Raw genomic sequence first — 142,873 nt, 5'->3', positions numbered from 1 at the left:
ATCCGAGATTGTTGCATCTATTACATTATGAACATCTTAGAACCATCTAGATTGTAATAAATTCATTTCACTCTCATTTGCGCATATTTGATGTATTCATCATAAGATAGTGAAAATCAATTATCGAGGATTGATCTCCTCTTAATAACATGATTATTTGTGATGAATGGAGAAAAAGACTATTTTGGTGAGGCTAAGGCTCACCAGTAAGCATTTTTCCTCATTATTCTCAAATGAACATGGTATTGAAGAGACTTTAAGAGTTTCAAGTCCTTAATACCGATTCTTTCAATTCTAACTCATATTTTGGAAATCAAGTGATATAAAACCACGAGGACTCATAGCATGCTAGGCTGTTAAGAATGGAGTAGGAAGAACTCGCTCCTAGTGTAGCTAGTCCGGAAACTCAAATGAATGCTATTGCTACCATGGTGGCAGAATTGAAAGCAATGTTGATCGCAACTCATGGAAAATATCCAATGGGTTCGGATCCTAATGTTCGACCTAGCTCTTCTAATGATTTTGATCAGCTTGTCCTATGGATTCTACTCCGAATGCTAAGGTACCACCTAAGGTTCCTTCGGTGATCATTGACTTAGAAAAGAAAGAAAAGAAGACTTCCAAGGCTAAAGAGGAAGCTAAGAGGCTCCACCAAAATCGAGGAATGTTTGGCTAATCAAGGGTATAAACTTTCGAGGTTTGATAAGGTAGCGTCGTTAGCTAAAATAGAGGTTCCGACTGACTACAATGAACCAGATTTCGTGAGGAAATATAACGAGATGGGATGTCCCAAAACACACCTTAAGTATTATCTGCGCCGCATGGCTCAATACTCTGACAATATCCCTCTTCTAGTAAATACTTTCCAAGAAAGTTTATCTGGGGCAACATTACCTTGGTTGATAGAGCTAGAGCCCGAGAGCCTCGTGGATTGGGATAAGTTAGTAGCTGAATTTCTTTGCCATATAAGTTCAACGCTTTATCCGTGCTCACTAGAGTGGATCTATTGAGGACATCTAAAGGAAAGAATAAGGCCATCCGCGCTTACACCTAGAGGTGTAAAGCCTTGGTTGTACAGGTGCAACCTCCAATTCTTGAGGAAGAGCTGGTTGACATCTTCCTGAAGGTTCTACCCTTTGAGTTCTTAAACAAGTTGAATACTTCTAGGTATCAAACATTCACTCATCCGATAAAGGTTGCAAAGCGACATGAATGGGCTATGAGAGAGAAAAAAAATACCCGAGGCGGCATTTAAACGACAATATCCTATTAAGAGAGAAAGGGAACAATTTAGGGACGTAGCTTTTGTCCTTAATTCTTCTAAGCCAAAGAAATTCTCAAATTCAACGACAGTTCAGGAGAATACTTCCTAGTCCACACTTAGGGTATTTGAACCGAAGAAGAAACCGTCGGTTTTTACACCTCTATCGCGGCCATTATCAAAACTTTTGCCCATGCTCCTAGAAGGACGTATGGTCGCTAAAGAACCTCTAAGAATAAATCCTCCTAAATTCTTCGGATTCGACGAAACTCGGTCATGCGTCTACCATGTGGGTGAAAAGGGTCACAATGTAGACAAATGTCTCCTTCTGAAGTATAAGGTGCAAGCCCCGATAGACGGCGAAATTCTAGAGTTTGATAAGTCAAAACAAACGTACAACAAAATCCTCTACCCGATCATCACAAAGTTAACGTGATATTTGAGGATGAGCAAGAAGAAAAGTTAGAATTCATTGTTGATGTTATGAAGTTGTAAGTGTTCCCGGACATTGCCTCTCAATACCTAGAAGAGAGAGATATCTTGTTAGAGCAAAAGAGGTTCTATCTCACCAAACTAGTTAGTTTAGGCATTATTGGGAGGCTTGAGAACTCCCATTTCAAGGGAACTTATGTCACGGTAGACATTGCCTCAAAAGAATTCTTGATGAAAGCCACGAGGGGGGGAGTCATGGAAGGTCCCTTCTATATATCTGATGAGCGTTAAAGATGAAGAACTAGATGAATATGAAGAGCGTCTTGAGAGGGCTCGAAGAGGTGATAAAAGATTTATACAAGAGGCCCTACGTAGAGGAGATGTAATCGATAACTTAGGGCCAGATAGTGGGGGATATAACTTCAAAATTTTATATTCCGTTCCTCCTAGCTTCTTTGTGGACTCAAAAGATATAGTCCCCAATGGCCGGGGTGGAATGGATGATGTAGAAGAATAAGAGCTCATAGGTGTAATAGAAGAAGGGCCTGATGAAAGAAAATCTTTAGATGAACAAAAAGAACAAAAAGCCCATGCCGGAATGTCTAACATAGAGACTCACATACCCCATTTGACGAGCATGGCATCTAAGTCGACCCGATTGGTGATACAACTTAATGGATCAAAGGTCGAGGATAATATGTAAGCATTGGGGACACGAAGGGCCATTGAAGCATAGAGCCGCCGAATGGCCAACTTAGAGGAATATTATAATGAGCTCTCTGGTAAAGCATCCAAATTAAAGGAATTAATAATCCCCATCACTCAAGTCAAGAATATTCCGCCTCAAGAACCAAATCCAAGGGTGACATTCCACACGAAATACGATTTTTCCGGGTGTCCTCTAGCCCACATCTAGTATTACCTTCATAAGATGATTGGATATCATGAGGATGATGAGGCTCTCATTCAAAAATTCAAGTTTAGCTTGACGAGATTTGCTTCACTCTGGTCACAATTCGTTGATTTAGATTAGGTCCTAAACTAGGGGGACTTATTAGAGCAATTCGTACGACAATTTGAAATTGAATTGAAGGGATATGTTAATAGGACTGATATACTAAATGTCAAGAAGAGTGAAGACGAGAGTATCAAACTCTTTGCAAGAAGATAGAAAAAGCAAGCGGGAAAAGTACAACCTCCATTGTCAGAGAAAGAGATGGTGGAGTACATACTAAAATCGTTCCCATAGAATATTTTTATCGCATGTGCTCTTATGGGTATCACTCTTTTCAACACTTGGTTAATATAGATGTTAGAGTAGAAAGTATAATACTACGAGTCAAGATGGGGCGTCAGAAGTGGTTTGGCAAAAGGGAACCAGAAAGATCTGTATGTGTTAGGTATTTCGGTGACCACAATTCTGAAGACATCCACGAGGACGAAATGATCGGAATAATAGAGACACCAACTCCCTTTATTATTAGTATAAACAAAATGGATGCCATGAAAGTAGAAGAAGAAGAATTCGCTCGTAAGCTACTAGTTATCAAGATGACAAATGATGAATCGAATGATATACTGAAAGATCCGAATAAAATGATCAAGACAGTGAAAATCAAAATCCCACATGGGGAGGAATATGATCCGAAGGCGGTATCTTGGGATTATGGAACTTGTGAGATTGACGCTGTTATGAGATGTGGAAGATGCTATGTACTAGGAGAAGGTGAACTTGAGAAAAGGATGCCGACTAAAGAAAGTATCGAAGAGCTTTAGCCCATCGTAAGAACAAGTGAGTACGAAGTCATAGAAAAACTTCGGAAGATGCCCGCGCAGATCTCACTCCTAGATCTCTTCAGAAATTCTAAAAGGCACAAGAACGCTTTGATGAAAGTGTTGAACGAGATACACGTACGAGAGACTACAAATGAAGTGCAGCTAGAGGACTTCGTAAGCGCGATATTATTGAAAGATCATATTTCTTTCTCGGTTGAGGACTTCTCTAGAGAGGGACAAGTTCACAATAGAACTCTCTACATTTCCGTGAGGTGTCAAGGAAAATAGGTACCTCACGTTTTAGTTGATAACGGTTCTGCATTTAACCTATGTTCCTTAAGCACTCTAAGGAACTTGGGAATATTTGAAGACGTAATCAAGAAGTTGAAAGCAACCATCCGCTCATTCGATGGGGTCTCAAAGCATGTAGTCGAAGAAGGTGAGTTGGATGTCATGATAGGACCAATCAGGTTCTCCATTCCATTTCAAGTGTTGGACATTCCAAGCACATTTACCATGCTCTGGGAAAGCCTTGGATACACGTATCTAGAGCGGTACCTTCAAGCCTTCACCAAAAGGAGAAATTTGTGGTGAACGGAAGATTAATCATCGTTCATGGCAAAGTAGGGCATCGAGTACATATCAAAGGAATGCTTCCTTGTGTTGAGCATCATGAAGAAGAATAACTGAGTTATCATACCTTTGATATCATATATGTCATGCACATACCAACTAATACCAAGGTTGATACACTTGAATTCTCCAAGCCTTTAGTCATGGCTGGAAAAGTGCTACTTGATAAACGGGTATACCTTTGGAGATGGATTGGGTAAATATGGCTACGGTATTCACAACCCTCTGAATCTAAAGACAAATGACCACAAGTTTGGTCTAGGTTACAAAAAGAAGGCTAATCGTTATAGAGGCCGAGGCCGAGGTAAAAACCACGGAAGCCATGGACACTATGGATGCTAAAATGATCGATTTATTGGATCTAACATTTGGAAAGCCAAAGGAAAGATGTTTGATAACCCAATGAGAAGAGTATTCTATAGAAGCACTAAATAGCTCGATGATGAAGTCGTTCATGCTATGGATGAACTTGATCTCTTTGACCCCCTTATAGATAATTGGATGAATGTGATCATTGAGTGGCTCGAGGATGACACTCCCATTCTTGAGCATATTATTCCTCCCATGCATAACAGGTTATTATATGACTCGGATCAATTAGATGATTACTCATATGAGATTGCCAAAGAAGAGAGTGATTTGACCGACATAAAGTGAGAGTAGAATCATTATGAAGAGTTTAAACCACTTACTGTTGAAGGTACCATTATAGTTAATCCGGGGGATTATGAAAATGTCAAAGAAGTGAAAATCGGAGAGAGGATAACTTTATCCGAAGTTTCCATAATGATTGATCTTTTAAGAGAATATCAAGATATTTTTGCTTGGTCTTATGCCGATATGCCAGGTGCGGATCCAAGCATCATGAAGTATTCCTTACCCACAAATCTAAAAGTTCCTCCTAAGAAGCATAAGCTCAAACGAATAAAGCCAAAGCTCTCAAAGAAAATTGAAGAAGAAGTGATAAAACTCTTCGATGTGGGATTCATTGAAGTTATCTCTTATCCCGAATGGCTGGCTAACATCGTTCCCGTAATGAAGAAAGACAGGAGAGTTAGAGTTCACGTGGATTACAGAGATTTGAACAAGGCAAATCCAAAAGATGACTTTCCATTACCACATATTGATGTCCCAATCGACAGTACCGCTGGATTTAAGCTATTCTCATTCATGGACGAATTTTTCGGGTATAATTAAATCCTCTTGAAGAAAGAAGACAAAGCCAAAACCGCATTCATTACTCCCTAGGGCACCTTTTGTTATAAAGTAATGCCTTTCGGACTGAAAAATGCTGGTGCTACATACTAAAGGGCAATGGTAACACTTTTCCACGATAGTACAAAGAAATTGAGGTATATGTGGATGACATGATCACCAAATCTAGAGCTAGGGAAGATCATGTCCAGGTGTTAAGAAAACTATTTGAGCGCCTTCGAAAATTCAAATTGAAGCTAAATCCTACAAAGTGCATATTCGGAGCTAGATCCGGGAAGTTGCAAGGATTTGTGATAAGTAATCATGGAATTGAGATTGATCCTTCTAAGATCAAAGCGAAATGGAGAATTGAAACTCCAACCACAATTAAAGAAGTAAGGAGTTTACTAGGACGACTGAATTATACCACCAAATTCATATCCTAATTATCAAAAATCACAAATCCATTCTTTAAGCTCCTGAAGAATGGTGCAAAAGTGAAATGGGATTCTAAGTGTCAAAAAGCGCTTGACAAGATTAAAGAATATTTAGTACAACCACTAGTCCTGGTACCTCATATTCCTTGCATTCCTTTGACACTATACCTAACGGTCCAACGAGGAGCTTTATCGGCTTAGCCAAGCCCCGAAGATGGAAAAGAATAAGCAATTTACTACCCGAGTAAGAAATTTACTACATCCGAAGCGAGTTACCCGAAAGTCGAAAAAAATCATGTCGCATTGGTTTGGGTACTATACAAGTTGAGGCAGTACACTCTCCATCATCATATTAAGCTCGTCACCGAAAATGACCCAATCAATTATTTGCTCGAGAAGCTAGCTTTAGTTGGGAGATTAGATAAATGGCAAGTACTCTTATTGGAATTTGATATCAAAAGTTATCCTTAGAAATCAGTAAAATGAAGAGTCATTGCTGACATGTTAGCAAAAAGTCCTTAAGAGCGTAACAACCTCGACGAAAGAGGAGTTGAAGATCGTATTTTGAGTATATCAGAAGATAGATGGACCATGTACTTTGATGTTACCGTGAACCTTTCTGGATCAAGGATTAGGGCGGTCTTAATATCCCCGGAAGGACAACATTACCCTGTATAAGCAAAATTAGTATTCCAATGCACCAATAATGTTTCAAAATATGAAGCTTGCATACTTGATCTACAACTGGCCATTTCCACGAAGGTATGCAAATTACGAGTTTATGGAGACTCTATGCTCATTATCCTGCAGACACAAGGAGAATGGAAAATAAAAGATTCTAAGTTAGTGTCGTATCATGAGTTTTTGGAAAAGCTGATCAGAGAAATCGATGAAATCACCTTTGAATATCCGCCAAGAACACAAAATCACTTCACCGATGCGCTGGCCACATTATCATCCATGCTACAAGTACAAGATGGCCTTGATATACAATCCTTGAGAGTTGACATTTTGAATCAACCAGCGTATTGCATGGTAATTAAAGAAGAATTCGATGATGAACCTTGGTATCATGACATTAAAAACTACCTTCCGAAATGCGAGTTTTCCCATAATAGTCAACCAAGTGATAAGAAATATATCACAAAAATGGCTTCCAAATTCTTCCTCGGTGGACGGGTTTCGTACAAGAGATCATTTTATTCGATTTTACTAAGGTGCGTGAACGCCAATGAACCCAATCTGATTATGAAGGAAATTCATGAAGGAGAGTGTGAACCGCATATGAATGACCATCTCTTGGCTAAGAAGATCATGAGACTTGGATATTATTGGATGACCATGGAATCCGATTGCAATTAACATGCGAGATCTTGTCATCAATGCCAAGTATATGGTGATAGAATTAACGCACCCCCAATGAATTTCATCAAATGTCCGAAGCTTGGCCATTCTCTATGTGGGGTATCGATATGACTTGGCCGATCAATCCTAAAGATTCAAATGGGCATAGTTTTATCCTGGTGGTGATTGACTACTTTACGAAATGGATTAAAGCCAATTCATATGCTAATGTGACAGTTAAAAGCATGGCGAAGTTTATCAAGAAGGACATCATCTCCATATACGGGGTTCCTCAAGCGATTATTACGGACAATGGTTCAAATCTAAACAACAAGGTGGCCAATGATCTTTTGGGTCACTTTAAGATTCGACATCTTAACTCATCTCCATACTGTCCACAAATGAATGGAGCCGTGGAAGCGGTAAACAAGAATATTAAGAGGATTCTTTCCAAGATGGCTGAGAAATATTGAGATTGGCATGAAAGGTTACCATATGCACCGATGGCATATCATACCTCAATCTAGACTTCAACTAGGGCAACGCCTTATTCTTTGGTATACGGTATGGAGGCAATCCTACCTATGGAACTTGAGATTCCATCCTTGAGAATCCTATCCCAAACTGAACTCTTAGAAACCAAACGAATCTAGCAGAGACATGAGCGATTAAATCTAATCGATGAAAAATGTTTGAAGGCTATCCGTCACGGCTAAAGTTATCGAAGCGGAGTAACTAAATCGTTCAATCGAAAAGTTAAACCCAAAACTTTTAAGATGGGAGAGCTAGTCGTGAGAAAGACATTCCCAAATACCTAACATCCTGGAGGCAAATTCTCTCCAAATTATGAAGGCCCTTATCAAATTAAGAAGATCTTACCTAGAGGGGCACTTATTCTTGTAAACGTCGAAGGTGAAGAATTGACAAGTCCCGTAAATGCGGACGCGATCAAGAAGTATTACCCATAAAGTGAAATCAAAGGCCGGAAATGGCTCTTTTTCCTCGAGTGGATCTGGGTCCCATTAGACTTACTCCACGCATCTCATGCATGTATACATATATGCACACATATGAAATCTTTCTCTTGCGGGTTTCCTGATGCGTGATGCATAGGTCGAGAAGCCTACCTTTGAAAGCTTCATGAGCGAACACCTAAAATGGTTTCCTAGTCTCCCCAAAGTGCGGAACGTTGCTCGCATTCAAAGATAATTTGGGTTTGAGCTTCTGTAGGTTTTCCGATCTCCCCAAATCCTAGAATGGCACGCACATTCAAAGATAATTAGGTTTGAGCTTCGTAGGTTTTCTGGTCTCCCCCGGATCTCAAAATGGCACCTACATTCAAAGATAATTCGGGTTTGAGCTTTTGCGGGTTTTCTAGTTTCCCCGGATCCCAAAATGGCACCCACATTGGTAAGATAACTTGGGTTTGAGCTTCTGCGGGTTTTCTAGTATTCCCGGATCCTAGAATGGCGCCCACATTAATAAGATAATTCGGGTTTGAGCCTCTGCAGGTTTTTGATCTCTCCGGATCACAGAGTGGTGCACACATTGGTGAATTCCTTACTACATAATAGCTAATCTTTTAAATTTCTTGGTGAACTCCTTACTATAGGATAGCCAATCTTTTAATCTCTTGGTAAATCCCTTACTACAGCATAGCCAATCTTTTAACCTTTTGGTGAATTTCTTATTACAAGATAGACAGTCTTTTAATCTCTTGGTGAATTCCTTCATACAGGATAGCCAATCTTTTTAATCTCTTAGTAAATTCCTTTCTACAAGATAACCAGTTTTTTAACCTTTTGGTGAATTCCTTCTTACAAGATAGTCGGTCTTTTAACCTTTTGCTGAATTCCTTATTATAGGATAGCCAGTCTTTTAATCTCTTGGTGAATTCCTTTATGCGGGATAGCCAGCTCTTAAAACTTTCTTTTCTCTAGCCCGCCTCAAAAGGGTGACATCTAGACATATTCTTTGGTGATTCCGAAAAGGATGATCCCTTCCATAGGTTAGACTCTGTCCTTAAAGAGATTTCCATGGTAAATCAACTTCAATTCATCATAAGTGTTCTCATAACGAATTCTTAGGTTCTATACCATTTCCCAAACTCATATGCATCCGGGTCGATCAACGGGTAAGTTGCAAGTAAATTTCTCTCTCTTTCTTTCTCTCTCATATAAAAAAAGGAACATAATGCAATCTCTCTTGGACTACGAGCTTTAATCGAAAGGGAACGCTGAATAAATGTCATGGCTTGTTTTTAGTTTTCCCTAGTGGAGTCGATTAAGACTCAGGTGTCACATTATCTTTGAGAGTAACCTCTACCGAGATCCCTATTAAAAAGGGGCAACTGTTGACACCTAATTTTTAATCGGTAGTTTTTTTAGTAACCTTTTAAAAAATCCATAGAAAATTTATAAAAAGTTGAAATATTGCACAATCAACTTTGGTGACCTTGGCCAAGCCTAGGGAACCAATTTTTTTTTTTAACAAAAAATAATTTTTCAAATTTTTAGCAATTTTTAATATTTTTTTAAAATAGAAAAATACTTGAAAATTCAGGAAAAAAAATAGCATTTAAGGTTAGAAAAATATGCAAAAATAGTCAATTTTTTTTTATTCCCTTTTCAATTTGACCACTTAAAATTTCAAAGATTCGATTTAGGATTTAGGACACCATGTCTTTTCATTGAGCATAATCCTAAATCGAGCCAAAAATTACAATTTGAGTGATTTTATTTGCAATTTTTATATTTTTGGAGTCTTGACATTCAACTTGATTACCCCGCATTGCAACTAAGTCCTTGAATTTTTAGAAATTGCACAAGTGCTTGAATTGGATTTAATTGCATAAAAATCTTTTAATTTAGTCCTTGGATTTTAATCAAAATGAAATTAATCAAAATCTAGGGACCGCCATAGCAAGATAAGACCACTACCCCACAGTTTTTGACCTTCTGAATAAATTGGTCGAGGTAGCTTGGTCTGAATTGGCCATTTAGGGTTTCAATTTAGCGATTTCAATTTTCGGGTCAGGGTACGAATTCGGGGTTTTTATACGACTCCTTGAAAAATTTTGTGGAAAACACCATTTTCAAATAGAATCCATGGTCCTAAACTTAATTATATGATTTAATTGAAGAAATTCTCAAGAATTGTAGGTCAATTTCGAGAAATTGAATCAATCGGGTTTGTCGGATCGAACCGGGTCCGACCCAATGACTAGACTAAACAATGTCATCTTCCTCAGCCAATTCCCATGCATTTTGAAGTTGGCAAGCCAAGATTTGACATCAAAATTGGAGAGGCAATCGGCCACAATTGGATGAACTAAGGGAGGGGTTTTATTCCCTAGGCCATCTCGCGTCGATCGGGACCAATATTGCGGCCAAAGGTCATCGAAGCACGGCGAAATCAGTCGGTCAATGTTGCGGCAGTTTAAAGAGAAGTTAACTTTCGCAAACCATCCAAATTGGACGTCAATTCGAGCATATGGGAGAAGCAAATGAACTGGATGAAATCCCTCTCCGTCTCCGGCGCCGTTTAGACCACAATGCACGTATGGTCACATGTTGTTTCAAGTTGGTGACACCCCTTCCCGTGTCCGTACAATTTTCAAATTGGGTATATAGACTTAACGCGGATTCCAAAAGCGAGGGGAGATGGCATTTGTTCGTAGATCACTAACAAACTAGAGAGAGTGAGAGGAAGAGAGAGAAGCTCTCGACGACGCCATAGTCGGAGCTTTGATTGCTCATTGTGCATCTTCGACCCAAGCAATCCGGACCTGATTGGAGTGCCATTTTCGATGCCGAAGCTCCACCATGCCTCAAGGAGACGATCGCACTAGTTCACATTGCCCGAATTCTCGAAAAACAATTAATCGAGCTTCAAGCTACACCTCTGCACTCACATGGCATCTCATTTCTCCAATCATGATTCTTGTAATTAATGTGTGCATTTTGCTCTCGGAACATTCATGAGCATGTTCACATCCTTATTTTGCATCGATTTGGTTTGAATACTCCAAGTCGAACCTCCCGCCATAGCTTGAATTGTCGAATGTCGGCCAGCCTAATGTGTGCGATTGAGAGCTCGATTGGAGGTCGACGTAAGTTTCTTAAACTTTATTTGAGTGTGCCTGAAGTTGGAATTGGATTGATATGCTCGTTTTTGCTTGATTTGAACTGTCGTGACCGTACTAGTTCGAAGTCGATTCCTATTGATTCTATAATTAGCTAGGTTTGATTTTTAGATATGCTAAACGGGAAGTCTAGACGAGTTGACCAGCACCGGTTTCAGGCCTATCGGCCGAGGTTTCACCATCAATCAACGGTGGAGAAGCCTTGGTCATATGTTCTCTCTGTCGCAAGGTTTAAGACGAAGACCAATCAGCTCGTGCTGATCGGTCAATGTTCGATGTGTCACCGATGTGGTGCCACATGGCCCGACATACGTGGCACACACGTCAACAAGGCTGTTATAATAGGTTTGAATTTTTAATAAAAAAATAGAAGATCGGACGATGGGGGAGGTGTCACGTGTCTTGATGTTTTTTTTAGAAAAATAAAATGATTTTTCAGAAATATAAAAAAAAATTCAAAAACTAAAAATAACAAAATCTGATTGGATGGTTTAGATCAAGTCTTCGTTTAATCGGAGCCGTAGATTTTAGTCGATCGATCTAAGGGCTGTGGCTTAGCCATGTGGGCAGACCTTGACCATAGGATATGATCTTAGATTTTTAAATTCTCAGAAAATGAATAAAAAAAATCAGAAGAAATTAGAAAATCAAATAAAGAAAATAGAAACTGCATCGCTTAGGGTCCGATCGGTCCGAGTCGAATCAGGTCGGGCACCCGGTTCACGTAAGCCGGGTTGACCAGGTCCCAAAAATATTAAAATAATAATAAAAAATAAAAAAAATAGGAAAATCAATAAAAAAAAATTCATAAAAAATTCTAAAAAACTTAGGAAAAATTCCAAAAATAATAAAAATTGGGAAATGACCACATTCAACTGGTTTGACCCAATTTTGTTGATTTTGGATTCTTCTAAAATGACCCTTTTATCTTTCCGGGCACTTGACCCTAAACATTTTCCGAACCAACCCTTAAACTTTATGAAACCATTCTCTAAGCCAATAGGCCTATACTCGACTTGCCATGTGGACATTGATTGATTGATTTGATGCGTTTTTATCCATATATGTTTCATTCCTTGATCTACGCATTTCAATCCTTGATTGTAGCTGATAGGGTAGAAAATTCTCATCCGCATGATATCCATAAGTTATTAGAGCCTACCTCACCTTCCAAAGCATCTGCATGAATTCTTAGGTTAGAAAAGCACTTGACTTCGATACCGAAGGGCATTGATGACATTCTCGACGTAACCAAATCCCCGAACCCATTTCTCCGCTTTTCGTAGAATCGAGTAGTAACTCCCAACTTCTCGATAGGGTTTCCAATCATACCCTCCAAGAAATGATTGGTGGCGACTCCGATGGCACGTATAATATGCACATGCCACCCGACCACACTAAGGTCGATTCCGCTTTTAATTCCTTCCGTCGTTGTGATTTGGGTAATGGACCTTGGGAGAGGTGTGCGTCCAAAATCCATCCATTGCGAGTTGGATGACGAAGACCCATTAATCCTCGAGGGCATTTTTCGGACTAGCGGGATCCGCCGCAAGAGGGTTGCGACATGGATGTCGGACATCCTACGTGATACAAGCCGCGTTAACATGGAAAATTTATATTTTTGTGTATTTTTTTTTTATTATTTATTTTTTTTTTATTGTGGCCGACAAGGCCGTTGGCGAAGGTCTCGAACCTCACGCAGGTCATTGTCAACCGCATGCAAGAGCTTGACCCTAGCAGCCGAGCAAAGGCCATGACCCTCGGCTACAAAGGAAATAAAAATAAAAATAGAAAAGAAAAATAAAAAAATCACAAACTTATTTTTATAAAATTTGTCCATGTCAATACCGATCGCGCCATGTAGAATGGTTAGCGTCCATGTCGGTGGTTTCTGGTCAAAATTGGCCAGATGGACTGAATTGGTACCAATGCAAAATGTTTATGATGAAATTAGTTCAAATGAAAAGTTTAGGACTGAATTGGAATCAATACAATTGATTTAAGATTTTTTTGACATTTTTTCCTCGTTTGTCTAGATGCTGTGAAAATCCAACAATGGTATAGGCGACTGCTAACTAGGCTCGAATTGTTCATTGGCGGTTGCCCTTAGCCCACACAGCTCTACACTAAGGATTTTACATCCACGAGTAGTGTTGCTACCTTGTTTCGACATCCCAAGAGACGGGATCAACAAACATATCGCATTTGGCTTCAGCCTATCTAATAAATTAATGAAAGTAATGAGAATCTGTGACATATAAAGGTGCAAACTCTCTAGTCTAGTTACGAGAAAATCTAAACAAATAAGTACTCACTAAAATCATAGTAATCCAAATTAATGGGGACGTACGCATCAACGAATTATACATGCATAATTAAATATACCGCAAATGGGCCTAATGATTGCTTCACATATAAAAGGAGACAGTGAGAAGTTATCAAAAGATCACCATTCTCACCTCTCAAACGGTGCCTATCAAACACACCCCCTCATGGGTAGATTGTCAAAATATAACAAATAAAATACACGATATAATCATAAGTTGTCACAATATATAAATATATTACATGTGTATTATTTTCTCCTTTCCAAATGTTATGCAAGACAAAGAAATGTTTCGGTAGGGAACTAAAACTCGACTTTTGAAAATGTGTTAGAAAAACTTTTAAGTGAAATTTAGGTATCAACAAACTAAATTTTCAAAGGACCCGAATCTCCTTTTTTCTAAAAATAAAGTGAGTACATGTATATTAGGTGCTTAATTAAGTGAAAATCCATGATACACGAATTCAAACTAAATGGTTTGCAATTCACATCTCCATATAGTCTAAGGTGTAATTGTTCTCATGTGAAATTTGCTAATTTTCTTCATTCTCTTTTTAAAATAATTTGACGATATTGTTAGAAGACAGGAAGGAAGGGATTCCGTAGAAATATGAGCATCCCTTCCTATTATTATATAATATGGGCTACAATCTAATTGATAAAAGACACATAAACCCAAACTAGTTAGAAGCATTGAAGCTACAGCAAATTATTAATATCATCACATACATTGGACTTAATGACACGTATGTATGCACTAATTTATGGGGGTAAGTACACCATGAGTGCCATAACTTATGTACGGCGTTCACTTGAGTGCCATAACTTTTAAAAAGTTCACTTAAGTGCAATAACTTTCAAAAATCATTCACTTGAGTGCCACGTCAGAGCAAAATCGTTCACTTGAGTGCTACAACAACTTTTCCGGCATGCCACGTTAGTTTCCTGCGAGCCACGTAATCTTTCCGACGAGCCACGTCGGCTTTCCGGTTGCCACGTCAGCTTTTCCGGTGTCCACATCAACATGACACTCAAGTGAACGATTTTTTAAAGTTATAGCACTTAAGTGAATGTTTTGAAAGTTATAGCGCTCAAGTGAACGCCTACAAAAGTTATGACACTTCTAGTGTACTTTTCCCTTAATTTATGTATAATCAACTCTCAAATGCCCAAATGATGCACCAATAGGGATTCATCTTGTTTGTCATTAGTTGACCAATCACCCTCCCCATAAGATGGCATCACATTATAGCCCTCTATGATTACTAATATTCAAGGTTACTTCTCCTATTTGGTACACTGCTACGTCAACGACTTCCGGGGAAAATTGGTCAAAATGACTATTTTGAAATTTCATGCAACATTTTAGGACTCAATGGCAAAATTGCAAAAGTTAGGACTAAGTTGGCTTTATGTAGTATAAGTTTATGAACTAATTGGACGATTTCCACTCTTCTCCTATTCCATTAGATGTAAGCGTCATCTATCACATATAAGGAAGAGATTCACCCTTTAATCTACCCTCTATTTTTCCCAGAATATCAACAACTATTCGTTTTTGTTTGCAAATATCAACAACTATTTGCTAAAAAAAAATTAGCACAAAAATAAATACATAGTCTAATAAATCAAAAATCTAAAGAATCATATGCTATGTTTTGCATTTATATTCAATTTATTCAACTCCATAACTCCCATTGATCTTGGCATTTTTTCCGCTTTTAATATTTTAACTTGTAATGAATAAGCAATAATACCATCTTCAAGAAATAAAATTTGATATTGCTAAATTATGGTTGGAAAAGAATAATGCCCTCTTAATAATCACAACAACTATTAACATATCCTCATATCTAATTTCAATTTCAAATTAAAGTCTACCCAATAAGATAATACTTTAAGCTTGTTATAAATATATTAATAACATGAGGCTATTTCACCTTTCACCATTTCCTCTTTCAATATATGTTATAAATATATTGATATACATTGGTGTACATTGATATGGATTGATGTTTCACTTTTCATATTCCATGAGCGGTTTTTCCTCTCTCAATGTAATGTACCTTCTAGCCTACAAATAGAGGCTTTTGTAAACTTGTTGATGTAGGAAAAGAGTTAACATTTGCTCCCCACTTCTCTCTTATCTCTTCTCTCATATTTCAAGTTGGTTTTATGTTTATGAGTTGATTCCAAAGATTGCCGTTTACTTTTACAACACGTTATTAATACGAACCGGTTAGAATCTTGGATATCACTCAAGACAACACACCTTTACCTCTCTATTATCTAATATCTTTACGATTTCTTTTTTTAAGTATGTTAAACTAGAGAGTGCCATTTGAGCCCGTGGGCCCGAAACCGGCCCGTTGACTGGGCCCACGGTTCCAACCCGGAACCAAAACCGTGGGAACCGGCCCGGGACGGGCGGTTCCGGGCCTGTTCGGAACCGTGAAAAAAAAAAGGCGGGGCCCGGGGGCGGAGAGCCGCCCCTTTGGGCCGTTGGGAAAATTAAAAAAAAAATAATTAAAAATAATTCTTGCGTATAAATACATATGCTCCCCCTTTCATTTTTGTTACAAATTCTCTGAACAATCTCTCGAATTCTCTATGAAATCCTCTCAAATTGCTCAAATTCTCCAAATTCTCTCAATCCCGACTCAATTCTCTCAATCGGATTTCCGATCAATTCTCTCAAAAATGGCAAGTGGAAGCAAAAATGCTGACAAGGGCAAGATGACTATGGGAGATTCCGAATATCCTATTCCCGAATATGATCCTCGTGAGTATGCAAGTTGGGAAGACGACGACGATAATATCAACTATGTCCCGATTCCGAACGTCGAGCACATCCCAACACAAGAAAGTCTTCATCCTCCCACCGGTGTCGAAGAAACGTCAACGGCAAATGAGCCGGAATGGAAGGGCCGAGATAATACATCCGACTTGTGGCTACACTTCGACAATGTACGTGATGAAGGCGAAGGTAAGTATAATATAAAATGTAAATATTGTTCGCAAACATATAAATTTACGAAAGGAGATGGCTACGGAACATTCCGTCGGCATTTGACGAAAAAACATCCAACGCAAGCGGGGATCGACAATACGCAACAACAAATTTTCGGGTATGCCACTTCTAATCCTCATCCTATATTTCATTTCACCGAAGCACTTTATAAACAAACAGTAGGTGAATATGTTGCCCTTGATCATGCTCCGTTTAATACTGGTGAAAATTTTAATATGAAATATTTGATAAATACTGCGTTGGTTCCGCAAGCGCCAACTATTCCAAAAAATACTCTTAAACGCGAAGTTTTTCATCTTTATAAAAAAGGAAAAAAAATCTTCAGCAAAATTTTTTACGGAATTCAATGGACATGTGCATATAGGTAGCGATATTTGGAGTGATCATTGGCAAATTCATTCTTATATGGGTGTCACGTGTCATTGGATAGGTGACGATTGGACGATTCAAAAAAAACTTATTGCATTCCGAGTTTTTGATGAAAGACATTCGGTTCATAATATTTATAGAATAATTAGGCAATTTTTAGAAGAATATAATTTAATAAATAAAGTATTTTCAATTGGTTTTGATAATGCCGCCGCAAATACCGTTTCTATCCCGAATTAGAAAATATTTGCAAACCCACTTTTGGCGGACAATTTTTTCACATTAGATGTGCTTGTCATGTTTTAAATTTATGTGTACAAGATAGTTTACGAACTCTTAACATTTCTCTCGCCCCAATAAAGAGTGCAATTAAATTTTTATGGAGTCGTCCCCATTATATGAAATCATAGGGAAAATTTTGTAAACAAAATGGGAGAATGGCAAGAAGATTTCCAAAAGATATTCCGACTCGTTGGAATTCTACGTACGAGTTGCTTCGGCAAACTTTTGAATATAAATATTTATTATGTATGTTTATTTCACAAAATATTCCCGAAATCACTTTACTTCCTCAACATTGGGACGTTTGCAAGAAAATTTTAGATATTTTGAAAATTTTTAATGATGCTACTAAGACTTTATCTGGTATTTATTATCCTACTACGCATTTATTTTTAATAGAGTGTGTTAATATTGGTAGTGTTTTTAGTGAATATGAAAATGATACCGAATTAGGTCGAACTATTTTAGTAATGCGAGAAAAATGGTTGCATTATTATTTGTAAATTCCTCTTGTCTATTTAGTTGGTATTGTTTTTGATCCACGTATTAAATTAGACGGTTTCCAAGATTATTTGAATGTGTATTATCATGATTGTTTACATTTGGAAGATTCAATAGATATTTCAAATATACTAGGAGATGTTAAAGAATCTATAGTAGCATTATATGGAGAATTTTGTAGTAGATATGGTTTAAGTGATTCTGGATCTTTACAATCTACTGCCTCACGTAGCGAAGGTGGTAGTTCACTTAGTAGAGGGTATAATATGCTTAAGAGTAGGCAAAAAAAAAAAAAAGGGGCAACAGGTAGTATTTCCGAATTAGAAAAATATTTAACCACTCAATTTGAGTTTCGTGATGCGAAACATAATACAGATTTCGAAATCCCGAAGTGGTGGAAGAGTCACCAAATCGATTATCCGGTTCTCGCCCTCATCGCTCGTCACATATTAGCAACCCCTTCTTCAACGGTTGCAGTTGAACAAGCATTTAGTGCTGGAGGATTAATTTTGGACTCTCGCCGTTCAAGATTAAGCCCGGACTCTGTGGAAGCTCAAGCTTGTGTCGGCGATTGGACGAGGGCAAAATATCGACACCAAGAGTTAGATCGTGAACACGAATGTTTTAGCGATGATGTTGGAGATATCACCGCCACGGGTACCACAACGAGTAGCGACGATTGACGATGAGGTAAGTTGGGGTTCTCAAATGTAAAAGAACTACATGGGCTTTGATTCTTCTATCCCCAAGAAGATATGTAGGCGCTTAATGATAATTCATTAAGTTCAAGCCCATTCCTCCTCTCTTTTTTTTCCCCATATTTTATTACAATGTACAATTTAATTGTATTTTATATTTTATAATTTATTATGTTTATTTTATTATTTATTATTTTAAAAATTAATATTAAAAAAGGAATCGGAATGAACCGCCGGTTCCGAACCGGAATCGGAACCGGCCCGGAACCGGAACCGGAAGTATACACGGCCGGTTCCGGTTCCACCTTTTCGTGGAACCGGAACCGGTGGTTCCACCGAACCGGCCGTGTATATGTTAAACATTACTAAGAGAGAGTTTGCAACATTAGATATTACCGGAAGTAATTATCTAACATGGGCTTTTGATGTCAAGATACACTTAACATCATTAGATCTTAATCGATCTATTCTCCCGGAATCTAATTATACTCCAGCCCAAAAGGCCAAGGCTCTTATCTTCATTCACCACCATTTACATGAAGATTTAAAGGCTGAGTATCTAACCGAGGAGGACCCTGCGGTTCTATAGCAATCCCTGAAGGATCGCTTTGATCATCAACAAGAAGTGGTCCTTCCTCATACTAGGTTTCAATAGATCAATTTACGCTTTTAGGATTTTAAGTCTATAACAAAATATAATTATGCTATTCACCGAATTATATCATAATTAAGACTCTGCGGCCAGCAGATCACGTACACTAAAATGTTGGAAAAAACATTATCTACCTTTCATGCTAATAACCTTGTACTCTAGTAGCAGTATAGGGCGAAGAATTACTCCAAGCATTCAGAGTTAATCTCTGCACTACTTGTAGCTAAAAAGCACAACCAATCGTTGATGCGGAACCATAATTCCGTCCCTACTGGATCTGCACCTGTGCCTAAAGCACACGTCGCACGTCATAGATATAAGAGCCATGGGCATTGGAAGGGCAATTGGCGTAACTTGAAAAATCAACCTGATAAGAACCGAGATAGAGGTTCACAAGGACCTAAACATGGTCCACAGAGAAAAGAAGGTCTAGAAGTACCTAGCCAAGTTGGTACGAATGTTTGTCATAGATGTGATTCTAAAGGCCATTGGTCTCACACTTGTCGCACCCCAAAGCACCTGGTTGACCTCTGTCAAAAGGAACAAGATGAGAGAAAAAGGGAAGCCAATGTTGCAATCAAGCCCTCAATGAAGAATAAAGAATCATCTCTTGACAATACATCTTTTGATATTGATAATTTTTTGGATTTAGATTAAGCAATATATATCTATAAGTTTATGTTAATGTTTATTCACATGTATTCTCTTAGTTTTTTAATGATATTCACGTTTAATATTATAATTTCATTTTTTATTCTTTTTATGTTAATCATCAATGATGTTAAGCAATTACCCCAAGGAGAACAATGGTATTCTTTGTCTTGTAGACAGTGGTACTACACATACTATTCTCTAGTAGAGGAAGTTTTTTGAGACAATGAAAAAATGAGAAGGGAATATTACCACTATTTCAAGCGATAGTAACATTATTGCAGGCTCGGGAAGAGCTCGTGTAATACTACCAATGGGCACAAATTTTTTTATTAATGATGTTTTATTTTTCCCACGGTCTAAAAGGAACCTTCTAAGTTTTAAATATATTCGTTCCAACAGGTTTCATGTTGAAAACAAGACCAAATGTGGTAAAGAATACTTGTATTTAACACAGATAGTGGACACGAGAAAATAAATTATGAAAAAGTTATCATCATTTTCCTCCGGATTATACTATACTTACATACATGTGAGTAATAAACATGTTGCAATGAACCTAAAGTTTACAAACCTAAAAGGTTTTCAATTGTGACATGACCATTTGGGTCACCCAGGGCGAATATGATGCACCGAATATTAACACATTCAGTTGGACATTTATTAACAAATCGTGGGCTCCCTTCACCCACCGATTATATAAGCGATACGTGTGCTGAGGGTAAATTAATTGTATGGCCATCTCTTACTAAAGTATGGGTGGGATCTCCTATATTTTTACATAGAATTCAAGGAGATATCTATGGGCCTATCCACCCGGCATGTGGATTTTCCAGATACTTCATGGGCATGATTGATGCTTAAACGCAATGGACATACGTTGACCTGTTGTCAACACATAATATAGCTTTCGCAAAATTACTCACTCAGCTAATTAAATTATGTGCACAATTCTATAATTACCCGATCTAGAAGATCCGATTAAATAATACTAGTGAATTTACGTCTAAGGCTTTTGATGACTATTGTATGGCCATTAGGATAAACATGGAGCATCATGTGCCTCATATTCATACACGTAACGGCTTAGCAGAATCTTTAATTAAAAGCCCGAGAATGATTACTAGACCGTTGTTGTTGAGGGATGAATTACCCTTAAGTTTATAGGGACATGCGATATTGCAAGCTACATCATTGATTAGAATTCAACCCACTACATATCATGAATACTCCCCGATTCAACTTGTACATGGATGTGAACCCGATCTTTCCCATCTGCGAATATTTGGTTGTGCCGTATATGTTTCTATACCACCTCCACAGCGTTCCAAAATGGGGCATCAACATCGACTTGGCATTTATGTGGGATATGAATCTCTATCTATTATAAAATATTTGGAGCCTCGGACGTGCGACTTGTTTACTTGCCAGTTCACCGATTATATATTTGATGAGGCACATTTCCCGGTATTAGGAGGAGAAAGCCCGAATCTTAAAAAATGCAGTGAAATTTCCTAGAAGGAAATTATCTTGATCCACATACAAGCATGACTGAACTTGAAGCTCAGAAGATTATTAACTTGCAACATTTAGCAAGTAAACCGCCAGATGCATTTACCGATTACAAAGGGGTGGTTAAGTTCCATATTCCAGTAGAAAATGCACCACCTAAAGTGGAGATCCCCTTAGAACCAAAAATGTTGGATGAGCCTAGTCAACGCTGAAAGCGTGGACGACCCACTAGGGCTAAAGACATAAATCCGCAAAAAGAAAAAACATTCGAGTCACCCAATACATTTCATGCGGAGGAAAGCAATCCTGGTGAAATTAGTACAACTGTCCCAAATAACAATCTCGAGAATACGAAATGACCTAATTCTATTGATATGGGAAATGATGAGTATTTGGTTGATGTTAATATAGACGTTGCAATGATTATATGAATACGGGAGTGAGATATGATAGAATTACAACTGTCGTCGACGACTCATTTGCCTCCTCTATAGCGCTCACTATCTCAAAAGATAATTTGGATCTATAACCAAAATCCATTCTTGAATGCTAGAAGCATTCCGATTGAAATAAATGGAAGGAGGTAATTAAAACAAAACTAGACTTGCTTAATAAACATTGTGTTTGTGGACCTATTGTCCGAACACTCAAAAATGTTATCCCAGTCGAATATAAATGGGTATTTGTAAGAAAATACAATGAAAAAAATGAGGTGGTATAGACTTTGATGTCACTTATTCTCCCATAATAGATAATATTATGTTCCGTTATTTGATCAGTATGGTAGTAAGTATGAATCTAGATATGCGTCTAATGGATGTTGTGATTGCATATTTATATGGGTCACTTGACACCAACATATATATATATATACATATATATATGAAAGTCCCTGAAGGATTTCTAATTCCCAAGAGGGGAAAGAATGAAATCTACAACATGTATAGTATTAAGTTGCAAAGATCATTATTTGGTCTTAAGCAATCGAGTAGCATGTGGTATAACCGGTTATGTGATTACCTCTTGAAGCGGGGATATGAAATAATGTAATATATCCTTGTGTGTTCATAAAAAGGTCACCAAATGGCTTTGCCATCATATCCGTATATGTTGATGACTTGAATATAATTGGAACTCCAAAAGAGCTCGATGAAGCTTGTTCTTACTTGAAAAAAGAATTTGAAATGAAAAATTTGGGCCAAACCAAGTATTGTCTCGGCGTGCGGATCGAGTACCTCCAAGAAGGAGTTTTATTGCATTAGTCTAATTATACGAAGAGGATATTTGAGACATTTTATATGGATGAATCTCATCATCTTAGCACATCAATGGTGGTCCTTTCACTTGAAGTGGACAAAGACCCATTTAGACCTAAAGAGAAAAACAAGGATAGGTTAGGACTTGAAGTTCCTTATCTTAGCGCCATAGGAGCACTTTATATCTTGTAAATTGCACCAGGCTTGACATTGCATTTGCGGTAAATGTTGTAGCTAGACACAGTGTCAATCCAATCCGAAGACATTGGAATGGCGTTAAACATATCCTACGTTACCTTCAAGGAACTGTTTATCTTGATTTATTTTACCAAGGAAACAAAGATTTAACATTGGTGGGATATTTAGATGCTCGCTTTATGTCTGATCCTCATAATGCCAAGTTACTGATCGGTTATGTGTTCATCTATGGATGTACAACAGTTTCATGGAAGTTAGTAAAATAAAGTGTAGTTGCTACTTCCTCAAATCATTCCGAGATTATTGCATTATTTGAAACTGCCAAAGAATGTGTTATTTAAGGACTTTGATACACCACATTCAAGATTCGTGTGGCTTATCCTCAGTTCATGATGCCCCCACTATACTTTTTGAGGATAATGCAGCTTGCATTGCACAAATGTGTGATGGATTTGTCAAAAGTGATAAAACTAAACATATTTCACCTAAGTTATTTTATCCGCATGAACTCCAAGAAAAAGGTGAAATAGATATCTATCAAATTCACTTTAATGACAATCTTATAGATTTGTTCACTAAATCCCTACCTACTTCTATATTTGAAAAACTTTTATATGGAATAGGAATGCGTTAGCTTGGGTGACTACTTTAATCAAGGGGAGCGAATTAACCATCCCCGAAGAATGGAACCCATAAGATTTATGGTTGTACTCTTTTTTCCTTTGTAAGTTTTTTTTTTTCCACAGGGTTTTTACTTGCCAAAAGTTTTTAATGAGACAGCCTACATGCAATGACTATTAATATGAGGGGGAGTATTATGCGCATTGTACTCTTTTTTCCTTCGTCAAGTTTTTGTCCTATTGGATTTTTTTGGCAAGGTTTTTAATGAGGTGATTTAAACAACGTATAATAAAAAGGTAAACATCTAAGGGGGAGTGTTATAAATATATTAATAACATGTGGATATTTTACTTTTCACCATTTTTTTTCCAATGTGTGTTAAAAATACGTTGATATACATTGATGTGCATTGATATGGATTAATGTTTTACTTTTCATATTCCATGAGCGATTTTTCTTCTCTCAATGTAATGTACTTTCTAGCGTATAAATAAAGGCTTTTGTAAACTTGTTGATGTAGGAAAATAGTTAACATTTGCTCCCCACTTCTCTCTTATCTCTTTTCTCATATTTCAAGTTAGTTTTATGTTTATGAGTTGATTCCAAAGATCGCCATTTACTTTTACAACAAAGCTCAAATTTTTTAACCAAATATGCCTTTTTTTTTTACAAGCATCTCTTTGCAAAAGTTAAGTTGATGAAAAATAGTGGTTGGCTTTCTCTAACCATAATAACTTGGATTGGGACTTCTAGGTTACAAAGCCCAATGGCTGGCCCAAGGTGAACTATCATTGAATTGGCATAGTGACTAGTGGATGCCCTCCCCTCGAATTTAAATCGGAGAAACTTCAAGAAATTTCTTGTTCGATTAGGAAAAAAAAAGGAAAATTTAAAGAAAAAAGAGTTTATGATTGGGAGAAATTCTCAAATATTTATGTGTCAAAACCAATCAACCAATAATATATTCGGATAGTCACTTGAGTATATTAGTATGAACCTTTTTTAACCAACGTCAATAGTTTTCAACTCTAATCCTAACAACACGTCCGACCATATTAACAATCGTATCATGAATAGTCAAAACCGAATCAAGACCTTTTCCATGTACAATATCATATTGAGAGACATAAGTATGAAGCCCCAATATTTACAGAGACAAAGCCCTATATCGGTGTCTATTGTCGGGCGAAATAACAACCACCGAGGTGGTTGGCCCTCTAGTGTTAGTTCACCTGTCTTTTATGCCGTCACGAGCTCGATTCACGTCATAAGCGAATTTGTAATATAACTGTGTTAGATTATATAGCCACGACATATCTTGTATGGTAAGACTTCCTAACCGTTAGTATTTCCATGGGTATTGGCGAAACTAACAAGGTCGATGACAACCCCCCGCTCCTTGGGTCCCTAATATCCCCTAAAAATAAGGAAAAAATTGTAAAGATACATTCTAGTTTTATGTAAATTAAATTTTACTGTCCAGCACCCTCAATATAAAATTCTTGGCTCGCTATTATTGATAGGAAATGTGGTGACGGGCTCATAAACCTCTTTATTTTGTAAGGAGTAGCTTTTGTTTAATCCAGAGAGTCCATAACTAGTGTGGGAACATCCAAGAGGGAATGCAAGCATTGGTCGGAGAGAGAGGTGAGGGTGCTAAATTTTTCTGTGAAAAACTGAAAAGTACACCAAATGCTTGAAAAAGAGAACAAAATGCTGAAAAAAGAATGAGAGATAAGAGCACGAAGAATAAGGATGTCTACGAGGATTTTTGGCCTCCAATGGAGCGAGGCCATCACCCCACCTTCGCCATGACATCGTCGGACTTACTTTTCGATCCTATTCTTCTGCTTGGAAACATATTTGCCGTAATGCTAATCTGTGAATTCTCTAATTTTTTTTTTTTTATGATTTTCTCCAACTCTCTTGTTGAAAATAGTATCTATTGCGTTCATAAAATCGAAATCTGAAAATCGGATCGTTAAAAATAGGATTTATTTTTTTTTTACTTATGATTTCGACATAATATTTCATTTTTGTAGCTGGGTAAAGCAGTCGGGTACTCTTTATTTTGTTAAATGAATGACAAGTTCTCGAAATAAGTATACAAACAAAACATGATAACATCTTTTTGTGTACACTCTCTCTCTCTCTCTCTCTCTCTCTCTCTCTCTCTCTCATATTTTCAATTTATTGGAAAAGAATCAGATGAGGAAGAGGGTGTGGTTGGACGGAGGCAGCATGAAGTGGCAGAGAGGGTTAGGGTGGGTCTTCATGATTGGGATGCGCACGTGGGTGTGGTCAAAGCTGCCTTTGACCAATCAAACCCTTGTCGGATCTACCCACCCCGCCCGAATCGAGTTGGCAATTCCTCCTCACCGGCCCCCACCCCCTGCCTTTTCCCCTCGAATTCACACTTCATTTTTAGCATCTCCCCCAAAAAAATGTTCGGGAAACCCTACGAAATTTACTAATTTCCGAGTTGACATTATATCCCTCATTAATTTCGAAGGATTGACATTGAGCAAAGTAAATATTTAGTTATTAAATAACGCTTTTATTTACTAGACATAAAATCAAAATAAAAAGTACCGGATTCAAATCTTTCAAATTCGTATTTATTTTTCTAATTACATATTTTATTCGCTTTCTTGCTGGCCATTATGCATCTTATATCCATCATTATCGATAGATTAATGCATAGTGATTATTGGAATACTTGATTCTACTACATCACCTCACCTAATATCTATCTACAGTATGATATAATGCAAAACATAATATTATACTGATTTTATTTTCCCTTTTATTTTGTTTCTGGGTGGCTCGACAATGGGTTGCAATCTTGGACCCCACTAAGGAAGAAAGCAAGCCCACTTTTTCCCCTTCCTTTTTACTCAATTCCGGGGACCAAAAGCAAAACAGTAGGAATACCGACTACACTGTTGGATTCTGACTTATCTCTGAGCATCGCACAAGCGCTGCACGTGCGAAACAACTTAGATTCCAATGTATTAATGACCCCATCTTTTATTTGACACGAAAGGGCCCTCTTGCTTATGCCAAAAGTTAGATCCCATCCCCTTCACAAAAAATAAATAAAATAATAATAATAATAAATTCACAGATAATCCCACACTCATTTTAATAGGAAAGATAGTGTCTTGTTCATACAGATTACATTCTTTATAGAAAGACATCAAAGGTCTTAAAATGTACTTAATACTTGCGTTGTAGTAAATACTATACCGCACGTACTAGGAAAGAACAGAACCTCACACACTACATTAGCCTTGGAATGAATTCTACATTACATTTCTCCATTCCTTCTAATGGGGGATCCTGAATGCATCACAATGAGGAAAACCCTAGTTTTGTTTCATGAAGATTTACGTAATTGCAAGTACAACTGTGAGTGCTAATGGTCATCACTAGGATTAAATTTGCGTTGTTCATGAAGAAATTTCGCATCTTCTCTCTCAATGGAATTTAGCCGCACTAATCGAATCAAACTAGCTAGTACGCAACGTATAGGTCTTTCGGGTATAAGCAATCTTGTGATGAGAATCATGATTTGCTTGAGCTAATTGATATAACTCTGCTCGTTTCGGAAGCATAAGCTACACCTTTAAATCAATCTTTTGTGGTATAATACGATACGATAGCGGAGGAATGTCTTGAGCCTGCATAAGTTCTTGAAGGAAAAGGGTCTAAAATCTGAAAGCAAGCAGGAGGCATTTGAAAATAAAGAATCAAAGTTAAAAAAGGAAAAAAAAATTGTTGCATTTCCATGCTCAAAAATTTTTGAAGAGCTTTTTGGGATCGTCAAAACCAAAAAGCCCCTCGTGTTCATTCATTTCGTAAGGGCATAAAGGTATCATACTCCAGTACAGCCCTCATGTGATCACCATGTATTGCTTTCAGCTTCAAAGATCTGATATGTCATAGCTTGACTTGACAATGCAAAATAAAAGGCAAAACCAAAGAGCCTACCAAAAACAAGAAAATGACACTGAGCTATTAAAAGGGTCACTCGCTTTTTGGTATGAATCTCCACGATTTCGGATTAGGTAACATTGTTCTTGCCAAATAAAATAAGCTTTAATGAAATGAGATCACCTGCCACTGCCAGATTAAGTTACGAGCTAAGCAGCAGTGGCAAAAGTGCAATGGGGGAAGAACACGAAAGAACTGAGACACAGGTCGCATGATTAAAGGGCTGTTGCAAACTCTACTCTCTTCTGAGTTACTGTGAAAACCTACAAATGTTAAGCTCTTCGTACAAAGAATTTCCCATCAGGGTAATAAAAACCCTAATAAAAAGCAAACAGCAGTCTAACATTTCTCGTCTCGCTATTTACAATTGCAAGAACCAGATCGAACCAGAAAGGAGCTTAGCTCAGATGGGCTATTTTGGTTTCGACAGAGAGAGAGACAGAGAGACAGAGAGAGAAGGTTTGAGTTTAGTCGTGCCAACAGAGGAGCATGACGACGCATCGGCGGATGATGTAGAGCCTGCTCTTTTGTTCCTTCAAGTACCCTCCGAGCCTCCGGCAAGATGTTTTCGATCTCTTGGAGCTTCCCACTGTTGCTGATGAAGCACTACTGTTCATCATCGTCTTCATGTTTTGGTCTGTGCGCGCCCCCGGTAGAGACCCACTTCTGAACTTTGCTGGTATTGCCCAGAGAGAGAAGCACAAACACACTGCTTTTGAAGTAGTTGCTGCTGCAAATTATTTTCCTTTTGCTTGGACTGCGAAGGTGATATTGAGGGGGTGAGGGGCTTCTCTTATAATGGAAGCTTTGTGTGGTATTCGTGGTCCCTTGATTCTTAAAGCAAAAAGAAAGGAATAGGATATTGCAGAGAGATAAATTTTTTTTTTTTCGAAAAAAATGTGTTTGTTTTCCATTAAAGATTAAACGAGATTCTTAAATTAGGCGATCCAATTTGGAACGCTAAGCAAGGCCTTGGCCAATATTTATGTGGGCTCGTGGATCGGACATTCTAATGAAGTGTAGCTAAATGAGCAATGCACCTTATGAAATAAATGATGTGAAAATTCAAATTTTAAATTTATCTGATTGATTGATTGTGGTAATTTAAGTGGACAATCATTATTATAGTCCATCATTTTTTAGCATTTTTTTTTTGTAAAATAAAACAGCTCTATAGAGGTGCTTGCTCATGTGACATGTGTGTCTTTTAGCTAACGAATTTTATATGTATTTGGAATGTTAATGAATGCATACGATTCTTTCCTTATCACTATCTTGTGAAACGAAAATCACTAGCATGTGAAGTGGGCCTCATATATGGAAATTCACTTTGTCAAAAGAAAAGAGGGTTGCTATGCTATGATAGGTAACAAAAGCCATCTACGTCCTTTACTGCTTCTTCCTCTTCTTCTTATTGCTATTTATGTTTCTAGTTGCTTAATAATCTTTCAAAATCACACTTTGGGATTGACCAAGTGGCAAAGACATTCTCATGCTTTCGTCTCGGGAGGGATGGTCCTGGAGTTCGATTCTTGCTCTAGAAAAATAGGATTTACGTGGGCGGCATGTCGAATATCTAAATTCGATCCTATCAATGATGCAAAAAAGTAATGGAAATTCGCACAACATAAAAATTTACGTGGTTCGGTAGCGGAGATGTTCCGCATACTATCAATGATGCAAGAAAGTAATGGAAATTCGCACAACATAAAAATTTACGTGGTTCAATAGCGGAGATGTTCCGCATACCTACGTCCACGGGGAGATGAGATCTGTTTCACTATTAACGTAGAAAAGTGTATAGCCGCTTTTTCTCACACTCTCTCTATGTCATAGAGACCTGTTTCGCCCTAAATATATATAGAGAAACCCTACATGGCACAAATTACAAAATTACCCACATAGCCTAAAATATTTAATTTTCCCATATAAATCATTCTATAACCGAACATAAAACGCCACTGGCGGCTCGGGAGCGCCGCCCCGCGACCCCCGCCGAGGAGGCACCCCCGGACCCCCGCCCGCTCACCGGGGAGCGGGACTCCCGTGCTGTCCAGTCGCAGGGGGCCTTTCGAAACCGCTTTATAATCTCTTGGATAACAGAATACAATACATCAACCTCAACACAGCGTTATAGGGGTGAGTTGTGGTCCTAGTTCCCCTTTAGATAGCCAACCGATTACAGTCATGCCTCTAAGTTACAAAAAACAAACAATCTTTCGGAGAATAAATCACGTACATGTATATTAGATTTGCATGCGTTAGGTATATAACTCGTGACCCGCTGGTCTAATGATCCCCGATCATTCGGTACATTTAATTAGATGAGTCAAAATGCTTGCTGATGAACCAAGTCAATGGACAACGATATCTGGGTCTCTCCAATTTTCGTTTTATAGGTCACCAAACATTGCAGAAGAAAAGAAAAGCTGGGAACTTCTGGAATTCCACCTATGGACCACACACCGTACCGAAACCTAAGCCTACAGGCAAAAACCCCTGATCAAATTTCATCCACGATTTCACAGGTGTCTCTACATCGACCACAAACAAAAAACATGGTGCGCCTTGGCTAGAAAGACTGGTCAAAGTTGTGTCATGTGATATCCCACGTACGTACGTACGAGAGAGTAAAATTCCGAATTCGAATTCTCTGTCAGACCAATCGAAAATATACATTTCTTAGCTGTTTCTACGAGCCAAAGACACTTCTAGCTCTTAATCCAAAGATAATCAGGTGTACTGAGGCACTGAACAAGATTAGTTTAACTATATAGCTCGAAGCTCGAAGGAGTGATTGAATTACTTTGGTTCGTTTGCATGGCGACTTGGGACCCAAACAAACTGAAATATTGATTAATCAAGGGTGTTTAGGATAGAGAAGCCATAATCCCACACGTCTAATCTCGTGCTCCGCAACACTTAAATTTTTTTCAACTGCTGCCTCCTGTCGTATCACGCCTTACGAAGAGAGTATCTTTCCTCGTGTGTATTTATGTGCTTGTGTTCTTTTTTTTTTTCAGCATTACAATGCCACAGTAATCTCGGGTTTTTCAAAGTATCCTTTGTTAATGAAGCTATGATGATTAATTGCCCACAGATGGTTGTAAATGCATACATAATTTCTTTATCACATACCTTATATTCGTAAGATATGTGAGTTCTGCTTCGAAAAAGCGACATATGCGGAGAGAAACATAATTTCGACTTGATTTTGGACATTGTGCATAAATTGAAAGATGGTATATCTTCTAATTGAAGTAAAGAAATTCAGGATACGAAAAGATTAAAGTTATGAAAACCCCATTATAAACATGAGTACTGACATACTCCTTCATAATCGTTAGGCACGAAAGACTTCCACTTTCTTTCTTCTTCTTTTTTAAATATTATTGTTGTACGACAGAAAGAGATATGAAGTTTCTGGGATGTCTTCTGCGGAGAGGTGTGCATTAAGTCTCCTTTCTGCCAACACTCCAATCACATAATTCACTGAAACTACATTTCAAATTCAACATTATTCACCTTGACTGGGATTTCATAAATAATTGAGGCCTTCCCACTGATCTACAAGTCAAAAGTCGAAGTCAAGTTTTTGGTTACCATCATTACTGCCTCCCCAACCTCTAGGACTGAATGACAAGGGGGCCTAGAGCAGATTAGAGCCCTCCCAGTCCACCTTCAATTTCTTCTTTTTTCTCTTCTTTGCATGTAATGCTAACCTATAATTTATCTTTTTGGAGGTCCAAAAATCCAGTTCTGGGTGCTCTACTGGCCTTATCATTTAGGGCGCGATTATTTTGTGAAAAACTCAAAATTTAAGGAATATTTTTTGCAAAATAATTGGAAATAACTCTACAAAAATTAATCAACGAAAAATATTTTTATTATAGATAACAATTTATGCCTAGTTATTTTCATGAATGATGAAAATATTTTGCATTCATTCTTTTTTGCATACAATAAAAGTATTATTTTTTTGAAAAATATTTTCTAAATCTTGAGTTTTTGAGAATCGGGACCTTCTAACTTTAGGAACACCACCCGTCACTAAACGTAAGTAGGATTTCATATAGGGTCAACACAAAGAATGAAGCGAATACACCCGCGGGCGTTCTTTCAATTCATATATAAGTGACTCGGCACGCTTAGAAAATTAAAAATACTATTCGTTGGTTGGAACACTTTTGTGTCTTTTCGCCCTAAGCCAATGACCACGACAACGCAAGAGCCAACTAAGAGAAGGCCCTATCTCTCAGTTGTTCACAATCATATGATGGTGCTCAATGTGGATCCCCTAAAAATCTCCCGTGGAGAGACAATGACAAATTCTTATTACCTGTAATGCAAATTCAACCGGTCCCATTTGATGCATGGGCTGGACTCACAATCAAAGTGACATGATTTCTTTTTTCTTGTTCTTTTTTAATCAAAGTGGCATTATTTTTAGGTTATTAAAGGGGAAAAATTTCAAAACAACAGAAAAGAATCAAATTGGGCAGCACATAAGATGGAGATAGCAAAAGTTGGAGATGGGCCTAACTTGTCTAAGATTGCATCGAATTCCATGCAAAGATATGACTCAGATCAATCATGTAAGGTACGGTCCCCCCAACCTAAAAACTTAAAAATAAGACCCATTTAAAAAATTAGCAAAAACAAAAAAAAAAAAAAGGCATCCAATAAGAGAGAGAGAGCTTCTGCTAAACAAGACAAAGCCCATTAATCTTAGTCTAAAAAAAATGTTGACTTTTACGACAGAAGAGGGAACAGTGTTGTTGCTTTGTCTCCGAGTGTTATGTTCCTCATCTTCGACATGGGAAAATGAATCTTCGGACTGGAGAGAGGACAAGGTTGTACCGTACAAGGAAGGCATGTCAGCACGTGAAGAGCTCGAGAGGGGACATGGTCGCTGCCCAAACAGCGGTGAGCATCCCAGATTTTTTGTTCCGGTGCTTTTCATCAGCGACTGGTTCTCGACATGATGCCTCAGCAAACTCCTTTGCCCACCAACAGAGCATGGTATAGAAAAATCTGGTCACTGAGTAGGACGACGAGATCAAGATATTTTTGTTTAGTCTTTGATCGGTGAATCTTAGAAAGATTTTTGTGGGCACCTTGATGAGTTTGATGACGAGTTCAGTGAATGGGGAGTGTTTTGGGTTCAGTGCTGCGTGGGACTTGGTTTCATATGTAGTTTCTGGAAAGTGGCAAGAAACTTCTCTCGAAAAATATGGGAGAAATAGAATAACAATGTAGTCGGATTTTGAGGCGTGTAATCACTCTCTTTTAGGATCAATTTGTCCTACAAAATTGCTATAGGTTTCCGGCAAATTTCATTCAGGATACAACAAAGTCACGGTGAGAATACTGGATAGCAATTCCAAGAAATCTCCTAAAACTCTCTGCGAAACAATGAAAAATGGTTGTCTCTCTTTTGAAGGAAAACGAAAAATGAAAGTAACTTTTTGAAAATGAACTGAATTGTCCATTAGATATTACTAATACAACACACTTCTTAGTGTCCGAACTTTCCATACGAACGCACCTATTCAGGTCCGAAAAGTCGCAATTTGGACATGACTATTCGTGTGTGAAAACTACCGTTCGGACACAACTGTTCATATCTGAAAAATCACAATTCGGGCACACCTATTCGTGTTCAAAATTGCTAATTCGGATAGAGGCAATCTTTCATTATCCAAAAACTGACGCGTCCGAAAAATTGTGACTCTTCATTGTATAAAATTTGAAATTAAATAATAATAATAAAATAAAAATTAACTTTAACTCCTATGTGAACAGTCCCACCGTTTCGGTAGGGTTTAACGGTTAATTATTATTACTATTTCCAAAAATAAAATATAAAAATAATTGCTAAATAGTGCGAAATCTAGACCGCGATCACGCAAGTGAGCAAAGTGCTAAGTGCATCTAATAATCACGTCAAAATAGCGCAATTACATGCGCACCCGCATGCGGGTATAGTGGGGTCTAGCCTACTTGCCCATTTCTATATTTTGAAAGATTATAATAGCCTTCTTACTAATAAAGAGACTTGCACTCTTCTTTCTATCCTATGTGGGATTAGAAATGCAACTTTTTGTTTCGTTTGTTTTACAAACAAACTTCAACATCTTCTTGGGCAATAGTGGATGTCGGGGTTCCAAATCGTGAAAGCAAGTCAATATCCAGAGAAATCGGCTTGTGTGTTGTCGTGGGAATTCTCATATGGGCATGAATGCACTTCGAGATTGATTATTAAATCTTTCAAAAAGTGTAATCAAGTCTTGAAACTTGTTACGAAGCTGCAATCGAGTCCTAAAATTTTCGAAAGGTGCAATCAAATCATAATACTTGTTGTGGAGGTGCAACCGAATCCTAAAACTTTCAAAAAGTGCAATCAATAGAATGACTTAATTTTACCAATTTGAAAAGTTTTACAATTTGATTGTACATTTTGAAAGTTCTAGGATTTGATTGCACTTTGACTTAATTGCACTTTTCTAAAGTTTTAGGATTCAATCGTATTTTCGTGATAAGTTTAAGAACTTTTAACGCACTTATCCCTATTATATCCGAGAAAAATTGGGAAAGAAAGTTGATAATGCCTCTCCCATCAAAATGATCTTGAATATTATGGTAATGTTTGTTGACACCCGATTTTTAATCAATCTTTTTTCGATTTATTTTTGAAAATTCATAAAAAATTCACAAAAAATTAGAAAATTACAAAATCAACTTTGGAAGCCTTGGACAAGCTCAAGGAACCATTTTTGATCAAAAATAATTTTTCATATTTTTTGCATTTTTTGATATTTTTCAGAAAATAGGAAAATACCCAAAAAAATTAAGAAAAATATCAATCGAGGCCACAAAAATACAGAAAAATAGTCATTATTTTTCTTTTAATTTTATTATCATTTTGACCTCTTAAAATTTGAAAATTCCAATTCAGATATGTATGTTCCTTCACAAATACACCCCGCAAATTAGACATAATAATACCATTTTGGGTCATTTTATTTTTCTTTATTCACTATTGAGGGTTGTGACATGATTCTCTAGTATTCCATTTCACATTCTGATCCAATTACGCCTTAATTTTCTCAATTTCGGCATTAGGGACTTAATTGCACATAAAATTCTTTCACTTTAGTCCCTAAAATGCCAAAGCCGAAATTAAATCTTCCTAAGAGGCACCCATGGAACCCTATGACCCTTATCCTATAGTTTTTGACCTTCTGAATCTAATGACGGGCTCAATTGATGATAATTCTTTTGTTAAGGACTCCAATTTTGTAAAAATCAATTTCGGATCCTACTCGATATTTGGGGTTTTCACTCAATTTCTAAGGAATTTTTCACGGAAATCACATTTTCAGAGGTAATCCATGTTGGGAAAGTGATTTTTGGCATCAATTTTGTGAAAAAAATGCTAATTGCTACCTCAATTTAGCCTTTTTTTGCACAAACCGGGTATCTGCCGGGTCGGGCGGATCCGACCCGAAGACCCAGTACTGTTCATCGTCTCTCCCAAAGTGTCACAGGCGCAAGATAGAGGGAAGGAGGCCGTTCCTTGAGTCTGTTATTCCGCGAAGAAGCTTCGAGAAGCTTCTGGAACGGCCGACGGTTAGGAGGAAGTTAACAAAACATAAAAAAACAAACGAATAGAGAGAAAAGGGGGGCGAACAAAAAAAAAAAAAGGAAAGAGAGGACGCCATTAGAGAGGGTGAGCACCGAGAGCTCGAAGCTTGGTCGCCGAGCTAGCTCGGGCGATGCCTCTTCTCGCCGATACCATCAATCGATTCCCGCTGGTCTCGTGAAGATCTTGGAACTAAGCGCCTTCGTCAACGAGCTTGAAACAGGTGAGCTTCCTCACTGTTTTCCAGATTTGGCTTCCCGTAGCTAGGTTCCAACAGATCATCGTTTTTCTTTGCTTTTTGACTTGAAATGTTCCCGTGACTCTTCCGATGTCATTTCTATACTTTGTCTACAATTTTTATGCATGAAACCTTCTACGTTGACCTCGTAATCCCGTCGCCTACCCCGAGCTCGTGAACTCGTTGGCTCCGAAATCGAAGCCATTGGACCTTCCGGTAAGCTCCCTACACCTCTTTGGATGATGATTGATATTCTAGCTTGAAGTTTCGGCAGAGAAAATCACGTTGTTAAACCATTTGAAGTTCGCCGGACATAGGTGTTCGGTGGCCTCTGGTTTATGTAGTTGCGGAACGAATATGAACATGAGATTGATATACGTCGCTCTAGAGATGATGAGGAATCGTTTGACGCAAAAATTGTTGAGTTTTGGAGATGCTTTTCTGTCGTTTCTTAGGATCGCCGGAAGTTGCAGGTTCGGTCGGAAGTTGGGGGTCGGTATAGGTTATTTCCGGCTTGTCGTTTGGGTCAAACTCGGGATATATGGATGTAGGATAGTTGGGGAGTCGAATGAGTGAAGAATCGAGGGATTTCGGACGAGTTTGCACGTCGGAATCGAGTTCCGGCGAGGCGCCGACGAGAATCGCCGGCGCCGATGGTCTTCTCGGGCGGTGTCCCTCGACCGGTCAACCAAGGTTGACCCGGTCAACGCCCAGGTGTCGCCGACGTGGCAACCACGTCGGCGAGTCTGTTATGACAAACAAAAAATGATCCGATGGCCCAAATTATGCCATGTGTCGCGATCCGGGATTTTTAAAAAAAATAAAAATGGTTTTTCCGAAATTATTCTTTTTCGAAAAATAAAAAAATTCGAATTTCATGATCGCGCGACCCAGGTTTGGCCGCGTGTCACCATTCCAATCGTGGGATCAAGATTTTCGAAAATTCGGATAATAAATAAAAATCATTTTTCAAAAAATAAAAATGATCGGATTGAAGGGCCGAGTTTCAATCACTCCCTTTTATCCGAGCCGTCGATCGCGATTTGAGATCGGACGGTCACGATTAGTCGTGTCGTTCGATCTGAGCCGTTAATCTAGGTAATCGAGTTGAACGGCGGGGATTAAGTCTCGTTCCCATCTGAACCGTTGATTCCGGTCGTGTGATCCGACCGTCGTCTTCGCGCCACGTGGTACAATCCTAAGCGTCGATAGACTTTAGGCGGGAATTTTGAAAATTCGAGCGCCAATTTTCGGGACGACGCCGTTTTTTGGGGAATGCCGGTCCGGGCGCGGGTCCGGACCGGGCGGACCGATCCGTGGACCGGGTTGACCGGTCCGTTGACCAGGTTGATCCGGTCCGATTAATAATAAAAAAATATAAATAAAAAAAAAAAAAAAAATAAATAATAAAAAAATCATTAAAAAATCCAAAAAATTAGGAAAAATTGTAGAAAATTCCCAAAAATTCCCAAAATTCTCAAAAATTGAGGAATGGCCACAATCAACTGGCCAATCCTATTTTTGAAATTTCTTCTCCCGATCTTTTCAAAATTGACAATTTTACCCTTTAGGGAGAATTTGTCTCCAAAAAATTTCTATGAATCTCCAAAAAATATTAAAAATTAGGAAATGGGTCATTTTGAATGGCCAATCCTATTTTTGACATTTCTCACTCTAGATTATTTCTGAAATGACGATTTTTCCCTTTTTGGCAAATCGTCCCCAAATTTTCCCAAAATTACGATTTCCCCCTTCATGGGCGAATCACTTCCAAATCACTCCCGATCTTCTCCTATGCTTTGAATACCTTTGCTCTGAGCCAATAGGGCTATATTAGGAATTCCATGCCGATTGGATGTGCTTTATCTGCATGTTATGGATTCCTTAATTTACGCACTTACTTTAATTGATTGTGATTGCTAGGATAGTCACTCCCATCCGCATGAACTCCTAGATTAGGATCCGTACTCCACTCGTCTACATGAAATCCGAGATTAGAAGAATTCATTCAACTTAGGTACCGAAAGGGCGTCAATTAAGGTAATTGACGTAACTAAGTCCCCGAACCTACTTCTCTAGTTCTCGCAGAATCGAATAGATACTCCCGACTATTCGATAGGGTTTCCAATCGTACCTTCCACGAAACGATTGGTGGCGACTCCGAGGCATGCACACGTAGCACATGCCACTAGACCACACCGAAGGTCGACTCGATTTTATCCTCCGCCGCGACTTGGGTAATGGGCCTTGGGAGAGGCCCGCGTCCGAAGGTCCACACGCAACCGGGCCGGAAGGGCAACCCATTAGCCCTCTCTCTCTCCGAGATATGGAGGGTCACAACAATGTCCTATTGAAAAACATAAAGTTTTAGGTTGGATATTCTATTGTGTTGTCAGAGCATATAATAATCGTAAACAAGCGATATGAAATATCTAACACCACCCCACATGGAAGCCGGATTAGGAACCAACAAATGAAATTTGACGTGCCGTAACCGCACAAGCAAAGTAAATCGAATAGAACCTAGTTCTAATAACATGATACAAAAGTTCATAGGTGAAAGAGAGATCATATATACAAAGAGTATAAAAACCTCGTACACAATCGGTTTATGATACTATAACACCTCCTCTTACGTGCAAACCAGATAAGAAATAACATATGAAATTCGATGAAATAGGGGCGCACACGTGAAATAAATTGAGTCATCCTTTGGCCCTACTACCATGATAGAATACCTAGATCCAAACAATTGTTCCAGCCGATTATTATTATTTTTTTGTTCGGACCAGCAAAATTTGTTTTGAGTGGTGCAATTGATTCATTACGCTTCAAAATATCTTCACCTGTATACCTATCGATATCCTAAATATAATTAGTTTGAATCATCATTTCTTGAGTTCCAGCACCACTATGTTTTTGTCGTGATCTTAAAAAATTTAGGTTAATGAATTATCAGGTTAATTAAATTAACTAACCTAATTTGGACTCTCCCAATCAAGTGAGATTCATTTTGCTTCTTTCTTTTTTTCAACCTGTGTGAATATGGCTGGAGAATCGCGCACTCTCTTACACCAATCAAGCTTATCTGATTTTCCTTCTGTAATGCTTAGAAGATATTATTTTATTTTTTTCTCACTTGCTTGCTTTTTCCTTTTTGTTCATGGATTTGGGCGCACGAAATTTCCACTAATATATTGCCCTTGTTTCTTTCCTTCTTACGAGCAAAGAATTTTGATTTTTCTATTTTGTCCATGCTAGCCATCAGTTCACGTGCACATGCCTCGGTTCTTTCTGCATGAATTGCAAAAAAAAAAAAAGTAGTCAATTTCTTGCCCAAGAATATATTTGTCTCATCTTACCTTTTCTTGGCCGATTCAATGAAGACTTGATAAATCATGTAATATAACCTTCGGCCACGAGAGAAAAGCCATGGGTTAGGCCACACTTTCAATCCATGCGGGCTAAATCCACTTAATTAAATTAAGAACATATAATCAAATTCACTCGATCGCCGCCGAACCAATAAAATGAGGATTAATACAAATGCTCCCTATTGCTAGTCGAAAATCTCATGATGGATTTGGTCCACTGCTTGTCAATTTAAGCTCAATTTCGTCGTTGGTCCAAATTAATGCTAATGTAATACATACATGCTAAAAATAAAAATGAAAAGTTGATTTGATTATTTTGATTAGAACTAAAATTAGTCCTAATTTTTATGCAAAATAAATGGCTAACGGTTGCCCCTCTTTGAGTGGAGGCTCGTAGAGGTTTTGCTTAGAGACCGAGTTGAGACCTAAATTTTGTAAATGCGAATGATGAATCATAATTTTGTGGGAGTTTTAATCCCATTTTTGAATGCAAAAGGAACTTATGCATGATATGCAAGACTGTAAATAACATATGGTAAAACTTCCTTCCTCCATGAAATGGACTAAAGAAACCTGTACATGTATCACTTATGAAAATACATGTTTTATCAAATACTTGATAATATTGATGATTCCCTCGAGCTCTAAGCTTTTGGCGGATGGGAGGATCTCAAGGTATTGAGGCCTTATCCGTTATCGGAGGTTGCCTTCCGATGCAAGACAGCACAAGATGTGTCTAGAATTGAAATGTTTTCCGAGATCACAAAAGCGTATACCATTATGAGTCGGCAAGGGCCAAGATCGCAAAAGTATGTTATTGCAACTTGATTGAAATGAATTCCAGATCACAAAAGTGTGTTATTGTAACTTGGTAAAATCAAAATCACAAAAGTGTGTTATTGTGATTCCGTATGGATGAGACCAAAATCGTAAAAGTATGTTATTACGATTCGGTGAAGATCCAACATTGCAAAAGTATGTTTTTACGACTTGGAAAGAGGACTAGAACCACAAAAGTATGTTATTGTGATTTGGTAAAAATAAAACCAGAATTGTAAAAGTATTTTATTACAATTCGATAGAGTCTGGGATTGCAAAAGTATGTTATTGTAGCCCTCAGAAATGAGACCAAACCATAAAAGTATGTTATTATGATTTGGTAATATCGAAGCTAATGAGGAGTGTATTATCAAACTGAATTAGTAGATACAAATGAGGCTGATTTCTTTAAACCATAAAAGCTATCGGTCCGAAAAGGGTTTAGGAAACTTACTTGAATTTTCAAATAATTAATGAATGGCTAGGTTGATCGCATGATACCCGCTTATTCACTTGAGGTGTAATCATAACTAAAATTGATGCAAATACAATATCAAATCATATGAGCTTTTGTTTGCATCATAAAGCTTCACCGGGGAATTTATCCATAAGGAAACTTGTCCGATCCTTTTGGTAAATTTGACAAATTGAATGATGAACTTTCAATCAGAAAGGACTTTTCACTCACTCTCATGAAAAAGCTTTTGAAACCCAACCATTGATATGGGCACAAGAATCACTCCAAGTTATCATCACACTTGACAAGGGTCCGGGTATTCTCGCACTTAGTATGACCGGACCAATCCGAGATGTCTTTTGCAAGGACTGTAACTCATGTTTGGTCAAGGGCTTTAACAAAGGGGACCCATGGGAGTTATTTGGCTTAGAATGAAATGAGATCTTCATCAGCTGCATCAGGTTTACTAGTCGGGAACCCCGCAAGATGAGATAAAATGATCTTGCTTGCACTTCTTCAAGTGACATTTATAAATATTTGAAATCCTATGTTAACTCCAGCGCCCTAATCTAAAGAGACTTCTGGTGAGAGTTGTAACGTAAGTTCAAGGTAGGCTTGGAAATGAAAGGCCTATTCACCACAAAGGGGATAAAATGACGAGATTGGTGATCATCCATCCTTGACTCTATAAGCATGAGTGCTGCTGATCTTCTTCAAAAATGATCTTTCTTGAACAAATTCAGCTGAGACCTCCCTTCCTTTCTAGAAATTTTCCGAGAGAGCTCTATTTTTTTTTTTTTTTTTTACGGGAGTGGGCCCTTTTCTTTCAAGCTACACTTGTCTTTTCCTTTTTTTTCTCTTTTTTTTTCGAGTACTCGGGATTTTCTTAAGTGTGAGCCTTCATTTTTCTTACTCCCTACTCCCGTTCTCTCTCTCTCTCTCTCTCTCTCTCTCTCTCTCTCTCTCTCTCTCAAATTTTGAGAGCTTTTCAAAAGGGAGGAAGTATCTCATCTGCAATTTTTACACATTTTGTTGTTCAAACATGCCCCAGGGTACTCCATTCCTTGTCCGTCGAATGCTGTAAGGTAATTTCCATTTTCGTTACAAGGATGATTACCAATCAGGTTATAAGAAATGAATCCACCGCTCAATGTTGGGTCAAGCAAAGGATCAAGTGTGTCTGGTATAGAAAAGAAATGCTCTTCATCATGTCTAAGGTACTTGACCTAACATAGAATTCGCATGCAATAAATACACTTGAAGATTGATGCAAATGAAAGCAAGAAAATTCTAATCATTCTCTGAACTTTTCATGAATTACCCCAATGTGGGGTTATTCCTAATAGGGGCATGAAATAAAACCACTGTTCAAAGGGATTTAGCAAGGGGTAACATGTAGTGTATGGATAGAGGAAATGAATACCTCTTATCATTTTACTCATCATACTTTTTGCGAGATAACCTTTTACCTTGTAAGTATGGAAATTCTCATACTTAACTCATCGGGGATTATGATGTAGGACGTGTATGGAAGTGGCTTGCCTTTCGTCGTCCCGATGTTTCTCATTCAAAACGATCAATTCAATTGATCGGAGAGATTTTCTAATTAAAACTATTTCACGGTGAAGATTAGTAATGCAAGCAAAAAGTAGTCAAGCAAACAAGTAGACATCAAATGGATGATTATTATAACTTGATCAAAATGACCGACCAAATCAAGTATAATAGTTCTTTACAACATCAGATTTAACAAGACTAGTGAAAACATGACCATCCATCTCTGCTAGGATTAAGGCTCCACCGAGGAGTACTTTCTTCACGACGTATGGACGACCATAGTTCAAAGTGAACTTTCCTTCAAAAAGTGGAACAATTAGCAATAACATCTGCAAAATGAGGTCACCAACCTAAAAATGTCGAGGTCAAACCCTCTTATTGAAGGATTTAGCAACTCTCTGTTGATAGCATTGGCCATGGCATACGGCCTTAAGCCGCTTTTCGTCGATCAGGTTCAATTGATCCATCCTCTGCTGGATCCAATCGCCTTCGATCAGCTTGACTTGTGATAGTATACGCAAGGAAGGGATCTCTACTTCGACCGATAACACCGCTTCCATCCCGTATACAAGAGAGTACGAGATTGCCCTAGTAGAGGTTCGGATCGAGGTCCGATATGCCATGAGCCCAAATGGCAGCCTTTCATGCTAAACACGATAATTCTCAGCCGTATTGGACAAGATCTTCTTGATGTTCTTATTAGCTGCTTCCACCGCTCCGTTTATCCGAGGGCGATATGGAGAAGAGTTCGGATACTTGATCTTGAATTCTTTGAACAACTCATCAACTAGTTTGTTATTCAAGTTTGAGCTATTGTTAGTGATTTTGGCTTCATGTGAACCATATCGGGCAATGATGTCTTAACGGATGAACTTCACCATATTTCACGCCGTGATCGCTAGGTAGGATGCCGCTTCGATCCATTTAGAGAAATAATCAATGGCTACCAAAATGAAACGATGCCCATTATATGCTTTGGGGTTGATCGGTCTAATCACATCGATGCTCCACATGGAAAATGGCCATGGTTTTGATAATCAGGGCAATTCATTCGGAGGAACATTAATCTTGCCACCATGAATTTGGCACTTATGACACCTCCGAATATGCTGAATACAATCACTCTCTAAGGTGACCCAATAATATCTCGGTCTCATAATCTTCTTGGCTAGCATGTTGAAGTACCTTTTATAAGGCATCCACATGTCTTCCGGCAATACTTTAACATCCATAAGAGATGCAACAACGACAGTATCTATGAGGCCTATCGCTTAGATTGATTTGTGATAATCGGGTATAAAGATCTAGATGGAGATATAGGGAGAATGGAAAACTCAAGGTTTGATATGGAATGAATCAAGAGGAGACTTAGGAGGATCAAGAGGAGAACCAGAGGAGAATGCAAAAGATGTCTCCTGGGGATTGGTCATCCGAGTTAGAGGAATAAGCTTTGAGAGCAAAAAGAGTATCCGATGATGGTTCATCTTCTATGGAAAATATGGATTCAACATCATCATCTTCTTTGAGAGGGATTCCTGTAAACTGGGCTATTTTCTTAATCATGTAACTACTTTGACGCTTTGCTTGAGGACATTTCTTTGCAAAGTGTCCCTTTTTGTTGTAGATATAGCACCTATCCGACTTGGCTTTCTTTCGAGAAGAAGAATGTTTTCTTTTTTTTTTAAGAATTTCCATTTCGCTTTGCTCTTGTGCTTACGTCTTCCAAAAGAGAGTTTCTTGAAATGTCTCTTTTTTTTTTTTTAATCTTGAGCAAGAGGGATCATTACAATCCCTAGAACACTTTATCTTCAAATCTGTCTATCATAGACTCTATCAAGGTCTCTGTTTTCTCGAAGATAAGTCTTAAAGAGACTTCTTTTGAAGCACATATCTTCAAGGGCAACATCAATTGCTTGTTGGAGTTCTCCAATTGTAGCATCTATAAGGGCATTTTATCGAGACTGCAAAATATGTTCAACTACTTGGCTGATCTCCTTAGGAATGGAGGAAAGGAATACGGATGTGAGATTTGAATCTCCACCGAGAACATAAAAGAGCTTGTTCATTTCTTTGAAGTGTCGATTTAGGTCTTTTCTAGCCATGGAACAACATTTTCTTTCAAAGAATTCCTTTTTTCGCAGTTCTTTAACATCATTGGGCTATCCAATAAAGAATAGATGAATGAGCTGAATGGATTCATTAAATGACATGGTAAGGAAGCTAATTTGGTCTTGTTCTGGAGCAGCTTTCCACCAATCTTTTAATGATCCAGTAAATCGACCGGCGAATTCATGGAGAATTTCATGAGTGCTAGTTTCAAGGAGGTTTTGAGTAATTAACTAAGCACGAATTCCTCGAGTCTTTTAGGCCATTTGTAGTAAGGAAGGTCATCAAAGGTGAAATATTTGGAAGAGAACAAACGATGTCCCAAATGACCGGGTTTGGACATTTGGCATTCGAAAAGCTTCTTCTGAAGCCATATCTTCTTCTTTGACAATAGGCTCTACCATCATTATGGTAGGTTGAGGGGGATCCGGCTGAGAGGATTCATATGCTTCGGATGAATCTGAATAAGAACTGGAAGATTCATCTCGTTCATGTTTGACAGGATCAACAATAGAGATTGAAGGCACTTGGTGTCTAAGAAAGTTTTCCAAAGGATTAAACACCATAAAGGACTGGCTAGGTAGATGTGATGATGTTGGTGAAGGTGGTTCGGTGGTGTTTGAAGGGGTTGAAAAGGATGGTGGTGGAGTAGGTGATGTAGAAGCTTTTCCTTTTGCTTGCCTTTATTGGTCCATTTTCCTCAATTGGGCTCCGAGGGCCAAAACATTTTCTTTGGAGGCAATGGAGATGAATTAAGGATTGCAGCAAAGGAAGAGCCTAATCGAGGAGAAGGTTCTGTTCAAGAGGCTAAAAACAAAGAGGGAAACAGGAGGGATTCAAAAGTGAAAGAAGGTTTTTCATTCCGGAGAATTTGGATTTGGCATTTGAGTTTTTCAATTTCGGGAGTCCGATCTTCCAAATAATGACTTCGTGGAATTTGCTTTGCTTCAAGAAAATAAAGCCTTTTATGAAAATCTTCTAATATCTTCTTTGACAGAGTAATTGTTTTGTCTACTCGCTCTAAATGAGTTGCCTTATTGCTTAATGTCACATTATGGGCAAGTACATTCTCTGTCCGCCAATTCAAGACGGTTTCAGCAGGTGTTGGGCCTTTGCATCTCCCATGAATATCTACATCATTAGGTGCAGATACCTTAAGTGCATGGTAGAATCTCTGCTTAGGATCAAAAAACTTTTCCATTGGAGGGAATTGGGCAATTGAAGGGCTGGATTCCCAAGACCGTAGTGGTGGAAAGTCTTCAAACCGAAACATGTATATACCGGGTAAAACCGGAGGTGGCTTGATTTTTGGAATACATGTGTATGGCTTTGGAAGCTGAATGTGATATGAATTCTTTTTGACCTATTTCCGGATGGGTTTGTAGAAAGGAGAAGTGACTAACATTTTAGGCGATGGTGGAGTAGGTGGTGATGGTTTTGGCTGGTCAAGACATGAAGGTAGAGTTACTGGAGGAGGGTTAGGAAACTCATACTCAACCATGTATTGCCTTCTGCCGCCATCTTCCCCAAGTGGTCCAACTGTGGGATCACCATCAAGATATCTCTTATAAAGAGATTTTTTCTTGCTTTTCTTCTTGGAGGAAGAGGAATAATCTCCGTCATCTTCTTCTTTCGTACAAAAGGAACAAGCACAATCAATATCTCAATAACAATATCCCGAAGGATTTTTGTAGTAATGGATAGGTCGTTTATATGAGTCAAAAGACTGAACAAACTACTCGGGATCGGGACACTCCATGCTAACTGTTTTAGTAGGACAAGGGGTGAAACATTGGATGGTTGGGAATGAAGGGAAAGTAGAAGTGAAGTCTTCTTTTTCTTTTATAAACTTGATGGTAACAGTACCATATCGTTTCTTGTGAACCGTGGTTCAAAGGATCGAACCGGTCGAGAGTTCTAATAAAGCTTTTCATAGTTAGTTATCCAATTGTCTAGCGTAAGCTTAACAAGTTGATCTCTAAGGATTTGTCTAGGAACATGGACACATGAAGTTTGGTTATGATCAACTAAGATAAGCGGGGCTTCTTCTGAACATGGGAGATTCGGATCTATGGCATGATTCTACAATCCGTAAACCATCCGATAATGAAGAGTAGCAGGTATAGCATTAGGAGTCCGTAGGGCTCTTGTAATTTGTAGTTGGACTTTAAGAGCCAACCAAGAGCCATGTTGAAATTTGGGAATAGGGTGACAAATACAGCTCCAGCATTTAGAGTAGTTTGGACAGTTCATGTACAAGCATGTTGGTAATCTAGAAAACGAGTGTTGAGAAAGGCAATTCGTGCTACAACCGGGAGGCCTTTTCATACATGGAAAGAAAGAGCAAGTCTAATGGCTCCAAAGTATAAGTGAGTAAACCCTTGTTGGATCCACTGTAGTGGAAAATCCTAAGGCATCCGGAGTGTCACAAACTGTTCTTTTTGCCGAGTGGTCGGTATGTGGTGCTGATCAAACTTAGAAGACTAAACATATTCCTTGACGTAACTAGGAGTATGTTGATGAGGTGTTTTATGGATCCGATGGGTGAGAAAGAGGAAGGTTTGGAGAACATAGAATATGGGTTTATGAGAGAAAGGCGAGTCTCAGAAATTTTACTATCTTCGGAGTAAGGTACCGCGTAGAGATAATCTATCTTTGAAGCAGTAGATTTTCGGAGTTCGGGTGGAGGTGCCAATGTGAAGGGAGAATCATGTTTTACTAGAGCATGAGTAATATTATAGGGAAGTTCCATATGCAGAATTTGTTCTCTCTAGTAAGAATCTTATAAAAGAATTATAATCTTGGATTTGACGATAATATGGCTTTAATAATACTAAATAAGGGAGCAGAGACAAGCCCAAACCAAGAAACAAGTATGCTAACCCCAAACTCAAGCCCTCCGGCGATTTCATGGGTCTACCTGTTAGTTTCTAGATTTGTTCTTGAAGATCAACCTTCAAGACATCAGGAATTTCTGATCCACAAGTTCCACTAATGTGGCAAGTGGAGAGCATATTGAACTATATCGACGTGCTACCAAATTAACAAAACAATTCAAAAATAAGAAACCACATTGAGAGAGAGAAGAGATGAGAATTTAGAAACTTATAATAGTAGAAATTCGCTCTATTTTCTCAAGGAGGCTTAATATGCCCCTACACATTATACAAGGTGCCTTTATATAGGCAAACCAACTCATAAAAGGACAAAGACCTTGGATTCTTAGATCCATGATTGATGCACACAAGGTGTACAAAGGACAGATAACTTTGATCGCACATGGTCAATTATTTAGGCTACTTGGTCCAACAACAATATTATATGGCCGACACATTGCTCGACTTTTAAGATGAGTAATAATTTGCATCATCGTAGTTTAAGTTGTTTGGGCTATCTTTCTGTCTTTTGAAGGCTCGTAAAAGTTGTTCTTCTTCGAATTTTGATAGCTTTTCATCGAGCTTTGGGTTATATGGAATAGAATTGGACGGAATATCTCTTGGAATATTCTGGCCCGAACAAGGTACTTGGGAAAAATCATATGGGTTCTGTGAGAGTGGTCCTCCCCATGGGTCTTGAGAAGATTGGTCTATATCCATTAAGGATGATGGCTAGTTTTATCTGAATTCTTCCATAGCTTGAAAAGTTCTTGGATGTGTTCGAAAAGTATCCCATGAAAGATTTGTTGCTTGGTATGGCCATCTTTCTAGAGGGATAACTTTGTTTTCTTGACACGCAATTCTCTGAAGTTCTCTGTATTCATACGGAATGGCCAAAATTGTGTTTGGTAAAGTCCGATGAATTCAGGCTTTCTATTCATGAATATTGGGCTTAAAGGTTGTTGTGCCGGTCAGTGCAACATCCATTCTACGATCTCCCGATGAGCCAACAAAGAACCATGGGTTCTAGAAGATAATAATGGTATGTCTTTCTCGTTGCGGTCTTCCAACTTGCCATTGTTGTTTAAAAAATTCTCTCCATGCTCCAAGAGGTTGGACCCATGTGAACATATCTATAAGATGATGCCGGTTGGAATAGTCTCCCATATGGGCTTTGGAAAGAGTTCTCACAATCTTGTTGGTGGGGAATTTTATGGCAGCATGGTAAAGATTAAACATGTATCATAGCATCCAATTAAGTTTCTCTGGGAATTCATGATCTGGAGACCACATAAGTGGGTGAATAAAAGGATAGTCATAGTTAAGACCATGAGGTTTTAACATCGCACCACCATATTCACTACATATGTGGTAATGATAATGCCAAAATCTTTCAAAAAGACTAGGAGTGAACTAGTTTTGCTTGATTAGATCCGGAACATCGGGAGGAATATTGGTGAAAAGGCCACCGGTGTTCTCTCATATTAACCGCATGGAATAAACCGATAAATTCTTACCACATGTACATGTTAATAGAGAAAACTCGTTGCTTTGGCCTGGAGAGGAAATCTGCAAGCACATTCTTGCCTCTTGAAATATGCTTGGTGTTAAAAGAGTATTTTGAAAACCATTCTGCCCATCTCGAAAACCATGGATGTGGGATCTGCGTCTGCTTGAATTTGAGCATTTTAGGGAATGTGGACATATCCATCTCTACTAAAAAATGATGTCCTATTAAATGGTATTCAAATTTCTTTATTCCATTCTTGATGGCCAAGATTTCCTTGAAGGTGGAATGATAATGCATTTACGCTTGAGAGAATCTGCCACTTTTGTAAGCACATATTCGGCGCTTACCATGAACTTCTCCTAGGAGGATGGTTGTCCAATATTTATCATTGGCATCCGTGCCCAAGATCCTTTTCCCTATGGATGGGATTTGCAAAGGATGAAGGTTTTGCAATACCTCTTTGAGATAGGTGATTGCCTTGGTTTGCTTTGGTCCCCATGGTAGTGCGTTTTTCTTGAGCATCTTCTGGAGTGGATGAAAGTTTTTAGAGATCTTTGGAATAAAATCTCGAAGATAATTGACAATGCCAAAAAAAGATTGCACTTGATTGATAGTTAAGTCTTTGTCAAGGAAATTCCGTAAGTCTTCCGCAATGTGAGGTCCAGGGCAATAGGTTCATTATTTAAGGTGCATGCCAAGGAACTCTATTTCTTTCCGAGCAATAATCATTTTCTTCCGAGAAAGCATGATGCCATATTTTGTCACAATCTCAGTAAATTGTTATAGGAGTTTACAATGTGATTCTTCATCAGCAGAGTAGAGGAGGATATCATCAATGTAAATTTGGGCGTGTTGTAGTATAAGCTAGACTATTTTGCACATCGCCTTCCGGAAAAGAGAAGGAGCCATTTTGAGTCCAAATGGGACAATGATCAATTGGAAATGCTGGTTTGGGATACAAAATCCTGTCTTGGGTCTATCTTCAAGATGAATTCCTAATTGCCAAAATCCCGCCTTCGGATCAGACTTTGAATAGATTTTTGCTTTGGTAAGGCCGGAAAATAGGGAATTTTTATGGGGCAAAGGGAATTTATCATCTCGAAGAAATGTGTTTAAAGGTTGGTAATTAATTTCTAGCCTAAGTTTTCCATGATTTTGTTCTACTCTTTTGTTGACATAAAAGGCTTCACAAGCCCATTGAGAATCAGAAGGTTCAATGATGCCTTGGGAAAGCAATTCAGAACATTGTTTTCGTACTAGAGCAAGGTGTTCGGGATTCATCCCAGAATGACTAGCTTTTACGGGATTGATATCTTCATTTTTCTTGAATGGTAATCGGACAAAGAAGTCTGGGTTCCTCTAGAGAAGATGGGAACAAGTTTGGGAAAACCGTGAATGGGATTCAGAACAATAGGATAAAAAACTTTGAGTGATTGGGTCAAGTATTTCCGTCTGAACAATGAAAAGTCTCTAGATATCCACAAATTCTCTGAATTGATCTTTGAATTGTAACCTTGGGGGTATAATAGTGAGCTGTGAAAGCTGAGATAAAATATCCCAACCGATTATGAGATCTTTATTAGGAGAATTACATCTAAGGATTTTTGTAATAATAGTATAATGGGGAAAGATCTGGAGGGTAATCGGTTTGTCGCGAAATTTAGTTGTGAAAGTATTACCGGAAGTGGAGTTGAAGTACCTTGTATAAGGCATCCACATGCCTACGGATCCCTTTATGTACTTCCATCATCAGACGGATTGTTTTAATTGAATCAACACATCTTAGAAGGATAGAATCGAATGACCGCTTATACAAACTCTCTCCCCTCAAAAAGAATTTCGAGGCCATCTTCTTTACGTACCTTTGGTCAGATGCGGTACTTTCCTCGGAAAATTCTTGCTTCTAAATGTAAGTCTTAATATCATGGTACCATAGCTTGCTATCAAGTTATTCGATCATGGCCATACAATATGCTGGCTTTCTCAATACCTCAATCTTTAGTGGCTCGACCTCAAGTCCATCAAGAACTTATAGCATTGAAAATGGAGTAGCCAACGCATTAGCAAACCGATTGTGAGTTTTGGATAGATACTCAAATGAGATATCGTCAAACTTCTCTACCAACTCATCCAGATACTCATGGTAGGGTAGTAATTTAGCATCCCTTGTTTTCCGTTTTCCGACGGATCGAAGGATAATCAAAGTAGAATCCCCGAATACCTTGAATCGGGTTACTCCCATCTCAATCGCTCCTTGAAGCCTAAGAATGCATGCCTCGTACTCTACTATGTTATTAGTACAAGGAAATACTTTACCGCTGTAGGATAATGTTGGCCGCTAGGAGATATCATAACCGCTCCGGTTCCTAATCCGGACAAATTTACAGCTCCGTCAAAATACATGATCTAGACATAATCATCCACCGACATGATTCGATCTTTAGGAAAATAAGTGTCATCATCTTGTCTCGGACTTTCAGCTAGGATATCGGCCATGACCCGCCCCTTGACAAACTTTTGGGATAGGTGTAGAACATCAAACTCAGAAATAAAGATTTTCCATTTGGCAAGCTTGCCGACTAGTGCGGGTTGATTTAGCATGTACTTGATAGGATCTCATTCTATCACTAAGAGCATTAGGTAATGCAAAGTATATTGTTGTGGCCTATGTAAAACCTAGACCAATGTTGCACACATCTTTTATGCCTCGGTGTTGGCGGAACCAGCATGGGTAGATTCATGAGATATTGCTTTAGCTTTTCAAAAGCTTCATCGTACTCACTATCCCAATTGACTAGAGCATGCTTCTTCAGCAATTTGAGAAATGACTTGGCAATTTCAATCAATTGAGAAATGAATCGAACAATATAATTCAGTTTACCCATGAGGCTTCGAACTTCTTTGACTGTTGTTGGTGGCTTGAGCTCACAAATGGCCTTCACCTTGGATCCGCCTCGGAGTAATTCATTTTAGAAGCCGTGAATTTCTTACTCATGTAGTAAATACCTTGCTCATTCTCATCCTCTTGTCTTACTTGAGCTAGCATGGCACCTAAAGACTCACTGTAGATTGTGACATAGAAGATTAGAGGTTGCCTCGGTGTTAGCGGAACCAGCACGGGTAGATTCATGAGATATTGCTTTAGCTTTTCAAAAGCTTCATCGTACTCACTATCCCAATTGACTAGAGAATTCTTCTTCAGCAATTTGAGAAATGACTTGGCAATTTCAGTTAATTGAGAAATGAATCGAGCAATATAATTCAGTTTACCCATGAGGCTTCGAACTTCTTTGACTGTTGTTGGTGGCTTGAGCTCACAAATGCCCTTCACCTTGGATGGGTCAATCTCGATACCTTTACTACCGACGATGAACCCGAGCAATTTGCCCGAGCTTGCACCAAAGATACACTTGGTCGGGTTAAGCCGCAACTTAAACTTCCGCAGTCTGTTGGAGAGTTTTGTCAAGGCCTCTACGTGATCATCTCCATGCCTAATTTTTGCAATCATGTCATCGACATAGACCTCAATCTCATTATGCATCATGTCATGAAAAAGCATGACCACAACCCATTGATAAGTAGCACCGGTATTTTTTAGGCCAAAGGGTATTAACTTGTAATGAAACATCCCCCATGGCATTGTGAATGCGGTTTTCAACTTATCATCCTCATTCATAAGAATCAGGTTATACCCCGAGAAACCATTCATAAACAAAAATAGTTGGAAGCTGGTTGTGTTGTCCATGAGCACATCAATGTGCGAAAGTGGAAAATCGTCCTTAGGGATGGCTTTGTTCAAGTCTCGGTAGTTAACACATACTTGAACTCGACCGTCTTTGTTTAGCACTGGGACTATGTTAGCGACCCATTCCGAGTATTGTGTAGTCTCAATGAATCCCACGTCAAGAAGCTTCATGACCTTTTCCTTGATTTTACGTGCCAGCTACGATTTGACCCTTCGCGGCCTTTGCTTCACGGGCTCAACCGAGAGATCGGTAGGTAGACAGTGTTCGACAATCGATCGATCAAGTCCAAGCATATTTGCATAAGACTAGGCAAAGATATCCTAGTAATCTCTCAAGAGCTTGATAAGACATCCAGCCACGTCCGTAGGTAGATTTGCCCTAATTTTAACTTCTCTAGGGTTTTTTGTATCACCAAGATTGATCGGGACAATCTCCTCGAGGGTTAGGGGTTTATCTTGCTCATAGTGCTTGAGATTTCGTCATATCTCTTCGACGTCTAGATCAGCCTCATCTAATTCATCTGAATCATCGACATTGCATATATCAAGATCCACTACATCTCCCACCCCATGTTTTTCCCCGAAACATAAAGTAGCGGATCAGACAAACAAATAGGGTTTGAACACGCATGAAATTTTCTTGAAAATCATGTGTCATTTTTTGAAGAGATTTTATTTTCAAAGACTGCGAGATCAGAATTTTTGAACATGCATGAAATTGTTGGGTATCGTCATCGGGTCAATTTGGGATACTTCGACAAGATTCCAAAATTTAACGAAAAACATCTGTAATTTTATTGATATCAATCAATGAATTACATCTTATTGGAAGAGAAATTCTAAAGTACGACATTGAACGAGAATGAAAATCCTACGAGAGCAATTCAACCTTGACACCTAAAGAAAAATAGGAAATGTCTCACGCAGGAGATTGCATAAACATAAAAATGTTACTCAAAATCCAAACCCTCCAATGAATCGTCGAATATGGTATTGAAGGACAACCTTGGGGGTTTGGACACCATATAAAGCTCCTCTTCGGGTGCCCCGTCAATTTGCATAGGATCCTCGAATATAGCATCAATGATCAGATTATCAAACCATCCAACAAGGTTAGAAGCTTCGTCATTAGCTTCATTTACGTCCACCAGCATCGGCTCGGCTACAGCACCTTAACCGGTCGGTGAATCAAGGAATACAATCCCAAGATTGTCCTCGAATTGAGTTGACTCGTCATAACCACCGACCACTCCAGCTGATCGAAAGGTGGTGTAAAGAAGTGGGGGTAGAAGGCTACATTTCGGCTTACCGCGGCTTATCACATATTGTCTACTATGTCTAGGCTGACCGCCCCTCGATATCCCAAACCAGCCATATGGGATTGCCCTTTAAGTTCAATCGGGGTGTAGATCCCCTAACCATGTCGGCCAAAACCCATGCCAGGTTCAAACCCATTACCAACCATTACCTTAACTACCATGATGGAGGCGCTTGATATTTCAGGAATCGGTAGAAGACTATCTGACGATGCATGAATAGTTTGTACCATCTCGAAAGCATGCTACAAATCCTCTTCATTATGAGCCAGCTCAATGTAAGGGATAGCCGTCTAGTTAAAAAATCGGTAGTCTTCCTCACCATGGACGATGACCAACTTCTATTCAACCACTAACTTAATCTTATGATGAAGGTTTAACGGTACAAAACCTACATTATGAACCCAAGGACGGCTTAGCAAGAGGTTAAAAGTCAAAGGAATATCCAATACCTAAAACAAAATACTGAATACGTAAGGTCCGATATGAACTTCAAGATTGACTTGTCCCATGACGTTCTTCCTCATATCATAAAAGGCTCTAACTAAAGTCTTGGTCGCCCGCATTCTGACCAAGTCAATTGCAAGGCGCTTGATATTTCAGGAATCGGTAGAAGACTATCTGATGATGCATGAATAGTTTGTACCAGCTCAAAAGCATGATACAAATCCTCTTCATTGTGAGCCGGCTCAATGTAAAGGATAGCGGTCTCGTTAAAAATTCGGTGGTCTTCCTTACCATGGACGATGACCAGCTTCTATTCAACCACTAACTTAATCTTATGATGAAGGTTTAACGGTACAGAATCTGCGTTGTGAATCCAAGGACAGCCTAGCAAGAGGTTAAAAGCCGAAGGAATATCCAATACCTAAAACAAAATACTAAACACGAGGGTCCGATATGAACTTCAAGATTGACTTGTCCCATGACGTTCTTCCTCATATCATCAAAGGCTCTAACTGAAGTCTTGGCCGCCCGCATTCCGACCAGGTCAATTCCAAGGCGATTGAGGGTTGCCAATGGATATATATTTAATGTTGATCCATTGTCAACGAGTACACGAGCCACATGAGTTTGCTTATGTTTCATTGTTATGTATAGGGCTTTGTTGTGACCCCTCCCTTCAGCCGGGATCTCATCATCGGCGAATGCCACTTGGTCCTTTAGCAAGATAGCCCCGACAAAGTTTTCTAACTTGTCTTGATCGATATCCTCAGGTACATGTATTTGACCCAACACCTTCATCAAAGAATTCCGGTGCTTTTTGGATAACCAAAGGAGCTCCAGCAAGGAAACCCGAGCGGGCGACTTATGCAACTAGTTGACAATATTATACTCACTCATCTTTATCACGGCCAAAAATTCCTTTATGTCCTTCTCGCCGATCTGTTTGACCGGTTGATCATCATTGTAAGTACGTCCGGACCATGTTATTAAGGCAAGATCATAGGATCATGGTACCGCCTTGTCATCTTTGTACGGAAATGGTTGGGGTGAGGTGATCACAAAGCTCTCGAGTATAATGATCCCAAGGTCGTCATCCGAAACATCCTCCGGAGTAGGCATGTCAACAAGCTCAAGATCGGTCTTAATTAGACTAGCCACATCGGCCTCTACTACTTCGGTCTTCGGGGAAGATTTAGATTGGGACATAGTCAAAGCGGCAAATTCTTATTCGCAATCAATAGTAATCCGAGATACTGTAGCTACCATCCTAGCCCGATTCGCCCAAACTATCAACCCGTCCTTCATCAGACTCAAGATTCTCTCTTTTAACCGATCGAATGTTATCGGTTCATCGATCCGGCAATAGCCTGCTTGAGCTAAAGCATCGAAAATGTCAGCCGCTTGGACACTAAAAGCATCAATCCGCTCGGCTTCTGAAACAAATGCGGCATGAACCTTGCCCGAGTAAGCCGGCAAAGGATTATTCTGTACGTTCGGTTATTTGTTGTCTTAGAATGAGAATGCTTTAGAGTTAAGCGGGTCTTGAACACGGTGCTTTAGCATGTAACAATTATCTACGTCATGCCCGACCTCCCCTCAATGATAGTCACATTGTTTTGATGGATCATGCCTAGATGAGTTCATATAATTTGGTAGCAAAGGTTCTGACATCAAAAGACCGGTTTTGCATAATACCGCTAGCACTTGCAACGGGATTCCAGGGAGAGGAGTGAATTGTCGAGGGGGACGCGAGTTCCCCTTTTACCGCTGTGAACCGAAACCGGCCACCTGTTGATTAAGAATCTGCACTATGGGCGTTTGAGCCGAGAGTTTCTGGACATAGGTCATGTTAACCTAAGGAGCGGGCTCTTTATATTTCTTGACCGTGAACCGCTTACTACTCGCGTTAGTATCGCCGTACCATCCTTTCTTTAAGCCACTTTCCACTTCTTCAACCATTGCAATGAGGTGACTGAATGACGTTGCGGCTGTCCCAAGGATGCATGATCGCACTACTTGTGGAAGAGTGGAGATAAACAATTTCATGAGTTCTCACTCGGGCGGCATTGGTTTCATCTGGGATGCAACATTCATCTATTTGGTGGCGTATTGCTTAATTGTCTCACCCTTATTGATCTTTGACTGCTCCATGTCTTCCCTAGTAGTAACAATATCTAGGTTAAAACTGAAATACTTAATAAAGGCATTAGCCGCCTTCTCCCAATCATTCATGCCATAGATTTTGTAGTCTGTGTACTATCTCATGGCCGCATCCTTCAAACCGGCCTGGAAAGTCCGGACCATCAGAGGTTTTGCGTATTTATTCATCCTAGCCTGGTACATCTGAACGTGTTGGACTAGATTGGAAGTGTCGTCATATTTCTCAAAGTCGGGCATCTTGAATTTTTCCGGCACCTCAACCTTTAAAAAGGCGGAGAAATCGACTCGAGGTATGTTATACATCCCTTCTGCCTCTCGTATCCTCTGTTCTATCTAGGCCAACAACTTAGCCATCTCATCATTCGATCCCGTAGCCACAGGGCTAGCTTGAGGAACTGGAATCAAGGGTGGTGCGCTCGAGTTTGCGCCTGTGATGATCACATCCTCCAATGGTATAGTTTGATAGGGAACACCTTCTGGAGCTTTACCGGAGTTATTAGCCGGAGGAATTAGAGTAGGGATGGCCGAAGGATGGTTTGAACTGGACGGTTGTAGCTTGGCCGCAATGTTGGCCATCATCTGCTCCATTTTTTGTGACATCATTCCTTCGAAACGTTCGCTTAAAGTGTGGAGCTATTCATTCAATGCCTCACGGACAGCAGCATTGATCTCATTTCTATCGGCCATTTTTCTTGCTACCGACCAAGTAATGTATGGGGGATCCGTGGTAAATTACCTGCAAAAAGATAATAATTAAGATGAGAACAACGAATAAAACAAGTGAGCTGGTCCATGACATCAATCTAGACTCGAAAACAAAATAATGACAACCTAAGGACTGACCTGGGCAAATTCCAGATTCGTAGGATTTTGGTAAAAAATTTGTGAAAAATCATGAGATAGTTGGAATGATGCCAAATTTTACGAGTATGTATTCAAGAGGATGATGAACAACTTTCATGTTTTGACTCAAGGTTGAATCCACACATATCAATACAGTTTAATACATCTTTTCAAAAATTGCGTCCAAAAAACTGCTCTGTCCGACTTTTTCTTTGAGGATAAAAGGGCCATAAAAAATGGGAACTGATGCTCGGAAATTTGCAGATCATTAGTCCACATCTCATTGAACTATATCATGTTTTGATTTCTTGTAAGAAAGGCCTCGAATTAAAGGTAGTTAATGAAATGTAGTTGAGGTCAAGAAATTTCTAAAATCCAGACTGGTTTTCTCTTAACTTAAAATTCTGTCATAAATGGGAAATCCGATGGATTGAACCAAAAAATTTTGTCATGATAAATTATGATCTTCCGAATATTTTTCATGAAGATGAATCCTTTCAATTGTGAGCGAAAAAGGGTTGAAAAAATTACCGAATCCATGAAGGTCCGCCAGTCAAAACGCATTACAGTTTCTGTGTATCAGAAAAAATGTGACCTTGCTTCCACTTCGTCCCAAGCAAATGAAGTCCTTTAATTCTGAATTTTTTATATGTTGAAGACCATCACGTGGTCTACGACTTTTGTTGAGGGCGCTTAGTCAAAGCTTGATCGTGGAATTTAATAAAAATCATGCAACAGAACAAGGTAAATCAAAACTAAGGAAAACATGATGAAATCGTAATTAATGTAAAAACCATCTGACAAACGACTTGAAGCACGAAATTGAATGTATGACAACGAGATTTCCTAAACAACCAAAGTATGAATGTAAAGACATGACTTGACTTGACAAAACAAAACACTTGGTCTATTCCTTCGAAGAAACAATCTCATCCCTCAACCGCTTGTATGCCTTGGTGACCTTAGCTGCCTTTTCCTCTGCCTTCTCTAACTTCCGTTTAAGATCATCAACTTCGGCTTGGAAAGTAGCCGTCGGTGTAACTTGAGGAATCTTAGGACGTATTGCTTCAGGAATGGTACACTTCTTGATATATTGCTCCGTAGTGTGGTACGCCTTTTGTGGATAGGGCAACTCCTTCCTTGGTACGCTAAGGTTCTTCGGACGGCAAAGATTCCATAATGTCCGGCACGAGTTAACAGCATGCTCGTGCCTAGGGAAAGAAGTAGAGAAATCAAGCAAGAGCCACCCGCCATCAAGGAACGGCGGTAGCTTTTGAATCACCCCATATTGCCACAAAACTTGATAAGGAATATACTCAGTGGCTCCAGTAATACCCACCAAAAGAACAAGCCCCTCAACGCCTACGACAAGACGAGCTTCCCTTACTCTAAACCATTTAGCACACCATCGCAAATCTTGAGGAGACAGATCCTTCATGAAAGCTAGCCATTGGGTGAAGTGGTATTTCGGGAATTCATCTTGCTTATCTTTAAAAACCAGAATAGGATGACAAAAATTTCTAAGCTTATCAACCGAGACAAGAGTTTTGTAATCTTTTATACGAGACACGAACCATACTTGCAAAAGCTTGGCAAAAGCATGAAAAACCTTAGAAGTTTCTCGCTTATATTTAGTGAGGGATATAAAGGTCTCGGCTAATATTGCATTGATCATGTTCTTCCCATCACAAACTTGTTGCACAAAATAAACTATCTTTGGATTGACATGATTTTGATAATGAGGGAAAACAAATAATCCAAAGAAAGCCAACATGAAAATTTTGCCCTTTTGCAATGATGAAGCTTCATTAAAACACTTAGTTAGAAACGAGAACGAGCAATTCCCATAACTTGATTTTAAAGTCTTTCGGACTATCTTTATTTCAATTCTAAAAAATTTAGCCAAAAGTAAAGCGGGATCCGAACCAAGATAAGGATTAATAGGTTTTGTCTCCAATGATTTTCCGATGAGTGTATTATATTCCTCAAGAGTAGGGGTAAGATCATGTTTACCGAATATGAAGGTTGACGTCTCAAGGCACTAGAAATGCGCCATGGCTTGAATGAAGCCGGCACGAACCCGAACATGGAGAAGCGGCAACAAATACCTCGGCCTTTGGTTCACATACTCGCGAGTTATGCTATCCAATTGAGTCAACCAGTCGCGTAAGGTTTGCTTGGGCAACATAAGCGTACGGATGTTCTTGCATTCCATTATGTAATAGACCAAGATGATCGACCAACCTACCGACGTAATGGACCGACCAAAATGACATATGGGTAAGTAAAAGTAAGAGAGACTAGAGAACTCACATAATCTCCGCAAAACAAACACAAAGATATCCACACGACTCGTGGAAATGCATTATTGCCTCTAGATTAATGAGATTCTAGGGACTAGTCATACCAAATAAAAGTTTGTCAGATTCTTTGGTCCTCAAGAACTCGAGGGATACCTAGAATCCATCCCATGCCATTAAATTATGGCCAGAGCAGGTATTTCTTGACATGTTCGGGGTTGAAGGCAAGGGCACCCATTCCTTTGGATTGAGGCAAAGGGAGATCCTTGTCTTGACACCATCCTAGGCCAAACTATCAATTTAGGTCTTGTATAGTGCAAAGAGGTGAAAATCATGCACAGTAGTTTTATGGCAACCAATCATGGCAATTTTACAAAATAAAGATTAGTAAAACAACATTCATATAACCTGTAAAAAGATTTAAAACCTAAGGGAAATTAGAGGAAAAAAAACATAATCATCAATCAAGAAACTTCATATGAAAAATCAAGGCCTAAATCCACTAAGTTTTTTTTTTTTTCCGAAAAATAGAAGCTTTTTGACCGAATTTTTTGAAAAAAAAAATATCCCCAGCGGAGTCGCCAAGCTGTTGTGACCTAAAAAAATTTAGGTTAATGGATTATCAAGTTAATTAAATTAACTAACATAATTCGAACTTTCCCAATCAAGTGAGATTCAACTTTTGCTTCTTTCTTTTTTCAACTTGTGTGAATATGGCCAGAGAATCGCGCACCATCTTACACCAATCAAGCTTATCCGATTTTCCTTTTGTAATGGTTAGAGATATCATTTTACCTTTTCCTCACTTGCTTGCTTTTTCCTTTCTGTTCATAAATTTGGGGGCACGAAATTTCCACCGATATATTGCCCTTGTTTCTTTGCTTATTACGAGGAAAAAATTTTGATTTTTCTATTTTGCCCATGCTAGCCATCAATTCACGTGCACATGCCTCGATTCTTTCTACATGAATTGCGAAAAAAAAAAATAGTCAATTTCTTGCCCCAAGAATATAACCTTCGGCCACGAGAAAAAAGCAATGGGTTAGACCACATTTTCAATCCATGCAAACGACGTCCACTTAATTAAATTAAGAACATATAATCAAATTCACTCCATCGCACCAAAAAAAATAAAATGAGGCTTAATACAAATGCTCTCTATTGCTGGTCAAAAATCTCATGATAGATTTGATCCACTGCTTGTCAATTTAAGCTCAATTTCATCGTTGGTCCAAATTAATGCTGATGTAATGCATGCATGCTAAAATAAAAATGAAAATTTGATTTGATTAATTTTGTTTAGAACTAAAATTAGTCCTAATTTTTATGCAAAATAAATGACTAAAAAGATAGTCAAAATTTAGGTGTCGACAGTTTTTTTTTATTATAAATCCAAGTAATTACAAGAAAACATGCGCAAATAAACCACTCTACTATCTAAATGCTTAAAAGAATCAGATTAACTGAAAATTGAGGCTTTTATTCCTTTAGCTCATTTTTTTGTAATTTACAGTCTCTAACTCTGACTTTTATGTCGATAGTCTTGCATGAAATCTAATTTCTAAGATGCTTTGGATAGCTTTGACATTGTTTATGTCGGCTAAATTACATCTAACAGAACCCCACCAATTAACAACGTTACTGTGGTAGCTAAACCACATCCAGATAAAAATACACATAATATAGCGGCATTCTCAGATATAGTGACATAAAAAAAAATATCAATAAAGTAACGTCATAAAAGGTGTCAATGACAATTAGCAACCCCATAATACAACAAATATATGTGGACAAACCCACAATTTTCTCGGTCAGAACAGATCCAAAAAAATAAAGGACCCATCAAATGTACCATACATTAAGGCCCCAGGCAGCCCAATATCGAGAGCCAGTCCCCTCTTTCTTTTGGTAAAAATTGTGCAGCCAGAGGACCCCCTCACATTCCGATTTTTTTTCTTCTTCTTCTTCTCCTCTAATATGTTCTCAGCATCACTCAAAAAAGTCCTAAACTTGTTACAATTATGTTAATTCAATTTTTATTTTTTTTTATAATTTAGTTATAAATCTTTCGTTGACCAATAATTCATTCGACCAAAAATCGCTGCTGTGGATGCCAGCCATCCTAAGTGGCACGTTTGGTACTAATGTAAACATTTTCTAATAAAAATATGTAAAAAATTAAAAAAATAAATAAAAAAAAAGAAAAATATAAAAAATAAAATATTATTAAAATGATGGTTGTGCCACATAGGGTGGCCGGTATCCATGTCAACAATCTTCCGCCAAAGTAAAAATTTTTTTTAATAACCCATAATCTTGAAATAGGATCCCCGCAGTTCAACCTCAAGAATAGTGAGGCATATGATATGGGCCTAGTCCGGAACCACATTATAGTAAATGCAACACAATACGTGTTAGGGTTCCAAGTCCATTTGAAAAACCAATTCCAGCACATGCCCTAAGGAAGACTGCGTCCGAATTGGACACAATCAAGGTAACATAACCCGAGGTGCCAGAACTACCGGACCACGAAACTTCAGCATCCTCAGAAGGAACACATACAAACGAGATAAATACAAAAACTAACTTTCTAAAATGTGCTATATCTTTTTATTTATTCAATGTGGTCCCCAAACTTTTGGATTGAATCATTACTAATTTTTAGTTGATTCAAAAGATTGTCTTTTTTTTTCTCTCTTGTGGGAAGTTAATTAGCTCGTACCATGCAACAAACCTACTTTTACAAGATCCTTTTTCCCCTTCGTGAGTGGTGTGACAAAGTTTCTTTAGGAGCAATTTTTCATCTTTGGGGTATCTAAGAGTGCTCATGATAACACTACTGGAAGTAGATTTATACTTTATAAAACTTATTTTTTTTTTATTTTTTTTTTTTAAATTTTTTTTTTTCACTTATAATTATTTTTCCCCAATTGAAAAGTTAAAAAAAGTAGCTTCTCAACTCAAGAAGTACTCTAAAAACAAAAAAGGACTTGTTGATAAAAAATAAATAATATTTTTAATAATAAAAAAGAAATTTTAAAAGTTTTAAAATGAAGTATAAATTTTTCAGCTGCAGACAAAATCTTCATAGAAAATTTCCTGTTAATAATGTTTTAGATGTATAAATTTTCTACTATTACCAAACGAATTTCTATTATCAAAAGTCAATTTATTGAGCAAAAGTAGAAAATCAAATATTTTTATTTCTTCTTTTTTCGTTTAGTCTACAAGTTTACAATTCATCGAGCGCAACGTTTTTTTTTTTATACGAACCTCCAGAAAATTTCACAGCACTCACACGTGAAATCACATATATTTTTTTTTTTAAAAATTTTTTTATTTGTAAAACCCAAAAAATAAAATATCCTTAATTAAAAGTCAATTAGCATACTACAATGTTATACTCCTGCCCCATTTCTTTCATCTGTTCTCAGACTAGTAATTGCAAAACTTTGGGCCACCTCCCACTTTAGAGCAACCTGGGAAATAATTTTAAGTTGCATTCAAATCACTATAATTTTTTTCAATTTTACCCACGTTCAACTTTCATAAATCCAAAATATCTAAGAAAACCCTAATTTTGTTCTACCGTTGAAGGCTCCACGAGATCCTCGGGCCTCGTTTGAGGTCGCTGACCTAGACGGCTCAAAGAAGGAATGACCATGCAAAATACAAGCTAGTTAAATAATTAAGAGTTTTTCTTTAAAAAAATAGTAAAAGTCATTTACAAGGTATAGCTTTTACCAAACGTCATTTATGTTAAAGTTGTGATGCATTTTTAAAATACACTTTAAAATATTTGCATTTTAAAATCCGTTTAGCCCATTTTGCGTTTCCCAAATACATTTACAAAAGCGAACCACAAGGCCCAGAAACCACAGTGGACTATTTCACCTCTCAAGTCTTAGTTAGTAGATATTTTCTTCATTTGGTAGATAGCCGATTAGTTTACTTCCTAACCAAATTTCCTCGATACCGGACATTTATGATAAAACGCATAAAACTTATTTATCTAGTATTTTCATAAAAAAATGCGGTGGAAATCCCACAAACGAGTGATCAATATTTATGTGTTCCCAAGGGCCTCTCCAAACTAAATATTTACAAAGCACCCATGTTTTATATATATATATATAAACCCTATAGATATTCTTAATCATTAAAATACAACATCAAACTTTTTCAACGCTCATTTTGTCCAACTTCAATCTATCACTTGAATGTTATAACTTAATAAAAAAGCCATGATTTAAAATGTGCCATCAAAAGTTATGGTATTCATGGTGAACGGATTTTGAAAATTGTAGTGTTTAATTGATCGATTGAAAAATTAAACTATCAAAATAAGCGGCATACAATAGTTACGGCACTTACGATGTACTTTCTTCAGGGTACGGAATAAGGGCAAAAGTCAAAGAGAATCCAGACCATCTCTAGGACTCCTGAGTATGTACTCCTCCCTTTTTATCCAAATCAATCAAGAAAGCACTAGCAAAATCAAATTTGCATTCTCTGACAAAGTTAGCTGGGTGTGACTTTTTCCAGTCCGACAACTAGAAGCGAACCATGAGAAGACTCCCATCTTCCTCACATTCTGGAGCGTGAAGCAAAAGCAACCAGTCCATAGACATATTCTAGCTGCTTTCCTGGACTCCATCTGCCTACAGATTCCTCAATGTTTTTATATAGGGATGTTAAGGTCCAATTCAGCTTGTACCTTCAACGAAATAGCAATTTTTTTGTCCTCTCGAAATGTCACAAACCCGGGCGCAAAAGAGCACTGTCCACGTGGCTCTATTTCCGAGCTCCGGGATGGGCCATCTGACGCCGTTTCTCCGGTTGGCCGCCTCGCTCGCGGCGGAGGAGGACGTCCGGGTCACCTTCATTGCCGCACACCCGACGGTCTCGCTCGCCGAGTCGCACGCCCTCTCCAGTTTCTTCACCAGCTTCCCTCAAGTTATTCCCAAGCAACTGTGCCTTCTTCCCCTTAACGAGTCTTCTAGCGACACCGACGATCCCTTCTATCGCCATTACGAAGCCATCTGTGCGTCGTGCTGCCTCCTCCCTCCCCTCCTCTCGTCGGTATCTCCGCCCCTTTCTGCTCTCATCACGGACATGAGCTTGCTATCCGCAGTCCTTCCGATCTCCCGAGCCATCAACCTTCCGAATTATGTCTTCTTCACGTCGTCCGCTAGAATGCTGACGCTCTTCATGTCCTTCCATCGGATATTCGTCGCGAAAGCCATGCCCGGTTCTCAGGATAACGAAGACGTCATTGAGATACCGTATCAAGAACCAATACCCGTCTCATGGTTTCCGCCGCCCCTATTAGAAGAAGAAGACAACTTCCTAAAGAACTCTCTCACTCAGAACGGCAAGAGCATGATCGACGCAGATGGCATTTTGATCAACACGTTCCACGAATTTGAGCAGGATACGTTAACAGAGCTAAACAGCACGAAAATGCCTCGAGGATTGCCACCTGCAATTGCCATTGGGCTGCTCCCACCAGCTAACTTCGGAGAGTCGCATTCTCATCCGTCAGCTTGGTTGGGCGATCAACCGGTGGGATCGGTTATTTACGTGAGCTTCGGCAGTAGAACAGCCATGTCGAGGGAGCAAATAAGAGAACTAGGAGTTGGACTGGTACGGAGCGGGGTGAGGTTCGTATGGATGGTGAAAAGCAAGAAAGTGGATCAAGAAGACACAGAGGACCTGGAAGATGTGATCGGGCAAAATCTGGCGATGGCAACCTCGGGCGGGGCGGCGAACGGCATAGCCGTGAAGCGCTGGTTGAACCAGAGCGAGATACTAGGCCACCCGGCGATAGGCGGGTTCCTGAGCCACTGCGGGTGGAACTCGGTCACAGAGGCCGTGTGGCACGGCGTGCCGATGCTGGCGTGGCCACAGCACGGGGACCAGAAGATCAACGCAAGCCTGGTGAGAAGGGCGGGGATCGGGATTTGGGAGGAGAGCTGGGGGTGGGGCGAGAGGGATGCGGTGAAGGGAGTGGAAATAGCGGAGCGGTTGGCGGAGATGATGAGGGACGAGTGGCTGAAAGCACGGGCGGCGACGATGAAAGAAGCCGCCAGGGCGGCCCTTGGACTTGGAGGATTAAAAGCACTGCTCGCCGAGATGCGGCCAAGTGGAGCGCGCCTCGATGGTTAAAATCGGTATAATATAATGTTTAACACTCGGCTAGCCAACGGGGTCTCCATAGCCCCCACTATTGCCGGGCGAGGAAAATATGTAATTAGGAAAGTAAATAGGAATTCGAAAAATTTGAATTGAGTACTTCTTATTTTGATTTTATGTCTGATAAATAAAAGCATGATTTAATAACTAAATATTTACTTTGTTCATTGTCAATCCTCCGAAATTAACGAGGGATATCATGTCAACGCGGAAATTAGTAATTTCGTTGTCTTTCGTGATTTTTTTTAAGGGCTTCCCAAACATTTTTTTGGGGGAGATGCTAAATATGAAGTGTGAATTCGAGGGGAAAAAAGGTTGGGGGGTGGGGGCCGGTGAGGCGGAATTGCCAACTCGATTCGGGTAGATCGGACAAGGGTTTGATTGGTCAAAGGCAGCTTTTTACCACACCCACGTGCGCATCCCAATCATGAAGCCCCACCCTAACGCTCTTTGCCACTTCATGCTGCCTCCGTCCTTCCACACCCTCTTCCTCATCTGATTCTTTTCCAATCAATTGAAAATATGACACAGAGAGAGAGAGAGAGAGAGAGAGAGAGAGAGAGTGTGTACACAAAAAGATGCTATCATGCTTTTGTTTGGATACTTATTTCGAGAACTTGTTACTCATTTAACAAAATGAAGAGTACCCGACTGCTTTATTCAGTTACGGATATGGAATGATACATTGAAATCATACGTAAAGAAAAAAAATAAATCCTATTTTTAATGGTTCGATCTTTAGTTTTCGACGCCATGAACGCCGTAGATATTATCTTCAACAGGAGAGTTGGAGAAAGTCATAAAAAAAATTTAGAGAATTTACAGATTAGCATTACAACATATATATTTCCAAATAGAAGAATAGGATCGAAAAGCAAGTCCGACAACGTCATGGTGAAGGTGCGGGTGATGGCCCCGCTCCATTCGAGGCCAAAAACTCTTGCAGACATCCTTAATCTTCGTGCTCTTATCTCTCATTCTTTTTTCAGCATTTTGTTCTCTTTTTCAAGCATTTGGTGTACTTTTCAGTTTTTCATAGAAAAATTTACCCCCCCCCTCTCTCCTTCGGGGAGAGAGTCAGACCAATGCTTGCTTTCCCTCTTTGGATGTTCCCACACTAGTTATGGGCTCTCTGGATTAAACAAAAGCTACTCCTTACAAAATGAAGAGGTTTGTGAGCTCGTCACCACATTTCCTATCAATAATAGCGAGCCAAGAATTTCATATTGAGGGTGATGGACAGTAAAATTTAATTTACATAAAACTAGAATGTATCTTTACAATTTTTTCCTTGTTTTTAGGGGATATTTAGAGACCCAAGGAGTGGGGGGCTGTCACTGGCCTTTTTAGTTTCACCAATACCTATGGAAATACTAGCTAACAGTTAGGAAGTCTTACCACACAAGACATGTTGCGGCTATATAATTTAACACAGCTCTATTGCAAATTTGCTTACGACGTGAATCGAGCTGGTGACGGCATAAAAGACAGGTGAACTAACACTAGAGGGCCAACCACGTCGGTGGTTATTATTTTGCCCGACAATCGACATCGATATAGGGCTTTATTTCTGTAAATATTGCGGCTTCATACTTATGTCTCTCAATATGATATTGTACATGGAAAAGGTGTCGATTCGGTTTTGGCGATTCATGACACAATTGTTAATATGGTCATATCTGTTGTTAGGACTAGAGTTGAAAACAATTGACGTTGGTTAAGAAAGGTACAAACTAATATACTCAAGTGACTATCCGAATATATTATTGGTTGAATGGTTTTGACACTCAGAAATATTCGATAATTTCTCCCAATCATAAACTCTTTTTTCTTTGAATTTTCCTTTTTTTTTTTTCCCTGATCGAACAAGAAATTTCTTGATTGTTTCTCCGATTTAAATTCCAAGGGAAGAGCATCCACCAACCACTACGCCTATTCAATGACAGTTCACCTTGGGCCACCAATTGGGCTTTGTAAACTGTAAGGCCCAATCCAAGTTATTATGGTTAGAGAAAGCCAACCACTATTTTTCATCAACATAACTTATGCAAAGAGATGCTTGTAAAAAAAAAGGGCATGTTTGGTTAAAAATTTTGAGCTTAAACTATTATCTTATTGGGGAGACTTCAATTCAAAATTGAAATCAGATATGAGGGTATGTCAATAGTTGTTGTGATTATTAAGAGGGCTTGATTCTTTTCCACCCATAATTTAGCGATATCAAATTTTATTTCTTGAAGATGGGATTATTGCATATTCATTACAAGTTAAAATATTAAAAGCGGAAAAAATGCCAAGATCAATTGGAGTTATGGAATTGAATACATCGAATACATATGCAAAACATAGCATATGATTCTTTAGATTTTTTATTTATTAGACTATGTATTTATTTTTGTGCCAAATTTTTTTTTAGCAAATAGTTGTTGATATTTGCAAACAAAAACAAATAGTTGTTGATATTATGGGAAAAATAGAGGGTAGATTAAAGGGTGGATCTCTTCCTCACATGTGATAGATGACGTTTACATCTAGTGGAATAGGAGGAGTGGAAATCGTCCAATTAGTTCATAAACTTATACTACATAAAGCCAACTTAGTACTAAATTTTGCAATTTTTCCATTGAGTCATAAAATGTTGCATGAAATTTCAATATAGTCATTCCGATCAATTTTTGCCGGAGATCGTTGATGTGGCAGTGTGCCAAGTAAGAGAAGTAACCTAAAATATTAGTAATCTTAGAGGGCTGTTATGTGATGCCATCTTATGGGGAGAGTGATTGGTTAACTAATGACCAACAAGATGAATCCCTATTAGTTCATACTTAGTGGGCTATTATGTGATATTTGGGCATTTGAGAGTTGATTATCCTTAAATGAGTGCACATATAGGTCTCATTAAGTCCAATGTATATGATGACATTAATAATTAGGCATGCTCCTATTTCTACGGAATCCCTTCCTTCCTCTCTACCCCCAAATTATTGTTAAAAGAATCTCTAATGAATGAAATTAGCAAGTTTTACATGAGAACAGTTACATCTTAGACTTCGCATATATATTTGATTCATGAACTTGATAACTTTCACTTCTTTATGGAGATGTGAATTGAAAAATATTTAGTTTGAACACGTGTATCATGGATCTTGAATTAACTAAGCACCTAACACGCACGTACTCACTTTATTTTCAAAAAAAGAAGGTTCCGGTCCTTTGATATCATGTTTAGTAAAAAACTAAAAATTAATAAAAATTATCCACGTCGGCACTGGAACGACGCCACGTCGATGTCGGCGGTAAAGTGAGCTGAATTGGCACAATTATAAAAAATTTAGGACTCAATTGGAAAAAAAAAAAATTTATGACTGAATTGGCATAATTGTAATAGGTTTAAAGTTTTTTTGATAATTTTCCTGCAACAAAACTGCACAAGGCAACCAATTTGGCAGCCCATAAGACCAATTTCGTTCAGAAGCAAAAGGACGCACGACACGAAATACCAAGAAACTTAAAATGCTCGGATCACGCGGATCAAACCCATTAGGGTTATTTGTTATTTGAAATCGACGGTGAAATTCACATAATCAATGATTAAGATGTTTTTGGTCCACGTGAACTATAGACAAAGTGATGATTGGTCCATGATCAAGGAAAGTTGTCAAGAGACGATGGAATATAGAAGCAGCCACGAATGAAAACTACGACCTATGATGATGGATTAATGACACAAATGATCTTTGCATTTTAGCTTAATATATAATATGATTCATGAACTTTTAATTTGTTCAATATGGTCCCCGAACTTTAGTTCAACTTGCAATATGGTCCATGAATTTTCAATTTATTCGTTATAGTTCCCGAACTTTTATAACATATTCAACTGAGTCCCCGAACTATATGAAAATATTCAAGATTGTCCTTCAATTAATTCAAGTTCAAAGATAATATTGAACATTTTCTTGTACTTCAGGGACTAAATTAAAAATGTACCAAAGTTTAAGGATCACATTGAATTAATTAAAGTGCAAGGACCACATTGAGCTACAGTTCGGGGATCACATTATATATTGAGCCAAAGTTCAAGCCATTTGTGTTATTTTCTCTATAACAATCGTAAGAGAGATTCATGTCAAATTGCTGAAAAACTGAGTTAGAGCCTTCTATTGGAATTCGTTTTATACCCAAAACTTACCTGGGCGACCTCGAAATTTTCAATCCTAAAATCCCCAATTTATGGTGCCTTGGAGTCCTAGATTTTCCTTAATAATTACTTAGAGTAATGATACTTTAAGTACCTAAATTTTTTCTAAGAGTGCTTTTGTTTGGAGAAAATTTTCATGAAAAAGGAAGATGATTTCCAAAATTTATTAGGGCTAACAATACAACCTAGAGGGAGTTAAATAGGTTATTTGAAACCTTTTCAATTTATGCGCAAATAAATAGGTGTGAAGAAAAGATCGGGTCGCAAAAGATGTTTCATGAAACAATATCTAGATGTGCACAAGGATCAATAAATATCATTTAAAACACAAGCACACAAGATATATACTGATTTGGCTTATATGCAAAGTCTACATCCACTCTATAGAATTAAAAACCACAATTCGGGCTAAAATGCACTACCAACTACTTCAAATTACAAACAGTATGTGCTGATCCTTTAGATGATATGTCACATTATCTAAATTTAGTCACACTACTGGATCAGTACACTTGACTTTCTCAAGGTTACAAAGCAGTAAAATTATCTCAAGAAGATGTTTTTTAGTACATCAAATGATCAACAAGAAAAACAGCTTTGAGCAAATGTTTGGAGTCTGTATTTATTCGTGTCTCTCTCTCTCTCTCTCTCTCTCTCTCTCTCGTGATCTGCTCTTTAATAGACATCAGCAACATTACCCGATGAACAATGTGGAGGAGATCCAAAAGAGCCATTAGAGACAGTTTGACCTACAACTTCAGAACCAGAACTGCCCATACAACTGCTTTTTCTGAACCAATGTAGGCTATCCAAAAATAGGTGCTTTCAACTGTTGTTTCATGCTGACTGCCCTACTAAATTCTGACATGTGCTAGCTTACCGTTCCTAAGAAGCTAATTTATCTTCCCATCGTGTATTTCCATCAAACAATGGCTATTTTCTTCTTTTTTCAAAGAACATTTTATGTGTTGAAGAGCAAACAAAACCGAAGACTTGATCTTTGAGTGTCAGATACAAACATCATCAATTATCAAATCTTTTAAGTTTTCACGTGATGTTTTCATAAAAACGCTTCGGATGATACGCGATCCTCACATGATGGCTGTGTCATGGATATCATGTGATCCTTGAAAATTTTAACAAACATATGCACATAACAAGATAGAACATATATCAAGGATAGTTTAGAAATCATCAAAATGTTTTACGAGATGTTTCATTTTCAGAAAAACGGTTTGATTTCCTTTGAGTGGTGATGTGTGACCGAAAACATTTTCTAATGTTTGGATCTCATTTGAAAAATAATTCTAATATCTTAACTTTATCAGAGGAAAAAAAATCGATTTTTTTAATAATTTTTATTTTTATATTAAAATTACTTTTTATACTTCTTTTTTTCTCTTTTTCTTCTTCATCCGCCGGTTGTCGGGCCTTCGTCATGGCCGGCAACCGGCTACACAAGTTCAAGGCTCGCCATACCCGTTTGAAGAGTTCAACTGCTTAACTGGAAAAAAAAAAAAGTTCAAGTGCTTGATTGGGAAAAACATTGAAAGTTCAGATGTGCCCAATCCAATAATCATTGTGTACTTTGGAAATGGCCAATCTCAATAAATCGTGTCAATCTGCATACGAGAATAAAAGCCACACGTGCATAAGTCACCATAAGTACTTTGGAAATCGTGACGATTGAAGTGGAAAATGTAAACTGATAAAGTCTGATATGGCAAATAAAGACCATAGCGGCAAACGATCTAAAATTTCTCGCGACGAACATAGATGACAAGTGCGGATGACGAGGCAAGTGACAACTTTGCATAATGTTTCCTCTTTTTAATTTTTTCCCCTCGTTGAATTCTTCTAGTTATTTTTCTATACGAGGATTTGGACTATTCATAAGATCTCCACGGGATGGTTTTGCGATGTATGTAAAATACTCTTCTAAGATTTGAAAATCATCGATTAAAGTAAGTATTTTATTTTGGGACCCCGTTCAGAGGAGTTATTCCAATTCGGGCCAATCCGTTTTGACAGATTTGCCAATGGTTTTTTGGCGTTTTGGCACACCACAAAAATGCATAATTAAGTGACGGTACACTTCATGAGAAATAGCCTATTTTGTCAACAAATATTAGATGTGCGCTAGATATTCACCTCGAATAAGCATGGGATCCATGGTAAGAAGAATAATGTTTAAAACGGCTAAAATGCAATCTTTAAATTCAAAATGAATTAAACCCGGCCACACTAATATCTTTGACTGAAAGTCCGATGGATGAGAATATGTGCGTGAAATTGGCGAAATTGCTATGTTTCTTTTTATGTATACTTGTGTGTGAGCTTAAATACTAAAGTTTTAAAATAAATCTTCGATTTTCAATTTTAGGATGACTTTTAACTAGATCTCGTATGCTAGGCATTAATTGCAGAGCTTACATTAAAGGTAATATCTGATCATCCTCGTATGATTATTATTATTAGTTTTTTTGTCGATAAACCAAGAAATTATTTGATTTGTATAGAAATATGGTCTAAAATTTAGTGCTAGAAAATTTGCTCAATTTTTTTTTTAAAAATCTCTTCCCCTTGAAAGGAAACCTCCAAGCTTATCTCTCCCAGTTTTCAGGTTAGAATCACTAAACGAGCACGACGGGGCACTAACACGATTAAAATAATAATTAACAACGACCTTGGATCTCCCACCATTCTTCCTTAGCCCGACAGGCCAAGCCATGTCCTGTGTCTCTCTCTTTCTCTCGCTCGCTCGCTCGCACCTGAAAGAATCACCAACAGCCAGAGCTCCAGCAGTCGCTTTTTGAGCTCTCATGGTTGTTGTTCAAGCCTCCAAGCTAACCATCCCCAACCTCTCTCTCTCCCCCTCTCCGGCCATCGCCTCCATCCTCTATGACCCCCACTCTCTCTCTCTCGCCCTCATGCACTCCGACTCGTCCTTCTCTCTCTACCCTCGTCTCTCCCCTCTCTCTCTCCCCTCCTCCTCCTCCCTCCCCCCTCCGCAGACCCTCGTCCCCCCTCCTTCTTCCTCCTCCGCCTTCCTCCTCCTCCGGCGGGATGCGGACGATTCGAGCTCGCGGGTCGTTTTCCTCGTCTCCGGCCCGCACAGGGGCGGGTCCCAGATTCTGCTCCGCTTCTTTGTCCTCCAGAGCAGCGGCAACAAGTTCGCTAGGGCCCGAGTCGTTTGCAAGCAGAAAGGCCTCAGCTTTGACCCCAGCTCCGGCGTCGTGTTCGATAATCGTCATGGGGTTTCAATTAAGATTTCTGGGTCGACCAATTTCTTCGCCATGTACTCGATTTCGAGCGGCAAGATATGGGTTTTCGCGGTCAAGGCCCTGAGAGATGGGGTTACTGGTGGTGGGGGTCATGATGGGGGGGCTTTGGAGTTGATGAGGTGTGCGGTGATCGAGTGTTGCAAGCCGGTTTGGTCGATTAGTTTTTCTTTCGGGTTGATTGTTTTGGGGGAGGAGAATGGGGTTCGGGTTTTCAATTTGATGGCTATTGTTAAGGGAGGAAGCAAGAGAGTCAGGAATTTGAATCCGAATGGGAAGCTCGGTAATCGGCAGTTGCCTAATGGAGTGACTGGAAGTGGGATTGCAGGAAACTTCGAGAATGCTCGCAATGTTAGTTTTGAAGGGAAGAATGATAAGCACCCTGCATCTGGTGAGTGGCTTTTTTTGTGCTGTTGTATTTACTTTTGCCAAAAAGGTGTTGCTTAGATCGTTGTTCATTCTATTTTAGCTCCTTTGTACGTAGTGTGGTTGTTAGTATGATTCTTGCACAATATCTGTTTCAAAAATGCGGTTTAGCAGCTATGATTTGGTATATGCACCAAAGTAGAAGTTATTCGGAGAATTTCATAGGTTAGCTTAACTTAACAAGTCAACTTTACCTTTGTTGTTATGCCTTTTAGACATTAAAGAGGTCTTAGTCCATGACAACTGTATTAAGCTAGAGAAGATTTTAGAGATTGAAGTAGAGGTTAAGAATGGGAAATGAGAGGAGTGAGAGAAAAACCCAGAGGAGAGGAGTAAGAACAAGATCCGGAGGGAAAATCTCTGCCATTTAAATAATGTTGGATTTCCTGTTTGCCACACTTACTCCTGTTACATACTGAATTATGAAACAACAAACTGCCAATCAATTCACTAATGAATTATGACTAAGTGTTTACAGAAACTTAACTCACATTCAATGCACTTTTTCCCCAAGTAACTAAGTATTCCTAACTCCAGCTGCTTCATCATCAATCTTCTTCAGTTTCTTAATTGCTGCCATGCATCAATGTTCTCATAGCATCTGCTAACTTGCTCTTGCACTTCAAAGTTGTTAAGTTGTTATGTTAGTTACAATTTAGGAGGTGCCTTTCTTGTGGTATTTCTCCTTATTTTCTTTCGGAAGTCTACTCATCTAGTCATTAATCTCCACTGTGAAAACTACTGTTGAATTTGAATAGTGGTTCTGTCTTGGTAAGGATGATCGAAAGAAAAGTGAACACCAGAACGATCATTGCCTTTGGAGATTTCAACTATTGCTGATTATCTTCTTCCACCTTCATTAATTGATTGTGTTTACAAGAATACAGACCTTGTCCTCTACAAATGGACCTTGTCTTGGGAAAGGATGATCAAAAGAAAAGTGAGCACCAGAATGATCATTACCTTCAGAGATTTTAACAACTTCCGATTATCTTCTTTGACCTTCATTAACTGATTGTGTTTACAAGAATACAGACCTTTTCCTCTACAAATGGACCGAACCGAAATTGTCCTCATTTATTCTAAAATTTCTTTTAAGTGTAAATCCCATGCCTCCCTTAAATACCTCATTTACTTCAAATACTGAGTTTACATGACGATTTTCACCTTCTTGTTGAGAGCTTACCAAAGCTCAACCTTGAAGTGGGATCTTCTCCAATCTAGAGGATCTTTCACTTTTTGGGAGCGGCTCAATTTTGCTATGCATAGATCTCTCTTTGGTTATACTGAAGAAAGAAGTGGACGGTGGCGCAGTAAGAGTCTTCGTCGTGAATGTCTAAATAGTACGAACCGCTCCATGTATATCTTTGCTTCGGAACAAAACAATTAGAATTAGCCTCGGTCAATTGGAATGTACATTACACATGTAGGGTATCTTCAAGTCGAGATGATCCATCGACCTAAGACGAAGAGAAAAGTCTATCTAGTTTATTTAAGTATTCGGATAGAATTTTAACCACTGCTTGAGCAGATAGCTACAAATATTTCATTTGACATGCGGAGTTCTGATTTAACAATGGATTTACATTATGCATTAATGGAAATTTTTCGATGTAGCGAGTAATAGCTCTCGTTATTTGCTGTTGAAAATTCTCGTTTAGGCAATTCATACCATCCATACATAGTGTTAGTAGCATATTGTTCTGGGGAACTAAGGTCCAAAATAGGGAAGCAAAGGTGTTTTCACAACTCCACCACTCTGTCCATTTTGTTCCACTTAATCCCTATCTCATGGCCACATATTAAGCGAAACCTTTTTACTGTTACATGAACTGATTTTCATCTCAGCATGGGCAAAGGCATCTTTTTCTCAAAAAGTTCTTTATCATTTGATTCGATAGGCTTCCGTTAGATAGGAAGTGATTTAATGAATACTATTAAGTCTTGAGTAGAGTATTAGAACAGAAAATTTCGTCAGGTGATAAACTATAGGTTCTACCAGAACTAATAACATTCAAGATTATATAGGTTTAGCCCTATGTTTCTTATCCTTAGGAGGGCTTCCTCCAGTACCAGGCTCTTTTGGAGAACTCCATCTATTTTGATGTGGATGGCAGGCAGATCCGTTCTTCTTGGTTTCGATGGATTCTTTACGAGTGTTATTTCTATATACTATTATTTAAAACTAATCATGCTATTAGTGACTGGACGAAACCAAGAGAAAATGCCTCCCGTGAAATTTAGAAGATCCCCTTTAAGATCAACAATTCCATCGGATTGAGTATGATTGAATGTGATAGCATCTACTATTCTAGGAATATCAATGAGCCAAATCATTGAAGTTATTCAGTATGCCCTTTTTTAGTTCCAATAGTAAGTTGTAATGCATGTGATTGATCTCTATTAATTAATCTAATTGTTTCTGAGAGCTTTTTTGTAACATGTATATGAAGTCATCTCGTTTTTGAAGCAGACTTTTAAACAATTCTTCAATAACTTGAAATTCCAAATTAGTTCCTTCAATACCTTCAGCAGCCTGGAAAGTGCTCTGATATCATTTGATATGTGTAGAAATTTTGGCAAGACTGTGAGAATGAAATAGATGACAAAAATGGAGAATGAGGGACAAGTCAGAGAAAAAAATGAGAGGAGGAAGAACTGGATCAAGAGACTAAATATCTTTTTCTGTTTTCTGATGTTGAAGCTCCGGTTTGCCAGACTTTCTCGTTTTATATACTTGATCACACTACGAGTACTCACTACGATTACTGACTGACTCGCTAGTTTCTTGTTTTGCTTTTGGAGTATATAAGGGCTACTCATCTGAACTTAACATATGCGAATGCACGTCTTTTTCCGCAAGTAACATAACCATGTCTCTTCCTAAGTCTTAACTTAAGCTGCTTCACCGTCAATCTTGATCGGTTGCTTTAGTTCTGCCATGCATCAGTCCTACTGATACTAAATTTTTTTTAACTTTCTAGAATGTTGCTGTTTGGTGAACTCTGATAGAAAAAGAGGACATGCCTTAGTTCCTGGCAACGTTTATGTTGATGGCTGATTAATCCCAGCAGTTGCAAACATTCAGGTTTCTTCTTCAAAGTGCATTGATCACTTAATCTAGACTTATTGCATGTCATCTAGTGTATGGGAAAAACACTGAGATTTTACATGTCATCTCACCTATCATTCCAAGGCTCCATGATTGTCATATAAGATAAGCTGTAACTTTCCTATTACACCCCCTATTTTGAAGTTCCTGTTTGCATGGATGGGCCTTAATGTGTGTAAAATGCTTTATTTGTAAGGTGTTCTATATGAAGGAAGAAACTTGCAAGCTAGTTCTCTTTGAGTTGGTACGAAAAAGGTGATGTGACTGAGTGTCTAGTAATTATGCTGGCAAAGCTAAGTCTTTAGGAGAGCATGCTTTTGCTTGGATACTAAGCATTAAGTTCGTGATGCTGGTGAAATTGTACATCCATATGGGTGCAAAGAACTATGAACTTGGATTCCCTTTCTGTCAATTGTGTGATACTGTTATAATGTGCTGCATGGTGAAAAACCAGTCTGACCCTAAGTACCAATTCCTAGACTATGCAAGCAGTTTTTTTCTTTCCATCATAGGTAAGATTATCTCGCCTCTCTTGCTGTGATTGTTGTCTTTGATTGTATAATAGTTGGTTCTGTGGTAACTTTTAAGGTGAATGACCTTGTAAAGGCTACTCCTCTTTCCACTGCAAAAGAAAATTAGTTCCACTCTCTCCTGTGAATATGTAATTTGAGCTCTCGGGGTTGCTTCTTGTGAGATTTTGTAGGACTACTACCAACTGTTCTAAAAGCTTAAGCTGTTAGATGAAGGCATGGTTTAATATTTAATTACTCTAATACTTCCCCTCACACTTAGTCCGGTCTTTTTGCCTAGTATTAAACGTAGACATATTTAAGTGGGGAGGCAAATGGGGCCTGGGCGATTTGAACTCGGGATCTCCTGCTTTGATATCATGTGAGATTTTATGGAACTACTGTCAACTGTTCTTAAAACTTAAACTATTAGATGGAGGCGTGATTTAATATTTAAGTACTCTTAACACTTGTTTTGAGCATGATTCCTCGTCAAGGTTGTTTTATAGGTGTAAATCTGCTCTATTTTGTGTGGTTCTTGTCATCATTTTCAGCGTACTTGCATCTCTAAGTGATATTACATAACTCTAACTGCCATGCGATACTACGATTATGTCACACTTCTTTTTTTTCTTTTGTTCATGCCAGAGTGAGTATTAAACCTCTAAGCAAGATAATACAATAAAAAGCCTGAGTCACCTATCAAGAAAGACAATCATAAGAGGCCTGTTTTCTGGTCTCTGTTTCAGTTGTAGCTTAACAGCTAATTTTTATCAAAACGATGCATGCATCTAAATTAGTGCTAGCGCTTTTTGTTCTCTAGTTCTTTCTATTTCCATTAGAAAAGCTACTCGGTCAACCATATCCAGGCATCAACTCATAGCGTGTATGTGTGGTTGTTGGAAGCGTGGACCTTTGAGTCCTACTTGGTTGATCATATCTCAATAATGTTGATCCGGCCAGTCAACCATCAAAACAACAAAATTAAGCCGTATCTCACTAAATGAGGTCAACAATATAAATCATTCTTGGCCTTTGTACTCAATTTTTTTATCAAGTCTTCTTTAAGTTCGAAGTGTTTAATATTTCATGTATTTCCTTATTTCCATGCCTTTTTAGGTCTCCTCGTCCTCCTTTTTAGATTGAGTATATATCTCCACTGGAGCATCTGAAGGACTAAGTTCGAACTGACAAAACCATTTTAAACGACCTTCTATCATCTTATTCTTGATTGGATTCACAACTACTCCTCGAATAGAGTTTAAGTACTTATTTTAATTATTTGCTTCTTCTCATAAGATTGATCATATGCTCCAATGGCTGGATTTTTCAATCTGTCTAGGTTTCTGTTACTAGAAATAATAATCATTTGTACATGCAAGTAGCATGAATAATTGAAGACAAACAGCCAATGTGGTGTTAATTAGTAACTGTAGACTATCATATGCCTGATTTGAAGTTCTTATCGAAGTATTTCATCTCGTCATATGTTTCTGAAGATAGGCTAGATTGGAATTATAAACCAAAGAACAAGCTCTTATCCTCAGCTTATCTACTATTGTTTTACACAGTTTTTGTCAGTGTATAACTGGCTTATGGAATGAGACTCATATAATTGATTTCTTCTAATTATCTTTTTCATCTCTTTCCGGATCTCTGCTAGTGTGTCGTTGAGTGTGCTGCCTTTCCTTTAACTTTTCTTCCCCTTTTTTTTGAAGAAAGACTTAATACATGGACTATTAGATTATGATTGGTTTTGTTATTTATCATGTTTTATATTGGCTGTGGTCTTCCTAACAGTGATGAAAATGTATTATTTCCTGCAGTGAAACAGTCAACGGTCAAGTTAAAGCAAGAGGCCAGCAATGGGAGTTCTTGTTTTGTGACATTGAAGAGCGACGATGATGTAGCCTCAACTTCTATATCCACAGCAGTGATGTCACTTAAAGCACTTTATATCCAACCTTTGTCCCCAAGATCCTTCATTGTTTTGGATTCAGTTGGAGATTTACACCTTGTATGCCTGCCGAAGTCCAAGACACCCACTGCTTCTGATGTTAATTTCCATTTGAAGCATATGCCTCATGTCATGAAAGTGCAACACTTGACTGCTTTTCCTGATATTACAATGAGTAAGGTGCTCTCTCTCTCATTAACGTGATGTTTTAGATGCGATATATTGGGAACTGTATTGTGACTTTTGCCTGGTTTCTCACAGAGCCAGTGTAGTGTGCTGGTGTAGGTTTTAGGTTCTTGGAAGTAGTGTCCTTGATTAAATTGTTATTTAACTCTTATCATTTATGTAAAAATTACATCAACAATGATTTTTGTAGGTACAGGAACTATTTGGGTAGACGATGGTTCTAATACTGTGCACATGATGGTTGGATTTGACATGGAGGCTGCTAACGATGCTAACAATGGAAATCAGAGTCATGAAAGGCTGACGCAGATTTCAGGTTTTCATTACATACAATTTATAGATTGTCTGCAAATAGATTTTTGGTCGTGCTGCTTCCATTTTGTATTACCCGAAGAATTACATCTGATGAGTATGATGCATGCCTCTCGTTTTATTAATCTTTCTAAGATATATAGTGTAGCACTTGTTTGGAACTTATTGGTTGCCTTTTCTCAACTAACGATAGTCATCTGATTCCCCCATTTCAGCGATGCTTTTTATTTGTGTCCATTTCCTGTTTCTTCTTTTATTGATACCAATGCAGGGGTTGGTGACTTACATATATTGTTATCTTTTGCTAGTTGTCCAAGCAATTTTTACGAGCGAAAAGATTCAAAGTATCATTTCCCTGGCATCAAATGCTATTTTGATTCTTGGACAAGGTAATCTTGATCTTTCATATATTTACTGCAAGAGTTATCCAAACCCCCTGAACTGACACAACACCCACCCCACCCAAAAAAAAAGAAAAAATACATTCTACTCGTCAACATGGAAGATAATGAGAGGGAGGGAGGGAGGGAAGCTGAACGTTGTATTGCCAAGGTTAATTAAGAAAGGAAGCCTTTCATTCATCTTCGGAACAAATCCTGTCATTCCCTGATGAGTTCTAACATCGGATGGGAGATCAACGGCAGTTATAGTCAATACCAGTTAAACATAAGCTCGGGCTGTTGCGAGAGAGATGTTACAAGGAAGCTCTCAGAGACAATTAGATTAGTTAGATTAGTCAAGTTAAGCTTTAGCCATGTGATGAATCTGTTCTCTAGCCCATCATTTCACATGGTCCTTTATCTCTTTTAAACAGGAAGCCTGTATGCATATGCCATTTCCTAAGTCGCTCGTGAGTACTTTTTACCTGGTGAGCTACTCACATATTCTGGATTCTCTTGTTTTCACCTTGCTGCCATAGTTATGCTTATTAATTTTCAGGTCCCTGGATACTTGCATGTTTTAAGGTTCTGAATGGTTCCTGAACTGATGTTTAGAATGTAAGTGGTTTTAAATTGCGTGACCTTCTGTCTTTTTTGTTTGGTTTGAGTTAGTTATGGTACCTGATCTGAGATGATAAAACTGTCGCATTTTAGCAGTGTGAATTAACTGGATTCACTGCAATTTCAGTTGGTCGTGGTCCTATTTCTGCTGTTTGCTGGGCTTACATGTCTGTTGTCAAAATTGGGAGCTGCAGCGTTCTCATGCATCTAAATATTTTGAGGACCTCGAGAAGACTGAGCTCTTGGAGGTACGTAAAGTTTTGAGCATACTCAATGGACTGAGGATTCTGAATGCAACCTTTAGCTGGACATTGTTTTGGAATAATTTGTGGCCTCAGGGTGCTGTGGCATAGAATATATCAGGAAAGTCTTAAAAAAAGGGCGAATGTTTTTTTCCCGCTTATGCCTTTACAATCGAACAATTACCTTAAGCTCATTGGATAGCTTATCTCATTTGTGCCTCCTTGAAGAGATGTTTTATCAGAACGATTACCTTAAGCACATTTAGGTAGTTGGCGTGCAATGTTTTCTTTTCATAGCAGAGCTTTAGAATTTGGTTGAGTGGCAGCTAGTTTCATATCTTGGAAAGGGTATTATGTAGTCAAAGAACATTAGAGGAACCATGTGCAATTTAGAGAAATGTGCTTGTGTAATTTGGTTCCTCTTTCGAAATAAATCAAGATGTGAGAGAGCAGAAAAGGCTGCACACTAAACAAGGATGCAGATGAATTTTGATACCTCATGATGCGAGCTTCTGTTTATGTATTCTCAGTTGAACCATTTGTTATGTGAGAACTCTGGATATGATTTGAAGGACTTGTATAACTGTGATCATACGTAACTACTTCTTGGCTTCTAATTCCTTCAAACAGGTACTTCCGTCACTACCACTTTCCTTTGTGAAAGTACAGTTGCATGGACCGGTTAATTGCCCATAAAGGATTTCGAAATGTGGATCTCTACGGTTGAAAGCACCAATATGGCGCGCCATGCATCTTTGTGCTCCTGGCTGTAGAATCTACCGCTTCGCTGTTCGTGTTTATGGGCACGTGCAGAGGTTGCACTTCCATCTCTTCACTGCGGAGGTTGTACTTGCAGGGTCTATGTGCTTGTCCATCAGATGAAAGGTCAGATAGACTGGAGGTCCCTTTTGTCGCTGTTCTGTCAAGAACAGGATGAGGGTCCAATGCTATGTTCTGCCTTCTGTACTCAAAAAGGCTTTTAGGCTCGTCCGCATCGTCGTATCATTGACACAGATTGATCTGTTCTCCTTTGCAAGAATTGCGCGCTCTTATGTTGAAACAGGACCATTGTTTAGTTGTTATGTAAAAGAGAGTCAACGTCATCACCTATTAAAGCCATTAAGTATTTCGAGTGGTCAATCTGATGTTGCATTGCTAATTCTCTATGTTTTAATGGAAATCGCGTTTCTACTATTAACGTTGCTTGCGGGAAGAAAATTTGCTGCTAACCATGAAGAGTTACGAGTCGAGAACATGATGCAGAAGTTTTATCTCAGAAGAAAGCTGCACTTGATATGGGGTCACCCTGTTCTACTTGCTGGCATTAACGGCTGAGCTTTTCGCCAGTTTTGAATTTTATGGTAAATTTTTGATTGAATGGATCTATTATAACCTAAGAACGAAAATTACAGGGAAAGGCAGAATAGGAATCGTAGGGTCAAGAAAATCGCATCACAGGTGCTAAATCGTATGTACAGAATGTGATCGACCTATATGCCCCTCTCAATTTATTCAATCAAGCAGTAAAGTTCTACACCTTTCACATTGAATTAAAGTCGTAAAATTTTCGGGAATGCGAAATTAAGTTTTGAAATTTATGGGTGCAGGTGTGATAGGTATTTTTTGAATGATAAGCAGGCAATGTCTAAAGATTTATGGGTGCACTTTTTGCTTAGTGTCTTGCGGGCATGCTCAATGAAGAGATTTTGGCCATCAATGTTGTCAGGTAGGGAGTTAAACAATTATGCAAAGTTCAAAATCGATAAAATTATAAAAAAAAATTAAATTTATTATAATTACTAATTATGTTAATTTAATTCATTTTGCCGCCAGGCGTTGATCGGCAAATATTTAATTATATCTTAATGCTTTCAGATTTTTAATGGTTTTATTATTATTTTAATAAAATTCTGTCTTTTTTTTCCCTTTTTGGTTTGGCCCGCAAAAATCAGTAATTATTTTTAGAAAAATATTTTTTAAATTATTCATTTTTCGAGAGCCTTAAATATGGTTTTCCTTCCGCCATTCTAGGGATTGTCTGCTTGTCGACCTGCATGGAACTCCTGGACACTGGTGCGGGTGATAAAAATTTAGGCCAAGTGATGCTAATGTAGATAAACTCCACGTAACTCTCTCCCGGAGCGTGGCATTCGGGCAATACCTCATGTCTAAACTTTCGTTCTCGACATTTACGTCCATCGGACTGATCCAATCGAGAGGATCCGACCTGGCCCCGACCCGCCCGAACGTAGAAAATTCACATGGAATCACTCAGTTGGGATCGTCTCAGAAGCTCTCTGTGGTTCGCACAATCAAACAGAAAAAGCAAATTTCACTAGCAAAGCAAAGTGTTACAGATGAACGTGCGGAGAACGTTTGTGCCGTTGGGGGGGAAGGTCCTCGAAATTGAAATCCTTGGGTGGGGTCGAGTGTTGATAGGCGCTTAGGGCTTCACAGGCTTAGGCTCGAGCTCGAGATTGTGGCCGAGACGTGGCGACATCCCAATGGTCCATCAGAGATAAGCCGGGATCACAACGATACGTTCGTATCGTTGCTGTTCCTTTCGAGCTCCAGTCCCACGTTGAGAGAACATCAAAAGACTTCCATTAATGGAACACACAAAGTACATTTGTCTCAGGTTGTTGTTGGGGCTGTGCTGCTGAATGCCTCCCCCCTCTCCAGCTCTGAACCGATACCATCTTGATATGGTAAACATGGCAGAGATTTCCTCTTCTTGCTGTTGTCCGAGTTCTTCGTTCTTGCTTACATTTACGATTTCAATGAATCCCCGTTCAGGTTAACATGGCCGTGACGCCAATACGTTACAAGATACCGTACATCGGCCGGCCTCATTTGAGCCGGAATATCCCGAGACACCGCGAGGGGCTGTTCGTGTGTGACCCCGGTTCCACGGTACACGGTTTGAGATGGTTCTCTTCCGGTTCTGTTGATATCGGCAGAAGATGGTAAGTCTTGTGTCCGGCGATCGGTGTATAGAGACGACAAGAAACAAGAAAAGAGACCGAAGTACACTTAACGTATGGGAAGCCTTGCAGGTCTTTGCAAAATGAGAAAATGGTCGGAGCACCCTTTCTACGGCGAGATTCCTGGGCAGATGGCCACCTAAAACGCCTTGTAAAGAATGCTCCTCACAGGAAAAGCGCGCACGTCACGTGTCATGCTTCCAACGATAGCAGTGAGAGCCAATTGAGGGCACTTGATTCTTATTTTGGCAAACTTGGTGATGTCGACAAGCCCGTCTTGGACGACGATTCTAGTGTAAAGATTGAAGTGCTCGGAAAAAGCGATCTGTTCAAGTCGGAAAGGGGGTTGGACTTGCGGGATGCTTATCTTGGCAAAGCTGAGGGAGGAAAGGGCATGTCAGGTATATGTGATTGCTTACTCTTCATATTGATGATCCGGCGATGAAAATTTGTCGGCCGGGCTTAAATGGAATGACAATGTCGATGTTTCGATTATGCTACTTATTGCAGAAGTTGGGTGAGCGGGAATCTCTCATTTCTGTCCATATTTGTTTGATGACTGGAATTTTCTCTTCGTATTTCGATTGCCGGAGTTTCCTTTTTTTGACGGATTACTTTCATGTAGAAATGACAATAATCTAACATCTTTGCATGTCAAGATACCAACTCCGGAGCCTGTTCATCATCGAGTTCCCAGGACAAGGTCACCGCCAGAAGCGATCTTATGGAAACTCCATTCCCTCCCAGCGAAGAATCTAAAATAGTTCATTGGAGGAAAACGAGAGCTCGCAATGAACCAAGGCTTATGAGGGACGAGAAGGGGCAGGATTCTCAAGTTTTACAAAACTTCGATGACATTTCAGATCTTTACTTAATGTAATGTGCTGGTCTGGTCTCTCCGAAGTTCATTGTCCAATATGTAGTGTTATCCGTCAGATAGTTCGATGTCTAATGAAAACCTTTTGCGCTTCTGGCTGCAGAAGTATCATAGCTTCCATAAACATTGCCGTGTTTCTGTTCGAATTAGCGAGGCCTGTCAGGAACTCAGACATGGACCTATTCTCTCTTCCGCTGCTGTACGGAGCGAAAATCAATCACCTCATCCTGACCGGAGAATGGTGGAGGCTTGTGACACCAATGTTTCTGGTACAAGATCGAGGGTTGGTTTCATTTTCCTTTCTTCTACTGATTCAGTGGCCATATTTCCTAGCCTTAGTACACGCAGCGACAACAGATGATTGCATCCACACATATTCTCTATGTTCTTCGTGATACAAACCGAAGACGAAATTAGTCCTGAGTAGGCATTTAACTTGCAGTACCCTTGTTTCTAGTGTCATAAAAAGTGGTCTGTCACAATAAATTTCCATGAACATTTCTGAATATTCTGTTGGGGAGATCTATCTTTCATCTTGAAGATTTTTGTCAAGATGACTTTCTGAATGCAGCACTCTGGAGTTTTCCATATAGCTCTTGGTTGTTGGGCGCTTCTCGCATTCGGGCCAAAGGTTTGCAAAGGCTATGGTTCATTCACATTCTTCCTGACATACTTGCTTGGAGGAATATCTGGCAACTTGACAAGCTTTCTGCACACGCCCGATCCGACTGTCGGTGGCACGGTAAGCATCAACTACATACCATTCTCTGTTTCCACATTTATGGAATTGAGAAGCCAAACTCAGATTCAGCATAGATATTCCCTCACTCTTGTATAGTTGGGTTGATTGCTGTTTGTGGAACTATCTACATTTTCAACTTACTGGGACTACAGCTGATTTTGGTTATGATATCTCGCTGCAGGGACCGATATTCGCCATGATAGGTGCCTGGCTCATCTACCAAACCCAAAACAAAGAAATGATTTCGAAGGACGTATCGGAGAGCATGTTCCAGAAGGCAGTAGTCGCGACGGCTCTCAGCTTCCTATTGAGCAACTTTGGCCACATAGATGACTGGTAAAGATGATCTCCAACCACTTAAAAAACAAGCGCATCCTCCCTCATTTACTAGCCACATGATTCTTCGAGTTTGACCCCTCAATGACCGTTGCTACGGTGTTGCAGGACGCACTTGGGAGCAGCCGTCATGGGCATAGTGTACGGCTACTTCACGTGCCCGACCTTACAATTGGACGATGCGTCTTCGACCTCCGGACAGGAAGAAGGAATCACTCTCGTTAGGCAACCTGCAGATCCTCGCAAATCGCTGCTCGTCTTCGTTCTCTTAATCCTTGCGTTGGGCTCTCTGGTTTACTTCATCGAGCCACCCCTAGGCACGCTTATGACCGATAACCTTGTATAAAATATGTAAGTAGTGTGATGATATAGATACAGGACCGTGTTAGATGATCTTACGGAAGGCTCCCTCTCTCTTCATCTTACGTCGCTGTTTCTTTTGGTTCTTTTTGCGCCCTTTTGGCTCTTCCTTGTTGGCGTGACGAGCATTGATTTAACAGACTTGGGTGGAAACCCATCGACCAACTTCGCGCTGATGTTCGCTCTTCTGCCGGGAGGATTGGGTGTCTGTTCGGTGCTATCTGGTTTTGCCCATCTTTGCGCGTGGCGGAACGAGAGAGTCTGGCCCATGCGGCTTCGGCAGCTATGGTCGCATCGGGCGATCACAGCTCTCGCAATTCGGGTATGTGATTTTGCCTGAGAAGAAATCGGAATGGACAGTTCTGATCGTCTTGGAGTACATCCCATTGCACACTACTGTTATCACCAGAAAAGAGCCACGGACATACTGGCTTCCTCTGTTTCTGTTGGTTTTTTAGTTTCTCCACTCAAGTTCATTATGTTGTAGTCTTTTAGCGTGTGGGCAACGTGAAAGAGTTTATAGTGCTTTGAACCCTTGAAATCTGGGGGAGAGAAGAAAGGTTATGCTAATTGGACTGCTGCAGTTAACTAGGTAAGGCATCCAAACGAGGTTGATGTAGTGCTTGTCACCTGCAAGGCAATCGCAATAACGATCATCGTCATTCATAACTATTCAGAAAATTCGGTGTAATTCGAGCATCTTTCAGCTGCTTGGGCTGTCAGAGATGTATCTACTTCGAAGTGAACAAGTGCCTGCTAGCCACTAGAGCATTCTTCTGTTTCCAGTTGCTCAGTCTCGATCTTTTTTTATTTTTGCTCTTCTTGGTTGCTTGTGTTTGCTGTCCTGCTATCGAAGAGATGGTATTAGGAGGACACAGAGGAAAGCGCTTGGTAAGATCTTCCAAGACCAGTTGATTTCTCTGAGGGTCATATGTTTTCAACAACCTTCTTGCAATCTTATGAACATTTGAGTGAGATCTGCTAAAGGCATGACCAGTCAATTTGCTTATTGGGCAGCAAACACTGGAATTGAAGCCTTCATCATCGCATCCCTGCTGAGTCAATACTGTATCTGGGGGCTATTGTTCGCTCGCATGCTTAGCTGCCCGTATGGATCTGGGTGTTCGCTCTATGGCAGCCGCTAGGTTTCCGGTCACAAGACCAAACTGACCGACACTCGAGGCCACCACTTATTTGTAAGAATCTGCTCTCATGCCTTGTCGACGTGAAATACAAACTATCAAGTGACAAGGTCGAAACGCATCGATGCAAGTAGTAAAGAACATAACAATGCTCAGACAAAAATAACCGAGGTATCAGCGCTAGAGCAGTCTCAACTAACGGGAAGCAGCAGCATAGACATACAAACGTAAGAGAAATCCATAATTAGAATGGTGAAAGTAGGGATTGGACCCCAAACACTAGGAAGAGGAATCCACCTAGGAGGGTCACCTGCACCGAGAAGCACAAAGGCGAATGGATTGAGGACCACATGCAAGAAAGAAACGAACATGTGAGCTGAGCTAAGTAGCAAAGATAAGGAATATTACCAGCCTCTCCGATATCTTAGAAGCCAGACTCTTTCCCCCTATAACAGCAGCAACTGTGCACAACACTTGTCCCCTGAAAAAGTTACGAATAAATTAAGCAGTAGGATTTGTCCTAGAGCGATGCTTGTATTCTCTGGCGGGAATAAATTCAATGTAGGCACTGAAGAGAACAAATTAAGCTGCTCAAACAGTGGTCATGGCGACAAGATGCGAGCGGTTACTATTAGAATTGCATTGCTTTGCACGAACACGTAATACTCGGCAGTTGCTAGCCCGAATCCATGATTAGGTTATTCTGTGTACAGTTGTTCTTACACTATTCCACCAAGCACTACTCCCAAAGTGTCTTCGTCAGCTGCCAAGCCGATTGTTGCTAGCTGCAGTATTTCACAGTTATCAGATTATTAAGCAGAGTGAATACTCTCAAAATTGTTTCTTGATTCCAAATTGTTATGCAGATCCCATAAGTTCAGAATTAGATGAGCCCTACTTTACATAATTGACTCTGGCTGGCACTTTTTTACCTGGCTTTTGTCGCCCCATTCGCCGAAGAAGGTGAGTGAGAACGCCTGCAGAGCAGTCATCCTGAGTCAGGCAGGGTCTTAACATGTAGGTTTCATGGAACCCAACCACATAAAGTTGAGTTTAGTTTCATCTATCAAGAGCATTTCTCTGGAGAAAGGTGAAGTTTTGTTCAGCATGGGATGGAGGAATCACCTTGAGAAAGACAGGAGAGAGGAAGTTGGTGAGGAATGGCTTCTGTTTCTTCTTCAAGTTATCATCAGCCTGAGAATAAAAAAGAAAAAGCGCACAAAGAGGGGCGATGTAGACTATCAGTTGAAACATTTAGGAAGCAGAAATTTGATCATTTCTACAGTGAACTGGAACAATGCCTGCACTTGAATGGATGGATATCAAAGTAGGATAAGTAAAAGAATAAGAGCTAGAATCCACCTTAGAAGCTGCTTTTGATTTTTCAGAACTTGCCTTCAAATCCTTTTCCTGATGAACGCCAGAAACATGCAGGTCAATGATGATGCCTTTCTTTTAAAAACAGCTTAAGCAGAGAGAAAGATAGAGAGGAACACTGACCAATTCCTTTTCTACTTCTTCCAACTCCTCATTGTCACTGCCAAAAGAAAAAAAAAATTGCATTGATGCAAACCCACCAAGCACATTGTGATGGGGAAGGGAAGAACAATAAACAGAGAAAAAGGCTCGAAAAAAGAGAAGCAAAAAAGAATTACTCATCATCCTCAGTGAATCCTTCCCAGAGAGAACGGAGACCGAACAGGAAAAACAGGAAGGTGGTCACATGATGTGACCATTCCTTTGAGAGCTGCTCAGCCAACAAAGTTAATAGGTACTGTCACATCTAATGAACTATGAAAAGTGAGAACTGAGAAGTGATTGTAATGCTGACCAGATTTGGAGCAGCCCAGCCAAGCAAAGCCGAGATCACCGTCATCGCCTAAATTTCGACCACAATTGAGAATGCAAAGTTCAACCGTTTCCTTTGTAAATGAAATCATAGTGAAGAAATGGAACATAAAATGAGAAGAATGAGAAAGAAAATGCTTACAGTTACTGAAACTAGGCATCCGAGAAAGACGCTCTTCCTTGGATATTGCATTGCCAGAATCTTAACAAGGCAGAGAACAAACGATGTTAGCCTTGCAAATGAACAGTCCATTCATGTCTGGTCTATAACTGGTTCAGTTTGTAATAGCATGGAACCAGAGTCTACAGCACAGACATTAACCAAATTTCCGTGACAGATTAGCTTCAACTCTATTCATTCTTATGACCGGACTGCAGCTGCTGATGTGAATGGGGAATTACTATTCGTGATGCATGACCGGGTATTCCCGAAATAGCATTGAGCCGATGTGACAAACATTGGTGTTGATTCATCATGTATTGATGTGGTCAACGTGGGTTGAGGGCTAATGTAGATATCATTTGGCATACTAATAGTTCGAATCTTTTTATGTGAAGGGCGTTGCATTCGCTTGATATAACCTTTTCTATTGTAACTATGTGCAACGTCAGTGTGCCACATTGTGCGGGAAATGCTATCGTATAACTCAATCAGATCAAGTGAACACTTGCAGATTCTACTATTTCGTGAAAGAACAAGTTCCGGGTATAGGACAAGAAAACGAGATGAAATGCGAGGGCTTACGGTGGCAACGCAGAACGTCCGGTCGCCAACCTCGGAGAGCATCGTCATGGCGAGCGACTTGGTGAAACCCTGGGACCAGTCAGCGGAAAGCAGAGCATAAGCCACATCACATGCCAAGAACCAAACGAAAAGAAACTCCAAACACACAATATGAATCGAGAGAGTTCGATCAAACCTGTACTAGTGGAGAGTTCATTTTTCTGTCAGCAACAGGGAAAGAGCTCTTGGCAGCAAAAACACAGACGGAGAGGAGCTGCAAGTACTATGAGTTGTATCCGATTCTTGTGAAGTTGTTAGATGCTTCGCATTTTACATGTCAACGTGAAGCTTTTTCTCAAAAGGGAAGAGCCAAGCTGACCCTGTCATATTCAAATAAAAGTTGTAAGCTTTGGTTGGCTGGCTTATCTTCTCTGTTTATTCGCTTGATGAGTTGAATGGTAGCTATGTTCGAGAGAATTACGGAGCGAACGGAACAATCGAGGACGTTGTCATGTGAGGAAGGCGTCTTTGTACGAGGTATCATGGAGTGAAAAGGTATAAGCGAGGACTTCGTCATGTGAGGTAAGGCATCTCTTCGTCAACCTCAGCACGCCCCAACACTTGTTTGTCTCCTCCCAAAAAGATTAAATTAAGCAATCTCTAATTAGTACAGAGAAATTAGGCTCCATGTTTTGAGATCAACTCACTGGCTATGTCGACTCCTCTTATTTGACAAGGTGCGCGCGAGACAGATTCCATTCATCTTGTTCCGATCAATTAATGTGGCTCCCGCCTTCTTGATCGATTAATTGGTACTACTTTGCTATGATTGTCGTATCGATTCCGAGTCGTGATTAATCCTTATATTTGTTCCAGTTCCTGAGCTGATCAGATCGAGTTTGCAGTTGGTACTCAACAACTCTAGATGGCAAGTCCTAGTCAGCTGTTTCAAGAAGTTGTGGCCTCCTACTCAAAGTAGGATCTTTGTGACTTCACATTCCACATTAATCAAGATTGATTTCTACATGATCTAACACAAAGATCCTAATTGAAGGGTTTCGATCAATTGGACTCTTCCGCGTTATGCATCATCAAAATAACAGACCAAAGGCGGCCTCGGTTTGGCAAACTGCAGTAACTAGAATACGATCCCTTCACCGTGAACAAAACTAGTGTATAAGTCAAATCATTCGGAGAAAAAACACGCATGGAGCGCCATCACCGCTGCCACCCCAACAAATTATTCGAAAATCACACCCTTAACATCCTTGATATTAAGACTGGCGGAGGAATCATGTTTTGTGTACCTCACTCGTCGGCATTTTAGGTATTAATCTGGGAATCATCTTTGTTTCCCGATTTCGACAGATGAGAACGTAACCCTGGAATATGAATATTACTTGGTTTCGTGAGTATGCTGCCACTCCACAATCGCCAGGGTATGCCGTCCTCCGCAAGCAACGAGCTTGGAAACCCAACTTCCTTCCGATTCAGCGCCGCTGAAATTTCTTGGAGGGGGGAGACTTATCGGCACCTCCCCTGGCTGGCCTGTTGTCACTTTCCTTCCGTAACCAAGGCGCCCATGGTCACCTCGACCAAACTACATTTGTGGAAATCGACCATCATTTTAAGAAATATCCAAAAATATCATCATGAGCATGCCACACAAGATGAAAGCCTCAGAATAGAAAGAAAGATCAGGAGTCCAAGCATGTTAAAGTTCACATGATAATTCCAAAAGCATCCTCATACTATGATAAATCAAGCACCAAAAGAAACTTACCGAAAACATGCGCCCATCACGTGTTAATGCGACTGAATGTGTGCCCCCACAAGACACCTAAATCATATATAAATAAAACAATGTCTGGCTCATGGGCCCAAAAAAAGGTTGACATGTTTGTATGGCAAGTATATCTTAGAATGATAAGAGTGACAGTGAGAAAGCAAATATCCAAGAAAAATTTAACAAGCAAGCACGATCTCTCGAGCTTGCAAGCAACAAATAATGCCAGCAAGTACTTGGTTCTTATGAATACAAATTAAGAAGAGTTCTTATAAATAGACTGTCCATCTCCCACATTAATTCCCTACAGAAAAGGGAGTTCAAGATTTAGCAGGCAGGTTTTCTCAGACATAGGTAGGGTTTTCCCGAAAGATCACAAATTTTCTGTTTGCCCCCACATCTCTTCTTCTGCCATTTCCACTGGCTTTGGTCACATAACCATAAATTCAAACACCCACTATGAGGTCATTGATTGATGCATTGGTTTTATGGTGCTTTTGGAGTACTGTCTACTTTAATTACTACCAGAAATATTCAGGGATTGAGTTGTCCAGAGACATGCCGGTAGAATTCACTACCTTTTTGGAGAGAAAGCTTTCAGCATTAACTTAACCGGGCAGGTTGCACCAGAATAGGAATTCAGGTCTGCTCAACCGACAGTTTTAAACTCATAGCACAGGTACAAACAATATATATGACAGATAGGTGCAGATCTGAAACAGCACTAAATCTGATCAGATGCTTTAACACAACAGGACATATATGGAATATTACCTGAATAATGCTTTCCCCAGCCAAAAGATGGACCTTCTGGGGTACCATCTTACTGCTTTTATCATTATCTCCAAAACCCAGCCTCCCGTGTTCACCTCTTCCCCATCCATATACCTGCAAGGACACAATGCACAGAACACCTTCAGTTTCACCAGCTCAGGAGCAAGTATCAACAGAACAAAATGTCCCGATGAAACTTTACAATCACAGACTAGCACATGAATATCACAGGAAATTTTGCAGCATAAGTTGAAGCTAGATTCTGATATGTGTAAGCATACATTGGCTACTCATGTACGCTAGATAGAGCTCTTCTCTATATAGAGATAATTATATGGCAAAGTACTAAATGGTTAAACTCTCATTTGGAATTTGGAGGTCGTCTTACACAATATATGGAATTTTACCTATTGCCAAACCAGATGCTATAAGTACCTAACGGTCATAAAACAGAAGAAATACAGAGCGCTTAACAGAGCCATGCCAAGAAACTCATCACTGTAAATTATTACCTCTCCATCATCTGTCAACGCTGTAGAATGCCATCCTCCAGCAGCAATATCAACCTAAGCATCAGCAGTACAGAAAATTATATATTCATCCCAAACAGTGGCTTTGGTAACGGTTTATGTGCACAACTACAAATTCACATTACTGTTCATCTGGTAAACGGAAAAAATGAGTATATTAGAACTGACGAGTTACCTAGACTAATAATTTATCAGAACATCAGCCAGATGTTAAAATTCTAGATTACATAAAGCAGTACACACAAAAATTTTGCAAAGCTTTTACAATCAATGTTATCTTGTAGTGGTCAAACCATTTGCAGTAGTTTTCGAGTATACACTGCCGAATCAGTTGTCCTGTTTCTTCCACTATGGCAACAAGCTGGACCCCTCAGTTTAGCAATGAAAGGTGATAACGAGATGGAATTCATTGGTAAGCCTAACAGAAAACACTGAAAGCAAAGACAAAATAGCAAAAATGTCATTAGTACGCACCAGAGTAAGACCAGGGAGCCCTTGAACAGGGACAGGTTGAGATGTAGGCTGAGTGTCGCCAGTACCAAGTTGTCCATACTCGTTATTACCCCATGCCATCAAAGTTCCATCTTCTTGAAGGGCCATATTGTGAAATGCACCGACCGTAATAAGCCTTACCTTTTCCAGACCTTGTACTCGCACTGGAACAGAAATCTGTTTTCTGTAAAGACGAGTACTTATCAGATGAAACCAAGAAGGAAGCTACGCCGCGCGAAAAAAAATTATCCGGAAGAACAACTGAAATGTCTGAGTAATTTGGCCAATGCAAACCATACATGTCTCCTGGTGGCCATGGTTGACCCCACGTCCATACTTGCCCGTCGCGTGTAAGTACCAGGGAATGGGTACCTCCAGCAGCCACCTAGAAAAGAAGCACTTAAAAACAGTTACATACCAAATGGTTCAGACCATGTGCTGGCACATGAAGAAATGGCTCAGAAGTTCAGGAGAAAATCTAATAATCCAGGCAATAGCAAAGTAGTTAAGAAAGATTTCTTTTGCTTCCTAAAGGATGATATGTAGCATTCAACGGTGATAGTGATACATCAGTGCTCAAGTAGACAAGAAAAAGAGATCCATCTTGCCATTATTCATCATCACTAATTTAAAGAATATATCCCAATACTAACTCTAAAAATTCTGTCAGATGAAATGGTCAAGATACCAAACTCTGGATGGTTCTTCTAAGCTCTTACATATCATTAGCCTATTCAGAATTTGGGTTCAAGCTTCTTGTAACCCCAAATATTCATGATGGCAAGAAATCACAATAACTAAACGGGCGAAGTTGACAAATATAAAATCCCTAGCAACTAGAGACAAGTATTAGCAGTATGGGGATTTCACCATAACATGATTGCAAGGTTCCGTGTATCACCTGGCGAACTACGAGTCTGGGAGCACAGCGTTGGGGAATCACAATATCCCTTCTCAAGGGCTTCCCAGTGTCATCTTTCCTCTCAGGTTCTTCACCACACTGTCCATACTCATTCCCACCTACAAAATAGGAGCCTTCCATTGATTGAAGTTCAAAACACCAACAGCTACAGTTTCTAAGGTTCATATTTTGATTGGATGCATCCCACTAGTCAAACAAACACATTTGGGGCATGGTGCAACCCAAGAGCTTAAGAACATAGAGGTAAGTAACATACCCCACGCGTAAGCACGGCCTTGATCATCAACAGCAAGAGAATGCCACCCACCAATAGCCGCCTAAAAATTGGAACCATCAGAACAACTTTAACCCACCCGAAAAACAATTTCATGTGAATCAAATTGCCCAAGCGGGCTTTCATGGTAGACACTGCGCATTACCTGAACAATCTTGACATTGGCAAGATCTTTAACCTGGCTCGGGGCATTCTCAGTCTTGGTTTCTGGTGGATGCCCAAGAGTCCCTCTCTGGTTCCAACCCCATGTAAACAACTAACATCACAAAAAACCATAAAATAAAAAATAAGAACACGTCAGGCGATACTCCTACAAAGTCTAAGCCAAACAAGAATTGCTCGACAAACAACTTAACCAAAATATATATATATATAAGATGATGAACAGAAGAAGCCAAAACGATGAAATCGCGTCAAAGATTGTAATTTCCTTCCATCAAGTAATCACGTTTTTTCCCGTTTCGTCAGCGTCGAGTCGAGTCAGCTGAGGATAAAGACAAGAGCTAAAGAACAAGAAACTAATCGCAACAGATTTAAATGATAGATATATAAAGGAATGTGACAGACCTGGCCACCCTCGCAAATGGCGAGAGAGTTTCGGCTTCCGGCGACAACGGAGCGAACTTTGTAGGGCTCGAGTGCTTTGATGGCGCAGACCCACTCTTTCTCCTCGTTGTCTCCGAGCCCAAGCTGCCCATCTTCGCCTGAGCCCCTGAGGAGAAGACGGGGGAAATACCCAAGTTCAAACAGTTATGTCTTGATGACCCACAAGGGAAAAAACAGTTCTTTTGAACACGAAGAAGAAGAAGAAGAAGAGAGATTCAAGAAAGGGTTGAAGATGGCGGACCAAGCAATCACAGCAGTGGTGGCAGACATGAACGGCAAGCAAATGGGTTTTAGAGGAGAGCCAGAAAGGGGTGTGTGATGGAAGGAACCCAGAAAAGTAAGGAGCCTTGAGAGCAGGCGTGAAGATAGCGTACTGTAGTAGCGAGTAGTGTGTAGCGTCCGGGATTTTTATAATGAAATCTTTCGTAGTGGATTTTACAACTTTTCTTGAGGATTTATTACTTTATGTCATCCACCGCGGCCAGAAAATCCTACGCAAGATTCTACATAACTTGGTTAAAAGATTGGATTTGAACCGTAAATCCTCTCCGCAAGTAATCATCGGACGAATCGAATGTATGCGTTCAAATGAACTCAGATAGTCAAAACTATGAACCCCATGTGAATTTCCTTACGGCCCGCTAAATTTAACGGTACATATTCATTTTAATACGATGTGGTCTTTGAACTTTAATCCAATATGCAATATCGTCCCCGAACTTTTAATTTGTTCGATGTGGTCCCGAACTGTTGGTACATATAAGCCCTTGAACCGTATGAAAATGTTCAATGATTGATTATTTTCATACGATCCAAAGAACTAAATTGAACACGTACAAAAAGTTTAGAAAATACACTGAAAAAATTAAAAGTTCAAGGATGACAATACATTTTGGGCTAAAGTTTAGAGATCACATTATAGTATTGTACATTATACTAAAGTTCAAGGGCAATTTATGTAATTTACCCAAATAAAAAAGACCGAAAGGTTATATAAAAAGCTAGGACCGTGCCTAGTGGATAGACAATCACATCGAGATGGTCAAGTATCTAATTGAACCGATTGGATCATCCATGTGGTCAAGTACCTAGTTGAACCGATTGAATCGTTCGATTAAGTACAATTCTTAAAACACTTATGAGCGACACAATAGGTTTTTTCAGTTGCTCTACGATATTTGATGCGAGTTCTGATTAGGTAAATTGAGAAAAATAATCCATAAATTTTGGTTCTATGTATCATATTGTCTCTACATTTTCAATTTATTCAATGTGATCCTTGAACTTTGGTCCAATGTGCAATATCATTCCCGAACTTATATTTTATGTAATATGGTCCATGATTTTTTATCCACTGTTTAATATGGTTCCTGACTTTGTTTAAATGTTTAATGTGATCTCTGAAATTTTAAATATTCTCATATAAGTGTAAGGATCACATTAAATATTGGACCAAAAGGTTCAATAACCATATTAAATAAATTAAAATTTTAGTGATGACATTATATATTGAGCCAAATTTCAAGGGTCACATTACACAAATTAATGAGGAATCACATTATAAATTAGATCAAAGCTCAAGGAACATTTGTGTTACTATCCCTTATAATTACTTGGCTCCTTATAAAAACACCTTTTTTGAAAAGAGGTTGATATGCATACAACAATGACAACCTATATATTAATGATCTATATTTGAGTGTTCGTTTCCAAATCAGGACCGAACGACAATATGCTGTATAGATAGTTGGTTTGCGACAATTTTGCCCCTTATTCTTTCGACTTTTTGCAATGTCCATCCCGACACTTTTTAAATCTGTCTTAACGTGTTATTTAGGATTGACTTGAGCTAAATTCCTGTCGTCCAAGCTCTTACATGACAAGTGGGTGTCCATCGAGGAGGGACCACCTAGATTTTTCAACTCATCGACATAAATTTTGAGATAGGATAGAATTCATGCTATCATGTATTTAGTGGCTGTTCAAGACAGAATAAAAGTCGGATAAAATCTGGATAAAATTATTCTAAAAGAGACGAGGGATAAAGGTGGGTGGGATTTTTAATATCCATATTACAAAAAATTATTTTTCTCGAATAACAAACTTTTAAATTAATAAAATTAAAATCACAGCTAAATGTAAATGATATTTAAATCATAGTCGAATTTCTTTATATCCCATAATACATATACTTATATCCAATATATAAGTATATGTATTTTTATTGATTATGTATTGTATGTATTGTAGTATTAGGTATACAAGTATAGTTTGCTATCTATTACATTTTATTGGAGAATGGTGGAAGGGAAAAAAGAAATTAAGAAGAAAAGAATCTAAAAAAAGGAAAAATAATAAAAATTAAGCAAATAAAAATGAGGTAGGCAAAAGTATCGCGATAGATTCTTACTATCAACGATTGTGGTTTTTTATGTTCACTTACACTAATATGGATCGGATGTGAAAATGTCTGATTTTATTACGTGATTCACCACAAAAAAAAAAAAAAATAGATAGGATATAGCAAAATTCATAAATTTTATATCCTATCATGACTAGAAATCCAAACGATCAAATGTAGCATAAGGTTCAGAAAATTTTGTAGTGTGGCCTTGAGGTTTTCAAAGTTCTGTAACGTGCCTCCTTATCTTTTAAAACATGCTGCAATGTTCCTTCAACGAAAAATGTAGAATCAGGAAAAAAAAAATTAGTAAAGAAGAAGATTGAAATATAAAAAAGGTACGAAAGAAACATACTAGACAAGAGTGAGGAATGGGTAGGCTAATAATGGCTGACCGCGTTTGTCATGACTATTGTTGCCGACGACCCTTTTTTAACTGACCTTTTTTTTTTTTAAGACCGGTGTTTTAGAAACCCCTCGGGATCGGCCGACTGAATAGAGTCCGGCTTCAAAGAAGGGTTTAAGGTCAATTTACATAATTTTCATCGAGCTTTGGTCAATTCAATCTGCACCATCATTTGAGAGTCCCGTTTGATTCTCCATATGATCTAACGAGACTAATTTTATACGATATTGTCTATAGTTTTTATTATAAGTGCCACGTTTAGTTTTTTTTTTTTTTTTTTTTGGTCGAAAGAAAGTTTTCATTTCACTTGAAGGAGAGGTGCATCACTTCAAGATAAAAATGAGAATATAATTTTTCATTCTAAGTGCCACGTTTAGTTCATAGGGGATATCTTTAAGCGAAATAAAGCGTTTTCAATACTAAGTATGTACTTTCCAAAGATTACACTCACACTTATCAATACTTCGGCAATTTTAGGAAGAAATGATCTTATTTGACATATGCACTATAAGCTTAATACATGCAAAATTGCATACCGCTGATTTTTAAGTTTTAGTTTCATTGAGAAGTAGCTTTTTATTCACGAAATTGATAGCATAAAGTCCACTTTATGTTGTGAATTTATTGTTTGAAAGAGGTTATTATGCAATTGATTATATAGTTTCATAACAAATTCTTGGGGAGAATTACAAAAAAAAGTCCTAAATCTATTGTAATTGTATCAATTCAGTCCTAAACTTTTTCTTTTTTTCCCATTCAGTCCTAAACCTTTTAAATTTGTGCCAATTCAGTTTATTAAGCTGGCCGACGCTGATTGGCATTTTTTCAAATATTATTTTAATAATTTTAAGATTTTTTTTCTATTTTTTATTCTCTGTATTTTTTTTCCAAGCCGGCATGGGTCAGCTAGTGACCCTCACAGACCCTTAGGGTTTGAAAAAAAAACTAAAGAAAAGAAAAGAGGAGCATGGTGCAATTCTTCATTTGGACCAGTGTTTTAGAAAATCTTCAGGACCGGCCGACTCAATCGAGTCGAGATTCGAAGACGGGTTCATGGTCAATAACTTCCATCGGGCTATGGTCAATTCAATCTAGCATCATTTGACAGGCCCATTCAATTTTCCATATGATTTAACAAGATTAATTTTAACAATATTATCTTTAGTTTTCATTATAAGTGCCATGTTTATTTCACAGGGGATATCTTTAAGCGAAATAAAGCGTTTTCAATACTAAGTGTATACTTTCTAAAGATTACATGCACACTTATCAATACTTCAGTAATTTTTGGAAGAAATGATCTTATTTGACATATGCACTATCAGCTTAGTACATGCAAAATTGCATACCTCTGATTTTTAAGTTTTGGTTTCATCGAGAAGTAACTTTTTGTTCATGAAATTGGTAGCATAAAGTTCACTTTATGTTGAGAATTAATTGTTCAAAAGAGGTTATTTTGCAATTGATTATATAGTTTCATACAAAATTCTTGGGGAGAATTATAAAAAAAAGTCATAAACCTATTGTAATTGTTCCAATTCAATCCTAATTTTTTTTTTCCTATTTAGTCCTAAACCTTTTATATTTCCGTCAATTCGGTTCATTTGACTGGCCGATGCTTATTGGACTTTTTTTAAATAGTATTTTAATAATTTTGTGATTTTCTTTCTTTCTTTCTTCTCTTTGTTGACCCTTGCCGGCTTGCCAAAAAAAAATAAAGAAAAGAAAATTTTAAAAAATATATAAACAATCATGAAATTATTATAATATTATTTTTAAAAAGTCCAATCAGCCAATTAGCCAAATAAACTGAATTGACACAAATGCAAAATGTTTAGGATTGAATTGATAAAAAAAAAAAAAGTTTAGAATTAAATTGGCACAATTATAATAGATTTAAGATTTTTTTTTCGTAATTTTCCTAAAGTTCTTGTGACAGATGCTATGGGTAGGTTATAAATGAGAAAGAGAAATGGCAAGTGGATTAGTTTGATATTAGTTTTATTTGAAAACAAGTTCGTTTGTTGCATACAAGCAAACGCTTCCAGATGCATCGATCGATATTAGAGCTCTTTCCACGTCATCTTCAATTCTTCAGCGAATCGGGTTCCGGGTACAAGTTCGCACTGGCTAGTGGTGGTGGTGGATGGTGGAAGGATGACTGAGGCAACTACTAATTCTCAAATAAAACATCGAATTAAGAGAATATTTACGGTTCTAATATATTGATTGCTCTCGTGTTATCCACAATCAATATCACAAAAAATCCTATAAATCCGAATAAAAGTATATCTAACACGACATCCATATAAAACTTACCTACTGGGGACTTTAATTCTGACATCCCGGCCGTTTCGCTTACCAATTTCGTGCAACTACTAGGATAGAAGGCACTGACGAAGATCAGCATTGGATTATTAGTGTCCTCAAAGAAAGAAGTTCTACTTAAATTATTATAATCGATATCTTTACTTTTCATTGGAGAAGGATAAAATTGTCCAGATGGAGAAAGAACGGCAAAACTCCGCACAACCCATTAGGACAACTTGCCCTAGATGCCAACACGAGATGCCTCTTCCAACTCTTGAGACTTCAAAAGATTACCAGGAGCACCAACAGCAATGAAAGGAAAAATTTAAATACCATACTTTAAATTTGCTTTTTTTTGCGACAATTTTTCATGAGTGCAGAAAAGCAATAGATGTATGAACTTCTGCTGAAGTTATACTAGAGATTACTATCTCTACCGAAGCAAGAAGACTAACAGGGGTGATTTGGCAAAAGGTGACTGCATTCGACATAAACTGGCGAACCGATATAAGCACTCAACATATATCTACCGCAATCACTTTGTGAACCATCGGCGTGCATCTACAGAATTGTTCATTTCACAATAAGAAAACCACTGGCATCGGTACCACGAGACAAAACAGAGCACCACATCAAGTCAATCTCTTCCCCATAAATGACCAGAGAAAAGTTCACAATCCCATAATACTTTCACCCAAAAGCAGTGCAAGTACTAAGATCATGGTGTTGATTACAAAATGATGTCATAACAAAGCACTGTCTACATAGGAGTTCACGGTCTCAAAGTACAGAGAAGCCATCTTCATGAATGGAGCTCATCACTGTGGTGGTTGCCCCTCACCAGAGTCCTTTTTCGAAGATTCCTTGATCTCATCTCCAGCTTCATCCTGAAAGCGTGGGCAAAATAGTTGAAATAGTTAAATATAAGGTATCATTGTCAGGCTACAGTAATGTGTTTTATCACTTAAAGAATGGGTCAGGTGTTACTTAGTATGATCAAACTCAAAATTCCAATTCCCTTATATACTCTGGCACGGCACTAAAATAGGCAATATACTTTGATTAAGTGCAATAAAGAACCATTGACGAACAGTAATTCAGCAGCAACATTAATCAGAAATTACTACACCAATTGAGACAGTAGTATAATTGCCAATGTGCCAAATTAGTGAACTTGACCCAACCAGAGCACCATACAAATAGCGACCAGTGTGTCTGTGAAAAATGCCTCACCTGAGAAACAACATTTTGTAGTCCCATGTAAAGTGTGAGATAGTGCACTGTGAATGGACAAGTCTTGTGGTGTGTATGATGGATATGTGTTCACATATGCATGTGTGTGTGTGTGTTAGAGAGAGAGAGAGAGAGAGAGAGAGAGAGAGAGAGAGTCAGACCGTGACATCAGAAGTCCAGAGTGTCAGGTTGTCTCGGAGAAGTTGCATAATCAATGTGCTGTCCTTGTATGATTCCTCGCCCAATGTATCTAGCTCAGAGATAGCCTCATCGAATGCCTGCCAAACAATTAATGCATTTTGAGGAAAGGAAAGGATGACGATTGAAACAGAAGGATTGAGGTCCAAAATGGAAGTGGATTAAACATCAAATACAACCTAATACTCCAAATGAGCAGAAATATTTCTGGTGTGACATCTATCTCATATTACCGCCTAAGCGCTGGTTCAAAAGGTTACTCTTGTTTTGAAACTCTTAAACAAAGTTCAGAAGAACTCAACAAAAATTACCTGTTTAGCCAGACTGCAGGCACGATCAGGTGAGTTGAGAATTTCATAATAGAACACAGAGAAGTTAAGAGCAAGTCCAAGCCTAATAGGGTGAGTGGGAGACTGCTCAGCCAAAGCAATATCCTACATCAAACAAATGACAACCAGATTTCTTATTATTATGCGAAACACAACGAAATGCCAATGGGAGCAATAATTGAGGCAAGTTGGAAGTGAAAACCCACCTGAGCAGATTTATAAGCCGACAAAGTGCTCTCAGCGGCCTCCTTCCTCTCAGCTCCTGCCTTAAACTCAGCCAAGTACCTGTGGTAATCGCCCTTCATCTTCAGATAGAACACCTTTGACTCGGCAGATGAGGCTGATGGAATGAGATGTGACTCAAGGAGACTGAGAATGCCATCACAGATCTTGCTGAGCTCAGTCTCAATCTTCCCCCTATACTCCTTGATAATCGCAACATGGTCCTCGTTTCCCCTGCTCTCTTCCTTCTGCTCAATGGAGGAGATGATCCTCCATGAAGCCCTCCTGGCACCGATCACATTCTTGTACGCCACGGAGAGGAGGTTGCGTTCCTCAACAGTAAGTTCCTCGACATCAACAGTCTTCGCTACTTTCTCCATAAACTCCACCATTTCTTCATAACGCTCGGCTTGTTCGGCCAACTTGGCCATGTACACATTTTCCTCACGTGGAGAATCAGCTGCCGCCATCTTCACTATGCTGATCAAATTGCAAAAGATGCGAGGTGGAATAAGCAAACACCATCTCCATGCGAATCAAGATATCTAGAGCTTATAATCCCTCTAAGAGATTAATAATATAGCATAAACTCGATATATCAATCGCCAATCATCGGGCTACATAATGCTAGGAGCATCGCTCTCTGGCTAGGAGCCTTCTTCCTTCCCCTCTTTAGCTGTCAACAGCTAGATATCAGGAAGATTTCTTTTAAATCCTAAACAATACAAACCCATGTTCCTGCTTGTTCAATTTTTTTTCCTGCCCCAAGATTATCCTACCAAGAAAACAGATCGAATCCACACCCGACTCGTTTAAGAAATAAAAAGAAGCAAAAGCGACTCCACCTACTTGAATTCCAGATTCTCTTCATTATCGGCAGATTCATCTCTGACGCCTTCTGAACCCCCAATAAACTCATTTCCCAGAATTTAAACCCATTAATTGCTATCAAAATCAGATTGTCAACAGATTCCAATAAGCAGAGCATTTATCTAGGGCTCCCGGGCGAACCAACAGATCAGAACAAGAATCCCCTAAATACGAACCAGCGGATCTCACGCATGCCAATAAAGCCGAGAACTTGCGGCCAATCGAATCGACAGAAGCCACAAAAAGGCATCAAATCGACGGATCGCGAATGCAAGACAGCGACAGATCTCAACACGAGCCAAGGCACCTAGACATCCCACCACAGCCCCCACCAAAAAAAAAAAAAAAAGGACCCCCCGAAAGCTCAAATCGACATAGAACAACTCCATACGAGGAACAGGAAAGAGGGAGAAGGAGTACCTGCGAATGATTCGGGGGGGCTTTCGTCCGGAGGAGTGCGAGAGAGGTGAAGCAGAAACGGGGAACGGGGGAAGGGGGAGGGGTTTTTATACGAGGGAAAGAGGAAGCGAAAACGAGAGGGGAGAAGGTCCAATAGGAAGGCGACAGATGGTGGGTGACGGACTTTCATCGTTGTGGTGGGGCGGTGGGGGGGAGGTTGGAGCGCTTGAACTCGCCACGCTGGCTTTGACCGTCAAAGGAAACGCCTTCCCTCCCTTTCTCTTTCTCTTTCTTTCCTTGTGGGCTTGTCGAGGACGCCGAAAAGCCACCCCTACCATTAATAGCCCAATTACATCAACCGTCTGTCGATAAGTGTGCGGCTGTGCGCATCATAACATTTTTGAAATTAAATTTCTGATCCAAAAATATTTTTAAAGTAAAAATTTTTTACTAATGTAACTTTTGAAGCAAAAATTCATTAGGTAAAAATTTTTACTTCTGAAGTGAATTTCCACTTCTGAAATTATTTTTTCCCTAATTTGAAAAGTTAAAAAAAATAGCTTATCCAATTCAAGAAGTACTTCTCGCATCACCCTCTTTTTATTACACCATCACCCTTTTTTCGATCATACCTACCTCCGTCGCTGCAAACTATCGTCGACCGCCGCCCTTCACCGACCTCCATCGGTCATGACCCACGACCACCGCCAATCGCTAACCATTGTCCGCCCTCGCCCATCGTAGACCTCTATTGATCGCCACCCACTAACCGCCCTTGGTAGCCAACTACCGCCGACCTTCGCAGGCCACCGTTGGCCGCCGCTAACCACCGACCACCACCCACTACCAACCTTTGCCGGTCGCGATTGTTGCCAACTGCCGATCTTTGTAGGTCGCGATCGCCGCCAACCGAAGCCCCCTCCCGCCAACCATCAACCACCGCGCTGGCCGCCGCCGCCGAGTCACTGTCTACGACCGCCGAAGCAAAAATTAAATAATAATTTTTTATTTTTAAAGAAATTTTAAAAAAAGTTCAAAAATGAAGTGGAAATTTTTCAGCCACCGATAGTAATTTTTCATAAAAAATTTTTTGTTAATAATGTTTTAGAAGTATAAATTTTCAACCGCTACCAAACGAATTTCTCTTATCAGAATAACTTTTAAAGTAAAAGTAGAAAAATCAACTTCCGCTTCTGAAGAGAAGTAGGAAATTCAATTTCTGGTTAGAAGTTGAATTCTAAAGTAAAAGTGTTACCACGCGCACCCTAAGCATGTGGCCGCCCTAGCACCCGATAAAGAGATTAACGGATAAAGACGCTAGTATCATATATGCGATGCTCGACTCTCGCGCTCTATAAAAAAGCGTAACAAAATTCAGAGAGAGGTTATTATACGAATTGATCCTCCAATTTCTTTTTGTGTAGCTGAATTCTCTAATTATTTATTTTAAATATATTGCACTTTTGTCAATTCAGTCTTAAACATTTTAATGTTGCAAATTGAGTTCTAAACACCTTTTCATGTTTTTTCGATTGAGCCCAACCGGACTATTTTTTCTTCGGAATTCACCAACGTGGACGTTGGTCGTGTTGCCGACATTCTATGCATCGTGGTCGGCGTTGACGTGAACAATTATTAATGATAATTATAGCAATATTCAATATTCTTAATTTTATTTGTTTGTTTGCAACTGTTGCCAACAAAGGTAAGGGTCGACCAACAACCTCACCAACCACGGTTGTAAAAATAAAAATAAAAATATCGTAAAAATATTAAAATTTATCCACATCAATGTTGGTTGTGCCACCTAGGATGGACGATATCTACATCGGCGATTTTCGACCAAAATTGGTCAAATGGATTCAATTGGAAAAACGCAAAAATGTTTATAACTAAATTGGCAAAATTTAAAGGTTTATAACTGAATTGACAAAAGTGCAATAGGTTTAAGATTTTCCAAAGGCTATTATGATTAATCAATCTAAATCATGAATTACCAATAAAAAGAGTATATATGTGTAAGGGGCCAATAGATGCATGTGTACTTAAAATCCATAGGCCGCGTTTGGTCGTCCGTATTTTTAGTAGGGATAAGATCGAATATGATATGATAAGAAATCAAAGTATTTTGTCTAATCATATTTACTGTTTGGTGAATTAAGGATTTAAAGTCAGATATGCAAAGGCAAGGCGCTGCTGAAGTTGACTTTATTGCGTTGAAATATCGGGATGCTTTAGAAATTATTTTGTGATGAATTCTGATGAGTGAGTTATTGTTGAGTAGATGTTTGTACCATCTAAATTCCAGTACAATATTGACGGAGTAGACCCCGTAGAATCGGGGATCTTGATTTGAAGTCGAATTCTTTGAGGATGACCCATTAATCTTCCTTGCTGTCTTATCGAGTGAGTAAACAAGTGTTGAACAATCTAATTATTTAACATCTTTCCACAAGTTGAAGATGCACTCACGTAGGTTGTCCAAGAGAGCTATCTTGAAAGTCGATTCAAATATTGAAAATTTTCAAGCGGTTAAAGAATAAAGGACGTGACCTTATATAACGCCAAACAATCGATTAAAGAATAAGGTCGTAGAGAGTACACAATTTTGCAGCCGAAGACCCTAGTTTGACGCCACCGAAGAGGCAGCCATACTTGATGGTTGTAGCCCTTAGCGCGACGAAGAGTCGGGCCAATGCGGATGAGAGGCAATGGTTGTGGAACTTGATTTTGTTCATGTTTGCTCTTTCAAAAAATCATATCATGATCTATCCCATCCTTTCCCCTATAACTTTTTTTTATCATGATTATATTCCTCCTATATCCTCCTTTATCTTATCTTAGATAGTTATCAAATACATAATAGGATAAGATCTTATCCTAATTTATATCGTGACGACCAAACACAACCGTAATGTCTATGAATTGATCTTCATTGAGAAAGTTTCCCTTCTTATTACCAATCAACTAAATAATGTCTTTTGAAGCCAACCCAACACTATCCATTTGAGCTCATTTGGCTCGAGACGGCTTGAAAGCGCTCAAGTGAATCCTTGAGTCGCTAGGCGCATGATTAGGTATACAAGACTTACCAACGATACACTCGTCAATATACTTTAAAGCCCGCTGTCGTTGGAGAGCCATTTCAATATATAGTACGAACTTTTGCTTTTCATGTGTTCGGATCTCAATTCCCATATTAATTTATCTCCCGATTGTTCAATTTGAAAGAGACTTTTATTATTATTTAATTATTTGGATATATGTTAAGTAATTAACTAACGATATTTCAAAAAATTTCTGACGCGCAGAATTTTTTCGTATTTCTTAATAATCATTTTTTTTTTTGTAAAGAATAGAATTGTTCATAATGAAAATGGTCCAGTTATTACCGCACAAAACGACGGCGTAGAAGGAGAGTAAGGAAGAGCCTTTTGTTGACCTGCGACTGCGAGGCTGCAAACCCCCATAGACCTCGCGGTTTTACTTCTTCTACGTCCAACGCCCATGGCGAAGTCCTAAAGCAGAGACCTTGCTCCTCCTTCAATTGCAAGACCTTCTCGCTCCTCAATGGGCTACGTTCAGGAGGCGCGTGAGAACCACGTGAAGAAGAAAGTCGAGGAAGGTTCTTCTCTTGATTCCACTGGTTTTACCCGCAGTAGGGCTGATTTTCTTAAACCCTAACAAGCCAATGGATGGTTCTTTGAATCGACATTGTGGTGTTACGCGTATTGAGGTTGGAGTATTGATGGCGATGGTCGAACTCAATCGAGCGACTGGTACTCGATTCTGATAGCTAAAACCAAAGCGCGGTTTTAGGTGATCCGCAGGCAGTTTCGCTGTTCTTTCGAGTGCTTTAGCTGAAAATTAGTCTGCTAAGTGATTCTTTTTTCTTTCATGTTTTGTTTTTATCTAATTGATCAATAGGGAAAGAGGGAGATGCTGAGGTTCTCCGTAGGCAATTTAATTCTACATGCTTGTCGTATATTTTTGCATTTTGTTTCGCAATTGCTCGGCTGGCTAAGCGCTTTGCGTGGCTCCTCTTGTATACAGCTTTACGCAGCAAGATGAAGCAGAAGGCTCTGAAAGAATGCGATTATTATACTTCGAGGTATGCGGAATGCGCCACCGGAAGAACCTTTTCTGTGGTCTGGCAGTGCCGCAAACAAGCTAAAGAATTGAATGACTGCCTTCACCACTAGTAAGTCTTCTTGAACAAACTCTTTCTGTTTCGTTGTGGGACTTTTTAGTGAATGTGGTTCACATAGCTTTTTGGGGGTCGTTTTGCAAGGTTTGATTTGATGATGGTGGTTTTATATCTAAGGAAAGAGTAAATTTGGGCATTGAAAATTTACTACTCGGGCATGTTCATCTAGTCCGGCGGTATCTGTTACGGTAGTACCCCACTTTTGGGTATTTTACGATTCATTCATGTTCCAACTGAAAATGTGGTCAGAACAAGAGGAACTTGGGGGGATATAATGGAGTCACCGCTTTGGTTTGATGCGAGGGTTTTGGAATCATGTGATTTATTTGTGATATGCTGTCTAAAAACTGGCGGGGGTGTGGATTACATTTGGTTGGAATGTGGTTTAGTAACATCCTGGTCCTTCCTGTCCTTTAGCGGTGATGATAGTTTGAATTGGGAGGAAAGTGGTTGAACTAATATGATTCCCCCGAACGGTACTTCTCTTTAGTCTTATCTTATGTCGTAGAGTTCTTGTGATGCAGTATGCATGGTGCATAGGTGAAGAGCCATCTCACATACTTGAGAAAGCTTTCTTCCTAATGCAACTTGAGATATAAATGTTGCGAAACAGAGATTCGCCAAATACCTCACACTTACTCTGTGGGCTCTTTGGGCAGCACAAATGATGCCGTCTTGGAAGAGATGAAAAGAGAGTATGCACTAAACCAAGAAGGGAAAGGCCCAGCCAAACCTTAAGTGACGCACAGATTTTGCCTTCTGTCTGCTCGCGTATATGGGAATCAAGATTTTTTGCTCAAGCCATCTTCACATGAACTTTTGGGTTTCCATTGGAAGATTTTCACGGCCATATTTTGTCCAAACTTTGGCGAAGTATTGCATCCTGTTGCAGCTCACCTGACCTACGGAACCGAGAGAGCATGTGCAAACCAGCTTTAGCCTCAAACTTTAATCAGGTGAACCTGAAAGTAACTGTTGCCCCAAATTCGTACTTTGTATCGTGAGGACTTGTGTTCCTTTTGTCCTGGCCCGCTTCGCATCCATTACCTTTGAGGCTGAGTTGCTGCTGCACAAAACAGGATCTACCATTCACTGCATAATGTACTGCGTAGAGCTGTGTAGTTATCTTTGGCTAATTTATAATTGATACATCTGCATGATTGTGTTAATATTTGGTAGAAGATACAAATCGTCCACTATTTTAGATTCAATGGCAATCAAAGTGCTTTAACTCAGTGCATTGAGTTTAAGCTCTCGTCTCTCTATGAATCAGCTTGAGGCTAATTGCAGACTGACAACACCTTTGCAACTTGCAACCTTTGGCGCATCAGGGCACTAATGTCCTCATACAGGCTAATGAAGACGCTTCTGCAGCTGATTCTTTGGCGCTTTTGCAGGTTTTTAGCAGTAAATTTATTAAAGGTTTTAGATTCGGCATAAACTTGTTAAACTTAAGTCACCAAACTGCACAAATGCTACGTAAGGACTAAATATGTACTTGACCCAACATTTGGACTAGGAATGGTCTAACTCAACAATAGGACTAGGCATGGCCAATGGCTGAGCCGGGTCCGTGCCTGCCCATGTGGTTGGGCCAGACAAGTTATATCCGGGTCTACTTTATTTCTTTTGTTTATATTTAATCTGATGTATTCTCAATAGGCATAATAATACAAATAATCTCCGGACTTTGGCTCAATATGTAATGTGATCCATAAACTTATAATTTGTTTAACGTGATCTTTGAATTTTAATTTGTTCAATATGGTCCTTAAATTTAAAAGTATCAATACATATACTTTTAAAGATGCTTGTCGGTTCATGCCTATATAAGGCATTATATTGTGTGATGAAGAGGTAGACCTAGTCCTTGAAATAAAATCGTATTGTGCTACAACCCATGGGTTTCTAAAAATTGTCTCTTTCTTCTCTTAGAATGATCTCTTATGATTAGGATTTTCTTGTTGGCTTGGTAATGTGATGTGGTTTAAGTATGCTTTCCACTTGTCACATTGTGAAACTTGTGGATTATAAAATCTAAAACTTAAAGGTTCAGTTTTCTAGAGTAAGGTAGAGAAATAAAGAGGCAGTCCCCTTGAATGATGGCAAATGTGCCTATGTAATTTGGGGATGGCATGCCTGTTTTCTACCTTACTTCTGAACCCTCTTCCTTTTCGCACTATATGAAATATCAAATGTTATCCTTATATTATTTTTAAGTTCATGGACAATATTGAACATTTTCATATAGTCCATGGATTAATTTGACTATGTAGCAAAAGTTTAGAGATCATATTGAGCAAAGAAAAAATTCAGAGATGAAGTACGGGGACTAGATTGAACAAATTAAAATTTAGGGACCACAAATTGGGTCAAAGTTCAAGAACCATTTGTGTCATTTTCCCTTTTTAATAAAGGAAACAATCAATCTCCTTTTAGCTAGCAGCCCAGCCTAGAACAGGTTGTGTAGAGACGGGCCTTGCTGTGACTAGACCAGCGAGTTGGTCATTCCTAATTATGGACATTTGTTTAGGAGCACACGAGGTGCTCTGCCCTCCCCATTGTAATTTACCGCGGTTCTGAGCAGGCTTCTGTTTCTGGCAATGTCCTAACCATAGTCTCCTTTCATCTTGAGAAATCGGTAACCAGTAACATCTTGAGCAAGTTCTCTTTGAAATCTCAGGCACATGATCCATAAATTGGATTGTCAAAGACAGAAAAAGGTCCGACCTACCTGGAGCACGCATAATCTAATGCGTTGGACATCAACTAGTCAGAACCGAGCATATGTTCCTCCTTCTGTGACCGAGAAAAGACGTCTTCTTCAATAAACAGGAGGCGAAATTCTCTGATATGTGCATACCGGCGGCACTAATACACCCTTTGAATGATTGATATGGTCGCCTCTAGCTTCAGATCTATTTAATTCTTCCGGTTTCGAAACGGCACGTCGTATAGACCCGTAACTACTGGGTTGTCCATTCTACCATACTCAACAGATTTCATGTAAAAAATCAGGACAAAGAACTGGGGGGGAAAGAAAAGAGCTGTTTCATATGTTACTAGGAAACTGTCATTCATTTGCTCAGAAGTTAACGAAGCCTTTGTAGTGTACTGCTTGGCACCTTTTGTGTGAAAACAAGATTTTAAATAGATCATGGCTCCGCCGGCCGCGCTAGCGATGAAACATTCATCCATGTCTTAATCCTTGGGACTGGAGGTGGGTTTCACTTAGTTGTATGAAAACAATTTGAGAGGTTTGTTAATCTTTGGCTGATCTGAAAAGTTCGACCGTGCATCATCAGGATCGAGAAAAGATGGGACGTCCCTCAACCGAACTATTTGCTCCTTCCGGTTCAGTCCATCAGCAAATGCAACCGGAGGAAGTGAGCGGTCCTTCGACCCAGCAACAGTTTCAGCTGCAGCAGAATATACAAGCCAGTCTGATTAATCCAACGCAGGCTGTACAATTCCCGCCCCAAAATCCGCAGATGATGCCACTTCACTCGATGCCGCAATCTAATCCGCAGAATCTGGCTGGTCCTGGACAAAGTCCACAAGCTAACCAAAGCTTTTGGGCTCAGCCAACTCTGTACGCTGGGCAACCGATCCCCGTGGGCTCTCAAATTCAAGCCGGTTTCCAGCCATCACATCCTGCGCCCGACTTTATTACAGGGCCAACGAATGCTCCGGCTCCACCCTTTCACACTGCTGGTGCAAACTATCCTCAAGTGCCGTTTCCTCTGCATAACTTGCCTCCTATGCCTCAAGGGATGATAGTTCAATTGACACCAGCTGCTCCACCATCTCCTTGGACAACGGGGTTGTTCGACTGCATGGATGACCCTTTGAATGGTGCGTCGCCTTTTGCTTTTCCCGGGCAAATTTATGACAAAATGGACGAGTAACAATTGGAAAATATCTAAGTATTTCTAGTGTGTTTGCAGCGGTCGTGTCCTGTTGCTTCCCCTGCGTAACCTTTGGCCAGATAGCTGAGATTGTCGACCGAGGGAGCACATGTTAGTAACGATGCTTTTACTGACTTTTAAAAACTTTGATCCTACTAGTGTAGAAGATGACAGACATTGAAAAACTCAATATCCTTTTAACATTCTAAGGGAGAGAGCAATCGGAACAAGATATTTTATGCACTTAAGCGTTCGAGAAGAAAGGGTCTCGTTGGATTTATACGGTTGAAAATGATGTTTCCTGTGCAGCGTGTGGAACGAGCGGGCTACTGTACGGCGGGATCCAGTTTCTAATCGGTTGCCCTTGCTTGTTGTCCTGCACTTACCGAACCAAGCTCCGGCACCAATTCAACCTCATTGAGTCTCCTGCTCCTGACTGGATCACTCACTTCTTTTGCGAATGCTGTGCTCTTTCTCAGGAATACAGAGAGCTTAAGAACAGAGGACTTGACCCTTCCATAGGTAAAACTGGTTGCTATTTGAGCTCCAAACAAGCACTGAATAAGCCATGTTATTGCAAATGTGGCCCTACAGTGTTGCCGTATCGTCACCAACAAAGAAAAACCTGCATTATCGTCTTTGTTTTCGGCAAGAAATTGCTGATGTTTGTTCTTGCTACTTGCCTAGGTTGGCCGGGGAATGCGGCAACAATGCAGAATGTGCAGTATCAAGTCGCTATGGTACCTCCAATGCATCAGCAACCCATGACCATGAGAGCTTGACGAGGAACACCACATCAGATCCATCGGCGACTCGGATCATCCTCTCATGTAATTCCCATTTGAGTCAAAATAAGTGAATATACCAATAGAAATATGAAGTTACAATTTGCCGATATGAATAATAATCGTCTTTTCAAAAGTGTCCATTGATTTGAAGAACGTATGAATTTTTTTTTTGTGTCAAAGTATATCAGTTTGCTTCTTGAAACGTTATTTACTTTTCCACCAGTTAGACAGTTTCAGACTCATATCTAGGATCATGGTACTATGCACAATTCTGTGACATCCGTCAAATCCATAACAGCAGTTGTCTTTCAGTGGCATGGTTTTTTGGCAGGTGCTCGTGTTTTTTTTTATTTTTTTGGTCAGAGCAGGTGCTCTTGTTCACGAATCTTTTCTTTGGAAAAACTTTCACAACTATGTAAATTCCCAATTCGCCAATCTAATGGAAATTACGCAGAGAAAGAATGCTCACATCTAGATCTGAGAGGATGACCACTGTGAGGTGATCGCAGCTGCTATAGGTCTGAGTCCTTACATATAGTATCATAGAATGTCACCCTCTAGACGATCAATGGATTGTGGATGGAGTAGGTTCATATCCGATCCGATTAGGGCATGAGTGATTGCTGGAGCGAGAATGATCGCATAAGGTGTAGCTCTTGGCAGATTTCTAGGATAGCGTAGCGGCAGGTATGGATGAAAACCACGCAATAAAAGGAGTATTGCTAGAAGATAAGGGCCAACATTGACGAGAACATCAGCTCTTTAAGTAGGGGAGCTTGTGACATACCAAATCCCGTGACGGTTGGGAAAGGCCACATTGAGCAATCTGTAACTCACCCCAAGATGATGACCACCTTGTGTAGTTATTAATATTACTGCCTTTTGGAGGGCTTAGTCCACGTGGGTCTCGTCACCAGTGCATGAAGTACCTATGACACTATCCTTTTATGGTTCACTCTAATATAACATATAAAAGAGTCAGAACTCCTATAATGCGATCTTAATTATCTTTCTCTATATTCATATCCAAAACTAAATTCTAAGGCTATGTTTGGTCGCTAGGATATAAGCTAAGATAGGTTATGTTTTATTATATCCAGTGTTTGATATAGCTTTTTAGGGTGGTACAAATGGAATATAGGGGAATATAGTCAGGATAAAAATATCCTAGGAGAGGGGGTGAAATAGATCATAGGATTTCTCAAGAGAGTAAACACGAGAAGAATCAAGTTTTTTCCACAACTACCGCTTCTCCTTTGCATTAGGCTGCCTCTTTGCCCCACCAAATAGCCTCTCCGTGGGGGGCCGCTTACCTGGCGGTGGCCACCCCTCCGGTGGCGCTAGGCTAGGTTTTCCGGCCCCAAAGCCTTGTATCTCCGCCACCTTATTTTTTAATCTATTATTTTGCATGATATGAAGTCACATCCCTCGTTCTTTAACTGCTTGAACTTTTTTAACTTTTGAAAGGGGTCTCGACATGTTATGGATAACTCGAGATTGATGATCAACTTTCAACGTAGCTCTCTTGGACGATTTGCATGAGTGCATCTTCAACTTATGGAAATATGTCAAATAATTATATTGCTCTGCACTTGTTTACTCACTTGACAATACAACGAGCAAGGCTAGATGGTCATTCTCAAATGATTCAACTCCAAATCAAGACTCCCGATTCTACGGGTTTGCTTGGTCAATGTTGTGCTTGAATTTAGATGGCACAATCCTTTGCTCAACAATAACTCACTTATTAGAACTTATCATTGAATAATTTATAAAGCATCATGATGTTTTAACGAAATAGAATCGATCTTAGCCGAGCCTTGCCTCTGCTTATTTGACTTTAAATCCGTAGTTCACAAAATACTAGATAGGATATGGCAAAATCTTTGAATTTCTTACCTATCTTATTCAGTTCTATCTTGACTATAAATCCGGAGGAGCGCTGTCCACAGTCTCTTATTCATTTTTATCCTGTCTCTCTCCGCCGATCTCTGCACACACTCTTGCGCCCCAGGAAAGATGGTGAGTCCCTCTTCCCTGGAAACCTTGTCTACTGCCATGAAAACTCCCGAATCAAGCTCTTCTTTCGCGTACAATCTTCTCCATGGCGAACAAGTCGCAAAAGCATTCCACAAATTACGCAGCCTAAAAGTGATGCAGAACATACTATTAGGACAAAGTATACACGTTCGTTTGGCAAGAGAACGTAGAGTTATTTCTTAGTGTTAATGAAAGCTTCTTTATTTGAAACAGCCGTTGCATGTAAGTGCAATGCATATGCCACTCCGATGATGTTTGCGCGCATCAGAAGAATTCAAAGCAACTTTGGCCAAATAGGTTCCAAATTTATTCTTTCTTCCAGAACTAGAATGAAGCCGATGAACTGCACTCTTATTTTATTTGATCTTTTTAATGTGCTTGCCACATTCTCAATGAACTTCCTTTGCATTAAAGACCCTTATCACAGGAAAAATTACCAAAAAAAGTCCTCAACCTATTACATTTGTGTCAATTTAGTCTTCAACCTTTCAATTCTACTAATTTAGTCCTAAATCTTATCATATTTTACTAATATAGTCCATTCAACCAATTATGGCTGGAAATCACAAACGTGGATGCCAATCATTCTACGTGGCATGATCGACGTCGACATGGACAAATTAATTAATTATCTTTGAATATTTATATCTTCATTATTCTTATTTTATTTTCCATTCCTATTTCCATATTCCTCTACCGATCATCGAGCCTTGGCAATGGCCAGCGACTAGCCATTGGCTACAACAAGCGAGGGTCACCTCGCCGGCCGCACGCGAGGTCACCCTAGCCAAGATCTAGCGAGAGGGGACCTCGCCAGCCTCGGGCGAGGCTCAGCCTCGCGAGTGGTGCCTTAAGTTGGCGAGGACCTCGCCCTAGGGCCTCCCGCAAGGGTGACCCTCGCCGGCCATCGTTGAGGCTCAGCAACCAACTTAGGAAGAAGGGAAAAAAAAGAAAGAAGAGAAAGAAAAGAAAAAAATAATAAATTTTGTCATCATCAACGCAGGTGTGCCACGTAGGACGATGTCCACGTTAGGGATTTCTCGCCAAAATTAGCCGGATGGATTGTATTGGCAAAATGTGAAAATATTTGAAATTAAATTAGCACAATCAAAAGATTTAGGATTGAATTGATACAAAGTGCAATAAATTTGTGATTTTTGTTTTTGTCATTTTCCCCCTTGCCATGACCAAGGGCAACAAGTGAAAACAATTTTGTAAAGGGAAATATGCCACTTGGCTATCCATCTGTTCTCAAAGGGAAATGCTGAGTAGTCACGTATGGTTGGTGCTCGGTCAAAAGGTTGGAGAAGAAAAGAAGGAGAATATAGCATGTGATGAGAATAAAGATGACGACCGTAGGTGGCATATCATTTGGTTTTTGAAAAGTCTTCTAGTTTTGGGAGAATAAAAAAAATGGGATGATCAAGAATCTTTTGCTTTTACCGTCGAGGCGGTTTATCTGATCCTACAATGGGATTTTTAAACGTGATCTTTTGTGAGGGTATCTTGATGACCAAAAAACGAATATGGTATAAAATCTTCTTGTGATATTGCAATGGCTAAGCGGTGAGGAACATATCTAGAAGGTTAGGCGAAAGAAGTCTCACATCATGGATGTGATGTAGTATGATACAATTAGTGTGTCCTAACCTGCGCTTAACTCATTAGTATGATATAATTGGGTTGATTTTGCACAATTACAATAGGTTTATGACTTTTTTTTGGGTAATTTTCCCATTTGAGAGTGATCTTGTTGTTGGGTCGATGCAGTAGAAGCTCGATATCTTCATTTGGGGAGATCATCGAGAGCTCATTTTTGAACCCATAAACATATCTAGTTGGACATATGCACACTTTAACGAATCTCCCTCTCACATGTGCGCCTTATTTGTTATGCCCGCTCACCTTTAATCCATGTATCTCTTCTGCAATAACATTATCTCGACCAAGCTTGGCAGATTTTGGAGAGAGGATCAAAATACGTCTTTCCGACTCCACCTCAATTGCCTTTGCCCTACTAAGTTTGGTTGTAAACTTAGAGAAATGATTTGCCACATCGGTTAAAAATTCACACTTGACGCAACAGAGTCTAATACTTTCACTTGGGGAGATCACAAAGAGCGAGTCCAATTCAAGCCTGTCAACATATCAAGTTTGACTCACATTCACTCCGAAGCTTACGCCAATGAGTTGTGATCCAAGTAGAATATAGTAACTGGTCCATATTATACCACATCCTTGATGTGAAACTTCTTTCGCCTAGTACCCTAGTACGTATACCTTAACACTTATGATGAAAGCATTGGACTTTTGCTATGGTGACCCAACATTAAGTTGATTTGCCAAAAAAAAAAAAAGTCATGTTAATGCCATGTAATTTCAATTGGACCGATATATAAAATATGTTGAGTAGACATAATTTGAACTGATTCACATTGATAAAGTAATTCTTCGTGGTTCGGCCAAATAAACAATGGATGGCGTGCTTTCTAGTTGGACTGGATAAGAAAATGCGACTCCCATTTTCGTCTACTTTCTTCCTTAGAATGTGGTGGTTGGTGTCCCAAGACCCGTCTCAACCCATCATAACTGGACAAACATTGATGCCGCCTCAAAGAATAAAATGTCAGGACAGTGTCAAAGAATATTATGTCAGAATCAATGGAGAACTGCCCACCATTGTCCCATTGTGATCTTTACTTTCCTTGGATAGCTCCCCAAGAAGGTGGACTATCAAGAAAATATTCTGCGGATCATGCTTTTTGAGAGTGCCTTCCTTACCCATCCATTTTAACTCAGGATTTGGAGCTTCAACTCACCAGGACACTCGTTCAGACTTGAAATAGAGATTTGAGAAGATGGACATGAGGTCAAGATTCTTAAGGCAATTACAAAGAGCAAAGTCTCGATGGTTCAGTTCCACATTATGGACCGCTCTTTCAATGCATGTGTTGTTCCTTTTTCTAAACCTAAAGCGCGATACCCGGAAGAGAGAGAGAGAGAGTCTCGGAACAAAACGTGTTTGTCATCTCGATCATGACCTATAGGTTTTGATGGGGAATCATATGCATGCAGCCATGACATGCGACGTCAAATTCTACATTATCGTTAGCAGGATGATTTTTTCAGCATCTTGGGGATAGGGTGCCTCGCACCAGCACCAAATGTCTCAAACAATTTTTTGAGGTCAGACAAAATGAAATCAATCGGATATTGCTAACTGCAGCATCTAAATGTTCTACCTGCAAGAAGCATCTAGGAGGATCTGAAACCTTTGTGTCCGACCCTAAAAGCAAAGGTGTAGGGAGAAAATGAAAAGGAGGATAGTTTCAAGAATATAAGAGTCCACTCTTCATTTTGGGGTTGAATGTCGAGATTGTGGAATATATATTTCCTGACTCAAATTCCACCCAGAACAGTTCTAAGTCAACCGTGTGTTATGCACGAGGGCACGGCATGGATTCGAGCAATCTTCGCATCTCTGGCTAGGAAGAGGTACAGTAAGATGTAGGCGAACGGTTATGATCGAGCGTTCTTTGCAATCCACAGAATCCTCTCACATTTTCTCTTTCTTTTGAAAAATGAGAGCTTTTCCGTATGAAACTTATCGAGCAACTCACCATGGCATTGTGCAGAGTCCTGCACAAGCAACAGAACCCTACGCAACTGGCCACTCCACTGCTGAAGATTTCCCAACAGTTTAATCATATGCTAAAGTTTTTAAATGCCGTGAAGAACGAGGCCGTTTAGTTATACTAGTACTAGATGATCAAGAAGCAATTTCTTTGTAGCAGCCGAGAAAATCGTAGTAAGGCAAACACCATGCGGATCGCCTGTGTCTGTCGGTCCCTGGCAGTCATTGAAAACAAAGTGTTCACGACATTAGTCCTCCATGAGACCATGAAAAACTATTAACGGATGATTATCCGCAAAGAATGCGATCCATTTAACAGAGAAGAACATAGGGTTTGAAAAAGTGTGGCTTCCCACCTCTTCCAGGAATCCAAGTGATGACATAGGGGGAGGTTCTACTCCACCCACTTGCCTCATTTAGAGATTGGAAACTTTTTTTCCCACATTCAAAGATCTCTCTAGGCTCTTTTCCTAAACTCCTTTCCTATATAAAGAACGCTACATTTGCAAATTTTCCATCCAAACCAATAAGTCTGTCTTCTCACTAACTAGAAGAAAAAGAATGGCTTCCCTATCTTTTGATGCCAGGCTCAACCTCCAACTGGGCAAAAACCATCAGCAACAACAATCGTTGGTGTTCGAAGAGATTGAAGGACTAATTAGGGTTCACAAGGATGGGCAGGTCGAGAGGTTCCCCGTCATCCCTAACGTCTCCTGCGCAATCTCCTCGGGAGTCAACACGCATGCCAGAGATGTCACAATTGACAAGTTCACCAACTTGTGGGCACGTGCCTATGTTCCAAACCGGCCCGGCAAGTACCCCTTGCTCGTTTACTTCCACGGAGGGGGATTCTGCGTCGGATCAGCTGCGTGGAGCTGCTACCACGAGTTCCTGGCCAATCTGGTGTCCACCGCTGGTTGCGTGATCATATCAGTCAATTACCGCCTTGCCCCGGAGAACCGTCTTCCAGCTGCTTATGAGGATGGAGTCAATGTGATCATGTGGGTTAAAAGGCAAGTTGCTGATGGATCCAACGAGCACAAGTGGTGGGTGAGCCAGTGCAATCTATCCAACTTTTTCCTAGTTGGCGACAGCGCCGGCGCTAATATAGCCTTCAACGTTGCTGTTCGATTAGGAAACATCAGTGCTTCTGTGTCCAATGCCATCAAACCATTGCACCTGAAGGGTGTTATTTTGATCCAACCTTTCTTCGGAGGAGAGAGCCGGACCGGATCTGAAAGGATGGCCTCTCACCCGCCCAATTCGGCGCTGACTCTATCTGCTTCCGATGCCTATTGGAGGCTGTCGCTTCCTTCAGGGGCAAATAGGGACCATCCCTGGTGCAATCCTTTGTCGAATAGGATAGATCCGAGCATCCCATCGATGATGGTGTGCATATCAGAGCTTGACATCTTGAAGGACCGGAACATGCAGCTATGTAATGCCTTGGCCAACATGGGTAAGGCAGTGGAAATGGTCATGTACAGAGGAGTGGGACATGCATTCCAAGTCCTGCACAAGTCCCAGATGGCTCGCTCAAGAACTCAGGAGATGATCTCACATATCAAGGCGTTCATCAACCAATGATAACTGACAAAATGCGAGGAACTGGGTGCATTTTCTTTTGTCAAATAGTAGATGGTACATGTTTTGTTTGTGTCAGAGGTCAGGATCTAGGTATGGTGGTGATTCTTGGTCATGTTCAGTCAGTTTTCTTCATTGGTCACATTTGTACTTTACAGATACGTGCATTATTCTGTAAAGTCAATGAATTTGTTGTCTTCTGTGAGGTCAATCAGTTTGTCATCGTTGCATTACTATTTGTACTTTACAGCTTCTTTGCATCAGTATAGGCACAGTCTGCCATCGATCCTGAATGGTTAAGTAATTGTTCTTAAATGCAAATGTAACTTTTGGATATTAAGGTCTTTTTATCTTTGTGTGTACTTGCTTTACCCCAAGCATATAGGATTTCCTAATGACATGACACTGTATGAAACTTCTAGTTAACAAGATCTTCCTTCTTTTCAATTAGTTCTGAACATATTGTATGAAAATTAATCTAGGTCTCAATTTTTTAATTGAACCAATATAGTCTTAAACTATTAAGGGAAAACATAATCAAGTCCTCTTGACCAAGTCTCACCTGATTTATCCGACGTGGTAACCTAGTTATTGCTGGTTGTCCTATGGGTAATGACGATGGCGTGACGTAGATTATTTTCAACGAAATGACGCCGTTTTTCTTTTGATTTTTCTTAGTTATTTTCAAGAAATATTACTAGAAGTGCCACAACTTTCATACTTAGCTCACTTTGATACCCTTTTTTTTGGGACTACTTAAGTGCCCCTTAAGAAAAATAGGATCACTTAAGTGCCAATTACGATTTTTTTTTTGTCAAAGCGAACTCTGATTTAGGATGCCGGAAAATCTTATATGACTTTATTTTATTGTAAATCTGTTTACGTAACTTGCCAGAGAAATCAACTAAGCAAAAACCACAAAGAAAGACGTCATTTTAGATCTATCAATTAAAAGGGAAAGCCTCTAAATAAAAAAAAAATTGCTTAACCCAAATTAAAATGGAGAAGAATTGAACTCAATGCAGACAACCGTAATCGAACTGCCAATCTAGAGAACAATGAAACAATCTCTCAGCCACTTTCGGTTCAATTTTCCCTTGTTCTTCTTCACTATGGAAAAACCACCTTTCATTGCAGATTCTCATTCCATGAGTACAAAACGAGGATTTAAAGATGGATGAGCGAAAACGTGATCAAATTGATTCATGATTCTTTTTCCCAAAATAACCTAAATGTGATACTCTCGATTTGTTTCATCAACTTGCCTCCAACTTCTCTCTACATTACATCGTTGAGGATGTTGCTGAGCAATTTGTAGTAATCGTCAAAGTTTTGCAACACAATCTTGTTGGGGCTAACTATACGACCTATAGAGACGAACAGGTTAACGAAATCATGAGCTTTGCTCATGAACAGATAGCGACATGTAATGCTGACCGTGAAGATATGGAATATAGCACACTAAGATCTATCATTGAGATTTCTACTCATAGAAATGACAAGGTTGCTGGAAGATGTGATTGTATGGACAATCGAATCTCTAGTGATTTTATTGGCATCTACAATGTCTATATTAACAAGTCAAACGGTCAACTTGAGGATCGTCATTTATAAGAAGGACCAATGCAGGCCAATGTGGAAAAAAAGACAGATGGATGTACTTTGAAAATTACAAAAAATAAATTTTACACTTTGTGATCGACTGGTTTTGCTTATTAAGAGTCATACACTATCTGTTAATTTTTTGAGAAGTGTACCAATATTGTAGTAATGCGTGTATTCCTAGTAGTGTGATCTACCAAGCTTCGGGTAGAAGCAGCTTTGACTAGAAGCAGTGCAAACTACATTTGTAACTTCTCAAGAGCTATTAGTGAATTCTAGCCTTGTTGGTGTCTGTTAGTCTGGAAAAGTGGACTTGAACTTATCACAAACTGAACAACTATAAACGTACACGTAGTTTATGCTTATATTTAGTCTGTTTCTGCACACACAAACTCGTTCACCATATTTCAATGAAAAATTGTCGAGTTTGTTAGATGACCTATTCACCCTCCTCTATGTTAGATCACCAGCCACAAAAAGACCTCACTTACCTCAACAAGGCCTGTTCCAAACACTATTTAACACTTGTAATGGACATTAGTTTTTTCGTGTAAACTTTGGCGACCCACGTCAGCTTAGGCAAAAGCTGAAAGCTCAACCAACGGCTTGTCATCAAGGTCGCGTGAACCCGGGCGAGGCTCGGGAGCTCGCGGGACCCCAGGTCAGGGGAAACCGAAGTCCCATGACCCTAGGTGATGGGCTCCAAAGGCTTCACGATCCTAAGTGAGACGACGCCGTGGTTATGCAACCCAGATATGACTATTTGCGCGCTGGGGGGACCTTAGATAACCTAGATCTAGTGTTCAACCGTTGGCGCAATCCTACGCAAGGGCTGCTGAGGTCGCACAGTCCTAGTCAAGGTGACGTCGGGGGCCGACCCTAGGTGACCCCACGCCAGCGTCCCCCCAGCTCCTCTGCGATCACTCGCGATCTGTTATCAACAAGGGTGCAAATGGAGTATGAAAATATTAGTGAGAACAAGATCGGAAGAATATAAGGTGATTAAACCCTGAATAGCATTCCGAAGACATTGAAATACACATGCCAATTGGAAGTTGCACAAAGCTTAGGGAGTTTGGAAATGCTAATTTTGGCTTAGATGCCTATTTGGTATTGTGTTATGAAAGATCTCAATTTTGGCATGACAACCTTGGGAGGCGAAAAGTCCGTTGGAAAAGCTGAACTACATGCATTCTAAGTGACAGGGCACTAAATAATTGGTAGAGGAAACGTTGAGGGAAGAAGTGTTGTTTGGTAAATAAAGGAAAGAATTACCAAAAAAGTTATGAATTATTACAATTGTGTCAATTCAGCCATAAACTTTTTGTTTTTGTCAATTGAGTCGTAACCATTTTCATGTTTGTCAATTTAGTCCATTCAACAAACTTTTTTGAAAATCGCTAACGTGGACACCGGCCGTTCTACGAAACACAGCTGTGGCTACCGTGGATAATTTTTAATCATATATAATAATTTTTTATTTTTTCTTTTCTTTCCTTTTTCTCTTTTTTCCTAGACTCGGGGCCGGCAAGGGTAGCCGACCGACCATCATCAGAAATAGGTAAGGGCCGGGATGCCCTTGCCAAATCTGGCCAGGCATGTCAGGAGTCACTCCTCAATCCGATGCTCTGATACCAACATTGTTGAAACCCCGACCTTAATCTACGCTCCGATACCAAATCAATTGTGACATACTTATCATCAGAGCTTCGACGTCCCAGGGCATCGTCATCCGACACTAATTACGACCTCTAATTTAATCTTATGTTATGGATAATTAGATAGTGCACATGGAAGTTTAACAATCTAAAATAATCAGCGGCCATACAAAAAACACAAGTGCATGCCATAAGAAAATGGCAGGCACACCTAATAGGGTATGGCCTTAGTAAGGTTCATTGCTTGCATAACATGCACTAGACAGCACACTCAAATCACACAGGTGAAAATATCTAATATTGTAATAGGTAACCTATTATTTACATCTTTTTTATTCAAAATAACACAAAGATACACCGAGAGAAATATAAAAGAAGAACTACTCCAAAGTACTATCCATCATTTCCGTGATCCCCTTCATCTGTTGAGCTCCAATGCCATCATCCAAGTCCACTACTTCTCAAATGTAAAGCCTATCCGAAAAAGGGTTAAATAAAAGGGAGTAAGCCAAAGCTCAGCAAGTAAAATATCTAGCCTAACGACTGGGCTATCCCTTCATTCATTTACTCAGGCAATTCTTAGTAGGTCACAAGACAACATAATACCAGGTGGAAGGCATCTCAAAATACAAGCGTGAAAGGTTCATAAAACATAATAAGAACCATGAAGGTCTTAGGGCCGAAGTTTGTATAGACTCGCTTTCCATTCACGCCGAACTGACGGCTTAATGGGCAATCCAACTATCATTCCACCATTTACTAAGCCGGATAGTAACCATATTTCCATCGAACCTACCTCACTTGCATTCCCAACCTCACAAATCCTTTCACCAAACTCCATGGCCGAACTTCCCTCTTTACGCTCCCACTTCAACTCATCAGAATCCATCAACAATCAAGACAATCAGATCTTGATTTCCACTCGCCCATGTCGACACGACATTATTCCAAGAACAAATCCAACATGCAAGTGCCAAAGTTCACGGGTCCTTCCTCAATCTTATGACCGAACAACCCTCTAATGGTCCAACTTCAATTCCTCACAACCGACCCCAAATCAAAATGATCAACTCCTATATCTCAACTACCCATGACCCCGACGCGCAAACCCAAGTAGCGGATCGTTTGTACAAGGACAATTTCCCTTCCATACACAAAACTCCCATGTTCCATACCCATTTTCAAAATGACAGAAATCACCAAAACGAACGGTCAATGGACAAGCTAGTAGTTAGGATAGAAGGGTTACTTGCCTTAGAGACACATACGAAGAAAACGAAGCTCGAATCACCAAAGAAATGAGCTCAAACCGAGCTCTTCTCCTCCCAGGCGGTCGCGTGGCATGGGGTGAAGAGCGAGGAAGAGCGTGATGGTGGAGAGCTGTTGTCGACGGCTTGAGGGTTCGAGGTGTCGCTGCCATGCAAAATAAAAAATAAAAAATTGCACGACAGTCCATCACTCCACGTTGGTCAAAAGAATATCTGTCAACTTTGTCCTGACATTACGTTTTATTTTGTCATGTGCAGACGCACGTTCTCTTGTCGATCTTCTTGCATGGTCATCGCAAAATCAAATGGCTAAGTAATGAAAAATTAATAGAAAGCTGCTAGCCTGACGGCTTAACAAGACCGTCGATTATTTCTGATTATACAATCTACCACTCAATGAGTACTTTATGAAAAAGACGCTGTGATGATGTACGAATCTACGGTTGAGATTGTATAATTTTTTATAGTATTGTCATAGAGGCATTCCCAAATCAATACCCATTAATTGCCAAAACAACGTATTTTCCATTTTCAGTCAAGTCGCTTAAGAAAATAATTGCCGGGAATATATTTTCTAGCAAATTGAAAAGTCTTGGATTAAAGTAAAAAAAAAAAATTGACTTCTTCTTTCCGAATATACTATGCAATCTAACTTGACCTCTGCCAAGTAAAAAACTATCCTCGTCCTTCCGAGGTCCGGGACCCCAGGGAATGGACTTGAGACCCATATCCAAACCCGAAGTCCGAATCCTAAGATCTTGGGACCTCAGCCCAACCTTGAGTCCAACTTCCAAGTATGGCTCCAAGATTTGACCTCGACCCCTCCCCTAGCCCAGGACCCTTGCCCGAAACCCAACCCGACCATCGACCCCTCCTAGACACCAACAACCCCCCTCCCCCGGGCCCCTCTTGGGACGTTAGCTCTAGATTTGACTAATTAAGATCGTGAGTCAGAGTGATAAATTTTAGGGAAAAAATCATCAAAAACCCCAAATTATAGTTATGATGACACATTTAACATAAATTAATTTTTGTGTCTCCAAAAGCCCTAAAACTTATATTTGCAATTAGTCACCTTTACATCAATGAGCATCTTTAAAATTAGGGTTAAGAGCACTAAAATCCTAGATAGGTAAAGTCATGCCACATTCAACTCAAATTAATTTTTGCATCACAAAAACTTTCAAATTAGTACACTCATGCCACATTTAGGGCATGTTTGGTTCACCATTTGGCCAATGAACTTTGAGAAAATGCAAATACTTTTGGGCTAAAGACCTTTTCCAAAATGTAAGTGGTGTTTGGTAAAGTGTATTTTAAAAACACATTGAAAAATAACTTTGACGTAAATGTTGTTTGGTGGAAAATGAACTTTGTAAAGTATTTTTACTTTTTGAAAAAAAAAAAAAAACCCGGCGGTCGGTGGTGGTGGGAGGAGGCGGTCGGTGGCGGTAGCAGGGATGGAGGCGGGAGATGGTCGGCGGCAATCGGTGGTGGGCGGTCGGCCACTGCGGTCGGTGGCGGCGGTCGGCGGCGACGAGAGGCGGTCAATAGGCAGTGGCGATGGACGGTAGTCTACGGCGGTAGGCGGCATACGGCGGGCGGCAGCAGGTGAGTGAGTGTGGCAAGTGGCTGGTGGTGGTGGGTTGTGGCGGTGGCGACGGGTAGCAGCAAGCTAAGAAGACAAATTTGAAACAAAAATAATTAGTTGCATTTTGCAAAAGTTTTTTAGTCCCGATACTTTGAGTTAAAGGATTTTGGAGAGCATTTAAGATGCAATTGCATCTCCCCAAAGTAAGCCAAAAAATGAACCAAACACTATTTACATTTGGCCAAAGGACTTTAGAGCACCAATGCTCATTTCCATTCTTGAACCAAACAGGGCCATACCCAAAGCAATATACACATGTCATATTTACCCCAAATTGTGGTAAATTTGGATTTTTTTTGGGGGTAAATGTGGAACAATTGCACTAGTTCGAGTAAATTTGGTATGGCTGTACAAGTTTGAGATTTTTGTGACATAAAATTAGGTTCGAGGTAAATGTGGCATGGTTGCATCTGTTTGGGGTTAAATGTGGCATGGGTGTACCATTTGGGAGACAAGCATTTCGGAGATCACATCGAACAATTTAAAATTTATGGACGATACTGCACATTAGGCTAAAGTTCGGGAACCTTGCTGAATAAATTAAAAAATCGAAGATCACATCACACATTAAATTAAAGTTTAAAAACCATCCGTGTCAATTTTTTTGAAGAGCCACGTCCCATGAACTCTGATTCACCAATCGTCAACGTGGTTGTAGTATGTGGGACGCGGGAATCATTGACACTAGAAAACTACCTAGACTTGTATACCCAAGTGCAAGTGGCCAAGTTGCAGCACTGGTTCACAGCTATCATGGCCATGAATTCGATCGATAAGCGTTCGATTTCGTGTTTCAACACTTGCTACTGACGGTAAAATGACATTGCTACAAGCCTCTTGCTGGGTGATTATTATCGATATAAATAGCAACAGAATTAACATGACGTGGGTGTAGACGAATTAAATTTTTTTATCCAAACCTAGATCAGAAAATGCATATCGAATTGCATTAATTTCATATATGTGGAATACAAACTCCAATTACATATCGAATCCTGAATTTTAAAAAATACCCAATCTATTTCCGATAAAAAAAAAATGCAATTTGTTGACTTGGATGTCAAGCTTCATTTGTAATTTTGCATTTGAAACAAATATCCAATCAATTTTAATGTGAGTGGGATAATCGCCATTTAATTTATGTAATCGGCTAAATTTCTTTTATGCATTTAATTAGCCAATTAAATATTTAGGATTTATTGTCCTATTTTTATTAACAATTATGGCAAATTTGCATCCATTGCAATTTCTCAATTTACCATTAAATGGCCAATGTAAACATTCTAGTAGTACTGAAATTCATTTCAATGCCACTTAATCATAAGATAAATATTTATTGCCTCCTACGGTGGGATTTAACTATCTTGTGCTTTGATGTGCCACATGTGACCAAATGAAAATGACGTCTGTCTCTATATTTAGAAAAGACAATGACTTGACTTAGATGCGTCGGTAGCAAAACTATTACTTGATTCCTAATTTTCTCCCTCTCGAAACTGGATAGATGATAGACTGTGTTTGTCAAAATAAAGTTTGTATCCTACTAAAGTGATTGATGAAGCTTATTAGTGATTAACCACATGAATCTCACTAGGTTTGGTACTCGTGAAACCTTTTCACGTTTCTTGTTTATGTCGTTACTAGACGATGACCCGCTTTATTGCCCGAGATAACCATGAAAGTAGGACTTTCTCTTTTCCCCTGTCCTTCAACCTTTGGGTTTCTGCAAACCCAGCATCCACAAGAGCAGATCTCCCGAGGTTTCCTCCCTTTCTTCTCCCTTCTCATCTCCTTCCCTGCTAATCTTCGGTTTTCTCTATCTTTTAGATTTTTTTTCGTTGTTTTCACAAACGACGCGGTCAACATCCTTAAGCTTTGAAGATCGAAGAACAAGTGCCTCGAAATCTATTCTCTCCGAATCTGTTCGCTTGCTCCGACTTTGGCTGCTTGTTCTAGATTGTTGAATGCTAGTTTTCGAGACTCCTTTGCTGTTGTCTTCAGCAGTTTGGTATTTCTGCAAGTGATTTTGTATTCAACTGGTATCTCACTTGTAGTTTTTCCCTGCCGATCTATAATTAAATCTAGATTTAATTGCTCTTCTATCCAGATTTAAAAATAGATTGGTGATTTATAAGGTATTTTCTGTGTTCTTTCAACCCTTTAGTGTTGTTGTGTTCTCTATATGGCGATGGTGCTGGGAAACTAAATCTAAACACGCACCGCCTTTTGGCAATACCATAGTTCTTGGAAAGAGATTTCTTGGCGTGCATTGGTCACCGATGTTGATCCGAGATTTGGTGATCGCCCACCATTTGTGCTTCGATGCTACAGTAGATTCATATTGAGTGTCTGCAGGTGTACTAAATTGATTCACTTTTCAAATTTACATGTTTTAGTTGTTTTGTCGGATTTGCATCTTTATCTTGAAACTATGTATCTTTCTTTTATATTAAATGAACATTTTTGTTTCTACCAAAAAAATAAAAACATGAAAGTAGGACAATTTCAATAAATTGGAGAATATTGTAATTTAATATAATATAAATTTTATCAATCAAGGCTCGATGTTGTAGATGTAGTTCTTGAATACAATCGTGCAAGGAATACTTGAGACAAAGTTGCTGTAGAATTTTAAGGGAAGAATTACCAAAAGAAAGTCCTAAATATATTGTAATTGTGACAATTCAGTCTTAAACCTTCTTTTTTTTTTCAAATCAATCACAAACATTTTGTATTTTTTTCAATTCAGTCCGTCCCGCTAATTTTGGTCCGAAATCGCTGACATGGCAAGATTGGAGCTGACGTGATGATTTTTTTAAATAATATTTTAATATTTCTTGAATTTATGTTTTTCTTTTTGTTTTCCTTCCCTTCTTCCTTAGCCATACCTCTGACCCGCGACACCTCCGATTAGCCAAAGGTGTGGCCTCCCCCGCCATCGGCGACAACAAGGTCGGCCTTGCAAGAGGCAACGAGGCAAGCCTCGCCTAATCGCTCATGAGTTCTCCCGGCCACCGGTGAGGCCGACCTCGTCGTTGCCATTGACCGGTGAGGCCATACCTTTGTCGGTAGGATGTGTTGTTTGTGAGAGGTGTGATTGAGGAAGAAAGAAGGGAAAATAAAAGAAAAAACCAAAAATTTGAAAAATATTTAAAAATTGTCACGTCCGTGCCGATCATGCCACGTAAGTGATTTTTGGCCAAAATTGGCCAAAAGGATTAAAGTGGCACATATGCAAAAGATTTAGGATTGAATTGACATAATTGCAATAGGTTTAGGACTTTTTTTTGTGATTATCCCGATTTTTACGGCATATGAGTATTGAATAAATGAGAATGGAGAAACTGAGTCATGGGTTTATATTAAATCAAAACAAAATGTAAAACAAAGTAGGGGTATGCATGGTCCGGGCCGATCTGATCCTGGTATGGAACTAAGGACCAATCGGTAGTCCCAGTCCCCAAATTTTCAAGACCAAGGACCGGACCGGGACTAGACGGGACCAGGACCAGCGGTCCGGTCCTGTCCCCGTCCCGGTCCTGGCCCAGTGGGACCGCTAATATTAGCTACTTATAAAAATCTAACTCTTTGAATACAATATGCTTCAATTGCGAGAGGAGCGACGAGTCGATGGTAGGCGGGACCGCAAGAAGAGCAAGCAGAAAGGCGAAGGTGAGACGTGAGCAGAGAAGCGAAGGTGAGACGTGAGCAGAGAGACAACAAAGAGACGCAAGCGGAGAGGACTTAGGAAAATTGGGTTAACTAGTTCATGTTAACTGGTTCTTTTTTTCTTTTTTATTATTGGATTATTTTGTTTGAAGTCAAAAATTTCTAATTATTTTTATAATTTTATTAATCTCTATATATATTTTGAACAGTCCGGTTCGGACCGGTCCCATCCACCATGGACCGGGGGACCGGACCGCCCGGTCACCGGTTCCATTTATTGGGACCGGGGACCAGACTCCCCATTAAGGACCAGACCAACCCGGCCGGTCCGGCCTGGTTCGAGCCAATCCGGTCCAATTTGCACACCCCTAAAACAAAGTGAAGAACAAATCACGCTCAATAGCATAGCACATTGACTGTATTTACTATCCTAAACCATACAGTCAATAGAATTTAGAATGTTCGTGAATATTAGGATCAATACTATAAAGAAATCCCAAATTAGTACAACCATGTTACACTTATCTCAAACTAATTTTCATGTCACAAAAGCCCCAAATTAGTACATCCGTGACACTTTCATCCTAAACTAATTTCCGTGCAAGAATATATCTTAAAGTGGTACATACAAGATAAATTTATCATCTGTTAGCTTCTGTCAAATATGCCCATGCTGGCTTGGAAACATACATGACAAATAACTTGGATGATCCGTGTGTCACATGGATCCGACGTGGGACTTCAACATAAATAGTTCTCATAAATTATATCGTCCTTGGGAAGTCAGACATAAAGAAAATGTACTGACATTGGAAAATTGTTTAAAATTACCAATTTTACCCCTAGAGCTCCCACACCTTTTGAAAATCTACTAAAAGACCTATTATTGCCCTAAGATTATGGTAGATATGTCAAGAGCACACCGGTTTTGAATTTTTCATGACACCAAAATGAGTTTAGGGTAAATGTCGTATAAGGGTAACAGTTTGAAAGTTTTTCTACAGCATAATTTGTTTGCGGTAATGTGCACGAATATACCAGTTTAAGATTTTTTTATGGCACGAAAATGGTTTTGAGTAAAAATGGCACGGGTATGCACATATTTTCATCTCAACTAATAAGGGAAAATTGTCCAAAAAAAAAAAAAAAGTCCAAACATGTGCACTTTCACTAATCAATCTTAAACCTTTTAATTTTACTCATTCAGTTCTAAACCTTTTGAATTTGTGCCATTTCAATCCTAAACCTTTTGAAGATTGAAAGAGGATGAGGAAGGTGAGAAGGCAACGCAGGCGGGTTATTGTTTATTCGATGGCGGTTATTGCCGCCCTGGGTTGTAACGCAGTTGAGACAGAGCAGCCACGTGACGATCCTAAACTTTTTTCTCTATTCTTTTTCCATCTTCGCCGTATTTTTTCCCGGAAAATCTTTCCCTGCCTTTTTCGTTTTTTCCCCTTTCTTTTCCAAAGCTCCCATCGATTTTTCTCTTGTTCACAACCCGTCCACCGCTTTCTCTCCTCTCCTTGCCCGGAGTATGGTACAACTATAGAAAGATACAAAACATAACACCAAATTATTGCTTCTACAAACACACCTCGCCACAATCGATGAGGTTTGTACTTTGTACAGTCAAGCTTTTGAGACCAATCGCTGCGAACAATTATCTAGCTGTTTTCAACTTGCAGTCTCTCGAACTTTCCATTTTCTTATGCATGTCTCGTTCAAACCAATGGCATTTTCTTTTAGAAATCCTACCCAGTCTTAGCCTCATACTTTGGACTTGGTAGCCCTAGCATTATTCAACGACATGTAGCTATCATTGAAGAGAGAAATTTCATCCCTTTTGCTTTACACCGAACCAAGGGAGAGAAAGTTAACCCCTCTTGAATTTCAATAATGTGATCCAAATCACTCATTAACGAAAAGGACAAAATACCGACTCTCCATTCTATTATACTCTCAAGCTTCGTTTATTTCGCGAAAAATGAAAAGTTTTAGAAATATGTTCTTAGAATTGATCCTTTATATTGCTTACAGAAATGAGTCATGGAAATATGTACATCGTCCACTAAAAATATTTAGACATGATTTGTTGTTGACAATGGATTTTTATTTCATTGACTAATTATTTCAAGTAATACAAACGTTGTTTTTTAAAATATATTTTTCAAATCATTCATTTTTTTTTAACAAATGGAACCTCAAATGCTTTCATCCAAGAGTACATATATCGTGCCTCGTTTATGTGTAAGAGTATTTCATAAGACCATGCCACCAGCAGTGCTACTGATGATCTCTCGACCGTGGTGAAGGTCCAAGGTCGAGGTACAGTAACTATCTATTTATATAGTCCTTTAAGAGCATAAGTGCATCCTGTGGTCTTGCTCAAATGAATATTCCAAAGAAGCATCCTCCTTGCACATCCAGATATACTCATCCTGCGAAAAAGACGATGGCCAAAGTCAGATGAAAATCACGAAACTACACTCTCCAACAGGCTCGGCCCCCGCCTGACGCACAATTGCTACTCGACTCAAACGGTTCTCCTGAAGATCAAAGATATCTGGTTAGAATTCAGTTTTTCTTTGAGAGAGACAGAGGATTCAGATGCTTATTCGTGTATGCATAGCTGTTAACAAAACATTAGGTTTTTCGTGGAAGGAGAATTAGGGATAGAAACTGTTGGAGCTGAAGTTTCTGGCTTCCCATGGAAACAGCAAGTACCAAAGATACGAGGAGACAGGTGTGATGTCCCAACGGATTGGTGCGAGGTTCGGTGCACCAAAACGTCTCGATCTCGAGTCGGCAAGCGCTATACGAAAATGTCGGTCTTTTATCTACAGTGGCCCGAAACTCGATTTCAAGAGCAAGGGGTTACCTGAAGAACGGTCGGCTGAGAAGAGGCGGTCTGGGTGCCGCCACCATTACCATCGTTCTCGCCATTTCTAGATCGCTCACCTGGGAAAGGTTTGGCCGAGCCAATGGAGCTGATAAGACTCCCCATCATCTGAGCAAAGGAAAGTCCAAGGCTTCCAATTCTGGGGACACGGAATAGCGCTTCTCGCCACATCTTTAAAGAGAAAGAAAAGTGTACCCTCGCTATCAGCAATCAATGAGGTTTAGATCATGGGCGGGGACTTGACTTATTTGGTCCCATGAGGATTAACAGCTCCAAGTGCAATAATAATAATAATAATAATAATAATAATAATAATACGGGATATCCACCTCTAATTTCTATGGACGCATTTTCCCAATTGACACGTTCGAAGATACGAATTTATTGAATCCTCATAATTATATTTTTACCGACTATTAAATCTTTTCTATCTTGTCACACGGAGGCCCGACACGTAGCAAGCGAAACATCCTATGGCCACATAGTATTTTCCGTCTCTTCTCTCTCTCTCCCTTGCGGTCCTTCGTCCGCCTTTCAATGTCATTGCTGCTAGCTTGCTACCGCCATGCCGTCGCCTCCATCGAACCTCCAACTTGGCCGCGGTCGGGCTGCCGCCGCTGCCTCTGTGTATGGGCACTCGTGTTTGCCTGCACGTCAATTATGATTTTTTTTTTCTCAAATGGTCAATTATGATTACATGCTCAAAAAACTACAATGAATTTCAATACATAATTGGTTTGAGACATCAAAAGCGAGGATATTACAAGTATGATGTACTAAATTAGAGCAGAAAATGTTAGAGTAGAAAGTCCAAGGTTCAAATATTTTCCGATCATAGATACAGCTCTTCAAATGTATTTCCACGCTAAAGTTTTAGGACAAAGTCCAGGCCGTGCGTGAAGAAAAAGGTGTGATATTTAAATATTAAATTATGCATTTATTTATCAGCTTAAGGGTGCATTTGTTCCACTAAAGTTTCATGATTATAACCCGCAAAAATATGAAGTTTTTAGGATTTTGGACGGACATCGAAACATGGAGATCCATTTCTCAAGAATGCTTAAGACGAATCCCGGTTTGTGCAGTGCCTTGTTTGTCTGAAATGCAAAACAAAAGATGCATTTAGCGTGCAACGCGATTCACAGGTCGGAAGGTATTGTTTCCACGCTTAATCCTAGTCCATAATCCAAACTACGCACCCGGAGGGGAAGTGAGTCTTAATTTATTAGCCTAAACTTTCAAAGCAGTTAGCAACGATCTCACAAATCTCAAGTGATACAATTCTTAAACTAGTTTGCTATCACTGTTGACACCCGAATTTTTAGTCGGTTTTCCTTTAGTTTTATTTTCCAAAATTCCCAAAAATTCATAAAAAGTCAGAAAATTAAAAAATCAACATTGAAAGCCTTGGCCAAGCCTAAGGAACCAATTTGGAACAAAAAATAATTTTTCATATTTTTCACATTTTTTTTATTTTCGAAAAATAGGAAAATACTTGAAAAATTCATAAAAAATACTTTTCGAGGTCACAAAAATACACAGAAATGTTCAATATTTTTCTTTTAATTCCCTTTTCATATTGACCTCAAGGAAAATCAAAAATTGAGTTCAATTTTAGGTGTTTCTTCATAACGCCTAAGGTTGAATTTGCATAAAAAATACCAATTGAGTCTTTTTATTTGCAAATTTTGCACATTTTAGGTCTAGAAATTCAATTGCAGTCCTTTTGAACTTCAATTTGATCAATTGCATCCCTAATTGCGCGAATTGCACGAATTGCATGAAAACCCCCAAAAGTCTTGCAATCTAGTCCCTCAATTTGACAATCTTTGAAATTACTTTTGATTGAGGGACTTTCATGGTAAAATTGGACCGTCCCCCTATGTTTTCATACATTTCAAATCAATTGGAATGGGTCTCGTGGTCCAATTTGGTCAATTACACGTCCAATTGACATTTTTCCCGAATTGAGAATTTCTAAAATTTGGGGCTTTTGTGCAAATTGATAAGAACTTTTGGGAAAAATTGCATTTCTAGATAATATCCAGGCCCCTAAGTTCAATTTTGAGGTTTAATTGTGAAAATTCCCAGTCAATTTGGATTAATTTTGAAAATTTTGCAAAAATTATTATCCGAACCGGTTCAGACCGGTTTGACCGCCGGTCGGACCGGTCGAACCGGTCCCGAACAGTACTTCATCTTCAACCTCTTACCCGCGTGATTTGCAGTTTTGAACGACGAGTTTCATTGATCAAATTGAAGGGCAATTCGACCATAATTGATCTAATTAATATGGGGGTTTTGTTTTGCGGGGTGAGGAGCGTTGATGGTCACCGGCGGCACGGCCAATGGCCGCTGTAGACGATCGGAATCGCCGGTCAAAGGCTCCCGGCGTCCGAAAGTCAACACTCTCAAAATAGTGTCAAATTCGCGCTCGTTTGCCGGCGATTTAAGACTTAACGGATCGTGACGGAATCACAACCGATTCCGTCACCGTCCGGCGAGCCATTTGACGTGCGATTGGCACGTGAGAGCTTCGGCCAACTCGAGCTCCCGTGCGCGCTCAAATTTGAAACCGGGTATAAAAGGCCAAGAAGATTCCGGACACCGGGGAGGCTCATTTTGCTCGCGCAACCAACGGAATAGAGAGAGAAAGAGTGAGAGACAGAGAGAGAGGCTCTGAGCGACGGCCTCGCCGGAGCTTTGGACCGAGACCGTGAAATCTTCTCCGCCGCCGTTCTTGGCCAAATCAGGTCATCGGACCACCGCCGGAAGCTTCCTCGAACTTCTAGGATTCGATCGCGCCAGCTCGATTAACCCGCGAGCTCCTAAATCGGTAAGTCCAACTTCGAAGCTCTCTCCCGCACGATCATGGCATCACATTCACACCTGCACGATCATTGAAATTAACGTGTGCGTTTTCATCCTTGAACCTCTCTGACCACGATCGCATCTTGTTTGTGCATTGATTTTGCGTGAAAACCCCGAGTCGAACCTCCATTGTAGCTCGGTGCGGCCGAACACCGGCCAGACCTTTCTAGCCATCGCGAGTCCAATCGGGACTCGAGGTAAGTGTCCTGAACTCATCTTGAGTGTGCCTGAAGCTTTGATTCGATAGTTATGATCTGTGTTGCTTGATTGAGATCCGTGATGCCGCGATCGTATATGCTTTGATTCTCGCAATTGGTTCGGTGAAATGCTTTGATTCTTGAGTATGTTAATCTAGAAGTAATTTTGAGTCGATCGGCGTTGGTTTGAGGTTATTCCGGCGAGATCTCACCGTTGGATCTCGCCGGAAGAGCCTCGGCCGTCCATCTAGTCATAGTCGTGAGGAAGAAGACGATGACGTGGCAGGTCAGCGGGTCAAACGAGCTGATGTGGCGTCATTTCATAGGTCCAGCTCGGATCTGAGTCGGCTCGGCCGTTGGCGCGAACGAGCCGACTCGGATCTGATCCGACGGCCGAGATAAATCGGTAGATTTAATTCTCGGCCGTCGGATCCTTTTTTTTGTATTTTTTAGATATTCAAATATTAAGCAGAAATTCAAAAATATCAAAACGGTGTCATCTTAGTTATTAGGTGCGACGTCGTTTAGGGTGTTCGAGGAATGAACGGCTGAGATCGGACTTGAAGTTAATCGTGACCGTCCAAAGTTTTAATTGATCCGGCGTCGTTTTAGCAGAGATGGGACGAACGGTTTAGATTAGATCTAGGTTAGATCTTGACCGTCCATTTGGTTAGGTAGTGCGACGTCGTTTTGTTAATAAGTGAGTGAACGGCTCGGATCGAGCCTCGGCTCTTAACTTGGCCGTTCGTTTGACAACCCGATGCGGCGTCGTTTCGCGTAAACGAGTCCGAAGCGTCGTCGTTTCACTTGGGCATCGATCGACGGCTGAGATTGATCCATGAATTGATCTTGGCCGTCTATCATTTTTGTATATATTCGGATATTAGAAATTAATATTAGAAAATCAAGAAAAAATTGTAGAAAATAGAATACGGTGTCGTTTTGGGGTGCCGAGTGGGTTTGTGTGCGGTCAGATCGGGTTGACCGACCGTTGACCGGTTTGACCCGGTCCGGTCTATTAATAAAAAATATAATAAAAAATAAAAAGAAATTTCCAAAAATCCAAAAAATTGTAAAAATACTTAGAAAATTCATAAAAATTCCCAAATTTTCACAAAAAATTTCTAAAAATTTGTACATCGATTCGGGACTCATAAAGTCTGGATCGAAATTTTTTGAGACTTCGAGGGTCGATTAATTCCGATCCGGAAAATTTCCAATATTTTTGAAAAATAAATGAAAATTCCAAAAAAAAAAAATAGAAAAAATTAGAAAAATTCCATAAAATCACAAAAAATGAGAAATGGCCACATTCAACTGGTCAAATCGAAATTTTGTGATTTTCGGGTCCCGAACTTTCAAAATGACCATTCTACCCTTCCGGGCCTTTCGCCCCAAATTTTTACCAAATCATCCCGACACCTAAATTTGATTTTTGTGTGGGCCGATAGGGCCATTTTTTAAACATATCAAACCTTGATTTGATTGATTTGATTATTTGTAATGATTTTGATTGCGCATTAAATTTTTCTGATTGTGATTGATTAGGATAGAAAAACCCCATCCGCATGAATACTTAGAATTGTTAGGACCTACCTCACCCGATATTGCATCTGCATGAATTCTTAGGTTAGAAAAACATTCGACATCGGTAACCGAAAGGGCGTCAATTTGAAATTTGGCGTAACCAAGTCCCCGGACCCAATAATCTCGGGTTTTCGCGGAACCGAACGGTTTCTCCCGATTGCTCGGTAAGGTTTTCCGATCGTACCTTCCAATAAATCGATCGGTGGCGACTCCAAATTGCATGTACACCTCGCACATGCCACCCGACCACACAAGGTCAATTTCAATATTTTATAAATTTTTATCCGACATCGCGATTCGAGTGATGGGTCTTGGGAGAGACCCGCGATCCCATTCCACATATATAAAAAGGGATCGGCTCGTTAACCCTACCCACCCCGGAAGATTATACATTCGATAAGGATAGATATATATATAAAATTTTCCGGAGGGTCGCGATAAAGAGGTGACTGATTATGAAAAGAAGTGATTGTTGACATGAAAATTGGTGATGATTCATCATGAAATGGGGGGAAAATGTCCAAAAAGTCTTAAACTTATTGCACTTTAGCTAATTTAGTACTAAACATTTTAATTTTACCAATTGAGTATTAAGCATTTTCATCTTTTGTTAATTGAGTCCATCCGAATAGGTTTTGATCAGAAATAACCGATGTAAAGGTCGGTCTTCTTACGCGGCACGACCAGCACTAACGTGAACAAATTTTACCAATATTTTAATATTTTTGGAATATTTTTATTAATGTTTATTTTATTTTCTTTTTCACCTTTTCTTTTCTTTCTATGGCTGGCGAGGCTCACGGCCACTTTAAGAAAAAAGAAACGAAGAAAAGAAAAGAAAAAAGAATAAATAGTAAAAAAAGTTTGAAAAAATATTAAAATATTTTAAAATTTATCCATATCGGCCTTAGCTATACCACATAGGACGCTTGGTATCCACGTCAACAATTTCTGATCAAAATCGATCGAATGGACTCAATTGACAAAATGTGAAAATGCTTATGACTCAATTGATAAAATCAAAAAATTTAGGAAGTTCATGACGTTTTAGACAATTTTTCTTGAAAATATGTGATCATGGGGATGAGGTACCTATTCCAAGAGATGTGTTGATTGTTGTCTATAAATAACTCCAAATCATGCATTGTTCATCACAACTGTTCATTGATCAGAACTGTTCAAGATAACAACTTCTTCAAAGCTTTCTCTTCTTCTCTTTACATACACACAACTTTGGTAACACAATCAAGATGAAATTCTAAGAGAGAAATTGAGTACTTGTTAAACTTGTGTCGATGTGGCTTTGGTGTATATCCCGAATGTATGTTTGTTACGAATCCGGCGGTGTTGACACCCGAATTTTAACTAACCTTTTATTCATTATTTGCATAGGAAATAAGAACTAGTTTTAGTTCTTGCCAAAAATAATCAAATCATTTTTCATAATAATTTCTTAGCATTCATGAATTGCATTGACATTCATTTGGACCGGAGGTGTGACAATGAGCTTAAATGGATAGGTGATTGTGACCAAAACCCACCATAAATTTCGGCTACGACATAAATGGTGTGCCAAATTTTCTCAAAGCTATTATAGCCTATTTTGAGCTTAATTCAGCCCATTTAAATGATTATTTTGGGAAGAGCCTTAATATAAATGCATATTTAATTGGAAAAAGCCTAATTAGAGCCCAATATTGCGCAAATAAACCCATAATGGAAGTCAAAATTTGGCTAAACCCATTTAAGAGGTGTGTCGAAATTTTTAATGGCGATTGAACTTATTTTCAGATTTAATTTAACCCATAAGGCCTTTATTTAATTAGTTTTTAATTAATTAAAACTTGATTTGAGCTCGAAAGTCGCGCTAGATGGCCCAGAAGGATAAAAAATTCAGCTAGCCCATGGTAATCCCTTTATTGGCCAAAAATTGAAAGAGTTTTAAGAGATTTAAACTCCTTGAGATTTAATCAAATTCCAATTTTTTTTTTCAAATTGGGAATCCTATCTTAACTAGGAATCTTACCTTGATTAGGATTATGGTCTCCTATTGCCTATAAATACTCTATTACAGCCTAGGGTTTAAGGTGGCCATTCAATTAGAGAACACTCGGCCGCAATTGGAGGTGGAAAACCCTGAGAGGATTGTTCTCTCTCGTGTGGTGGTGGTCGCTGGTCGGACGAGGTCCGACGAGAGGCCCCACAAAGGCAACATACGGCCACAGTGCTCACGGCACATAAAAAAAAAAAAGATTAAAAACGTGGAGACAGGGAATTCACGTGGGTGGAAGAACCAGAAGGAGGACTTCCTCTTTCTCTCTCATCTGGGTCCACACTTCACAATCAGAACTGACAACAGCGAGGAGTCGAGAGTACTGGTGATTATTGGAGACGAGAAACGAAAAGAGAAAAAAAAAAAAAAAAGGATTGCCTTCCTGCCAGGGGCAAAAGGACATTTTTAGTATAAAAAATTATGTACATAAATCATTTTAGTATAAAAAATTTCAATCAAATTGCTTTAATATCAAATCAAAAATAAAAGGATCACTGCCTATGGCGAGAATTTTCAGTCAAAATTACCATGCGTCATTATTAATTATTTTTAATAAAAAATGATATTTTTAAAAAATAAATAAATTCACGTGGACTTCTGCACTTTGAAATAAATTAAAATAAATCAAATTCAAACTTTAAAATTAGCTAAAAATTAAGTTAATTTTAAATACGAATTTTATTTAAAATAAAATTAAAAATAAGCTAAAAAATTTAATAAAAAACCTTAAACTTAAAAGAAAATATCTAGGTAGAGAACTAGGTGGCGCGGGCTTAAGCCCTTGCCACTGCACCCACCATCGTGGGTAATGGTCGACGATGCTAAGGCATGGGGCCGGCTACTAGGCGAGGGCTTGCAAGCCATTACCTGTGGCTGCCGGGGGTCGTCGGCCCTTGCCCGGGGCTCGGCGACCCTCGCTAGCCATGCCCAACACTGTCGGCCACTGCCGGCGACGGCAGCCCTCACCGCCCGCAAACGTTCACTTTTTTTTTTAGTTTTTAGTTTTTGTTGTTAACTTTTAACCTTAATTTTCAATTTATTTTGAAAAAACAAGTTCTATTTTTTTTTTGTAATTTAATTAAGTTGTTTTTTTATTTTTATTTTCAATTTTTACCTTTTTTAATTGCTTACTAAACCTCACCGGAGCCACGTCAACTTTAATAATAGTAAAATAATGCCATGTCAGATTTTCGACGGAGCAAATCGGACTTGGTACTGAAACGATTGTTTTTTTAAAATTTTGGCACTTAAGTGGTCCGATTGAAACTTTTGGTACTAAAGTGATCTCCGTATACAACTTTTAACACCAAAAGTGTCATTTTCCCCTTGCCAGGAAGTCTTCATTGACGTCTGCAAGCACATGGAGCAACGGGCCATCCCACCGCACACGCAGGTCGGCCACGAACTATCCGACGACGCCACTGCTGCTCCGACGAAGTTACCTCAGCTCAGCCACAGATCAGCTTGATCGCCCAAGTGCTTCGTCATCCAATCCGTTTTTTGCGCCGCTGATCAGCCGCAGAATAGCCCTAATTTCGAGGTTAATCAGCCCTGTTTCTTATCGATATTTAAAGTGTAACATAGCTGCTGATTTGTGTTAGAATCCCTTGCGGTTTGGAGCTTAATTTATTGCAAATTCGGATTAAAAGGAGGCTGTTTTGGGTAATTTACTTCGATTGCGCAAGGGCAGGATTTTTGCTTAAAAAAACTTAATTTATTGCAAATTTGGATTAAAAAGGCGGCTGTTTTGGGTAATTTACTTCGGTTGCACAAGTGCAGAATTTTTGCTTAAAACAAGTGGAATCTTTTAACTTTTGATTGCAAAATATGTGATCTTTGATTGGAAACTTGCACATATTTTTATGAATTTTTATGATTTGCAATCAAACTTGAAAAGTAAAAACCTTTTTATCAAAAAGAGAGAATTTTGTTGTTTATCAAAGTTCGAACTTTTTGAGACGTTTTTTGTTGTATCACCTTCAATCGACCATGTATGCTGCATTTGTGCCGCAACTTGAAGTTGCTTGAAACGTGTTACGACTTAGAATGTTAAAAAATTGTTTATTCTTTGATAAGACGACTCGGTTCATAATTTTGGTTAAAAACCAAAAATTGAAACTTTTTGCACAAAAATTCTGATTTTTTGAGACAGTGCGATTTGCTTGATAAACTTGGTTGAATTCTATGCTTGTTTTCGACAGTCGATTAATTTGATTTGGAGCATATCTTTTCTCCAAGTTTGTGAATTATTCAACATGTTTCTCAAGATCAAATTGGATGAATTGCACATCTTTTGAAAAAAACATGAATTTTCGGCATAAGGGCAAACTGGACATTTTTTTTAAAACAGTATACCCCTTGTTTTTTTTTTTTTTTCGAATTTATCATGCCATGGGGTGATTCTTGCATTGTCGTTATTTTTATGCACATTTGATTGTCTTTTGGAAGTTTGGTTCTATTTGCATATCTCATGTTTAGTATAGTTATATGATTGTTTGATTTTTGTGTTATGTTAAAGTTTACACTTAAATAAATAATCATGCACATACTACATGCTCTCCAATTATGCCTTGTCCCTTCCGAATATGCACATTAAGGCATTTAATTTTACTTCTATTTTGAAGTATAATCATGCCTGTATGTAAGTATGAATTATACATCTAACCCTCAATTTTGAGTGGCGGATCAATCATTCCAAATAGAATTTCATGAATTGCCCCATGTATATAGTGGTGATGGTATATTCTATATTCAATTTGTTTTTTGGCCCTAATGTAAGTGCACGTTACGGATTAAATCGTAATTTTCAGAATTTAAGGTGTATTATGGGCAAAATTATTTATTTTTGCTCAAATTTTGTGTTTTTCATTTCTAATTAAATTCCCCAAAAAAAATCGCAAAAAAGATGACATCTTTTCCTAAGGTAAACCATGCCTTTTCTCCACCCTTTTGTATAAAAATAACATTTAATATAAGTTGGGATTTTGAGAAATCAATTTCTTAAGTCATAAAGAATGTTATTTTCACTTTAGGGTAGTTTTTATCTTTATTTATCATAAATCTGAAAACTCACAAAAAATACCAAAAAATGTCATTCTTATTGCATAATATATTTCAGTGTTATATTTGTCATGTCATGCATTTGCCCGTCATCATTTTGCATATCATTATTTGCTAGTCATTCAAGCATATTTTGCCATGTTATATAGGTTAGTTGCATTAGCATTACACCTAATAAGAGAAAACCCTAAAGCACCAAACGAAGTATTTTTTTTATGAAAATTGGTATTGAAAGGGCATTAATTGAAAAATTAATGTAACCAAGTCCCCGAACACTTAATCTCTAGTTTGTAGAAATAAAATAGTTCTCACGTTATTTTATTTAGGTTTCTAACCAACTTACCAAAAATAATAAGTGGCAACTTTAAGATAAATCTTTGCATGAAATTGAACTTAAGTTGCGAATTGGTAAGGTTTGGAAAAGTCCGAATTATGTTAGTCAAATAATTAACTTAATAATTCAATAGCCTAATTTGAGATCGCGACAAGCAGCAACACCAGTGAGAGCAAATAATACCTTAAGGACAATGCTCGTAATGCATTAAAGATCTGTAAGTTGCTCTATCTTCGTCAGCAATCAAATTTTCTCCACCAACAATAACCTTAAACGAAACTTTTTTTTTTGTCGCATCAGCAACACCATCAATGAAAGAGACTTACATGTTGAGGGAACCGCGAGCATATGGGCCGGTATGCAGAGACAAAACATCAGCTCAAAATAACGACGACATGAAGGCATTGGATGCCATCGCCCACGGGCCGATGCTTCGATAAATCGCCATCGACTTTCCTGCATCACGAATCGTAGCCATCGCAACTTTCTGGAACGCGAAAGATGGGACGGGACGCTCTGGCATGCAACGCCCTTCACGTGGGCGTGGGCTCCGATTCCGTCCACATCAACGTTGCGCCGACCACAAATTCCTCACCGATCATTTTCGCCGGCGAGATGCATCATGTAGCTCAGCGTCCGGTCCGTGTATCAATCTCCATTTCAATTTTAAGCTAAAGTACTGAGCCGTTCTCGATTGTGACTCGGATTTTTGTACCTCTTTGATTTGTGACCCCGATCCGACCATTTTTCTGTGGCTATCTGATTGGGGATTTTTTTTTTAAAACACTCGTGGTAGGGAGGTGGTTGTTACTATTTTACTTATTCGGTCAGTTATTATCAAATCTTATTATAGGCCAACTAAATCTCAAACAAGAAATAAGAAATTTTATTAGATGCAATCACTTGGACTTTTGCTCTTCCTTCCCAACTGCACATAATCCCTCAGCCGAATTCCGTAAATTACTATGT

General features: G+C 39.2%; 10 protein-coding genes and 1 long non-coding RNA gene across 27 annotated transcripts; 7 read left to right on the top strand and 4 right to left on the bottom strand.

Moving 5' to 3' along the window:
- Positions 1-27,525: 27,525 nt before the first annotated feature.
- LOC115726539 (small polypeptide DEVIL 3) lies at positions 27,526-28,081 on the bottom strand. The gene has a single exon (XM_030656452.2). It carries the CDS (start codon positions 27,941-27,943, stop codon positions 27,782-27,784), a length of 162 nt encoding a protein of 53 aa, XP_030512312.2. The 5' UTR covers positions 27,944-28,081; the 3' UTR covers positions 27,526-27,781.
- Positions 28,082-60,841: 32,760 nt separating this feature from the next.
- LOC125316413 lies at positions 60,842-81,286 on the top strand. Its single transcript, XR_007199637.1, has 3 exons — positions 60,842-60,853; positions 65,460-65,466; positions 80,588-81,286. It is a non-coding gene; the product is annotated as an uncharacterized LOC125316413 (long non-coding RNA).
- On the top strand, positions 63,428-64,885 carry LOC115745392 (UDP-glycosyltransferase 13-like). 2 transcript variants are annotated; one of them, XM_048284708.1, is made up of 2 exons: positions 63,428-63,751; positions 63,842-64,885. In XM_048284708.1, the coding sequence occupies exons 1-2, from the start codon at positions 63,460-63,462 to the stop codon at positions 64,873-64,875; spliced, it is 1,326 nt and encodes a 441-aa protein (XP_048140665.1). In that variant the 5' UTR covers positions 63,428-63,459; the 3' UTR covers positions 64,876-64,885. The 2 variants fall into 2 exon arrangements, with proteins under 2 accessions (XP_048140665.1, XP_030536774.2); XM_030680914.2 differs by having other exon boundaries at positions 63,428-64,885.
- Positions 71,800-81,286, top strand: LOC115745344. 7 transcript variants are annotated; one of them, XM_030680848.2, is made up of 8 exons: positions 71,801-72,775; positions 78,258-78,563; positions 78,765-78,890; positions 79,195-79,275; positions 79,701-79,754; positions 79,852-79,884; positions 80,015-80,135; positions 80,760-81,286. In XM_030680848.2, exons 1-5 carry the CDS (start codon positions 71,926-71,928, stop codon positions 79,727-79,729), a joined length of 1,392 nt encoding a protein of 463 aa, XP_030536708.1. In that variant the 5' UTR covers positions 71,801-71,925; the 3' UTR covers positions 79,730-79,754; positions 79,852-79,884; positions 80,015-80,135; positions 80,760-81,286. The 7 variants fall into 7 exon arrangements, with proteins under 7 accessions (XP_048140666.1, XP_030536712.1, XP_030536708.1 ...); XM_030680851.2 differs by having other exon boundaries at positions 79,852-79,885; positions 80,054-80,135; XM_030680849.2 differs by having other exon boundaries at positions 79,826-79,884; positions 80,799-81,286.
- Positions 81,287-82,696: 1,410 nt separating this feature from the next.
- Positions 82,697-85,883, top strand: LOC115745343 (RHOMBOID-like protein 9, chloroplastic). Of its 2 annotated transcripts, none has more exons than XM_030680845.2 (8): positions 82,697-82,837; positions 82,926-83,095; positions 83,186-83,514; positions 83,773-83,989; positions 84,094-84,259; positions 84,562-84,732; positions 84,914-85,068; positions 85,177-85,883. In XM_030680845.2, exons 1-8 carry the CDS (start codon positions 82,793-82,795, stop codon positions 85,412-85,414), a joined length of 1,491 nt encoding a protein of 496 aa, XP_030536705.1. In that variant the 5' UTR covers positions 82,697-82,792; the 3' UTR covers positions 85,415-85,883. The 2 variants fall into 2 exon arrangements, with proteins under 2 accessions (XP_030536705.1, XP_030536704.1); XM_030680844.2 differs by having other exon boundaries at positions 84,562-84,803; positions 84,859-85,068.
- A 790-nt stretch (positions 85,884-86,673) lies between these two features.
- LOC115745347 (GDT1-like protein 5) lies at positions 86,674-101,016 on the bottom strand. 4 transcript variants are annotated; one of them, XM_048284712.1, is made up of 13 exons: positions 100,995-101,016; positions 89,339-89,406; positions 89,164-89,232; positions 88,561-88,620; positions 88,402-88,449; positions 88,226-88,317; positions 88,071-88,107; positions 87,933-87,980; positions 87,696-87,764; positions 87,503-87,547; positions 87,294-87,355; positions 86,979-87,051; positions 86,674-86,880 (listed from the first exon to the last, which is right to left on the bottom strand). In XM_048284712.1, the coding sequence occupies exons 2-13, from the start codon at positions 89,357-89,359 to the stop codon at positions 86,815-86,817; spliced, it is 690 nt and encodes a 229-aa protein (XP_048140669.1). In that variant the 5' UTR covers positions 89,360-89,406; positions 100,995-101,016; the 3' UTR covers positions 86,674-86,814. The 4 variants fall into 4 exon arrangements, with proteins under 4 accessions (XP_048140669.1, XP_048140668.1, XP_048140670.1 ...); XM_048284711.1 differs by having other exon boundaries at positions 89,339-89,413; positions 100,994-101,009; XM_048284713.1 differs by lacking the exons at positions 89,339-89,406; positions 100,995-101,016 and adding an exon at positions 89,427-89,541.
- Positions 90,278-94,929, bottom strand: LOC115745346 (ultraviolet-B receptor UVR8-like). Of its 3 annotated transcripts, XM_030680854.1 has the most exons (12): positions 94,768-94,929; positions 94,488-94,632; positions 94,066-94,176; positions 93,903-93,963; positions 93,626-93,744; positions 93,024-93,109; positions 92,707-92,908; positions 92,215-92,268; positions 91,703-91,816; positions 90,926-90,982; positions 90,517-90,742; positions 90,278-90,424 (listed from the first exon to the last, which is right to left on the bottom strand). In XM_030680854.1, the coding sequence occupies exons 1-11, from the start codon at positions 94,794-94,796 to the stop codon at positions 90,539-90,541; spliced, it is 1,182 nt and encodes a 393-aa protein (XP_030536714.1). In that variant the 5' UTR covers positions 94,797-94,929; the 3' UTR covers positions 90,278-90,424; positions 90,517-90,538. The 3 variants fall into 3 exon arrangements, with proteins under 3 accessions (XP_030536714.1, XP_030536713.1, XP_030536715.1); XM_030680853.2 differs by having other exon boundaries at positions 90,303-90,742; XM_030680855.2 differs by having other exon boundaries at positions 90,303-90,742; positions 91,703-91,820; positions 92,219-92,268.
- Positions 100,152-103,062, bottom strand: LOC115745401 (14-3-3-like protein GF14 psi). Its single transcript, XM_030680926.2, has 5 exons — positions 102,916-103,062; positions 101,610-102,131; positions 101,386-101,508; positions 101,038-101,154; positions 100,152-100,530 (listed from the first exon to the last, which is right to left on the bottom strand). Exons 2-5 carry the CDS (start codon positions 102,093-102,095, stop codon positions 100,462-100,464), a joined length of 795 nt encoding a protein of 264 aa, XP_030536786.1. The 5' UTR covers positions 102,096-102,131; positions 102,916-103,062; the 3' UTR covers positions 100,152-100,461.
- Positions 103,063-106,324: 3,262 nt separating this feature from the next.
- LOC115745444 (uncharacterized protein DDB_G0275933) lies at positions 106,325-108,270 on the top strand. The gene is made up of 3 exons (XM_030680987.2): positions 106,325-106,519; positions 106,948-107,095; positions 107,761-108,270. Exons 1-3 carry the CDS (start codon positions 106,465-106,467, stop codon positions 107,837-107,839), a joined length of 282 nt encoding a protein of 93 aa, XP_030536847.1. The 5' UTR covers positions 106,325-106,464; the 3' UTR covers positions 107,840-108,270.
- Positions 108,271-109,693: 1,423 nt separating this feature from the next.
- On the top strand, positions 109,694-111,976 carry LOC115745421 (protein PLANT CADMIUM RESISTANCE 6-like). Of its 4 annotated transcripts, XM_048283947.1 has the most exons (6): positions 109,694-110,321; positions 110,407-110,487; positions 110,563-110,956; positions 111,049-111,120; positions 111,319-111,531; positions 111,697-111,976. In XM_048283947.1, the coding sequence occupies exons 2-6, from the start codon at positions 110,419-110,421 to the stop codon at positions 111,789-111,791; spliced, it is 843 nt and encodes a 280-aa protein (XP_048139904.1). In that variant the 5' UTR covers positions 109,694-110,321; positions 110,407-110,418; the 3' UTR covers positions 111,792-111,976. The 4 variants fall into 4 exon arrangements, with proteins under 4 accessions (XP_048139904.1, XP_030536813.1, XP_030536814.1 ...); XM_030680953.2 differs by having other exon boundaries at positions 110,407-110,956; XM_030680954.2 differs by having other exon boundaries at positions 109,694-110,487.
- Positions 111,977-118,001: 6,025 nt separating this feature from the next.
- Positions 118,002-119,469, top strand: LOC115745413 (probable carboxylesterase 17). The gene has a single exon (XM_030680944.2). The coding sequence runs from the start codon at positions 118,033-118,035 to the stop codon at positions 119,056-119,058; it is 1,026 nt and encodes a 341-aa protein (XP_030536804.1). The 5' UTR covers positions 118,002-118,032; the 3' UTR covers positions 119,059-119,469.
- Positions 119,470-142,873: the final 23,404 nt, after the last annotated feature.

The sequence above is a fragment of the Rhodamnia argentea genome, chromosome 8 (genome assembly GCF_020921035.1).
Source record: "Rhodamnia argentea isolate NSW1041297 chromosome 8, ASM2092103v1, whole genome shotgun sequence".
Taxonomy (NCBI): domain Eukaryota; kingdom Viridiplantae; phylum Streptophyta; class Magnoliopsida; order Myrtales; family Myrtaceae; genus Rhodamnia; species Rhodamnia argentea.
Note: the sequence above shows the minus strand (reverse complement) of the source record. Positions and strands in the feature narration are given on the sequence as shown.

Bases quoted from the DNA above. Each gene is read 5' to 3' on its own strand.
- LOC115726539 (XM_030656452.2), bottom strand. From the start codon at position 27,943: ATGAAGACGATGATGAACAGTAGTGCTTCATCAGCAACAGTGGGAAGC.
- LOC115745392 (XM_030680914.2), top strand. From the start codon at position 63,460: ATGTCACAAACCCGGGCGCAAAAGAGCACTGTCCACGTGGCTCTATTT.
- LOC115745344 (XM_030680848.2), top strand. From the start codon at position 71,926: ATGGTTGTTGTTCAAGCCTCCAAGCTAACCATCCCCAACCTCTCTCTC. The intron at 72,776-78,257 runs GTGAGTGGCTTT...TATTTCCTGCAG, and splicing joins TGATAAGCACCCTGCATCTG to TGAAACAGTCAACGGTCAAG. The intron at 78,564-78,764 runs GTAAGGTGCTCT...TGATTTTTGTAG, and splicing joins TTTTCCTGATATTACAATGA to GTACAGGAACTATTTGGGTA.
- LOC115745343 (XM_030680844.2), top strand. From the start codon at position 82,793: ATGCCTCCCCCCTCTCCAGCTCTGAACCGATACCATCTTGATATG. The intron at 82,838-82,925 runs GTAAACATGGCA...ATCCCCGTTCAG, and splicing joins ACCGATACCATCTTGATATG to GTTAACATGGCCGTGACGCC. The intron at 85,069-85,176 runs GTAAAGATGATC...ACGGTGTTGCAG, and splicing joins TTTGGCCACATAGATGACTG to GACGCACTTGGGAGCAGCCG.
- LOC115745347 (XM_048284712.1), bottom strand. From the start codon at position 89,359: ATGAACTCTCCACTAGTACAG. The intron at 88,108-88,225 runs GTAATTCTTTTT...TTCTTTTGGCAG, and splicing joins GGATTCACTGAGGATGATGA to TGACAATGAGGAGTTGGAAG. The intron at 87,356-87,502 runs GTAAAAAAGTGC...GAAATACTGCAG, and splicing joins AATGGGGCGACAAAAGCCAG to CTAGCAACAATCGGCTTGGC.
- LOC115745346 (XM_030680854.1), bottom strand. From the start codon at position 94,796: ATGTCTGCCACCACTGCTGTGATTGCTTG. The intron at 92,269-92,706 runs GTGCGTACTAAT...GCTGATGCTTAG, and splicing joins GGCTCCCTGGTCTTACTCTG to GTTGATATTGCTGCTGGAGG. The intron at 91,817-92,214 runs GTAATAATTTAC...GTGTCCTTGCAG, and splicing joins CGTTGACAGATGATGGAGAG to GTATATGGATGGGGAAGAGG.
- LOC115745401 (XM_030680926.2), bottom strand. From the start codon at position 102,095: ATGGCGGCAGCTGATTCTCCACGTGAGGAAAATGTGTACATGGCCAAG. The intron at 101,509-101,609 runs GTGGGTTTTCAC...TGTTTGATGTAG, and splicing joins CGGCTTATAAATCTGCTCAG to GATATTGCTTTGGCTGAGCA. The intron at 100,531-101,037 runs GTCTGACTCTCT...CCACGCTTTCAG, and splicing joins TCTGGACTTCTGATGTCACG to GATGAAGCTGGAGATGAGAT.
- LOC115745444 (XM_030680987.2), top strand. From the start codon at position 106,465: ATGGGCTACGTTCAGGAGGCGCGTGAGAACCACGTGAAGAAGAAAGTC. The intron at 106,520-106,947 runs GTTCTTCTCTTG...TCTTGTATACAG, and splicing joins GAAGAAGAAAGTCGAGGAAG to CTTTACGCAGCAAGATGAAG. The intron at 107,096-107,760 runs GTAAGTCTTCTT...CTCTTTGGGCAG, and splicing joins AATGACTGCCTTCACCACTA to CACAAATGATGCCGTCTTGG.
- LOC115745421 (XM_030680953.2), top strand. From the start codon at position 110,419: ATGGGACGTCCCTCAACCGAACTATTTGCTCCTTCCGGTTCAGTCCAT. The intron at 110,957-111,048 runs GTGCGTCGCCTT...GTGTGTTTGCAG, and splicing joins CATGGATGACCCTTTGAATG to CGGTCGTGTCCTGTTGCTTC. The intron at 111,532-111,696 runs GTAAAACTGGTT...CTACTTGCCTAG, and splicing joins AGGACTTGACCCTTCCATAG to GTTGGCCGGGGAATGCGGCA.
- LOC115745413 (XM_030680944.2), top strand. From the start codon at position 118,033: ATGGCTTCCCTATCTTTTGATGCCAGGCTCAACCTCCAACTGGGCAAA.